The 143,705-nt window shown below is 37.0% G+C and overlaps 10 protein-coding genes across 20 annotated transcripts; 7 read left to right on the forward strand and 3 right to left on the reverse strand.

The window, feature by feature from the left end:
* The first annotated feature begins 14,579 nt into the window (after positions 1-14,579).
* Positions 14,580-24,802, forward strand: lrrc17 (leucine rich repeat containing 17). The gene is made up of 4 exons (XM_079403334.1): positions 14,580-14,796; positions 17,984-18,832; positions 22,341-22,496; positions 24,008-24,802. The coding sequence occupies exons 2-4, from the start codon at positions 18,088-18,090 to the stop codon at positions 24,424-24,426; spliced, it is 1,320 nt and encodes a 439-aa protein (XP_079259460.1). The 5' UTR covers positions 14,580-14,796; positions 17,984-18,087; the 3' UTR covers positions 24,427-24,802.
* A 6,863-nt stretch (positions 24,803-31,665) lies between these two features.
* On the forward strand, positions 31,666-39,424 carry cep83 (centrosomal protein 83). 2 transcript variants are annotated; one of them, XM_079403331.1, is made up of 17 exons: positions 31,675-31,702; positions 31,882-31,942; positions 32,331-32,541; positions 32,619-32,769; positions 34,269-34,361; positions 34,558-34,689; positions 34,769-35,020; positions 35,917-36,048; positions 36,155-36,269; positions 36,347-36,491; positions 36,569-36,718; positions 36,944-37,019; positions 37,128-37,285; positions 38,040-38,169; positions 38,307-38,410; positions 38,503-38,671; positions 38,820-39,424. In XM_079403331.1, exons 3-17 carry the CDS (start codon positions 32,336-32,338, stop codon positions 38,979-38,981), a joined length of 2,175 nt encoding a protein of 724 aa, XP_079259457.1. In that variant the 5' UTR covers positions 31,675-31,702; positions 31,882-31,942; positions 32,331-32,335; the 3' UTR covers positions 38,982-39,424. The 2 variants fall into 2 exon arrangements, with proteins under 2 accessions (XP_079259456.1, XP_079259457.1); XM_079403330.1 differs by lacking the exon at positions 31,882-31,942 and having other exon boundaries at positions 31,666-31,702.
* A 357-nt stretch (positions 39,425-39,781) lies between these two features.
* LOC306861247 (sortilin) lies at positions 39,782-51,772 on the forward strand. Its single transcript, XM_079403421.1, has 21 exons — positions 39,782-40,089; positions 40,524-40,586; positions 40,776-40,852; positions 41,201-41,303; positions 41,792-41,959; positions 42,078-42,151; positions 42,338-42,384; positions 42,549-42,685; positions 42,824-42,907; positions 43,423-43,483; positions 44,060-44,215; positions 46,183-46,280; positions 46,777-46,876; positions 46,956-47,127; positions 47,229-47,422; positions 50,085-50,277; positions 50,363-50,479; positions 50,577-50,691; positions 50,940-51,046; positions 51,146-51,263; positions 51,387-51,772. Exons 1-21 carry the CDS (start codon positions 39,865-39,867, stop codon positions 51,399-51,401), a joined length of 2,424 nt encoding a protein of 807 aa, XP_079259547.1. The 5' UTR covers positions 39,782-39,864; the 3' UTR covers positions 51,402-51,772.
* Positions 51,773-54,676: 2,904 nt separating this feature from the next.
* On the forward strand, positions 54,677-60,793 carry fam3c (FAM3 metabolism regulating signaling molecule C). Its single transcript, XM_079403422.1, has 10 exons — positions 54,677-54,730; positions 56,019-56,080; positions 56,295-56,399; positions 56,590-56,616; positions 57,146-57,269; positions 57,437-57,495; positions 57,607-57,657; positions 58,778-58,862; positions 58,962-59,088; positions 59,207-60,793. Exons 2-10 carry the CDS (start codon positions 56,065-56,067, stop codon positions 59,294-59,296), a joined length of 684 nt encoding a protein of 227 aa, XP_079259548.1. The 5' UTR covers positions 54,677-54,730; positions 56,019-56,064; the 3' UTR covers positions 59,297-60,793.
* Positions 60,606-85,067, reverse strand: ppp6r2a (protein phosphatase 6, regulatory subunit 2a). Of its 7 annotated transcripts, XR_013783457.1 has the most exons (26): positions 84,742-85,067; positions 81,485-81,644; positions 80,235-80,498; positions 78,777-78,963; positions 78,519-78,656; positions 78,078-78,143; positions 77,866-77,978; positions 77,613-77,726; positions 77,347-77,473; positions 75,314-75,466; positions 74,961-75,191; positions 74,350-74,414; positions 74,076-74,191; positions 73,905-73,990; positions 73,503-73,583; positions 73,296-73,393; positions 73,075-73,132; positions 72,847-72,974; positions 72,623-72,762; positions 72,407-72,542; positions 69,597-69,649; positions 68,146-68,320; positions 64,054-64,158; positions 63,727-63,966; positions 63,427-63,564; positions 60,606-60,962 (listed from the first exon to the last, which is right to left on the reverse strand). XR_013783457.1 is itself a non-coding variant. In XM_079403418.1 (24 exons), exons 3-24 carry the CDS (start codon positions 80,459-80,461, stop codon positions 63,918-63,920), a joined length of 2,637 nt encoding a protein of 878 aa, XP_079259544.1. In that variant the 5' UTR covers positions 80,462-80,498; positions 81,485-81,644; positions 84,742-85,049; the 3' UTR covers positions 61,037-63,917. The 7 variants fall into 7 exon arrangements, 6 of the variants coding, with proteins under 6 accessions (XP_079259544.1, XP_079259543.1, XP_079259540.1 ...); XM_079403418.1 differs by lacking the exon at positions 60,606-60,962 and having other exon boundaries at positions 61,037-63,966; positions 64,054-64,155; positions 77,619-77,726; positions 84,742-85,049; XM_079403417.1 differs by lacking the exon at positions 60,606-60,962 and having other exon boundaries at positions 61,037-63,966; positions 77,619-77,726; positions 84,742-85,049.
* An 809-nt stretch (positions 85,068-85,876) lies between these two features.
* On the forward strand, positions 85,877-93,586 carry dennd6b (DENN/MADD domain containing 6B). Of its 2 annotated transcripts, XM_079404098.1 has the most exons (21): positions 85,877-86,109; positions 86,235-86,273; positions 86,433-86,475; positions 86,575-86,687; positions 86,808-86,888; positions 87,069-87,174; positions 87,875-87,954; positions 88,066-88,128; positions 88,201-88,256; positions 88,360-88,482; positions 88,818-88,913; positions 89,328-89,422; positions 89,520-89,585; positions 89,738-89,802; positions 89,890-89,979; positions 90,091-90,144; positions 90,280-90,383; positions 90,560-90,662; positions 91,619-91,655; positions 91,744-91,818; positions 91,921-93,586. In XM_079404098.1, the coding sequence occupies exons 1-20, from the start codon at positions 85,966-85,968 to the stop codon at positions 91,788-91,790; spliced, it is 1,605 nt and encodes a 534-aa protein (XP_079260224.1). In that variant the 5' UTR covers positions 85,877-85,965; the 3' UTR covers positions 91,791-91,818; positions 91,921-93,586. The 2 variants fall into 2 exon arrangements, with proteins under 2 accessions (XP_079260224.1, XP_079260223.1); XM_079404097.1 differs by lacking the exon at positions 91,619-91,655 and having other exon boundaries at positions 85,880-86,109; positions 91,921-93,190.
* Positions 93,071-99,206, reverse strand: gcc1 (GRIP and coiled-coil domain containing 1). Its single transcript, XM_079404095.1, has 3 exons — positions 99,005-99,206; positions 97,409-98,560; positions 93,071-95,854 (listed from the first exon to the last, which is right to left on the reverse strand). Exons 2-3 carry the CDS (start codon positions 98,510-98,512, stop codon positions 94,541-94,543), a joined length of 2,418 nt encoding a protein of 805 aa, XP_079260221.1. The 5' UTR covers positions 98,513-98,560; positions 99,005-99,206; the 3' UTR covers positions 93,071-94,540.
* A 2,737-nt stretch (positions 99,207-101,943) lies between these two features.
* Positions 101,944-105,018, reverse strand: lamtor4 (late endosomal/lysosomal adaptor, MAPK and MTOR activator 4). The gene is made up of 4 exons (XM_079403301.1): positions 104,681-105,018; positions 104,394-104,474; positions 104,115-104,232; positions 101,944-103,733 (listed from the first exon to the last, which is right to left on the reverse strand). Exons 1-4 carry the CDS (start codon positions 104,681-104,683, stop codon positions 103,636-103,638), a joined length of 300 nt encoding a protein of 99 aa, XP_079259427.1. The 5' UTR covers positions 104,684-105,018; the 3' UTR covers positions 101,944-103,635.
* A 13-nt stretch (positions 105,019-105,031) lies between these two features.
* On the forward strand, positions 105,032-106,943 carry LOC306861167 (V-type proton ATPase subunit F). Of its 3 annotated transcripts, none has more exons than XM_079403300.1 (3): positions 105,042-105,272; positions 106,128-106,374; positions 106,491-106,943. In XM_079403300.1, exons 1-2 carry the CDS (start codon positions 105,115-105,117, stop codon positions 106,327-106,329), a joined length of 360 nt encoding a protein of 119 aa, XP_079259426.1. In that variant the 5' UTR covers positions 105,042-105,114; the 3' UTR covers positions 106,330-106,374; positions 106,491-106,943. The 3 variants fall into 3 exon arrangements, with proteins under 3 accessions (XP_079259424.1, XP_079259426.1, XP_079259425.1); XM_079403299.1 differs by having other exon boundaries at positions 106,128-106,366; XM_079403298.1 differs by having other exon boundaries at positions 105,032-105,272; positions 106,128-106,943.
* Positions 106,944-107,666: 723 nt separating this feature from the next.
* LOC306861332 (uncharacterized protein) lies at positions 107,667-109,865 on the forward strand. The gene is made up of 4 exons (XM_079403541.1): positions 107,667-107,780; positions 107,862-107,939; positions 108,043-108,063; positions 108,927-109,865. Exons 1-4 carry the CDS (start codon positions 107,698-107,700, stop codon positions 109,042-109,044), a joined length of 300 nt encoding a protein of 99 aa, XP_079259667.1. The 5' UTR covers positions 107,667-107,697; the 3' UTR covers positions 109,045-109,865.
* The last annotated feature ends 33,840 nt before the right edge of the window (positions 109,866-143,705 follow it).

Raw genomic sequence — 143,705 nt, forward strand, 5'->3', positions numbered from 1 at the left:
GAATCCATATTTGTCATGTTTTATGTACTGTACCTACTCAAATTAATTAAACTCTGACACCGTTGGAGATATAGATATCAAACCAACTGTAAAATATTCAGAATATTATTCCCTATAATGCACAAGGCTTGGTTTTTCATATTATGGATTTATTGTTTTTATACACAGTATAGAATCCATATTTCTCATGTTTATGTACTCTACCTACTCAAATGAATTAAACTCTGACACCGTTGGAGATATAGATATCTAAACTACTGTAAAATATTCAGAATATTATTCCCTATAATGCACAAGGCTTGGTTTTTCAGATTATGGATTTATTGTTTTTATATACAGTATAGAATCCATATTTCTCATGTTTTATGTACTGTACCTACTCAAATGAATTAAACTCTGACACCATTGGAGATATAGATATCAAAACTACTGTAAAATATTCAGAATATTATTCCCTATAATGCACAAGGCTTATTTTTTATAATTATGTCTTTATTGTTTTTATATACAGTATAGAATCCATATTTGTCATGTTTTATGTACTGTACCTACTCAAATTAATTAAACTCTGACACCGTTGGAGATATAGATATCAAACCAACTGTAAAATATTCAGAATATTATTCCCTATAATGCACAAGGCTTGGTTTTTCAGATTATGGATTTATTGTTTTTATATACAGTACAGAATCCATATTTCTCATGTTTTATGTACTGTACCTACTCAAATGAATTAAACTCTGACACCGTTGGAGATATAGATATCAAACCAACTGTAAAATATTCAGAATATTATTCCCTATAATGCACAAGGCTTGGTTTTTCAGATTATGTCTTTATTGTTTTTATATACAGTCCACAATCCATATTTTTCATGTTTTATGTACTCTACCTACTCAAATGAATTAAACTCTGACACCGTTGGAGATATAGATATCTAAACTACTGTAAAATATTCAGAATATTATTCCCTATAATGCACAAGGCTTGGTTTTTCATATTATGGATTTATTGTTTTTATATACAGTATAGAATCCATATTTTTTATGTTTTATGTACTGTACCTACTCAAATGAATTAAACTTTGATACCGTTGGAGATAAAGATATCAAACCAACTGTAAAATATTCAGAATATTATTCCCTATAATGCACAAGGCTTATTTTTTATGATTATGTCTTTATTGTTTTTATACACAGTATAGAATCCATATTTTTTATGTTTTATGTACTGTACCTACTCAAATGAATTAAACTCTGACACCGTTGGAGATAAAGATATCAAAACTACTGTAAAATATTCAGAATATTATTCCCTATAATGCACAAGGCTTGGTTTTTCAGATTATGGATTTATTGTTTTTATATATGGTACTGGATCCATATTTCTCATGTTTTATGTACTGTACCTACTCAAATGAATTAAACTCTGACACCGTTGGAGATATAGATATCAAACCAACTGTAAAATATTCAGAATATTATTCCCTATAATGCACAAGGCTTGGTTTTTCAGATTATGGCTTTATTGTTTTTATATATGGTACTGGATCCATGTTTTTCATGTTTTATACATCTGTACCATCTTAAATTCATTAAACTCTGACACCATTTGACATAAAGATATCAAACCAACAGTAAAAATAATGCACAAGGCTTTTTCTTTTTTCAAAGTAATTATTTATTATTTCTATATACAGTACTGAAATTTTATTTTTCATGTTTTATATTCTGTACCCACTTAATGGAGATAAAGGTATCAGCACATCTGTAAATTATGCTAATTATTATTCCTTATTATACACCAATTTATCAGATTATAAAAAAAGCTTTACAATTTTTGTTTTTATAAGCTTCTTATTTTCTGATTTCATACTAGAAAGAGATTAAAAATATATTTTGAATTCAGTGTTACAAAAGGTAATATATAGTATAATATATATATTTTTTTACTTAACTAACCCTAACGTTTCTAGAAAAAATAACATTACATTAATAAAAAGAAAATCTGAGAAATATGGTTTTGAAAACAAAATAAAATATCATGATGTTCTAAATTAAGGGCTTTCTTTATGTTTAATGTTTATATGTGGCATGTGTATTTTAAAGTAAACACAAAATGAAATAGGAAATGGGCAAAAGAAAAATAAATGTTCAATATCTTCAAGTAATACGTTGCAAAAGGTACTTTTATCACAAACTCTATGAATATAACAGCTGCATTTACTGGATAACATATGTGAATAATTTTATAAAGTACTTATTTGACTTTATTAGCAAAACATATTTATAAGGTAATATCCAAATGCTATGCCAAAGCATGAAATGAGATCGAGTAATGTTGATGTACATGGAGGATTGGATTGAATGTTTGAGAGACCATTTACAAAAGGTTCAATATTTTGTTGGGTTGTATTAGTAATATTTACATTTGAGAATTTAGTGGTTTACATTCAAATGTCCGTCCCTGTTTGTAAATTACACTTTAATACTGTAAATTTTACAGTTTTGTTCTGTAAATGTGTTTACAGTTTTTCTGTATTTTTTACAAAATAATTCTGACAACCACAGTTGTCAGAATTATTTTGTAAAAACTACGGAATTTTGCAAAATCCATATTATTGTAATTATGCCCATTGTCTACTTTAAATAACTTCCATACTTTGGTTTTATTGTTTTATTTAATTTCATTTACAATGTGTTGGTACCTATTTAGTTTTCCTGCACTATAACACCTTGTCAGCAAAATCTTTTTCCTATCTTTGTAAACACAGCAGACTATAAAGTTCACTGGATTTTTCATTCTCTAAATAATATTACTTACAATACCTATTCATATTATATGTATATGTGTGTGTTTGTGTGTGTGTGTGTGTGTGTATTACAGTGCTTTTTTGTTTTTACTGTTGATTTACATTGCATTTTATTGCCTTTACAATATTTAAAAATAAAGCTAATTTTGAATATTATGCAATTGCCCTGAATATTTAACTCTATATTGCACTATGCTTGTTTTGGAAATGATGCGTTTGGAACTCTTCATGTACATTTTTCAAACCCTGTAGCCTAAACCATTCAACACAAATATTTTTAACTCTAGCAAAATTGCAGAATGAGACTTGTGTGGTTTTAAAATGGTTTCGGAAGTGTTTTTTTTTTTTTTTTTGGACCTTTTAAATACTGTTCCTATAGTAAATTATTATTTAAAAAAGTTGTATTCCCAGAAATATACAGTTGTCTTAATTTCTTCAGCTCAAACAGTGTATAAGTGTAATGGATTTATAGCAGTTCTGTACATAAAATAAATCAAGGGTCAGGACGTATGAGATTAATAATCAAGAAAAAAGCCTTCTGCATCAGCCAGAATAATATTCTGAATATTTTACAGTTGTTTTGATGGCTTTATCTCCAACGGTGTCAGAGTTTAATTCATTTAAGTAGGTACAGTATCTAAAACATTAAAAATACAGTTTCAGTACCATATATAACAACAATAAAGCCATAATCTGAAAAACCAAGACTTGTGCATTATAGGGAATAATATTCTGAATATTTTACAGTAGTTTTGATATCTATATCTCCAGCGGTGTCAGAGTTTAATTCATTTGCTTAGGTACAGTACATAAAACATGAAAATATGGATTCTGTACTGTATATAAAAACAATAAAGACAATCATAAAAAATAAGCCTTGTGCATTATAGGGAATAATATTCTGAATATTTTACAGTTGGTTTGATATCTATATCTCCAGCGGTGTCAGAGTTTAATTCATTTGCTTAGGTACAGTACATAAAACATGAAAATATGGATTCTGTACTGTATATAAAAACAATAAAGACAATCATAAAAAATAAGCCTTGTGCATTATAGGGAATAATATTCTGAATATTTTACAGTTGGTTTGATATCTATATCTCCAACGGTGTCAGAGTTTAATTCATTTGAGTAGGTAGAGTACATAAAACATGAAAAATATGGATTCTATACTGTATATAAAAACAATAAATCCATAATCTGAAAAACCAAGCCTTGTGCATTATAGGGAATAATATTCTGAATATTTTACAGTAGTTTTGATATCTTTATCTCCAACGGTGTCAGAGTTTAATTCATTTGAGTAGGTACAGTACATAAAACATGACAAATATGGATTCTATACTGTATATAAAAACAATAAAGACATAATCTGAAAAACCAAGCCTTGTGCATTATAGGGAATAATATTCTGAATATTTTACAGTTGGTAAGATACCTTAAAATCAGATGGTATTGTTGTTTAATGTATTTGTATTATTGCATACATTAAAAGTTGTAAAATTATTATAAAATGCATAACATGCTAATTCCAAAAACAGAGCCTTGTGCAATAACAGGGATGTTTTTCAGAACATTTTAGTATTGGTTTTACGGTATAATGTAATGTAGTTAAATTGTTTAATTAATTTATATGGTTAATTTTTCATAATTTTTTTTTCAAAAAATTAAGCCTTGTGCAACGTAAAGGACAAATATTTATGTCAATCTGAGTTAGTTACGGCTTGAAACCTAACAGGCGTTAAGAGTTTAACTGAAATGAAACCGAATGTCTAATGAATGTCAAACGTAAAACTAACTTTACCGCCGTGGAGAGATCAAACCATTTCAGAGACTATGGACAGCAATGGTTCCACCAAGATGGAAAACAAGAGGGCAAAGGACATACTCACATAAAGAAATGCACAAAGACACAGACTCACTGCACATGACACTAGAAAGATGTATACTTGAAGAATATATAATTGTATTCAGAAAATATTTTATTGTCTATTGAATGCACACATGTTGAAAAAGGACGTCCACACTGAGAGAATGGACACTATGCAAGTACAAAATGAAAACACAAAACCACACACACACTATGTTGCCTGTTGATTTATGTTTTTGCTCCTTTGGCTGTTGGCTATGTTTGTACTCTCATAATGTTTAGTACATTTAGAAAATCCTCCTAGTGCTCCTCTCCCAAACCCAAGAAAATGTTTGTAAGTAATTTTGCCAAATTTAAGCAAAGCCTCTTTGATAATTTTGCCAAATTGGATGGAGCAATAACCAGTGTGCATGAGGTGTCGACCCAATGACGGGTAAGATTCTCCAGTGGCCAGAGGGGGACAACCTAAGGCAGGGCTTCACCGCCACTGGGCACCTGCCCGGGAAGGGAGGTGTAATCTGTGTAACGGGAGTGAGTGTGATACTTCTTGTGGGCCAAGAGCATCAAAGAGGGGACTGTAAGAATCTATAGTCTGTTTAGACCCAGATTACACTCTACAATATATTTGATCATGCTCATTTCCCAAAATGGCTTAATTATTATAGAGAAGAAGAAAGTCAACAGTTATGTTGTTTGTAGGCCATTTGGGATGATCGCATCCTGAGCAAATGGTGACCAATTGTAGAATCAACCTCAGACAAAGGGGTGTCAGAACTTAATTAACATACAGACCACAGCTGTAACAACAGGAGCAACTTCATTTACATGAAGGGTAGTAAACTGCGACGGTGCAGTATAAAAGATTTGAGCTTAGGATGTTCGGGGTTCATTCAGACTCCGTTGAATCCAAGGTACTACATGCACTTTGTCACTGCTATGCTGCAAGAAACATCTTCATCAAGATCTTCAGGGCCCTCATCACATTTTCTTACACTTATTTGAATCCTAATTTTAAGGTGAGGTAAATCAGACATAAATCACCCTCTAAAAATAAATCAAGCAATGGTTCCTGAGACATTATGCTGTTTATCTTCAGTAGAGATGACATCATGCACGCGGAAGCAATCAGATGGAGGTTTTATTTTTCAGAAGTGAATACATTTTTTCTGGCAGACAGAATGATATTTCTTCAGAATGAACTGAGTGTGATTTGTAGCAAAAGTGCATAGATTGGACATGTGAAAAAGGGAAAAGAGTGTGTTAAGTTGTTAAAATCCTCCTAGCTCCCACAATATCCTTACATTCACATACTTCCTTATCCCTACTGGCTGTCCTTCCATCCAAAAAATAAAGTGTGAACAAGGTTTATCTTATTTACGCTGACAACATGAAGGGAAGATGCATTTGAAAGAAATGCTCTTTGAGTTTATCCCAGATGCATAAGTCTTTCTGGTAATGCTCATTAACCTCATCTGCTTGTATTTCCTTGCAAAACAGACCATCAAGGGGCGTTTACACCGAACTTTTATGTTTCAAAATGCAAAAAGCATGGCAGTAAAATGTTTAAAAAAAAGTTTAATATCTTTTAACCTGACACGCCATTCTAAAAACGTGCTGCTCGTGCAAGACGTCACAAAAAACATGAGATATAAGTGCAAAGGTCAAAGACATCATTTTACAGCATGTTTCCATTTAGCGTCTGAGATGAACTTCTAAGATGCTCCAGGCTGGTTTTGGTGCTTGTCTAGTTGGTGGATCAGCAGAGCCAAGATGTTTCTCATCAAAACAAACCCGGTCAGCTAGAATGGACATTTTGGACACCTTGGGTCAACCAAACATTTGCAAGTGGAAATCCTCAAGAGATAATCAATATTACTTTTTGGAAGCATTTGTTCCTGAGCCCATGATGTGATTTCTCTTGAACTCATTTGGGTTCAGAAAGGAGCCGACCTGGTTTTCTTTTAAATGGGATGGTCTACTTGAGGTCTTTCATCACAGCTCTGTTCGGAATCTTTGACAAATAAAAACTCCATGCTGGGTGTTACAGCTGTCTGGCTGTGGTCTGCTGGGCCTTGTTTTAAAAGGTTGTAATGAGGAACAGATTTGTCCAACAATTAGCACATGTTGCCATGACACAGGTCCCAATTAGTTTGCTTCCTACAGTCACAAATTTGTGGAGCATGTTGGGACAAGGAAGTGAGGACATATTTAGGACCTGGGTAATAGGAATGACAACTCTTAATTCCTGAATGCACAGAACATTCAGGTGTAGGTTCAAGTGTTCTCTGACACAAATATCGGGAAGAGGATGTTTTGAGCTTCTTTGTTGATGCTGGTTTCCTTGGATATTTTCCATCTTCAAAAAACTGACTAGCAGACACAAGTTTCGCTGGAGTCTGAGCCATGCAGCATTTACCCATCCAGACTTGTAGACACATGCTCTGGAGTGAGAGATCTGATCTGGTCCCTTTATCCTGTGATTTATTAAGAATGTTTCTGGATGACTGAAAATTTTGTGAAGCTCAAAGGACTAGGTCAGTCATGACAACTAGCAATAAAGTTCAAGTAGCATAATGGATATGACAAGTTAGTAGTTCAGTCTTGTTGAACTGGACCTGCTTACGATGTTCAAATATGAAAGCCTGCTATTGCTAAGAAAATACATCTGTCATCATTTACTCATCTCTATGTCATTCCAAATTCCGAACTCAAGAACCAGGTCTTTCTGATTCATTCATATCAACATGTTCATTGAAAAAATCCAACTCAAAATAACGACATAAATAAAAAAAATCTTTGTTTTAAATTTCAGCAAGGCTAGATGTCCACATTACGTATGATTTTTACTTTAGGAAAGAAAAACACATTTACTCCATTCACTCTTAAGAAGAAAAAAATGAAATACGTTACAAGTGAAGCTTGGTGATACATATACACAGCTGAACTGGGAGCCTTGTTATAAGTTGCTGAGATATGATACCTGTTACGGGGCTGACGAGACGTGAGACGTGCGGATCCATGTGCAAAGCTTTATTATAAAACATGGTCATACAGGCAGGGTCGGGAGACAGCAAACAGGTATGGCAGAGGCAAGACAGAGCAATCCGTGGAGCAAGCGTGGGTCAACGATCAGCGAACATTATCCAAAGGGGCAAGGCAGAGAGATAATCTAGAGACGAGAGCAATAATCCAAACAGGGAGCGAACAGAGTCCAAACGGCAGAGGCAAAGGGTAAATCCAGGAAACAAGAGCAGGGTCAAACACGGCAGGAAAACAAGGCAAGACTAAGGCTAAGATAGTGGCTCTGTAAAGTGCTATCGCTAGGTGAGTGATAAATGCAACAATACTCGGCCGTGAGCAATAGCAAGTCCCAGACTTAAATAGTGTGATGGTGATTGTGAAATGGTGATCAGGTGTGGGCGAAAGTGTGAACAGCTGTGCAAGTCGTCAGTGCAATGGATTGTGGGAAATTGAGTCCAGTGTGCTGTGTAGTGTAAAAGTCCATGTGGTGAGCGGGTGACCTCTGGTGGTGAGTAAACTGAAGTGCATGGCCAGGATTCGTAACATAGCCCCCCCCCCAAGGAGCGGCTTCTAGACGCTCCGATACAATCGAGGAGGGCGGTGGAGCGGAGGCGGAACAGGGGGAGGGATGGAGGGCCAGATCCCTGCGGAAGTGCAGAGGCCGGGGATCGAGGCAGAGCCAGATGGCACGGGAGCCCACCAGGGCGGAGCAGGCGGAACAGGAGCCCACCAGGGCAGAGCAGGCGGAACAGGAGCAGGCGGAACAGGAGCCCACCAGGGCGGAGCAGTGGACCACCATGGCGGAGCAGATGACCACCAGACCCGAGCAGAGGACCACCACAGGGAGACAGACAGGGCAGGAACCCATGACAGAGACTGGGATCTGGGGAGAACAAGTACAGAAAACACAGAGAGAGCAGAGACAGACAACACAGAGAGAGCCTTCATGGTCTCAGGAGCCGTGGCAGGGCAGGACGGGACCAGAGCGCACCTGGGTGGAGCAGGAGACCCCCAGAGCCAGACAGCTGACCACCACCGCGGAGCAGACAGAGCCAGAGCCCACCAGTGTGGAGTAGACAGGGCAGAGGATCTCCACGGTAGGGCAGACTGCTCAGGAAGCCATGGCAGGATCAGGGATCTGGGGGAAACAGGGACAGACACCACAGGGAGAACAGAGAGAGTCCCCATGGTCCCAGGGGCCGTGACAGGGCAGGTCGAGAACTCGTAGACGGTCTCCATAGCCGTGACTGGGCAGGACAAGGATTCACAGGCGGCCTCCTTAGCCATGACGAGACAGGGCGTGAGCTGATAGACGGCCTCTTCAGCCGTGACAGGACAGGGCGTGTGCTCAAAGACGGCCTCCTTGGCCGTGACAGGACAGGGTGCGAGTTCACAGACGGCCTCTTTAGCCGTGACAGGACAGGGCGAGGGTTCACAGACGGCCTCTTTAGCCGTGACAGGACAGGGCGTTAGCTCACAGTCGGCCTCTTTAGCCGTGACAGGACAGGGCGAGAGCTCACAGACGGCCTCTTTAGCCGTGACAGGACAGGGTGTGAGCTCACAGACGGCCTCTTTAGCCGTGACAGGACAGGGCGAGAGTTCAGGAACGGTCTCCATGGCCGTGACAGGGCAGACAGTGAGTTCGGGAATGGCCTCCATGACCGTGACAGGGCAGACAGTGAGTTCAGGAACGGTCTCCATGACCGTGACAGGGCAGACAGTGAGTTCAGGAACGGTCTCCATGACCGTGACAGGGCAGACAGTGAGTTCAGGAATGGTCTCCGTGGCCGTGACAGGGCAGACCGTGAGTTCAGGAACGGCCTCCATGGCCGTGACAGGGCAGACCATGAGGTCCGGAACGGCCTCCATGGCCGTGACAGGGCAGACCATGAGGTCAGGAACGGCCTCCGTGGCCGTGACATGAGAACTGGATTCTCGGGATTCGGGAGTAGGTGCCACCACTTCGGGAGGTTCTGCAGCGGAAGCCGCCACCTCTGGAGGCACTGGAGCAGACTCGTGAACAGGAGAGACCTCAGGAACAGACTCGTGGACAGGAGAGGCCTCAGGAGCACAGTGTGCAGCCCACACAATCAAAATGGCAACCGCCATAACGGGAAGCACTGAGGTCAGGGGAACAGTCTCTGTAACAGCCAGGGTTGAGGCCCTGGGAATGCCAGCTGCTCGCACTGATATCAGTGGTGGATCCCTTATGCTGGAAACCAGACAGGGAATTCGAAGGACTGACCTTAAATCCTTGGGTGTGAGAGACTCTGGCTGGAGCACTGAGACGTGCTGTGACTCTGGCTGGAGCACTGAGACGTGCTGTGACTCTGGCTGGAGCACTGAGACGTGCTGTGACTCTGGCTGGAGCACTGAGACGTGCTGTGACTCTGGCTGGAGCACTGAGACGTGAGCAGAGTCTGGCTGGAGCACTGAGACGTGAGCAGACTCTGGCTTGGCAGCGACGACGTGAGCATACTCTGGCTTGGCAGCGACGACGTGAGCAGACTCTGGCTTGGCAGCGACGACGTGAGCAGACTCTGGCTTGACAGCGACGACGTGAGCAGACTCTGGCTTGACAGCGACGACGTGAGCAGACTCTGGCTTGACAGCGACGACGTGAGCAGACTCTGGCTTGACAGCGACGACGTGAGCAGACTCTGGCTTGACAGCGACGACGTGAGCAGACTCTGGCTTGACAGCGACGACGTGAAGGGGTGCTGTTGCTGCCGCCATTTTGTGAGTGAGTGAGGTGTCGCGTTCCTCCCACAGTAAAAGAGGAGCCCACACACAGTAAAGCATAGTCCATAAATTGACCGAGAGATGAACGGGGACCCTCGCGGATTAACCTTGACCGGAGCGGCTGATTAATGCCTTCACAAAAAAAATCAATAAGTGCGTAGTCCGGCAGATCAGAAAAATAGGCGAGGTCTAAGTACTCCTGAATATAATCCTCGAGCGGTCGCGAGCCCTGCTCGAGGGTTAATAACAGTCGTGCACAGTCCATACCTGGCCAATGTCCTCTTGAAAAGCCGCTGGATCCTTGCACGGCCGAGTATTCTGTTACGGGGCTGACGAGACGTGAGACGTGCGGATCCATATGCAAGGCTTTATTATAGAACATGGTCAGAAACAGGCAGGGTCAGACAGTGGCAAACAGGTATGGCAAGGGCAAGACACAGCAATCCGTGGAGCAAGCGTGGGTCGACGATCAACGAACAGTATCCAAAGGGGCAAGGCAGAGAGATAATCCAGAGACGAGAGCAATAGTCCAAACGAGGTGCAAACACAGTCCAAACGGCAAGGCAAAGGGGTAAATCCAGGAGACAAAGGCAGGGTCAGACACGGCAGGAAAACAAGGCAAGACTAAGACTAGGACAATGATTATGGCTCTGTAAAGTTGCTATCGCTTGGTGAGTGATAAATGCTAACAATACTCGCCAAGCGACATTCCAGGTGGGAAGCAGCCATAGTTTAAACCCACAGGGCATTTTTACACATAAGTAATTATAACAATACAGTAAATTATCCATTACCATAAATATGCTCTTGCACGTCTCACGTCTCGTCAGCCCCGTAACAATACCCAACAGCAGCATACATACAGTTATGTTCAGTAAGAATTGATGGAAAACTCAAATTAAGCTTTGATCTAATAAACTGTCTTCCTGATTTGCCATTACGTATGAATGATGTCTACATAAAGATGTGATTATTGAAAAATCATCTTATGGATCAACCTCTCAACAGAAATGCTTTATAACAGCAAACTTGTATTTGGAAGTTGAAAGCAAGTTGGCACAAATATTGCTGAGGAACAGCTCTGGAAACAGGTACAGTTGATCTGTTGACAGTCGGCTATAGTTGCCAACCAACTTCGACAAAGTTTGTTCTGCATAATATCAGCAAGCCTTATAAATCCACTCGTTCACTCTTTCTCTCTCAAACACTCACACACACAAACAGAGCTCTGACATTGCTTTTTGGATATGGACTTTTTGTTCATGGTAGATAGAGTGTTATGCATATGGAGACACATTGAAATCTATGCCAAAGTCCACTCTGCCTGTGTAATGCCCTTCACAGCAGCTACATCATTTCAATCACTGGAAGAACCAGTACTTGCTGTCTTTTACTTACTTACTTATTTTACATAAACTTTATGTTTTAAATTCAGGTTAAACTGTTTTGTCTGGACTGGAAGATAAATAGTCATGAAGGATTTCTCTCTAAACGAATTAAAATAATGTGTTATTGTTGGCAGTACCTCACATGATCCAACCATAAATGAAGTCATTGAAAGTACATAAATTATTTTAAAATGTAGTTGTTTTTTTAATCAAGTGCTTGAAGAAAAGAGACGCTTGAAAGAGAAGCAAGCATTCATTTTTTTCTGTTTAATTTACTAATTTAAAACAAATGTTGACCTGATTTTTTATTTATTAATTATTTTTTTTATTTCTCAAGTTTAGGATAATGAAATGCAAACTTGCCTGGTTACAATTATGGTTCCTGTCCATCCAGAAAGCTGTAGCCAAAAATTAAGCTCTTATGTTAGTGAATCTGATTGACATTTTTCTAACTGGAGGCAGATAAAACTATCTGTCATCGCCTTTCAAGGGCAGACACTTCTGCCTATAAATAGACAAAATGTAACATGTGAATATGCAAACTTGAGTAATGCACAGCAATACATATTTTGGTCAAATATTCCAGTGATGCATGTATAATTCAATTATCTAAGTCTATGTCTTAACGTCCATTTTTTAGCATGCTTTACTGGCAATGTCTAGGCCTGTTCAGGAACAGGATTTGAGGAGAGTGTCCGAATTTATCTTCATGCCAAAATGTTCCTATTCCTGGGAGTGCATGCTTGATTACATCATGTCTTGTGCAACTAAACGCGGTGAAATCAGGAATCTGTTTTTCATTCCAGGTGGGAAGCAGCCATAGTTTAAACCCACAGGGCATTTTTACACATAAGTAATTATAACAATACAGTAAATTATCCATTACCATAAATATGCTCTTGCACTGTCTACCGTGGAATTTTCCAGAATTCAGTATATTTTAATAACCGCAGATGACTATTAATACAGTCTATACAAATTCATCATATCCCTAGGGAAGCACTGTATCCATGCTAACAGCAGCAACACAATGCAGTTCCAATCGGCTCGTGGATAAACGCCAGAAAAGGATGTGAGTTTTTTCTCTCTTTCTCTGAGAAACATACAGGCTAACTGCAAAAATACAACTTGGTTTTGATAAAACATTTTGATCTTATCTTTTCAAATTTTTGCATGAACAATTGTCAATGTCCTCCAGCCATTGAACTACACAATACAAATGATACACAGCTGTTCCCTCAATAACAATTCAAAATCTGAATGATCAAACATCTATTTATGTCAAAAACACATCTGGAGACAAAAATCATAAACATAAGTCAGATTGAAAATGTAATGGTAACTGAATGGTTTTAGTAGGCCTATTATTGTACTGTTAATAGTAACAAGGTTGGTTTTGGGCACAAAACACAACTCTTTTTCCAGTACCTAGAGGCTGGATAACCCAACATTGCAATGCTACTGTGAAAATAAAGTGAAAATTACATTCATAATCTGTATTGGCATTTTACATTTTTATCAATTCATGCACTCCCTGGGAATCAAACCTTTGGCCTTGGCATTGTTAGTGCCACGCTCTACTATTTAAGATTCAGGAATTTTATTTTAATGAATACTCCACAATTAAAACTGATGGCAGACTGAGAGTAAAATATTTGACAGTCATTTTTACTAAGGGAAATTTCGTCTACCACTCAATGCATTCTAGCTATTAAACCTAATCCAGGACGGATTTTTGGAATGGTCCAGATTGTGAAAATGAGCCTGCCTGAAAAAAAAAGAAGTAGAGAAAACTGGCGATTGAATAAAGATAAGTTTAGAGATTGCTCTCACATAGTAATTTTTAGCTCAAGAAAATAAGTACACTATAAAAACAATCAGACTGACTAAAAATTTCCAGAAGCTTTTTAAGATCGTATCGATTGCCATGACTTTTTTTCTGATATTTTTTTAGGTAAACCAGTTGTTCTATGGTTATTCTTTAAAAAAAAATATTAACTACAAAACAACACAAAAATACAGGAACTGTCCTTATTTAGTTCAGTGAAAGACAGATACACATGTCTTCTGGGAACAGACACATCAAAGTCCTCACTGCAGGGCAGGTCGTGTTTCTAAGCAGGGGCCCAGTACTAGGGGTAAGTGCTGTTCATTTATGAGGTGATATTAACAAACATGTAGATAAAAAAACAGTCCCAAGGACATGCCAGAGATAAAAGCAAGCAAGTCTCCCAATGCTTCAATCGTCATTTCATTTACAAAACAAGATGCCATTCAGTTGTATTTGTTTCAAGTTTGCGCAACTATGAGCACAAATATAAAATGCATAATAAATGCAAGACGGTTCTCAAATACAAGTTGCTTGCTCAAGATGATAGACAGATGTGCCAACATTTCTGCTTCACAAGTAATATTTCACTCAAACTGAAATCCTGTTATCATTTATGCACTCTTATGTTGTTCCAAACCTGTACACTGTGCTTTCTTTCCTTGAGAGGAGAAATTTTTAATATTGCTCGAGTTCGAACTCTAGTGAACTCAAGAACCGTATAGATCTGATTTGTGAATACTTTTATAAACTGGACGAACTGATTCATTGAAAATGACTCAAATTATTTACAAAAAAAGTAAAACATCATTGAATGGGGTTGCCTCATCCAGAGTCTCTTTGACATCAGACTGATGGAAGCCTGGAGGCGGGACAGTTGTAAGAGGGACATGTGGGTCTGCTCGCCTGCACAGAGACGCAACGTGTAATTTAAAACCAGGCACAAGCTTGGGGGATGCACTGAGCCTCATATGCTCACACACACATATGCTCATGCACACACACACACATACAGTCAGACCGCTGAGTTCAGGCATTCAGTGCAGCACAAAGCTCATGACAGGACCTAAAGATCAGCTAACAAGACATATCCAGATTGGATGAGATTTCGGATGCATTTCCCTGTGCACAGGTACCTGGGGACTTATATTATGGGTGTGCATGTTTGCATGTGTGTGGGGAAATCTTTATTGCAATGCCAGTGCAGATGGACGTACAGTAAGTCGTGCACTCTTGACTCGACTGCAGTTTCGAGATTGCATGCTTCCTGCAATCTTAATTTTGGCAAGGATTTGGGCATTGACTGGAGGCAGTTTGTGAGAAAAGTTTGTTTAGCAATTGTGTCTCTGCTCAAGATACGCTGTCCAACTCCACATGCTGGTTCAGGAAAGTAGCAAAAACGTGAGGAGAAAGCCTGAGTAATTATTCTGAAATACATGTTTGTGGTCTTCTTTAAAAACAAAAAAAGCCTGGACAGGAAAGTCTTGATTGATGTCTATGTGAGTCCAAAGGTTCCTCTGCTTAAATATATGTGCTGAGAAGGTTTTTCACTTAAAAGGAGAGGTTTAATAATTACACCACTTGATTTTTAGGGTTTAGTTAAAAGGAAAACACTCTGATAGAAGTAAGTTCCTCAAGCAGGAAGTTCAAATGGTTTTAATTAAGCGCTGCTGGCCATGTAAGCGTGTTCTCTCTCTCACACACACACACATTGTGCTGATAACTAGGGTCTATACAGTGTAGGAGGGGGGTAAATTCTTCTCAAGGTCTCCAACCAAAATTATTTCAGGTCTTTATCTCTGGACCTGAAATAATCAGGAGCGTTCTTTTGGACATGCTGAGTGACCTGGAATTTGGGTGGCATGGAATATAAATAACTAAAGGAGTTGAAAAGAAAATACACACTCCCCCTCTCATGTTGGACAGTGAACAGTGCCTGTGTTCTGCTCCATTTCCCATTGAAGTTTTCCATTGGTTCTTCTTTCTTTCTATTATTGTAGTAAACCAAGGCTGTGGAAGCCAAGGACTTGCACAAGGATTGCGTTATGCTGGTTCATTCACCTGAAGTGCTGACTGTTTCCTGTTAATGTCCGCTTCACTAGCAGAGCTTATACCAGGCATATCTGCTCACAGACTCCCTTTATACCTAGGATTATCATAGTTTGTGTGTGTGTGTGATTTCAATATAACATTTCTATCCAGATATCGACAAAAAGTTTTCAACTTAATTGTTTCTATATCTTAACAGTACAAAATTTTTCTTGTGATCTCAACTCAATTTTTTATAGATGTCAAAATTACATTATAGATTTCAACACGCAAAAGCTGTTTTATTTAGAAACGTTTATATAAAAGGAAATTCGTTGTTTAATGCAATCACAACGCAAGTGGTGTTTTCTGTTTTGCTTAAGTACTATATGATTGTATGTCTATCTGATCACTAAGGTTTAAATGCATGTTACTTCACTGATCTGTACAGGAATGCATTGCATATGTCCTGGGGCATATGCACTAAAAGTTATAGAACCTTTTCCATTGGCATAACAACAAGTGCACAAGTCTGTGAAGAAAAATCAAGAAAAAGTAAAAAAAAGAATAAAGGACTAAGTGATTATCACACAGCATGTTCACATTGTGTCACAGTCATGCCGTTTTATCACTGGAAAGAGAGAACATGGAACTGTTCCTATTAATACAATTTTAACTATTTAATTGCATGATACAATTTTAATTGCATGAAAATAGCTGCACATCAACACAACTATAGACTGGAAGAATGTTGCCTGTCAGAAGTCTTGCCAAGACCTGTTAGTAGGTTTACAGTGTCTTGAAAGACAAGCCCTGAAGCCCAAAATCCATTGCAGAAATTCACTGATTCACTGAAGAGAATGATCAGGCTGGAGACAGAATAAGTACAGTACAGCATTCCTGTTCAAGTTAGAGCGTTTTTACTAGCACTGCCCTTACAGTTTACTCATTTCTCCTGTTAGCCAGTTAAAAGCATGCTTTAAATAGCAAACTGTTGTCTCATAGAAGAGGGTTATAGTATGTGAAACTATCTGTGAGCATTCCTATTCATCTTAATTCACATTAATCTACGCACTATGCCAGACTACTCAAACAAACAGCACAATGTTTTGAGAGTGCTAGAGAGACAGTCTTTATATTTTTGAAGAAGTCAATCAACAGACAGTTTATATCTCTGCAATAGCACACAGCACGGTGACTCAGGCCAAGTCTATGGGTTATAACATTAATGGATGAGCAAACTGAGAGAAAAACATGTAGGAAATGAGGACTTATTTCTAATTGTTATTAAATAGTAAAAATACAGCATGTCTCCCCACAAGGCAAATATTTGCATAGCAGGGTGTGGGCTCATAAAAGGGATTATGCCAGAAATCGAGTTGTAATTCATTCTGTTTTTATGCAGTCACTAGGGAAAGCGGTCATCCAAATATGTTAGATCCTTTTTAACTATAGTTAGAACATTATGCTGCACTGATCCTTGACGTACAGTAATGAAACTTTAAGAAGTTTTCCTACTCCAAGTAAGGAACAATTTATGATGGACTATTAAATTGTTGAACATTAATGCACAACAAAGGTGGAAATGCAGCCATGACATGGATTTCAAGAATTCAATGCTTATTCTATACTAAACTGTTTCACAGTTACCAAACGTACTTGTCTATATAGTGTGTTTATTTCAGGATGTGTCAATCTACTTTTTATGGTCTACTGTTACTAACTTGGAGAGAATGTGGCAAAGTCATAGTGATGATAGGTCAACAAACCTGGAACGACTTCTTAGCAGTGTTGTTACAGAAATAAAATCACATCTTGTAACATCTGTCAACCAATCAAAATCAATTCACTATATCTAAAGTTAATTAATTTCTTGGTTAATGTTTGTCACATGTGAGGATTTGTAAGCAGTGCAACAGATTTAAGAAATGATGTAATAGGACTGGCACACATATGTGTGTACAAACTTCCTTTCTGTCAATGTCTGTGCAGCATTGATGTAAGTGCTTTAGCAAAAATATAAGCCTCACATTTAGGCATTTAAACCCTTTGGATGACAAAACTATACATTTTCATAGAAGGCAACACAAAATGATATGTTGTGGATTGAGCTTAATTTGCATTAAACCTTCAACATTCCTTTAAAAATAAGTACTGTCCTATGAGGTTTTACTTGTTTTGAATGAACCATAAGACAAAGGTTCTTTTCACTTGAGTGTATGTCCTCTCTCTCTGTTCGGAATGCAGCTCTTGGTAATGCAGTTATTTACATTTCATTTGCCTTTTCTCAGGGTCTGCAGCTGTGCCCCCTCACTCTGACTAAAGCAAGCTCTCGGTTTATCGAAGTTACGCTGAGACTCTACTTGACTGGTTAGCCCAGCTGCTGCTGTTTGCCATGCGGCTGCTCTGCGGTCTGCTGCTGCTGCTGTGCCTGGTGGTCTGGGCAACTGAGGCACGAAAGGGTGGAAAGGGACGCCGAATGCGGAGTCGAGAACGGTCAAGAACCACCAAGCGGTTTGCTGCAGACTGCAAGGAAAGTACAGTCAATGGGGAAAAGTTCTTTGACTGCCAAGAGCGCCATCTGACAGCCGTACTGTTGGGCTGGCCGGAGGACATTCACCACCTGCTGCTAGCACGGAACCGGATCCAGGTGCTGCGAGACAACACCTTCAGTCACTTCCGAAACCTGAAGAGTCTGGATCTTCAGCAGAACGAAATCTCCCGCATAGAGGAGGGAGCGTTCAATGGTCTGAGCAGACTCAACTCTTTACTGCTGCAGCACAACCGTCTGCAGGTGGCGAGCGAAGGCATGCTGATCCCAATGCCGCAACTCAAGTACTTACGACTCCATGACAATCCCTGGAGGTGTGACTGCCAGCTGGACAGCCTGGTCAGGTTCATACAAGTGCCCAGTAACCGTAACATCGGGAATTACGCACGCTGTGCTGAGCCCAGGGAATTCTGGGGGAGGCAACTGAAGAAGCTGGATGCAGAGTTTCTGTGTGCCCCTCAGCAGGAAAATATATTGATCCCGCATCCAGACAATCAGCTGCTACCGGCTTCACAAAAAAAAAATGATGCAACCTCTCTATGCCACACCTACGTTCACCCTGTGCCCCGTCTGGACTGCAGGAACAGAGGTTAGAAAGCTATTGCTCACTATTTTGAGGGACATTTGGGGAGAAGTGGGAATGAAATCAAGTTGTGGTTGTGAAGAAACAAATACATTACCCTGTTTGGGAAAATCCAATTCACAATTGACTTGGCAAACCATGGTGACTATAATGGTCACTGTAAAGGTGCACACAGTATTGTCTGTTTATGTTGTGTCCTGTATCAAGGGGTTACCAAGAAAGCTTGAGCAATGTTTGGCTGACTGTGTGACCTCAACAGTGATGTCATGAAAAATTCAGTCCACTAAACTGATTCTGTTGGCTGAAAGAGATTTCACTAGGTACTCTATTCTGTGATTAGCAGTCCCACTAAACAAATAAAAACTTAAAGAAAGAAAGAACGAACTTCATTTTATCGAATTATCCATAATTATTTTTCAATCATTTACATAAGTGGTCTCAAACTCAATTCCTGGATGGCCACAGCTCTGCAGAGTTTAGCTTCAACCAGCTATAAATCACACCTGCGTGGAGGTTTCTAGGGCTGTATCCGAAATCGCCCCCTATACCCTCAAATAGTGCACTATTTGAGGGGACGGCCATTTTAAGTGGTGTTCGAAACCTTAGTGGATGTTCTCGAGTGCACTCATTCAATCCCACAATGCACCGCAAAAACGAGTGTACAAGCGATGTACACTCAACGGCTAGAGAATCCCCAGAATGCACTGCGAGAGTCGCGCGCCGAGTGAATTCCCGCGTCTCACCAGAAGATGGCGCCCGCAGCTGAATCATCCATTCATTGATTTTAGAAGCGCTCGTCCACGGCGTAATACAGTGGAATACAACAAAGGTACAAAATTAATTGTAAATTGACTATTAAGGTTTATAAATAATTTCCGTGACAGAGTTCAAGATAAATCCTTCAATCTTACTTTTGGAGCTGCCCGTTTCAAATGATTATTTAACAGGAAGCAAACTATGCAAAAGCGGCAGTCCTTCCGGTGCACTTAGTGTCCGAATTCACTCACTCGTTTTCATTCACTCCTTCAAGTGAACTATATGAGTGGACTAATGTAGGGAATAGTGAATGAGGGTATAGGGGGCGATTTCGGATACAGCCTAGTACTCCTGAAGACCTTGATTAGCTGGATCAGGTGTGTTTGATTAGGGTTGGAGCTAAACTGTGCAGAGCTGTGGCCCTCCAGGAATTGAGTTTGAGACCAATGATTTACATAGTTGTTGTATGAAACATGAATGTGAAAATGTTTGTGAAGGAGGCTGCCAAATGAAATGCAATTAAGCCATTAAATCTGGCAGAAGGATGAACAGGGTTAGTTTGAAAACTTGTGGTTTCTTTTTAGCCAGTTGAAATGTTGAAGTTTCTCTGCAGTACCAGTTAGGGCAAAGTGTCGTTTATTCCACAATAAACACTGACACAATGAATAATGCTTTCCTCAAATGCTTAGACACTCCCTTTTAATTGTGTAAAGCAGCTTTTCATCTATAGTGTTTAAAAAACAATACCTGCATACATAAGCTGAGACATGGTGTTAATTTGAGCAAATATTGGAATAAAAAATTACAACTTTAAGTTCATAGATAGATAGATAGATAGTCTGCTGACTCAGCATGTGGTAAGTTACTCTAATTCACAGCAGAGTGGAACAAATGTCTGGAAACATGAAATATTATATGCAGGGAACTAGCGGAAAGGGAATGAGTATCTTTCCAGCTTCAACATCTGGAGACTTTTCTCTAGAGACACATTAATGCCATATTCTGACTGTTATCAAGACACCATAACTTTTCTGAAGCTTGAATCTCAGTGTTATATTTCAAAAGGCTGTCTGCAAAACAAAGGCTAAATTCATATAAAAATTGGTCCCTTTGTGAATCAGTCCCCTAAAAAAAATTATCTTCCAAAAGCATATGAAATACCACATTACTACGGCTATACATGCAAATCTCCATGGGAATACGAGGACAGTGCTGGTCTGTGTTTTATGTGTGTCTTACAGTGTTTCAGGGAAGGACTTAGGACAAGAGAGGTTTTTTTTCTGATGAAGAGATGGCTGTGAGATATGACAAAGAAAGTGTCATTTAAATTTCACTCAAGGAAGACGGATATAATTCTGCATTTAACTATGAAAGAGCTCTTTGTCTGTACAAGATTTTTTCTCTTCTCTGGAGCCCTCAGTTTCTGCACATGAATTTTGAGTTCTCCATCTTGTAAAGTGAGGTTCATTATTTTGAAAAACTAGAAAATGTGCTCTGACATCCATAACAAGATGAGAGACACTGCCAGGCCAAAGACCAAATGAATCTTCAGGGTTAGATGAGGCAAGCAAAACGTGTGTGATAGAAAACAGTCAAATGAAGTGAAATAAATGAAGTCAGATGGATTTTGAAATCAGTGGGATTTGGACTTCTCCGCTTGTCAGAAATAGTGAGTCAGCAGTCTGGAGCTGAGTGAGGCATCCTGAATCACTCCCTCGAACAAAAAAGTCACACTTTTGTAGTGTTACATCATCCGTTCTGGGGACCTAGGGATACATTTCTTTGTCAGCATTAATAGTAGAAAGCACATGTAGGAATCTAATGGCAAGAGCAGGAGACTAAAAGCCAAGAATTAGTGATCTCAACTTCTGGGAAGGCTTTTCCCTGAATTAGTTACAAGAATTACAGCACGTTCATTTCTTTGGGTACAATTCAGAAATCCCCAGATCCCAGAGACACTGTAAAACAGTGTCATACTGTGGATCAAATCTGTGTTTATAAAGGTGGCAGAACAAAAGCAGAATGTAAAATCTGAGCAAGATCTCTCATTGAAGGCACTCTAGGGTTTAAAACAGGTGCTCTGGCAGGTCAAAGCAGGAAATGCAGCTGTATCAGTTCTGCATGCCGCATAGCTTTTGCATATGTCAAGCAGACAAGTCCCACGATAACATTTCCGAATATCACAGAGACAGTGATGTCTCCCAGAGTTTCGAGAGCTACCTCCAAACGTGTGCCATGTGTACGATTTTAATAGCTCTCTCTGTGATGATATAAATAAATATAGCCAGGCACGGTTTGCTGGAGCCATCCAAAGTGTTGCGTTTAGCTTTCGAGTGCCTAGAATTTTCCAAAATAAACAGAGAGCTTCTTCACAATGGTCATGCTTTGCGTTTAATTTAAGATCCATATACATATACTCGTTAGTTTGAATGCCATTATCAGTAAGTGTCTGAGAACATGACTTTAGCAGACCACCAACGAGGAACCAACTGTACAGAACTTCCAACAATAGTCATGGCAGATGTTTCCATGTATGGTTAGCCTGCTGGAAATCATTTGGAAGTACCAAAAGCCCTTCAAAGTGCTTTGCAAGCACACTGTCAATTACGCAATATTCACTTGAGAATCAAAATAACTCAAAACGAAGTAACATTCATTGCCAAATGTACATGTCAATCAAACGTGTAATTGTGTTAATTATGAAGTTACCGTTTCCAATAGGCCTATAATTACAGTAATTCAACTCTCTCTTCCGTAGACCTTAAAACAGTGCCGGCTGACATCCCGTTGGATATTGTGAGACTGGATTTATCCAGAAACAACATCAAGCAGCTGAGACCAAAGGAGTTTGTAAACGTTAAAGACCTAAAGCTCTTGAACCTGAGTGGAAACAGTCTGGAAAGCATCGACACAGGTAAGCCAATGGTACACAACCAAATCCTGTCCTCAAGACATATACTTATTTGATTGTTGTACAAAGTGCAGGAAACAGATGTTTGGCAGCAATATGTGACAAGGAAGGAGTCTCAAGAGAAAAGAAGTCTGACATTAAAGCTTTAAAGCATCTTGTCAGACACTGAATGAAAACACAACAGTTGGGGAATTCATAAAAGGTTAACTAGAAACTATTCATTTTCCTTTCCATTGCGTTTAGAAAACAGGCTAAACGAATACTTGGCCGTATGTCACGTCACTTTCACTTTCAATAAACCTCAGCATGTTAAAGCCTTTACCAATTAGAGCAAACTGAGCAGGGGGTTCACAGAATAGAATTGCTTGTAAAAAAAAAATCTGTAGGCCATTTCTTGCTGAGCAGACACATTTAGCAGCTTTGGGAATCCTGTAATATTTCTTCCATGAAACACAAAAGGTCTTGTCTGTTGAAGCCATTGTTGTCAACAAGTGGGATCTGTGGAGATTGCAAATGATCTTAATGATGTCTAATTTAAAGGGTTACCAAGACAGTACAGCTTTTTATATATACACTTGGGGTCCCTGAACTGTAAAGGTTGAAAATCTCTATTTTAAAGCCATACAATAACTTCAGTGTTGGGATGTGAGTCTTCAAGAAAGGTTGAATCTTTTTGACTTTCTATAATTTTATTTCCAGAGTCCGTCAGACACTGTACAGTCAACTCTTTGGTTTAAAGCAAATCCATTTCAAATTTCCTTAAAGTCATTAGAAATGCAATATATGCCATATATTTAATCAGCTGACCACTGTATTCCCCTGCTTTCATTTTTTACAATTAAGTGTACCCCAAAAGCACTTCCTCAGAAGTTCATACACAGAATTCACATTTGTCTTTTTCTCTCACCATAGATAAAAATACAAACAAAAATGAAGTACTTGCTGATGCCGCTATAATTATAAGACATCTGAGCCTTTCTAAACTGCCTAAAAATGCACTTAATTGCAGTCAGATGGGCTCTAATGAACAGAGCAGCAGGGTGTGTCATCTAATGGCTCCCTAGAGGGATGATAACACTGATTCAGTCACACTACAGGCTCTGGAACTGCAGTCTAGCTTCTGTTTAGTTCATCAGTCAGTTCAGAGATCACAGTGAGAAGAACACAGCTAGTTGTCAGACTGAGCTCATGTTAAAGCAAAATAGGTGTAATTCATTCAGTCCTATCCTCTAATTAAAGGAATGCTCTGGTTTTTCATATCAACATTATGTAAATATGTAAATAAAATCAAATGTATAAAATCATATGAATCTATTTTATATATAACAATGCATAACCAAAAATTCACATTTAATAATGCATTCAATATGGTTTAATTTGTACTTTTTTATTTGATTTGATTTTTTATTTTAGTCTTAATGAAATAACCTGAATTTTAAGTATTATTTATAGATTTTAAAAATGAAATCTGAAGAGATGGTTCATCTATTTACTTCTTTTTCTGTTTTCTGTAGCTGCCTTTACAGGCCTGCTGTACTTGGGAGAATTGGACCTGTCCAACAACAGCCTGCATTATTTTCAATATGGTGTTTTGGAGGACCTGTACTTCCTGAAAAGACTGTCTCTGGAGGACAACCCCTGGATTTGTGATTACAACATTCATTACTTGATCTATTGGCTGAAGCACCACCCCGGTGTGTCCCACACAGGTCTAGTGTGTAGTGAACCAGAAGAGTTTCGTGGTTGGCCGGTGGAAAACTACGTCAAGACCTACAACGCAGACTGTCCTAAAGACAAGCAGCTGGGCCAGGTACCTGGCACTGACCCGGCAGGCATCACAGCTCAGGAGCTCACAGCTGAGATAGATGAAGAGGAATTGGGGCCCAGACCTTACAGAGGGCCTAAGAAATTTGAGATCATCCGTCTGGCTTAAGATGGAAACTGTGATGATGTTGGGAACTCTTTTTTTTTGTCATGAACAAATCATTTTCCCAGCAAGATTCTGACGGTGTGAGAGATGAAAGTTTAATATTCTGTCACATTCGCAGATTAATTCAGTCCAATCAGAAATCAAGCAGTTGATGTTTATGGATTTTTTAGTATTTCTAATGAGTAATTTTGTAAATTCAATCATGATAAATAAAATACAGATTGATTTGTTTTTTTAATTCACTGATGAGTCTTATGTTTGCCCATTAACTAAATATGAAGAGGTGAAATATCGTGCCCCGTGTTATGAATTTTTTATTCAGACACATTTCAAAACGCAACAGTAATAAAAACTATCAGATACTTGCAACATGCAAGCATAAGAACAATTCTCTTTTCCATGCAAGGCACCCACATTAGTGTTACACACAAGGTAAAACCCACATGTTCAAATCTCCAACAAGATATAGCACAAAAAGAAACTGTAAAGTCTATAAAATAGAGACGTATGTGTATATGAAGTTAGTCCTGTGATGTATACATCTAGAGAGCAATGGCCATTAGTAACTGAAACATTAGAAAGGCATTTTTCTGAGGGGGAAGGGCAAGCGTATACCACAGTTTTTCTCCAGAGCCACATTTTTATCTCCATCCTGTCTGAAAAGAAACAGATGCGAGAAGATTACGGATCTGCAGTTTAGGGGTTAATGTCACTGCTTTGAGAGAATGCATTGAGGGAAAATTCTGGGGAATTTTTTTTGCAGTTCAGGTGGAGGGCCATATAGGGAGCCATATGGGGACCCCATGCATTTGAGTGAAAACATGGCAGGGAATCAAAGTAAATAAATGGATGAAGAGCTCATACTTTTAATTATCAATTGTTTTCAGCAGCACAGATGTTTTCAGCATTAAATCTGAGTGGTGTGATTCTGCTTAGCTTCCCATCCTCCTCTTCTGTTGCCTTAAACATGGAGAAGTGTTGCTCTTCCACTACTGTCCACATCTGTCTTGGCTTATTTATTTAAATTTTCTGAGTGTTATAAATAAGACAGCAGATTCAAATACTTGGTTTAACTAATAGAACAACTGGATCCCTGTGATATAGGTGCAGTTCCTCTACTTGGAGAGCTGATGAGAAGTTTGAGTGATAAATGCACTGAGTCAGTGAAAACTGAGCCGCTGGTTAAGCTCTCAGTGGGAGTGAATACCATGCACCCACAATGCAAAGCAGAAAATCAAAGCAGTGAATGTTACTTTTTCCACAGAGGCTTACTGGGAAATGGAAAGCTGATTCATACAATGATGAGAAACATCAGTACTGCAAAGGCCAACTCACACCTTAAGACTTAAAAAGAGTGAAGATAACAGGTTATGATGTTAAAGATGCTAAAAAATGTTTCGCTTTCAGGAGGCTATCATAATGGTGGATGAGAAAATAACCTTTATAATAACCTAAAATTAATTCACTAGATGGTAGAATTCATAGTGCACAGTGTAAGTGCATAGTGTATAGGATGTCTTTGGGACAACTTGTCACATAGCTTGCTAATATGAGGAAAGAGGGAGCAAAAATGTGAATTCAAAACAAAGACCGGAAGTGCAATAAGATTGGCAAACACAGAGGCTTCTGATTGGCTAAAAAGAGCAGGCAGCTAGCTAATGGACTATTGAAACTGGAGCTTGGGCTCTGATCCTCTGGGTGGGGTATTACAATTTTTTATTATTATTTTTATTTTTATGTATATGTACAGGAAAGATTCATCACCCATGTGCGCAAGATATACAGTAAGTGGCGGTAATACTCCTAATGACTGAACGGCCATTGATTGAACCAAAAGAAGAAGAAGAAGGAAGCTAGCACATATGTGTGATTTCAATGATATCTGTCAGATAATAGTAACATTTCATGTGTGGTACTCCCAAATATAGAGCACCTTTACATCATACAGCTTACAGTTGATCATTTTAATGATATAAATTAAGAAAATACAAAAAAACCCTGTATGTACCCTCGGTCTAAACATGCAGCATCACAAGCACTTAGTATACTTCTCTGTGCACCTGAATAAATATTCAGGTTAAATAAGAAAGCGCTGTCTTTCTCTTCACTCACACATAATAAACTGTGGGGAAAGCAGTGGCTATTTCAGGAGTGGTTTAATATCTTGTCCTTTTAAAGATAAAATGCTTAGCAAAAACTATAAATATCTTTCATAGCAGCATTCGGGCTGGTTCATGCCCAAAGATATTAAGAGGTTCAGGGAGTTTAATGCCAGATTAAAAACACTCGCGCCAATCTCAACACAATTTTTATAAACGGTGTATATTCGGCACAGCTGAAGGAATGATAACTACCCATGTAAAATCAAACAGGAAACAAAAACAAAAGCTGAACACAGCCATGGGTAACGTACATACTGTGTTATTGTGTCCTGCAGATATTATGCCGCACTACACAACAGGGACGGACTGGGAGTAAAAAACGGCCCTGGATTTTCTCCCAAATAGGCCCACCACAACTACAGTACAAACAGTCGCTATATCTCACAATATTGCAGCAATCCTGTCACATTTATGGCAAAGAACATCACAAAACCCATGGTGACCCTGCTGACAAAAACAATAGAAACCATCACAGAAATTTAAATACCATTACAAACAATCAACTTCTAACCATTAAAACAATTAAATAATGGATTCCTGTAGTGTGTTTTGGAACATATTACATCAGGATTTAGTTTTTTTTAACGACCAATTAGTAAAACCATTGCAAATTATGTGCTGGTTTTTATTTAATTTTTTCAGCATGGGATATTGTATGAACTAAAACAATAAAGCCCTCCCTACACCTAACTGATACTTTATTTTCAACTTTTTGATTATTTCCTTCATTTTTTACGTCCAGATGGCCAGTCCGCCCCTGCTTCACAAAGTTGTCTGTATGAATGAAAGCATCTGTCTGGATATCTGCTAGAACAGCCTCACACACGTCAAGGCTGTGACAAGGCAAGGCTGACACATACTGTCAATGTTCGCTCTCTGCTGGCATACAAGCATTATTGCAAATTGCACAGATATTGCGATGTTCATCCCAAAAAGAAAATACTATCTACACATCCTAGTGTGGTTTCTAAGTCTGCATTTATTTGATCAGAAATACAGAAAAAAAAAATTATTTTGTGAAATATTATTGCAATTTAAAATAACAGTTTTCTATTTTAATATACTTAATATATAATTTATTCTTTAAAAGCAAAGCTGAATTTTCAGCATCATTACTCCAGTCTTCAGTGTCACATGATCCTTCAGAAATCATTCTAATATTCTGATTTATCATCAGTGTTGGAAACAGTTCTGCTGCAGCTGCTTGATATTTTTTGGGACCTGTGATACTTTTCAGGATTGTTTTGATAAATAATAAGTTAAAAAGAACAGTGCTTATTCAAAATAGAAGTTTTATGTTACAATATACACTACTATTCAAAAGTTTTGGGGTCAGTAATTTTTTTTCTTTTAAGAAATTAATACTTTTATTCAGCAAGAATGTGTCAAATGGATAAAAAAGTGTTAGTTAAGATTTATATAGAAAAGCTTTCTATTTGAATAACTGCTGTTCTTTTTAACTTTTATTCATCAAAGATTCAAAGAAAAAAGTATCACAGGTTGCAAAAAATATAAAGCACAACAGTTTCAACACTGATAAGAAATCAGCATATTAGAATGATTTCTGAAGTATCATGTGACACTGAAGACTGGAGTAATAGGTGAGGAAAATTCAGCGCTGCATCACAGAAATAAATTATATTTTAAAGAATATTAAAATAGGAAACCGAGATTGGAAATTGCAATAATTTTTCACAATTTAATTTTATTTTTTCTGTATTTTTGATTTTAAAAATACAGCTTTTATTGATATATGTAAAATAAATGTAAGAAAATTCTAATTATTTCGTTTTATTATTATGTAAAATAATTATTAAAATTACAAAAGAAAATCCATATTTAATACAACAATGTGTGTGTGTGTATGTAAAAGTAAATATGAATAATATTAATACATTAATAACAAATGTATTTAAAAAAAAATAAAGATGTCAATATTATTATTTAGTTAACTTTGTATAACGCAAGCAGAACGGAACGTGTCGAAACAAGTCTTTTATTTTGAAAGGTGCCTCTGGCCGCCATCACCATCATCACGTGACAGTGCGTCGCTGTCAGTGTTGAATCAGGTAACTTTACAGCAGCTTTTCAAATCATTTACTTTTTACCTTAATGCACAAATGTATTATTATATTTTGTATAGTTTTGAACGCATGCAGTAGTTTACGCCCAGCAGAGGTGTTTATTTATGAAATAAGTGCAGTATGCAGTGTTTATCAAACATTATTTGCATGACATTTCAATATAGCAGACAATCTATGCACTGCCTTCCACTCACAGACAACACAAAGTGCTTCATCTTGCGCTAGGTAAGTTTTCCCAGTGGCTCAGTTGCTCTGACAACATGGGAAGCCGTTATGTGTTTTTGCTGGAGTATCTGTGTTTCTACAACACAGAGTGAATCACTGGAGACCAGCCTGAGCTTCAAATCTAATCACTTGAGAGCAGAGGAGCAACTAAGGACTCTTGTGCTGCACATGTAGTGATTAGATGCTAACTAGGCTCTTACAAATGGTTTAAAACAGTCAGCCCTGATGAGATGTGGCTGGATCTCTTGACTTAGGTTGGCTGAAGTGGAGTCATTTGTGTTGATTGAGATCTTTGTCATTTTTTTAGAGCTCTCTTGAGGTTGTAGTGGTTTCTGGGGGAGGTATAAAATCATTTGCTTTTGTTCCTTCTCTCTTTTTTCTGCTATAGACCAGATGAACCCTCCAGCGTTAGGGCAGTCATCTGCCCAGTTCCCAAACCTGGAGCTGGCAGGAGGAGGTAGGAAAGCAGCAGTCCTCCTGAGCGGCTCGACGGGACTCACCAGCTCCGATATGGAGCTCCAGAAGATGCTTATTGATGAGAGAATGCGCTGTGAGAACCACAAGACCAACTATCAGACCTTGAAAGTGGAGCACACCAGGTGAGCGAATACTGCTTATATACTGTAAGACATCTTGTTAAACTTAAACGTTAAGCTGGACAAATGTGTTTGTGCAGACTGCAGGATGAACACACGCGGGCACAGAGTGAACTGAAACGCCTGCTCGGTGATCGCCAGGTCGCTCAGGAGAAACAGCAGCTGCTGCTGGCCGAGCTCAGAGGAGAACTGCTGGATAAAACACGTGAGCTGGAGGAGCTCAGACTGCAGGTACACTTTAGATGTGTATTTGCATATATAGGCACACATATAGTAACTTTGATTATTTATTGCAAGTTATTTCTTTGTGTCATTTAAAAGTATTATATAAAACACTAGTTTACTTACTAGTTGTTACTTGTTGAATACTAATACTAGTTGTCCATATATTCAGATATGAAACTACCGTATATTACAATATTCAAAGTTTCAAGAAATTTCTAATGATTTGATTATTTTTGTACATTCAAAAAATAGTGATAAAATACAAGTTTAATGTTTGGACACACCTCCTCATTCTTTATTATGACTATTTATCACATTTTAGAGTAATAGTGAATTTAAGCCAAACTGTGAAATAATAACACAACTGGAAATATGGGGAATAGGAAAAATATTAACCAGATTAAATCATTCTCACCATGTCTCCACATTTTGTCTAGATTTTAAATAATGGATTCCTGTAGTGTGTTTTGGAACATATTACATCAGGATTTAGTTTTTTTTAACGACCAATTAGTAAAACCATTGCAAATTATGTGCTGGTTTTTATTTAATTTTTTCAGCATGGGATATTGTATGAACTAAAACAATAAAGCCCTCCCTACACCTAACTGATACTTTATTTTCAACTTTTTGATTATTTCCTTCATTTTTTACGTCCAGATGGCCAGTCCGCCCCTGCTTCACAAAGTTGTCTGTATGAATGAAAGCATCTGTCTGGATATCTGCTAGAACAGCCTCACACACGTCAAGGCTGTGACAAGGCAAGGCTGACACATACTGTCAATGTTCGCTCTCTGCTGGCATACAAGCATTATTGCAAATTGCACAGATATTGCGATGTTCATCCCAAAAAGAAAATACTATCTACACATCCTAGTGTGGTTTCTAAGTCTGCATTTATTTGATCAGAAATACAGAAAAAAAAAATTATTTTGTGAAATATTATTGCAATTTAAAATAACAGTTTTCTATTTTAATATACTTAATATATAATTTATTCTTTAAAAGCAAAGCTGAATTTTCAGCATCATTACTCCAGTCTTCAGTGTCACATGATCCTTCAGAAATCATTCTAATATTCTGATTTATCATCAGTGTTGGAAACAGTTCTGCTGCAGCTGCTTGATATTTTTTGGGACCTGTGATACTTTTCAGGATTGTTTTGATAAATAATAAGTTAAAAAGAACAGTGCTTATTCAAAATAGAAGTTTTATGTTACAATATACACTACTATTCAAAAGTTTTGGGGTCAGTAATTTTTTTTCTTTTAAGAAATTAATACTTTTATTCAGCAAGAATGTGTCAAATGGATAAAAAAGTGTTAGTTAAGATTTATATAGAAAAGCTTTCTATTTGAATAACTGCTGTTCTTTTTAACTTTTATTCATCAAAGATTCAAAGAAAAAAGTATCACAGGTTGCAAAAAATATAAAGCACAACAGTTTCAACACTGATAAGAAATCAGCATATTAGAATGATTTCTGAAGTATCATGTGACACTGAAGACTGGAGTAATAGGTGAGGAAAATTCAGCGCTGCATCACAGAAATAAATTATATTTTAAAGAATATTAAAATAGGAAACCGAGATTGGAAATTGCAATAATTTTTCACAATTTAATTTTATTTTTTCTGTATTTTTGATTTTAAAAATACAGCTTTTATTGATATATGTAAAATAAATGTAAGAAAATTCTAATTATTTCGTTTTATTATTATGTAAAATAATTATTAAAATTACAAAAGAAAATCCATATTTAATACAACAATGTGTGTGTGTGTATGTAAAAGTAAATATGAATAATATTAATACATTAATAACAAATGTATTTAAAAAAAAATAAAGATGTCAATATTATTATTTAGTTAACTTTGTATAACGCAAGCAGAACGGAACGTGTCGAAACAAGTCTTTTATTTTGAAAGGTGCCTCTGGCCGCCATCACCATCATCACGTGACAGTGCGTCGCTGTCAGTGTTGAATCAGGTAACTTTACAGCAGCTTTTCAAATCATTTACTTTTTACCTTAATGCACAAATGTATTATTATATTTTGTATAGTTTTGAACGCATGCAGTAGTTTACGCCCAGCAGAGGTGTTTATTTATGAAATAAGTGCAGTATGCAGTGTTTATCAAACATTATTTGCATGACATTTCAATATAGCAGACAATCTATGCACTGCCTTCCACTCACAGACAACACAAAGTGCTTCATCTTGCGCTAGGTAAGTTTTCCCAGTGGCTCAGTTGCTCTGACAACATGGGAAGCCGTTATGTGTTTTTGCTGGAGTATCTGTGTTTCTACAACACAGAGTGAATCACTGGAGACCAGCCTGAGCTTCAAATCTAATCACTTGAGAGCAGAGGAGCAACTAAGGACTCTTGTGCTGCACATGTAGTGATTAGATGCTAACTAGGCTCTTACAAATGGTTTAAAACAGTCAGCCCTGATGAGATGTGGCTGGATCTCTTGACTTAGGTTGGCTGAAGTGGAGTCATTTGTGTTGATTGAGATCTTTGTCATTTTTTTAGAGCTCTCTTGAGGTTGTAGTGGTTTCTGGGGGAGGTATAAAATCATTTGCTTTTGTTCCTTCTCTCTTTTTTCTGCTATAGACCAGATGAACCCTCCAGCGTTAGGGCAGTCATCTGCCCAGTTCCCAAACCTGGAGCTGGCAGGAGGAGGTAGGAAAGCAGCAGTCCTCCTGAGCGGCTCGACGGGACTCACCAGCTCCGATATGGAGCTCCAGAAGATGCTTATTGATGAGAGAATGCGCTGTGAGAACCACAAGACCAACTATCAGACCTTGAAAGTGGAGCACACCAGGTGAGCGAATACTGCTTATATACTGTAAGACATCTTGTTAAACTTAAACGTTAAGCTGGACAAATGTGTTTGTGCAGACTGCAGGATGAACACACGCGGGCACAGAGTGAACTGAAACGCCTGCTCGGTGATCGCCAGGTCGCTCAGGAGAAACAGCAGCTGCTGCTGGCCGAGCTCAGAGGAGAACTGCTGGATAAAACACGTGAGCTGGAGGAGCTCAGACTGCAGGTACACTTTAGATGTGTATTTGCATATATAGGCACACATATAGTAACTTTGATTATTTATTGCAAGTTATTTCTTTGTGTCATTTAAAAGTATTATATAAAACACTAGTTTACTTACTAGTTGTTACTTGTTGAATACTAATACTAGTTGTCCATATATTCAGATATGAAACTACCGTATATTACAATATTCAAAGTTTCAAGAAATTTCTAATGATTTGATTATTTTTGTACATTCAAAAAATAGTGATAAAATACAAGTTTAATGTTTGGACACACCTCCTCATTCTTTATTATGACTATTTATCACATTTTAGAGTAATAGTGAATTTAAGCCAAACTGTGAAATAATAACACAACTGGAAATATGGGGAATAGGAAAAATATTAACCAGATTAAATCATTCTCACCATGTCTCCACATTTTGTCTAGATTTTATTTTTTTAAATTACCAAAAAAAAAAAAAAAAGGTATTTATTTATATACACAGACAAAATGGAAATCAAGAAAACCAAGATTTTTATAAATGCATATAGAGCTTTTTTAAAGTAATAAATATTAAGTATAAACCGTTTTTTTTTTGTATTTATGTACAACAATTTCAGATTTTGGCTAACTTTTTTATATTATCAGTTTTATATTATCATTTTGATATAGTATCAAAATGTCATATATCATATAGTTTCATTTTGAGTTTAAGTAATTTTGTTATGTACTATTGTCAATTTTTTATTACATTTTTAAAGATTTCTATTTAACATTTTATTTCAGTTTTAGTAATTACTTACTATTTAGCAATTAATTTTAGTAAACTTACACTTTATTTCAGTTAGTTGCCACAAAAATATTTCTATTTTTTTAAGTTTAAGCTTTTCACCTAATATTTATATGTGACCCTGGAGCACAAAACCAGTCTTAAGTCGCTGGGGTATATTTGTAGCAATAGCCAAAAATACATTGTATGGGTTAAAATAATAGATTTTTCTTTTATGGCAAAAATCATTAGGGCATTAAGTACAGATCATGTTCCATGAAGATATTTTGTAAATTTCCTACTGTAAATATATCAAAATTAAATTTTTGATTAGTAACATGCATTTGGACAACTTTAAAGATGATTTTCTCAATATTTAGAATTTTTTGCACCCTCAGATTCCAGATTTTCAAATAGTTATATCTTGGCCAAATATTGTCCAATCATAACAAACCATACATCAATGGAAAGATTATGTATTCAGGTTTCAGTTGATGTATAAATCTCAATTTTGAAAAATTGACCCTTATGACTGGTTTTGTGGTCTAGGGTTACATATTTTGTTCTAGTTTAGTTCAATCACAATAACTTAAATTTTTTAAATAGTTTTAGTTAACAGTATCAACACCGATATGAATATATCTTGGTGTTGCAGAGATAAGAAAACGTAAATGTCTTAGTATGCTCGAATTAGACATTTTGCTGACAAAGTAGCACTTTTGTGTTGTGTTGATCATGGGTTTAAGGTGCTGACCCCTCAGCGGCTGGAGCTCTTGAAAGCACAGGTGCAGCAGGATTTGGAGGCTCCCATCAGAGAACGCTTCAACAAACTGCAGGAGGTAAAAGATGCCCCTCCACACCAGCTGACTCCCACTCCTGTTCCCATGATAGCCACCTGAGTACATGCTGTAGCCAGAATCCTGTCCATCACAGATGGAAACAAACTGATTGCTTTGTCTTTTCTACATGTTATAAAAAATACTTGAAATGTGTAAAAAGTCTTGAAATGTCCTTTTTTATTTCTCTCTGTGACAGGAAGCAGAAAATTACAGGTCTGAATATAATAAGCTCCGTTATGACCTCACTTTTCTCACGTCGGAGTTTGATCACCAGAAAGAGGAGTACGTCCGAGTCCTGGAGGAGAGACGGATACGGCATGAAGCTGATGTATGTTTTATCATTTCGAATAGAATTTTGACCCAGCAGTGTCTCTTTATAAAGGAGTGTTATATATGTGATTGTGCAGGTGGCCCGACTTGAGCGTGATAAGGAGGATCTGGCCGCTCAGCTGCAGAGCGGAGACCCGGCACGGGACGGGAAGCGTGTTGAAGCCCTGCTGAGGGAGAAAGCTCAACTCCACCAGCGACTCAAAGGACTGGAGGCAGAGGTCACTGAACTCAGGGCGGAGAGAAATAACTCAGGTGCTCAGGCCGAAAATGTGCAGCGGATCCAGATCCGACAGCTGGCTGAATCCCAGGCTGCAGTAAAAGCACTGGAGGTGAGCGGATAAAAGTAAAGAGTTGTAGGTTTTTGATGATACAAATAAGATTTGATGAGGCAAATAAGTTTATGCCTTTCTGTTAAAACAGTATAGTACAGTGTAAAATGTCAGATTTTTTTTTATATTAATAGATACAACAAATTTGTCAAAGCATTGGCACAGTGGGTAAAACACATGCTCATGATGCAAGAAAAAACATTCCTTTTCCTCCTGGATTTCCAATATCCAATTACGTCTCTACTCTGTCATTTTATATATTATACAGTGCCCTCCAAAAGTATTGGAACAGTAAAGACAAAATTGCTCTGTTGGCTGTGGAGTCAAGACATTTGCAAATATGATTAAAAGATATGAGACAAAACTACAAAATGTCACATTTTATTATTAGCCGTTTCAACACATAGATGTTTTACCAAATAAAAAGAACAGCACTTTTAGAGTTCATCCCACTCACTGATGTGAGCATAAGTATTGGGACAGTTGAACATAAGGTGGATATAAAAGATTAAAAGCTATTATTTAGTTGCAGATCCCTAATGGATGGGAAAAAAAAAATCCCTCTGGTTCACTTTTTAGGATATTTCGGTTTTTATATTAACTATTTTATATATTTATTTCATTATGAATATTTTAGAATATTTGAAATATTTTAAGAAATCATTGCCTGCATTTCTATAATTAAATAAGCACATCTTAATTTTTTTTATTCATATGTGATGTTTATGTCACACCATTTGACAAACACGTCACATTTAATTGATTTTTTTTTTTTAATAAATAATAAAAATAATAAAAAATATATATATATTATTTCATAAAATAATAATATAAAAAATAGATTTTTATTAAGAAGTTTGAAGGCTTTTTTCTCTTTCCCTCTGTTGGTGGTTCAGGCAGAGAAGCAGTCTATTCGTATGCAGTTGGACCGGACAGAAAGTGAACTCCATCTATCTCAGGAACAAAACACACTCCTCACAGGCAAACTGCACAAAGCCGAAAGGGAGATCAATTCGCTCAACAGTCAGGTGCGTGAATACAGCCTGAGTGACAAGGCAGATTTTATGACTACAAGTCCACATGCATGACATCTGTAGTAATATATCCTGATGATTGTGTGTGTTTATTGGCCAGATTGAAGAGATGAAGCACACGCATAAGCTGGACTTGAGTAACGTAAAACTACAGTGTGTCAGAGCCAAAGGAGAACTAGAAAGAGACCGAGATACTCTGCAATGCCAAGTAGAGGGTAATCATCTTGCCTTTCTTTCATTTACTTTCTTGGAACCTGTTTTACAATAATAACAGTGTCTTTCTCTCTCTCAGGTCTGCAGTCAGATATTGAAGTCCTGAAGTCAGCGTTGGAGAGAAATAAAGAGGTGATATCTGAAAAAGAGCGTGAGATGGTGCGCAGGGTCCAGGCAGCAAGAGAGGAGGAGATACACAAGATGGCTGCCCTTCAGGAAGAAAAGTAAGCACTATTATTAATATCAGACGAGGAACTGATTCAAAGCTTACATTCAAATGAATTTATTTAATTTTCACCAGGCTGGAGCTGGAGAATCGTTTATCTGAGCTTGAACAGCAGAGAGCTCTTCAAGAGGCATCAGGGAACTCTCAGAAAGAGGAGTGGGAAGAACGTCTCCGTGCCGCACAATTAGGCGAAGAGTCTGTTCGTAAAGAACTGCAAAACCTGAGGCAAGCTTCTTCAGAGTCATTTATTTCTGTTTAATGTCCACATGAAATCAAAACTGACCCTCTTTCCTTCCTGGTCTTGTTGAAAAAATTAAGTTGAATCATTCACAATAACATTTTTATGTTGACTTTGAATGACAAGAAATTAAATGCTCAGTTGCTGTATACAGTAAGATAGTATGATTTTCAACCCTTGTTTGATTTTCTGTATGAATGCTTGTGAACCAGAGTCAAAATTCAGCAGCAGGGCCAACAGCTGGAAGAGCTGGAGACCTTAAGAGCAGAAAATGCAGACCTGAGACGAGTAAGCACTGGAAAATAAGTGAAATTACTGTGAATGCACGTAATATAGAGATGGAAGTTATGACGTATCATATAACTCAAATAGCTTGTTTTGTAAATTGTTTATCAGCAAAACGCTGAGCTGAATCTACAGATAGGAACCCTGTCTCACTCTGAGAGTGAGCTCTTGGACACCAACAGCAGACTGAGAGAAAGTCTAGAGCGAGTGAGAGAGGACCTACGGAGCGCACGCACACAAATGGAACGGACCCAACAGGAAGCCGAGAGGTACGCCTTATCATAACCAGGATACTAGCATTTACTCATTTACTGTCAAATGAGAACCAAAAATATTTTAGAGAATGCTGACAGCTTGCTGAGCGATCATCAAAACATGCCATTTAGCATTTCTTCAGATTAGAGGCTTGAGAGTTGGTAAGATGAAATGTTGGTTTCAAAGCAAGATTCAACTTGTATTAGAAAAGTGCTTGATAGACATTTTCCCCTTCAATTACAACTACGTGTGATTTGTTTATAATGGTACATTAGATCTTTTTTTTTTTTTTTTTTGTCCTGACAGCTATATTAAATCATCTTAAAAATTAAACCAAAAAAAAAAAAAAATTAAACCATATCATCATATGTGAATATATCAGAGGCATGGCCTAATAATTCGCAAATATTACTCACGTTGATCCTTGGTGCTCATATGAATGATGTGACTCAAATCTAGCTAGTGATATTGACTGATTTCCATTCCCCCTTTACTATCATAATTTCCTGTTCACTTTCTAAACATGTCCACTTCTTCAATTTTTATCTATATATTATAGAAAAAATAAATATATATATTTCTGTATGTAAATGATCCTGTTTGTATATCCCTATTTCCTTTATTATAATTAATAATTAATCAAATTTGTATGATTAATAGTTAATGCGATTTTACAGTTCTTCCCATGAAAATAGCCTAAAAATTGTAACAATGTAGTGAACAGCGAATAGTTAAATTAAGTGAAATGTCAATCATTTATTGTCATAGGTTGGTGGAGGAAAGGCGGGTGGAATGGTTGGAAGAGAAACACAAACTGCAGGAAGAAGAAGCAGAATTACGGGTGAAATACAGCCAGGCCAAAGAGCGCCTGCAGAGGGCAGCATTTGCACAGAAAAAGGTACAAACTTGTTTTTGGCACTAAGGTTGACAGCTTGCTGATACTTTTATCTTGTTTGGTATTTTTATATTGTATTGTATTTTTTGTCACGACAATTGTTATTATTAAAGTTGCATTATTTGTCTTTTCTTATCCAGAGGAAAACCATGACAGAACTGAAAGAAAACAAACTCCAAGACAAGATTCAGCTCCTAGAAGCCAAGTTAGAAGAACTTGAAATTGAAGCAAGCACAGCCAGAAAGTACTTCCTGCTTCAGTTTATAACACTATCAGGGGACTAAAGTATGTATGTGTTTTTTAAATAATATTTTTTATTTATGTGTGTGCGCTCAGGAAATCCTCCTACTCTGAAGAACATGCTCAGCTCAGCAAGCGTCTGAAGGAGCTGCAGAGGAGACACAATGAGTTCCGTCGTCTGTTGCTGGGCAACCAAATGACCTCCTCTACCCCTCTGGCCCAGTCCCTCCTCATCCCAGCAGAGTCCATCTTCTCAAACATACAGGTGTCTGCAAACATCCCATCCACGGTGTACAATATTCTCTTGTCAGCCATAACAAAACCCAGGATATAAATCTGCAACTTTCCCATCCTCTTCTCTGTCTTTGTCCCCTCTTCACCCCACTCATCTGTTTCTGCATTTCCTTTCTCAGGAGGATCAGCACCAGAGGGAGTTGTCTGTGCTGCGGAGACGCTTGGAAGAGTTGGAAAACAGTCAGCAACAGCAGCTGGAAGAGCTGGCTGCTCCTCTGGACAGAGACAGAGACAGAGAGAGACTCTCAAGCCCACGGGACGCACTTCCAGACCTTTCTTAACCACTACCTGTGTGCTTACATTCACCATGGGCCAAAAACTGAACATACTGTGACATTTGTGACCTGTTTTCTTTTAAACGACTCATGGTGCTTTGCAACAGAATTTCAGAGATGTTTTAAGAAAAGCCTGTTGCATTATTTATTAATTATTTGTCTGGTTGTATTATTCTAACGGAGGGACAGGGCTTCTAAAGTTTACATAAATTGTTGGTTTGTGTTGTACATATTGAAAATGATCTGTAAAATGTTTCAAACATGAGAAGCCATGTTTTATATGAGTCCAAATGGGAGACGGCACCTTTTCATCAAATTAAACTTTAATCTGTGAACCTGAGGTTTATTTGTCACATTTCTGTAGGGATGACATGGGTATTATGATAAATAATAATGATTTTATTCTGTTAAACGTGTTTTTAATAAAGAACATTATTGTGTCCTCTCGTTTTATTGATGTTTACTTGTGACCGAATAATTAAGAACGTAACAACTCAACAAATTGTCTGCCAAAAAAAATGTAGTAAAAAAAATTGTCAATTGAAGCGGTAGGCAACAATACAAAGAATAAAATTAAAAAAATTACGGATTGTTATATTTTGAAGGCCATGAGTATGCCTAAGTTTACAAAACGATTTATTATAATTTGCGCCTGCACCTGATGCCCAAACGCCCTGTACACGTCTATAATGTCCCAAAATGTTGCTTTGTTTGGCAGTACAGGCTTGTGCAGCATATTTTAGCCATAATGCTGACTCGGAACGATATGCTGTTGATGAGGTAGGCAGCTCACATCGCTTTGAGACACTTGCCTTGAGGCGGAGCCCGGACAGTGGCGCATCTTCTGAGGCATTAGGAAACTTACTTCTTTCTATCAGTCCATACAGTCATGAACTGGACACTGCTTGTGTTGGGTAGTGTGTGCTTACTGGTCCTAAGCGAGGACGCGTTAGTTCATGGGAAGCGCAACGCGGGGACAGTGACTTTCTCTCGGACTCCACGCGGTCACTCGAGAGACAGACGGGACACCTGGACGGGACAAGCGCGTTTCACAGCATGCAAGTCTCCACTGTCACCCAGAGACCAAGAGCTTCTGCTCAGCCACACACACGAGGTGAGAACGAGATGCTGAAGTATTCACTCAATCCGAAAACTTTTTTTTATTATTGTGGCGTTTTACTTTTGACATTGAGATGAATGTCAAAAGGTGACCCAATTTACCTGAATGTTACGGTGACAAAGGTTATAGTAGCAATAAAAGTATTTCTGTATTTACTAACAGATATTTTAACTGATTGTTGGGAGTAGCAAAATTAAGACATTTCATTTATTTATGTGTCCAATGTTGTTTTGGACACTGAAATAGAAAACTGAAACAATGTTCATATCTTTTTATATAATAATAATAATGATAATAATAATATTAAAGTCCTATAGGTTTGGAACAACACTAGGAAGAGTAAAAAAAATAATACATTTTAGAGTGAACGATTCCTTTAAATGACAGCCAGAACATATGTGCAACTCTGTCCTCTGGTCTTTTTCTAGACGGGGTTTCATGGTGATGATGGATCCAGTTTTACCCTCACATGGGTTGGAGATGGAACTGGGGTTAGTCAGTCTTGCCAAATCATCTAAAGATTACTAATCATTATATCATCTAAGTTCTCTGTTTTAAGGTTAAAAATTAAAATTTTGAATGGATAATGTAGTTTTCTTCACTTTAAAGGTTTTATATATTATTTTATTTAAAGAAATTTTGCAGGGATAGTGTGTGAACCCTTTTTCTGTCCATCCCAGGTAATCCTGGTTCTTTCCACACTCAGCGCTCCCTCGGACTCTTTTTATGAAGGCGGTTCATCGCGCCTTTATAGGAGGTCAGTTTTGCAATTTGTACCTAAATAACATATAGACCAGAGGTGCCCAATCCTGTTCCTGGAGATCTGTGTACCTGCAGACTTCACTTCTAGCCCTGCTCCAAACATACCTGTCTGTAATTATCAAGTGCTCCTGAAGATCTTCATTAGCTGGTTTAGTTGTGTTTAATCAGGGTTGGAGCTGAACTTTGCAAGACAAGAGATCCCCGGGAACAGGACTAGGCACCCCCCTAAAGTAGACCAATGTGGCCAATTTAGGCTTTTACTCAGCCACAGATCCCGATCTCAAAACAGTCAAAAATCATCAGCTGTTTTGGACTTCTTTACTGATTTACTATCTTTTTATAGTGAAGACTATGGGAAATCTTTTCATGATGTCTCCCATGCCATTAACAACACGTTTATAAAGAAGGACTTTGGGATAAGTGCTGGACCCGGGAACCCTCAACAGGTAAATAAATGTGTCAAGTCTGAAGCCATATCTCTGAGAAAGTCACAAGTCAACTTGTCTTAACTAATTCTGATAACTAATAATAATATTAGAAACAGCATGACTTTTTTTCACTTTGTCATTGTATGTAGTTGTCAAAATGTGACAGTATTTTACATTCTGACACCACAGAGATTCTGTCCAAAACAGAAGAGGCCATGACATTAACTTACAATTGTCTCAAGACAGCTCATGGTTTTAAAAGGCATTGCTAATGACATAAGCCGCTTTGTGTTCAACTCAACATGAAACCACAGTTTTTTCTTAACTTACTCTGAAGTGGGGTTGGTGTGAAGCTAATATTCTGCTGTGTGTTAGTTCTTTGGAACTAACTTTTGTCATCATCTCAAAAACCAAAAAACAAACCTACACTATAATTTCCCCTCTTCATGATTTCTGCCCTTTATTGTTATATAAGTAAATTATATCACTTTTTGTCAACATTACAGGTGATTCTAACAGCCAACCTGCCTTTCACCGAAACCCCAGGAGGAGTTATTTTTACGTCAATGGATGCTGGTGTGACGTTCAGATCAGTGCAGCTTCCATTCCATCCAGCACAGGCCATTCAGTTCCACTACCAGGACCCAAAATACCTTGTGGTCATCAGCATTGATGTGAGTAAGGTTTTGTGAGGGGGTTCTGCCATCCCCTTATTGTAATTTTAATTAGCTGACAGTTAAGACACTTAAGATGTCATATGTGACAGTTTGTTGACATGCTCTCTCTCTTCAGGATGGGCTATGGCTCTCACAAGACTTTGGGAAAAGTTGGTCTAAAGTTCACGAAGGAGTTCACACGTTCACATGGTGAGAACAATAACGGTGACTGAGTAACTGAACAAGAAACTAAACATTTCAGATGTCTGTGTATTTGAATATTTAGATTTTATCTCTCTCTCTCTCTCTCTCTCTCTCTCTATATATATATATATATATATATATATATATATATTCTGTAAGTAAATAGAGTTACCCTTTTTTATTCCTTTCAAGGGGATCTGGAATCACTCTTTTCTTCAGTTCCAGTCCAAAAGAAACTGGTGCGTGATTTCATTTATGTTTTTTTTTTCATTAAATAACATTAAAGGAATCATTAGACATGAATAACTCATGTTCTTTGAGATACATTTTATGTACAACTGAGAAAATTGGCAATTTAATGCTTATCGATTAAATGGTAAATTATTAATTGGGTTTGAACCAGTGGAGGCAGCAAGACGAGGTGAGCTCATTCTGAGACGGACACAGGATTTCGGACAATCTTTCACCACCATCGCCAACAACACCTTCTCCTTCGGATACATCGGTGGCTTCCTGTTTACCTCTGTCATGGAAAAACTGGTGTGGAACTCAGACAACATGCACACTCAAGCATGTGTTCACCCACATGAACACACACCATGGTGCCCACACTTTTTCATTTTCCCTCCTGTAAGAATCATCAAAGTGTGATTGATTTATGACATGTTGTGTTTACAGGGCTCTCCCCGTGTCATCTATGTGTCCTCAGACCAGGGTGACCATTTCAGAAAAGCTCAGCTACCGTCAGCAACTACAGAGCAGGTGTGAAAAACACACAAACGTTTGAACACACTAATAAAAAACTAAAAAATGTATTACTTTTCATTAATTACTTTGAATATATATATATATATATATATATATATATATATATTAATGCTGTCAAACAATTAATCGCGATTAATCGCATACAAAATAAAAGTTTTTGTTTACATTATATATGTATGTGTACTGTGTATATTCATTATTATTATTATAAAGTATTATTATGAACTAATATAATTAAATGTATTAAATTTTTATTTGTTTATAATAAATAATATAAATATAATAATAATTTATTACTTATTGTTAATTCCTATAATAAAATGTATTTATTTTGTATTATTATTTTACTTTCATAAATATGTAATGTAGGGAAATGTATGAGAGTTGTACTGTTACTCCCCATTTCAAGTTGGTCCTGCTGATTTGACAGAAAAAAACCTGTCACAACCTCAGACATGACTGGAGAGCTGTGTGCAACTGTTTGACTCACTCTTGATGTCTGTTTGCAGTTCTACTCCGTTTTGGACGGTGACGAGGACATGATCTTCATGCATGTGGACAACCCTGGAGGTGCCGTTTCATGCTTTTTAACTTCCTTCTCCATCCTGTGAGAGGTGTAAAAGAAAAGTATCAGTATTATTTAACAGCTCAACCACTGTTGTTGTCAGTTTAACTGTGTTGAGACTGGACTTGTCAAACAGGTTCCACTTTGTGCTGACATATCATAGTATGTCTCTGCACAAAATGCTAGACTCTTTTGGGTCAGTGTGTACGCTATTCATCTTCAAGTCTGGAGGTCTTTGTGCTGTGACGATCACTGGAAACAGATAAGAGTGAGGATGGTGTAGTCTTTCAGTCAGGCCTTGGAGGTTACATACAAATACACCCCTCATTGTATTTACATGTATGTATCACATACAGTCCATGGCTCATGTAAAGAGTTATCTTATCTCCCATCATGCCTATTACATGTTGATCTGTTTCTCATTGGATGTTCGATTCCCATTTTGTCACATGAAGCCAGTTAGATGCGTTTGCTATGTATATTTGTGAATAATGATGGCTTACGGCTGATCTCTTATCTCGTCTGAGAGTAAGCTGTGTCAGCGGAGTGTTTATATGTGATGTGATCTCACATGCTTACAGAAGACACATATTTTGGGACAATCTACACCTCTGATGACCGTGGAATCCTATATTCTAAGTCTCTGGAGCGCCACCTGTTTGGTGGGGAGGGGAAGAGTGATTTCACAAACGTTACATCTTTAAGAGGGGTCTATCTCACCAACATACTGGAGGAGGGTATGAACACTTGTTTCATGTGATTTAGTTTGTCTTAAAGGTTGCCTAAAGGGTTAGTTCACCCAGAAATTAAAATTCTGCATCAAGGAAGTACATTTGAGCTTCCGTTTACCATATTTGATGTTCTTTACAGTGGGGCAAATAAGTATTTTATACACTGCCGATTTTTCAAGTTTTCCCACTTACAAAGAATGGAGAGATCTGCCATTCTCATCGTAGGTACACCTCAACTATGGGAGACAGAATCTAAAAAAAATCCAGAAAATCACATTGTATGATTTTTGAACAATTAACTTCCATTTTATTGCATGAAAAGTATTTGATCACCTACCAACCAGCAAGAATTCTGGCTCTCACAGACCTGTTAGTTTGTCTTTAAGAAGCCCTCCTATCCTCCACTCATTACCTGTATTAATTGCACCTGTTCACACACTCAATCAATCAGACTCCAACCTCTCCACTATGGGCAAGACCAAAGAGCTGTCTAAGGACACTAGGGACAAAATTGTAGACTTGCACAAGGCTGGGATGGGCTACAGGACAATAGGCAAATAGCTTGGTGAGAAGGCAACAACTGTTGGCGCATTTATTAGAAAATGGAAGAAATTCAAGATGACTGTCAATCTCCCTCGGACTGGGGCTCCATGCAAGGTCTCACCTGGTCAATGACCTGAAGATAGCTGGGACCACAGTCTCAACGGTTACCATTAGTAACACACTACACCGTCATGGATTAAAATCCTGCAGCGTGCGCAAAGTCCAGACACAAAGGTGTCTGTACCAAATATTAAGTTCTATTTTTCTATTGTATCAAATACTTATTTCATGCAATAAAATGGAAATACATTTTTCAAAAATCATACAATGTGATTTTCTGGATTTTTTTTTTATATTCTGTATCACAGTTGAGGTGTACCTACGATGAGAATGACAGCTCTCTCCATTCTTTGTAAGTGGGAAAACTTGAAAAATCGGCAGTGTATCAAATACTTATTTGCCCCACTGTATGTGTGTGCATTAAAAATCCTAAATTAAAGACCTTTGTTCATCTTCAGAACACAAGTTAAGATATTTTTGATGAAATCCGAGAGCTTTCTGATCCTGCATAGACAGCAACGCAGCTGACATGCTCAGAACCCAAAAGGGTAGTAAGGACATCGCTAAAATAGTCTATGTGAGATCTGTGGTTCAACCGTAATGTTATGAAGCTATGAGATTACTTTTTGTGCAAAAAGAAAACAAAAATAACAACTTCAATGATTTCTTCTCTTCCGGGTCAGTCTCCACTGCCATTCATGAGAGTACCACGATGCATACGTGTGCATTCCTCTACTTGTAAAAACGGCACAGTAGAAGAAATCGTTGAATAAAATCATTATTTTTGTTTTCTTTCCACACAAAAAGTATTCTTGTAGTTTCATAACATTACGGTTGAACCACTGATGTCACATAGACTATTTTAACAATGTCCTTACTACCTTTCTGGGTCTTTAATACGTCAGTTGCGTTGCGGTCAGAAAGCTCTCGGATTTCATCAAAATATCTTAATTTGTGTTCCGAAGATGAATGAAGGCCTTACGGGTTTGAAACGACATGAAGCGGAGTAAATAATGACAGAATTTTTATTTTTGGGTAAACTATCCCTTTAAATCTATTCATCAAATAAAGCGAATGCATTATAATACTAAAGTATTATAACTAATGTATATGAATTTCTTTTACAAACTTTCTGAAGCATCAATGTTTAAGTGGAATGGACTTTCAATGGAGGGATAAACCTCTGAAAAAAGTTATTTTTCAAAGATGAAAGAAAAATTCAATTTATGGGGTTGAAAAATATTTGACAGATGACAGAATTCTCATTTTCAGATGAACTATCCCTTTAAGTGCCAAATGGCCAATCACACTTGTGTTGGTATCGTTTATATGTCATCACTAAAAGATGTCTTACTCCTCTTGGGCCACAGATGGACGCATCCGTTCAGTCATTACATTCGACAAAGGTGGGCGATGGAGATTTCTGAAGAAGCCAGAGAATGTGAATTGTTCAGAAACCTCAAAAAAGGTAACAACTGAAGACTGAGTGATGAGAAATTGCATTTGATTAAAGTTAAAGTTTCTATAAGTGCAATTGTTTTTCCCATTCTGTTGATTTGTTTTCTGTTCAAACAGGAAGTTGGGGAAGAACGTATTGAAGATTTTAAAATTAGACAAACATTTCACGAAAGGCAATTTTAAATGATTACATCTGCTAAATAAAACGTTTATCAATACATTAGCACACAGATTAGCCCTTAAAGTTAAAAGACCAATTTTGATTTCCTTCAAAGCAATGAAACAGAAGTAGCAACAGATCTTTTCTTCCATTTTGTGACATACTGTATATCTGAGTATAACAGATTATTGGAAAAGAAAAAAAAAGGTGGTGACAACCAAATGACTTGGTTCATCGGTTATTGATTGGATTGTGAGATGGAAGGTTCCATTTTTTTCATTTCATGGCAACTTTAAAGGTTACTGTAAATGCATGTGTGTGAGACTGTTTTCATTTTCTGTTCCAGTGTAACCTGCATATTCACGGAGAGCACAGTCACTTCAGTGGAATCACTCCCATGCTGCCTCTCTCTGAACCTACCACCATTGGTCTGGTCATCGCCCATGGTACTATCTCCTACAATCTATCTCCACAACTTCCACAACTTAACATTCAAACTTGTCAAAATATTAAATGTCACTGCAGGTAGTGTCGGTGACTCCATTTCAGCCGCTCGGCCGGATGTGTACATGTCTGGAGACGGAGGTTACACCTGGTGGGGGACTCTGAGAGGACCTCACCACTACAGCATCCTGGACTCTGGAGGGCTGATAGTGGCTGTGGAGGCGCATAGAGACAGACAGATCAGCTCAATAAAGTAACACACTATCACTTGCCCTGCAGTTGTATTACAAATTGTTCTCGTTCTGAAAGAACAAACGTGTAATTTGTGGTCATTGACTGTCTGAATATTTGCAGGTTTTCCACAGATGAAGGACATTGCTGGAAGGTATTTAATTTCACAGACCACCCGATCTTCTTGGCAGGACTGGTATCCGAGCCAGGCACAAAGACAATGAATATCAGCATTTTCGGCTACCGCCCAGATGATGATGATCAGCCAATGTGGGTGGCTGTCACCATAGACTTTGAGCACCTGCTCACCAGAGAATGTAAGAAATGTTTCAAGAATTATGGGCAGAATTCAGATCCAGTATCATACTATATCTTCAAAGCTCAAACACAAATCAATGAATAGTATAGAATTGACCCTTTGCTGGGAGTTCGACTGACAAGCGACCTGACCAATCATAATGCCGAATGTGCTATTTTGTCTGACAAACAAACCAGACAGGAGAGTAGATTAACGTTGGTGGACTTGAACTTGAAAATGGTATTTTGTCTGTTGGCATGTTGGCAGTTTTGTCTTTGTTCAGCGATGTATTTTTCACTGTGTGAGAACATGATGTGTGGCGTGAGAGAGCCATGGCTTGTTGGACATAGCAACTGTAATGAAGGGGTGCGGGTCTTTGCGAAGGGTCAGTTGACACTGCGCCTGAACCAAAAAAGTTGCACTTGAACACGCTGCAAAAAACTACAGCCAATGAGCAACTAGCACATGCATTCTGAACTTGCGTGAGAGGAAATAACTCTCCATACCAGCTGGTGGCAGTAGTCTTTGTCATTTACAAACCCGATTCCAAAAAAGTTGGGACACTGTACAAATTACGAATAAAAAAGGAATGCAATAATTTACAAATCTCATAAATTTATATTTTATTCACAATAGAATATAGATAACATATCAAATGTTGAAAGTGAGACATTTTGAAATGTCATGCCAAATATTGGCTCATTTTGGATTTCATGAGAGCTACACATTCCAAAAAAGTTGGGACAGGTAGCAATAAGAGGCCGGAAAAGTTAAATGTACATATAAGGAACAGCTGGAGGACCAATTTGCAACTTATTAGGTCAATTGGCAACATGATTGGGTATAAAAAGAGCTGCTCAGAGTGGCAGTGTCTCTCAGAAGTCAAGATGGCAAGATGATCACCAATTCCCCCAATGCTGCAGCGAAAAATAGTGGAGCAATATAAGAAAGGAGTTTCTCAGATAAAAATTGCAAAGAGTTTGAAGTTATCATCATCTACAGTGCATAATATCATCCAAAGATTCAGAGAATCTGGAACAATCTCTGTGCGTAAGGGTCAAGGCCGGAAAACCATACTGGATGCCCGTGATCTTCGGGCCCTTAGACGGCACTGCATCACATACAGGAATGCTACTGTAATGGAAATCACAACATGGGCTCAGGAATACTTCCAGAAAACATTATCGGTGAACACAATCCACCGTGCCATTCGCCGTTGCCGGGTAAAACTCTATAGGTCAAAAAAGAAGTCATATCTAAACATGATCCAGAAGCGCAGGCGTTTTCTCTGGGCCAAGGCTTATTTAAAATGGACTGTGGCAAAATGGAAAACTGTTCTGTGGTCAGACGAATCAAAATTTGAAGTTCTTTTTGGAAAATTGGGACGCCATGTCATCCGGACTAAAGAGGACAAGGACAACCCAAGTTGTTATCAGCTCTCAGTTCAGAAGCCTGCATCTCTGATGGTATGGGTTTGCATGAGTGCGTGTGGCATGGGCAGCTTACACATCTGGAAAGGCACCATCAATGCTGAAAGGTATATCCAAGTTCTAGAACAACATATGCTCCCATCCAGACGTTGTCTCTTTCAGGGAAGACCTTGCATTTTACAACATGAGAATGCCAGACCACATACTGCATCAATTACAACATCATGGCTGCGTAGAAGGAGGATCCAGGTACTGAAATGGCCAGCCTGCAGTCCAGATCTTTCACCCATAGAAAACATTTGGCGCATCATAAAGAGGAAGATGCGACAAAGAAGACCTAAGACAGTTGAGCAACTAGAAGCCTGTATTAGACAAGAATAGGACAACATTCCTATTCCTAAACTTGAGCAACTTGTCTCCTCAGTCCCCAAACGTTTACAGACTGTTATAAAAAGAAGAGGGGATGCCACACAGTGGTAAACATGGCCTTGTCCCAACTTTTTTGAGATGTGTTGATGCCATGAAATTTAAAATAAACTTATTTTTCCCTTAAAATTATACATTTTCTCAGTTTAAACATTTCATATGTCATCTATGTTGTATTCTGAATAAAATATTGAAATTTGAAACTTCCACATCATTGCATTCTGTTTTTATTCACAATTTGTACAGTGTCCCAACTTTTTTGGAATTGGGTTTGTAAAAACATTTTGTATTTTTCATTTAAAAACGGAAGCTAGAATAGCTAGGACTGTGGATATACAAACCACAAACAAAGCAGTGCTTGTATACCATTTTGTCCACTTAACTTCGTAGTTTGGTTGCTTTCGTCACTTCTGTTCTTTTTTCTGTGCACTTGTTCACTAAGCTGAATAGCCAAATGGAGTGATCTCTCTTAACAACAAGCTCTGTCGCCAATTTAATATGCTCAGTTGGACTAAAAGCTTCTGACAGGGGGTCCACCTAGTGCCAAAAGTGCAGAACAAATGTGTAGTTCCTCAGTGTTCTGGGTTATTAATAGGTGCTTGATTACTGGCTTAAGTCTCTGATAGTCTAGCTCAAGTATCTTCTTTAATATAAGAAAATGTTTTTCCACCAGTTTTATCATCTACCAGGTAAAAATGATGAATATGACTGCGTGGAAAAGTAATGCAACTGCTCACACTCATCAATATCATTTATATCTGTACCACAATTGTGAAAATGCAATATCTAGTCTTAGAAGTTTGTCCAAATCATGTCTTTTCGTAGGTGGTGAAGAGGACTATGTGCATTGGTTGGCGCACTCTGACTATGACTCTGACCCAGAAACAGACGGATGCCTCTTGGGCTACAAAGAGACGTTTAGAAGACTAAAGAAACTGTCAGCATGCAGAAATGGGAGAGGATATGTGGTCAGCAGGCAGCAGCGTCCATGTCCATGCACTAGAGAAGACTACATGTGGTAGGAAAAACTGCACCACACTGAGGTTTGGACTTCTGCTTATGACCAAACAAAAGCGTTTTCTGAACATCTCTCCTGTCAACAGCGAGTACGGTTTCTATCGGCATGAAAACACCTCAGAGTGCCACCTACAACCCAACTTCCTGAATCAAACCCAGGATATTTGCTTAAATGGGGAGCTAGATGACCTGCAGTATACAGGGTGATGGTGAAATATATCTTGATTTCTATATAACAACATTTTAAAACCCACACATACATACACTTCATTGTTATAAGTATACCTCTGTGTTAAACAGGTATCGTAAGATTCCTGGTGATAAATGTGAGGGGGGTGACAGGCCAGAAGATGTTTTCAAAAAGCTTTGTGGGAAGGACATTTCACCACCACCAAATTCACATACTAAGAGATTAGTGAGTGGCCCATTTCTCATGACAATTATTTCATTATTCACTATACAGTGGCCAAAAAACTAAGTAAAAACACTTATCATGTATGTTGCAATATAAAGAGTATAAATAAACTTAACCAATATGAGGAAGAGTAATGTATTTCTGAAAATCAATATGAATTTTGTTTATAAATCAATCAGCGCTTTTAAAAGAATACATAAATAAAAACATGGCTGATGAACATTTATTTATTGTCTTTCTATTTGCAGCCAGGCATGCTGGTTCTTATTGTGGTGTGTACTTGTGTGGGGGTCATTGGTTTGGTTATTATTGCAGCTTTAATAATCACTTCAAGGAGGATAAACTGTAGGCAAAGGTAAGGTCGATATGATAAAACTTGATTGCCATTATTTCTCATACAAGATATGCCTTGCAGAAGTCAGATTCACTATTGGTCAAATTCTTCCCCCTGCAGGTCACCTGCTTATCGCTTTTCGGCTCTGCAACTCCAAGAAGATGATCTGTGTGGTAGCAATGAGAGCAGGCCCAATGGCAAACTAAGTGGTTTCCAGGTCCAGGAGGACTCAGATGATGTAAGCTTGATGAATCGATCAATATTATCCTCGCCTGTATCCACTGAATTTAGCAGTTTTTATTTATTGTAGTTGATTATTTATTTTTGCATTCGCTTGTTAACTTTTTTGTTTTTTCTTTAGGATCTCATTGAATGAACAACATTTAAACACTGGGAACTACTCGGGCTTTGCAGACAAGTGTGAATAGTTTCAAATGAATCTCATAACCCAGGCACTGTGACTGCACAATAAACGCTTGGAAATAACGGTGAACTGCATTTTTCAAACCAAGGCAAATGATATCTTGCTGTGGTCAGGTTCTTATTTTGTCCTATGAAGTGTCTTATACAGGGACCAGAGGATAATCATTAGGAGTGAATTCACTTTCACCCTCTCTGTCTTTTGAACTGGAATCATTCATATTCCCTCAGACTGCTGCTGGCAATCCTCCTTGAACTTTGGGACTATGTATTTTCAAACAGACCAATCTACTGTTTTTGAATTGTAAATAAATTAAGATGCATTTAAACATCTGTATTACTTATGCTCATCCTATTACCCACATTTAAATAATTGTGTTAATACACCATAATGAATATATTATTTATTTAGTATCTGATTGCTACAACTATATATATATATATATATATATATATATATATATTGTACAGAGCACAGTCTATCTGCTGTGCTCTGGGCCGTGATAACAGCAAATCACAATGGATTATTTACCAAGAGATGTGGATGTATGGGATACTTTTGATTAAATATTTCTCGTAAGCATAGATGCGTTTTTACATTTTAGTATTTTATTTAGCAAGTTCATAATGAAACTTGCAAAAGGTTAAATTCGTATGCAAAGCTGCTGATTTGCCAGAAAACTTTCATTAGGTTCTACCTAAAGCTAATAAATCAACAAAATGTTTTTGATCTTTGATTTAAGTACATTTATGTGAGTCTAGAATGTTTACGCTGCACTAAACTTTGAGAAGCAACAATCCGATCCGCAAACAAACAGATGAAGAAGAGGAGGATGATGACGGTCCAGCACATACAAGGCGAAAGGTTTGTACTTTTAGTTTCCACATTCTTATTTTTATGAATGTAACTGCATGTAATTACGTCAAGCATGTTAGAGTGAAGAGGATTTGTTTGTACTATTGGTATTATAATTGTATAGAAGAACGTTCTTTTCAAATAATCTCAGTTACCCTGATAGCACACGTACATCTCTGAGACGTCTATTTGATGTCTGCATTTACATCTGCAAGACGTATTTTTTTATGGTGTTTGCTCATCTGCAATACGTCTATAGGAAGTTTCCTTTTAGATGTCAAATAGACGTCTATTATATGTCTTTAAGATGTATATGATTTAGAATGTATGTAAAACTGACATCTGAAAGACGTTTGCCAGACATTTGTAGACAGCAGATGCTTTCCAGATAAAGAGATCTTTAACAGACATCTTGCAGACGTACATGTGCTATCCGGGTAACTAAATATATAAGCTAGTTGCAGTGATTTTTACTATGCCAATGCACTGCAATCAAATGTATATGCATCAATATGTCTGAGATCATCTGTATTAGCTCTGTCCTGCTTTTACAGTTGCTATGTAAGCAGAATTATATGTACAGGTGCTCACCAACCAAAACACACGTAACTGACTATAACAAAACACAGAATCACAGTTATGTGGCCACTTTAGTTGCTTCTTCACTTAGCATGTAGAGACATACAGGAATAACTGAATATTTCTCTTAAATGTGCCACAAATGTCTTTTAACCTATGTTTTGTAGTAACCAAGACAAGTATCATCACAGAAGAAATGGCAGATGTTCCTCAGACACCTGTGAACACAGAGCAGTGCTTTTATTTTGCCATTCACTGTTATTTTTCTGCACAGTGATGACTACTGAAAAGTGTTTCTACTAATTTACTTAAAAGTATAGTTAACCCCGAAATCTGTCATCATTTACATTATTACCTCAAATCCCACACATTCTTTTGTTTTTGTGCAGAACTCAAGATAAGATACTTTGAAGAATGCTGGTAATCATAACCAACAGGTTTGTCAGGTGTAGACGACATAAAGGGAGTAAATGATTTTCATTTTCATCTCTTTAATTAGGATGATGCACACTTTCAATTTCAATCATACTGGACACAGCCACTTAATGTGCTATAATTAAATGGGTAAATAATAATAAGTAAATAGTCTGTCAAACAACGTGCTTTAATACAATATATATATTGAATGATGCATTTATATAGCGCTTTATTGTGTATTGCTGTACACCCAAAGCGCTTTACAATCATGTGGGGGGGGGGGGGGGGGGGGGGGGTCTCTCCTCAACCACCACCAGTGTGCATATGTGCATATTGTTTAATACAACAAGTTTGCCCTAAACTTTTACTTTAATTAAGTGCAAATAGCCCGCCTTGTTGGCAAAGGCTATTTACACTAATTCTGCCCACCAACGTGTGATTGGGTTAGTCAACACTAAAAAAAGAGCTACTTCAGTAGATAGTAAGGCATGTGCAATTTGACGCAATCGACACGAGTTCGAATCTGCCTTTTGCCGAACTTTTTTTCTCCCTTTTCAAATCTCATATTGCATCAGAAAGGCATTTATTTTCAATAAAAATGAAGGAAATAATAAAAAAGTTCAAAATATTAGTATCGGGTGGGATTAGGGTAGGTGTAGGGAGGGCTTTATTGTCCCAATAAGGTGGCATCCATTTAATAATTGCACTGTAAAAAGTGATAAGTTGACTTAACTTAAAAAAAAATTGAGGAAACCCGTTGCCTTAAAATTTAAGTAAATAATAATAAAAAAAAAAACTAATTTTTACTTAATTTTTTTAATTATTATTTACTTAATAATTTTAAGGCAACACCATGAACCAGACTCAAAATTCAAGAATATTTAAGCAGTACAGGGTATAGAAAAAAAATAAATAAAATAAATGAATGAATTACATTATAAAGTTTGTAGCCTATACTACCATATTAAAAAGTGAATGTGAAAGTGACCTGACATGTGGCCAAGTGGTGACCCATACTCTGAATTTGTGCTAAGCATTTAACCCATCCAAAGTGCACACACACCCGGAGCAGATAATTAAATAATTAAAAATATATAATTGAATCACATTGCCTAAAATTTTTCATTCCATTGTACATACTATTCAACCTATAAATTCACATAAAACACTAAAATATCAAGAATTGCCTATTTAAACATAGTTTAGTTTAACCCAAACGTCTTCATTCCAAAGGGCTTCAAATTGAACTGCGTAGTCTAAAACTAGTATGACTAGTTAACAAATGATTATAAACAGTGTGGGCGGGTGACATATAGGACGCCCCCTAAATGGGCGTGTCTGTCTGTAGGTACACGCGTCTCTGCACCGCGCGCTCCTCCCCTCTGCTGAACCCGGATGTAGGGATACTCAGCGTTGTGTCGCCGTGGCAGCAGGTATATCTTTCTATTCTCTTCTTCTTTATTCAATATCAGTCTAAAAGTATATTCGTTGGGTTACATGATTTCATATTATATATCTGTTGTAAGGTTTGTTTTTTTATTGATATATTCGCCTCATGCTAACGGCTACTGTTGACAACTGACACCTAAACTTCACACAAACGATTAATTCGCTTCTAGCATCTTTTTCAGACATAATTAGAGGTTTTCAGGTTTTACATGTTAGATGTTGAGCTGAAGTTAAAGCTAAGAGTTTGTTGAATGTTTATTGGCTCGAGGAAAAGGTAATTTTCAGATGACAGGTGAAGACTGATACAATCTATAACTTAAACCAGCTTATAAACTTTATATATTTTCTTTTTCCACCTTTCTATACATGTGAAAAGGGTTTGATCAGTGTTATTATTTATAATGGCCAATGCTCATATTGATATATGGAGAGCAGAGTACAATTGAGATGCTGAACACTAGCTTTATACTATATTAGAATTCACTAAAATAGTGGAAAACAGAAATTGTGCACTTTATTCATAAACAATGTAATGCAATCATACATTATATAATTCTGTGATGTTAAACATGGTAAAATGTGTGTGTGTGTACTTGCTTAACTGAAAGGATAATCAAGTTACTTTGAATATATAAGTAAGCAAATACATGAGGGTTGGAAATGTGAATTATGAATCTGAATCGGCCAAATATGTCTCAGTTAGTCAGCCTGGCCATTGTTTCGCTGTGTAATTTTTAACACATATGTGACCCTGGACCATAAAAGCAGTCATAAGTCACACAGGTAGGCCTATATTTGTAGCAATAGCCAACAATACATTGTTTGGGTCAAATTTATCGATTTTTCTTTTATGCCAAAAATCACTTGGATATTAAGTAAAGATCATGTTCAATGAAGAGATTTTATTTATTTCCTACAGTAAATATATCTAAACTTAATTTTTTATTAGTAATGTGCATTGCTAAGAACTTCATTTGGACAGATTTAAAGGCAATATCTCAATATTTAGATTTTAATAGTTTCATATTTCCGAATAGTCAAATATTGCCATATCCTAACAAACCATACATCAATGGAAAGCTTATTTATTCAGCTTTCGGGTTATGCCTAAATGTCAATTTAAAAAAAATTGACCCTTATGACTGGTTTTGTGGTCCAGGGTCACATATGTAGATTATCTTGAGTAAATCCCTGCAGGTAACGTTAGTATTTTAGCTGGAATATTTATGAATTCAGGCTTTTGTTATATGAAGATATCTGATCTCATGCCAGGTGTGTGGTTCTCTGTGTGGTGACTGGTGCTTGCAAAGCCGTCAGGATGATGCGAGCAGGAGGTGTGTTCGGTTTCTTTCAGTATGAACTCTGCCTAATTATATGTTACATGTAACCAACAGCAAATATTTGCTTTTTTGTCATTGACAATATGTTGAGGAAATGTATGTGTAATAGCAGTGCAAAAAAAAAAAAAGTTTTGCTTTAAGACAATAATTTTTTTTGTGCAAAAGTGAACAAAATAGTTGAAATTAAGTATTATTATTTTTTTTACAGGCCTTTTGAAACTGGCAGTGCTGGTTTCTATCTTATTTTTAGTTGTGTTCCTGGCATTTCAGCTATTAGAGAGCAATATGAATTTTAATTTTGGGAAAGTACTTGGTAAGTTCATGCATGCAGCCGTTTTCTGCAACATCCTCTGCAATACACACAGAACATACTGATCTGAAACTGCGCACGTCTTTTGTTTGTAATGTAAGATAATACACTTGTTTGGCTAAGGAATGAGTTCGTGTTTATTAGTGTTTGACATGGCACATTGCTATTTGCTAATCGACATGTTTCTCTACAGCACGATACGCACCTGTAGAGACTGTCCGTGAGTACATCGTTTTTTGTTTGTTTGTTTTTTACTACATATGAGAATTGAGGATGGTGAATGAGTTCCTATCTAATCCTTAATAGTAGCTGACTGGACTTGATGAACAAGCTCCTCCTGTATCTTTGATTAGAACTTAACGTAACTTGAACCTGTGCAGAAATCAACCATTGGTTAAAGGTGTGCATAGTTAAACTTTCCTGCAGTGACATTAATAGCATGTAGGTGTTCGATTCTTGATTTTAGAGACATAGTTGGCACATTAGATGTGTTGAGTTGCTGCCAGCTGCCATTTAGTTTAGATAAAGTAGGTGTGTTTGGGTGTGATCTTCCTTTTATAACTTCAACCACTTAAGTCTGTTGTAGACATAATTCAGTGTGAAGACGCCTGTCTGGTATATGTGTAAATAATATAAACAATTAATAAATCATGCAGACAGAAGACTAGAACATAGCCAAAAATGTTTGTTGTTTTCTTCCCTCAGATAGGTAAGACGTGTGTTTATGAATGTATTGATGTTCTTTTCAGCCACCAGACCTCCGCGCCACAAATGCGGCCTTTCTAAATCATGTCCCGAGGACCATTTTGCTTTTAAGATCACCAGTGGAGCAGCCAGCGTTGTCGGCCCGAAAATGTGTTTTCAAGACAATGTGTAGGTTTTACACACCTCTCTAATTGCGTATTACTACTAAATAATCACTATAGGAAAAATACAAATCTTGACACTTTTTTTTATTGGCTGGGGACTTCCTGAATTCAAAGCAAACATGAGAAGAATGTGCCTGCTGGTGTTGAACTTTCTTCTTTATCTTTTATCAGATTAATGAGTGGAGTAAAGAACAACGTTGGACGGGGCATAAACATTGCATTGATCAATGGTATGCCTCCTTTTTTGTCTTTAGAAACTTGTAGATGGTGAAACCTTTTAAACTGAACAGTAACTACATACTGAGAAAAGTTGGACTGCATTAATCCACAGTCTTTTACAGGCAAGACCGGTGAGCTCACCAAGATTGATTCCTTTGACATGTGGTCTGGAGGTAAATTTGTTTCTAGTCCTCATCTTTTTTCCATTTGCGTTTTATTTGCATTGTATTAAAATCCGTCTTAGGTGATCACCTTACTAAAGCTGTTAGGTACACAGTCTTTTTGTCCCATTTTTATACACACATTTATATATATTCCGAAATGCATAAGATCGCACATTTGTATTATAATGTTGTCCTCTAAAAAAGTGGTCATAGGAGAAATGTTTGAGAAATGGGGGTCTCGCCTAACTGCATTTTATTCAACAGTACTAGTAATAGTACTAATAGTACATTTTTGACTCAGAGGCCCCCATGTAGGCTAATATATTTTAGATAATTTTGCTGTAATGACAAAACTGCTCATTTTCAGAAATTAGGATTGGCAATATATTAAATTAATTAATATGATTTTAACACTTTAGTATAGGGACCAACTCTCACTATTAACTAGTTGCTTATTAGCATACCTATTATTAACATATTGGCTGTTAATTAGTACCTTAAAGCACGTATTCTACATCCCTAATCCTACCCAATACCTAAACTTAACAACCTTACTAACTATTAATAAACCGCAAATTAGGAGTTTTTGAAGCAAAAGTCGTATTTAATGGTTTGTTAATAGCGAGAATTGGAATTTAAAATAAAGTGTGACAAATTATTTTATAATTAAAATGAGAATCCTTAAATTCCATAATTTTAGAATTTCAAGAACTGATATTTATGACACATGAGCTTACATGGCAGGATACGTTTTTTACAAATAAATTTGACTCGCAGATAGCAATTTTCTGATTAAATATATCAAATAAAATTCTTAAATTCATTCATTCTTAATAAAAATGACAGTTGTTGGGGGAGCAAATTAAACTCAATTTTTAAAGTGTATTTTAAAGCTCATTTGGTCTTAAATAATTTAAAATGATCTTGAGGCCCACTTGGAAGTGTGCTGAGGCCCCCTAGTGGTTTCTGGCCCCATGGTTGTGCTTTAATTGCATTGCAAGAGAATAATTTGAATACCGGTTGAAAACAGGGCCACTGTGTTCTGGTTTTATTGTAAAGAGCTTGTTTGTATTTGCAAACTGGACCGGGTCGAGAACTTGAATCTTTTTAAATGCTTATTCTTGTCTAGATGTGAACCAGCTTATCAAATTCTTGAAGGAAATAGAAGATGGAAGCATTGTCATGATGACCACTTTTGATGATCCTGCAACAAAGTGAGTCACTTCTCTAAATATTTGGTCAGACTTTTACAGATCTGTCAAAGCTTTTCTATTTAATGCTTTTTTTCCCCTTTTTTTTAAAATTATGAACAGGCTAAACGACGAGGCCAGAAATCTGATAGCAGAATTGGGCAGCTCAAGCATCAGTATACTGGGATTTAGAGATAACTGGGTGTTTGTTGGAGGCAAAGGGATCAAGACAAAAAGCCCCTTTGAGCAGGTAAATTTGCCTCGCGTCTTGTTTTCAGGCCGCAGCCCTTACTAATGAGAGGCTATGTACTGTTCAGATTTTCAGTTAATATTTTAAATATCTAATAAACCATCTCTTATGTCTCCAGCACATCAAGAACAACGCAGAGACCAACAAGTATGAAGGCTGGCCAGAGGTTTTAGAGATGGAAGGATGCATTCCTATAAAATCAGAATAGAATCAACCTCTTACGGTATTTCAGATTATTTAGCATTTTCATGTACAGCCTGGAGAAGGTTGAATAGTTCAAAATTTTACATATGCAATGTTGCATTGTTTGATCAGCATTGACAATGATGCAAATGAGAGTAGAATATAGACTTTAAATTTGTTGTTGGACTTCCTGTATTTTGAATCTTGCCATTAGTGCTCCTGAGCATTTGCTGCTCTATTCCTGTATTTATTTGACAGGGTTCCCTCTACTTTTGACCAGTGAGTTTCCATGACTTTTCTTCCAATTGTCCATGATCACTAAATGGATTGTACGCACAAAGACCAATATGTTGCCAGATCTATATTTCACAGTTGAAAATCACCATAAAAATGTATATTCACCATGGAAATATCACTAATTCACTAATTGTTGTGAATTTTTCCAGCCCTGGAGTTCACAGTCTTAAAATGTCATGCCTGTGGGAGATCTGATTAGTAGGGTTTGTTTTAATAACTGGTCCATAAACAAAGTTTTTTGCCATTTATGAGGTTTCCGTGTCATAAGGAAAAGAGAGCTATTGAATCAGATGATTTACTGCATGTTTTCTTGTCTACTGTTTTTTTCTTTCCTCACAAAATATAAATGGAGAGGGTTTGCGCTCATATTTATCACTGCACTATGACACTCTAAATGTTAATCATACTGGATTGAAGTTAAATGGCTGAGGGCTGCTGTCACAAAAAATTATTTATTTCCTTGTTTATGGTAATATTTCTATTGGCAAAGTATTTTGACTGCTGGGCTTTATTCCTGAAGGTAAATAATGGAAAATTTAAAAACTGCCCATATTTCTGGTGTGTGATGGGTTGAGTTATTGATTTGTGTTGGGTTTTGACCTTCTACTGTTTTCAGCTTTATGCTATTTATCCTTAGCTTTTGGGAATGTTGTTACATATGGGAAGCTCCGTCCGTTATTGTGTTGATAGTCTGTGTGGTTTCTGCACATTCTGATTTTTAAGCAGAATGTCTAGCAGCTGTTACATGCCGTTAGTGTTTATAGCAAGCAATAACAATATAACTGCTTTTATTCCTAACTGTGCCTGCCTTCTGTAGTGTCAATAATATGCGCTTTTCCACCATGTAGTAAAATGTCCCATTATTAAGGAATTATTCAAAACTAATGATTTCTACTTGTTCATTTTATACTTTCCAGCACAATTTTAACTAAATAACGTGAAGCTGTGGATTGAAACCCATTCATTTTGTAAGAAAACCAGTTGTGTGCCTTATTTACCACAATTATCAAATTATTTTATCTACTATTTTTTTTTTTAAGAGTTTTGTGTGAAATCATTGATGTTGCATGTCATGGCCTTAACGTGTAAAGCTGTTTTAAGGATTTCTTTTAGTCTAAATTAAATTTAAATCAAGTAAATTGTGTGATTGCAGAGTCTATTTTTTTTTTTTTGTAAAAATAATGTTTCATATTAAAACAAAGCTGAGCAAACGGTTGTTGCTTTCATTCTGGGTTTTGTCTTACCTCTGTTTAGATTAAGGCTGAGAAAACCCCAAGAATAACCCTAGCATCTGTTCTGCCTCATCAAAGCATGATGCACACATCCAGAATGGTGCATGTGTTTATAAAGGAGTTTGTAGATTCTTGGAAGGCGTCCATTCGGCTCTCATTGGCCTAAGAAAAGACCAGAGAAGGTTTCAAAGCACACAGCTGCACAATAAAGAAATGGTAAACTTCACTCTGCCATCTTAACTGATGAAAATCATTTCTCTCAATAACAGATTTATTCCATTCTGAAAATATCAAAATATATAGGTACTGATGTAGGCAACAATATAATGTACAGACCCAGTCTATACAAATGTCAATGTGCTGAGAACTACCTTTTATGCCATCAATGAATACCTTATATTCTGACAAACTCGTCTCAATACACTAATTCTCTAAAACGAATGACTAAGTTAGCGGGAACTTGTGAACTGAAGTGCTCTGAAACATGGTAATTCGTTTATCCTGCAGCATGTGTCCTTCCCCTCCAACAGCTCAAATCCAGCATCATTATGGCGGCATGGAGATACATAACCACTATTTACAAGTGTATGAAATACATCCATGAAATGCAATTAAGGTCACTGTATTCGAGGGAGAGAACTGTAGGGAGCTTGTACAGCTGTACAAAAATATTCCAGGTTCGATGCTATTAGTTACCAGAGAATAATTTCGAGTGCTTTCAGTTTCTACTAAACAAAATTAACATTAACGCTGTTATTTAAGACATAGTTGTGATACAACTCATCATTTTTCAATGGAACTACTGTTTGTCCCATTTGTTCGTTACTTGCCAAGTAATTCTGGTGTTTCCCTAAAAAACTAATACGTGCACTTTAAATAAGGGATAACATATCTGTATGACAGGTGAGCCATTTCAGTTACAGTTACCCAGATGAGCATACTTATATACGGCGATTGGCCAATCAGAATCAAGAATTCCACAGGGGTGCATATTAAGTGGTTTTATCAACAAAACATCTAAAGCTATACTTTAAAAACAGAAAGTGTAAAAAAAAAAAAAAACTTTAACTTTCACCATAGGTGGATGACTTGCTTGTACAATCTGAGGAACGAGTCAAAATTATGTTCTGTTGTAATAGAATTGAACCTGGAACAGTCTAATTAGAATTAAAATAATTGTTTGGCAGCTTTTGAAAATAATACAACCATCATCTGTTAAAAATCTATAGCTGTGTAACTGAGACTTCTCTTGGGAAAATAAATGAATACAAACTCCCAACTCAGCTGTAAATGTACAGAAACAGTCCAGACACAGAAACAGAATTGAACAGAGCAATATTTTGGTTGCTGAAGATCACATAAATTAGAATCTCTACAATATGTAAAATAATATTGGTTAAAGTTAAAAATAAGATTTTTTTTAACAGTTAAAGAAAAAAGGCAAATACATACTTTTGGCTTTGGAAACAACAACAATCTGAACATGTCATAGATACTGTATAAGAAGCAGAGTCAATGGAGAATTTAAACACTCCAGAGGCAAAGATCATGAAGAGCGCGAGAAAAAAAATACACTGTGTTCCAATGCATGATGGGAGACCAGGTCTCCATACTAACACCTCAATAAGTGCAAAATAAATAATGCAATATCCCAATCCTGTAATCCAACAGATTTGGTACCATAGTAAGCTTGCTGAGATATGATACGTGAAATGTGATAGCCAAAAAAATTATCACATGATGTTCAGGATGAAATATTAAAAGGGGGTATTTCCAACGAGAGCTACCGGAAGGTTCTGAGACAAGTCTGAAAAGTATTTTTGACAGCATATAACAAGAGTTCTGGTTTAAAAAAAAAGATGCATAACACTGTCCTGTGGAGTATTTCATATGTAATATTATACTACGGAATTGGGGCACATTGTCTTGGACTCTTGTCTTGGAAAACAAATCATGTGCGGCGTTGGCGCCAGACAGGGATACAAAAAAAAATGTGGGGGCGGTCCTTTTGAGACCAGCTGACATTTAAAACAGACAAAAAAGCCTGTTTGCTTTGAGGCAAACCCTTCTGTCCTTTAACAGGGATTCTGAAGGATTTGTAACTTAAGGCAAAGGTTATTACGATTACTTTAAGCTTTTTGCTTTAAACCCATGATTCGATTTTTGGAAAGCTTAAGCATAAAAAGAAAATGAGATAGAAACTGGTTTAGTTGATCTGAGGGGAGGGGGAAAAATGGACAAAAGTAATTCAATACAATCAGAAGGTCTTGACTAACTAGCTAGAACGTTGTCGGAAAAAAGCTGCTTGTATATGCTTGATAAATAATGTTTTGCATGCAATGAAAAAGTCCAAAAAAATTCAAAGAGGCACACCCCCACCATTAATGTATAGTTTCCGAATGAGTCAAATTTAAATTAATTGACTAAATATTACTGCACAGGTGCCGACGTAGACACCGTGACATACATATCTGCTTCAAAGCACTTCCGAACATTCAAATACATGATTTAATAAGATTAGGCCATAATAATGTTTAAAAAATCTTAAAAGTGAACTTGGCAGGGCGGTGACCTGTGCAGAAATGTGTCAAGCATTACAGAACAATTCAGTTGTGCTTCAACATACAGTAAATTGTTGCAGAGGCTGTTGTCAGGCAACGAGGCTTTCGATTTTGCATGAGGATGTTCAAGACGTTATGCCGTGAAGGATGCGCCTGTGCTTTCCAATTAGGACCTTCACATCCCTGTTTTCTGCCATCCTAGGCTGTGAGCAAAAGAAAAAAAAAAAACGAATCCAGAAAAATTAAGGGAGGGACACAAACCGAGGAAAAAAGAAGTCCTGACAGATCCTGTAATCACACGGTCACTGCTACATTTAAAACGGTGCATATCTCATACAAAGTTGAAAGGATTAAAAGACTAACACCTCTGAGCACTGTACTGGTTACTGGTTTGTGTTATATGCCCCTGGCTTCCTTCTCCAATTATGGGCTGATTGGCAGTATCCAGGACCAATAACATGGCAGCATTCTTTATTTTAACACCAAAAGTGGTATTGAGGTTTGGGGGTTCAGAATGGAAGAGGCGGAGAGTGGGTCGGACTCCTATCCAGAGCCTTCAGACCGGTCCGTTAGGTGTGATCTCAGCTGAAGCAGGTGCCTCGACTCTGTAGAGGCATAAGAGAGAGTAAGAGAGGGTGGACAGCACTTTTTCTCTCTCATATAACATCTGGTTTATACACATTCACCTTTACCTTGTCTCTGTCACAGTGGTATCGTCTGACTCTTCTGTAGACGCTGAAGACTCACTATTGTCTGTGATGCTGAGCTTCTCCAGAGCTTCAGTAGGCGCCTCGCTGCTGAGAAAAGAGTGCAAGAGTGCAGCACAAACATTTACCAATAAATACTTCCATGTCTTTACGGAGTCATAATTGCACTGAAAGTGACAGGGTTGCTGCAAGATTTTTAAGCTAAAATTTAAGACCTGCACAAATAAAATTAATACCATATGAGCGGGGTAGGGCAATGTCTATGGTAAACTATTATTAAGTTGTAAAATGACTGTAAAAAGCATGATTTACAGTTCAGATACAAGTTTTCACAAAAACAAAGTTTTATAAAATGATACACTTCACATTTCTGCCTGTAAACCATTTTTAAAGAAAATGGATGAGTCAAAAGTATTAATTATTACATTAACAATTATTATCAATAATTATATTAATTAAAAAAACATACAAACACATTTCACTGTTTAGATTTTTATAATGAATTATCTTCTTATCGATCCACCAGTTCACATTTACAGCTCTATGTGTTTGCAAGGTAAAAACATGGGTCAATTTTCACATTGGTCTGAACAAAAAAACAACAACCCAATGTTCCTGCAGTACCGGAGGCTGCAGTTCTAGGACAGCATAGGACCATATTTTTTGGGACAGCACCATCTATTCCAACAGAGGAGACCTGATTCAAGCATCAAACAACCAGATGCAAAGACTAGATCCATGGAAACCATTCATTTTTTAATCTTTCCATCTTATTTTTAATTAAGCGCTAGCGTGAACTTGAGTGTCTGAGGGGGTGTCAGCAATCTCCATTTAGCCTATTTAGCTGTGCAAAACAGTTCATTGTGCTGCTGGATGTTGTAAATTAGTATTTGTATTCAAATTATTTTACATTTATTAAAGTACTAATAAATCACACTAATTTGTACCGCAATTGTTTTACAGTTTACTGCACTTTAAGTGGGTCACACATAAGACATGAAGCGCTGCGGCTAATGAACTGAAGTCTCGCACAGACACAAGTCTTCCTTTTCTAGAAAACTAAATTTAAAACCGGAATATTGAAATAAATTAGGTTAAATATTTCAAGAGGGTTACCAATGGGTATATTTAAGTTTAGGAGTTGGTTAGGACAATAATTAAGTGTATGCAAATAACAACTACATAATTCCTTAAAAATAATATACAGAATTGAATAGCAAGTGTCATTTAGCAGACACTTTTATCCATAGAGACTTACAAATGAGGACAATGGAAGCAATCAAAATCAACAAAAGAGCAATGATATGCAAGTGCTATAACAAGTCTCAGTTAGCTTAACAGTACACGTTAGTGTTGTCACGATACTGGAATTTCTAACTTCGATACGATACCTTGAAAAATATCGATACTCGATACCATTTTCGATACCACGGTGAAAAAAACTGCCACAATATTAAGGGGGTAATTTTTTTTAAATTTAAAGATAAATGTAACAAGTCGAGAACATGCGGTATATTTTACATGAACAAAAAAATGTCTTGAGATACTGCATTTGTTGATTTATTTATTCATCTTTTATTAATCTTAGTTAAATGTTAATTGAAACTAACGTTTACTACATGTACTAATTAAAATCCAAAGTTCTATTTGTTGATATTCTCATTTGCTTCATAACCAAAATATTTCCAGATATAGGGCCCTATGAAATCCGTTTTATTATTCCCCAAATTCCGTTTTATTTTTTTCTACATTCAATTTTTTCCATTTTAATTTTTCTGGATTCCGTTTTTTTCCGTTTGAATTTTTCTGGACTCTTTTTTTTTTTTAATGGTCAAATTAAATGCTATTAATCTAAAAACATGTCTAATTCATTAAAATCATGAAAATTATACAATTTTACATTTAATTTATTAAAAGTGTAACAAAAATGACACGTTTAGGGCCGTATGAAATGTTTTATTTTTTTCTCACCTTATGTTTTATTGTTACCAAATTCTGAGTTTTAGCATGTCTATTATTTGAATGCATACAAACTATTTTTATTTATTCTTACAGTAGCCTTATGAAATGTGTTTTCCCCCTCAGAAATTCTGTGTTGTGTATTTAAAGTTTACTGGATATCAGATGAAGGCATAAGACAATTTTAATTAATTTATATTTGAATGAATGAAAATTAAACATTTACATTTTCGCGATTATCGCGATTTGATTTAAGTGTAATGACCTACTTTTGATTAATTCATCCAAACTTTGACAAATTCCATGACATTCCGCGTTAAACTGTAAATTCCGTGTTTATGACTGGATTCCGTGCGCGTTCTCTGCATCGCGGAGATCATAGATCCCTACAGATAGCGCTCCTGCTGTGTTCTTTAACAACCAGAGCAGTCATCTTTCTATTCACTTCACTTTTGCTATTTAACCAGAGCGAAGGAGACGAGTGCGGTGACGTGTGGTGCTTGTCCACGCGCTTTTGGAGAGAAGTGAAAGCGACAGCTCGGCTAGTATCGGTGTATCGATACTTCGGGAAATTAATATTGGTACCGTTCAGATATTTCAGTATCGATATTTATCGAAATATCCATATTTTTGACAACACTAGTACACGTAGCAAGTTTTTTTTTATTATATAATAAAAAAGAAAACAGATAGAATAGTAAAATAATAGAGCAAGCTAGAGGCCTTTTTTGCTTTTGTTAATTGTATAATAAATACAAAGAAAACAAATAGAATACAAAAAGATTAGAAAAGCTAGTGTTATTTTTTTATTAGATTTTTTTTAAAGAAAACTATCAGTAAATGAATAGAGTGCATTTTAGATTTGAATTATAATAGATAGTGCTAGAGTTAGAGGGTCAAATAAAGATGGAAGAGATGTGTTTTTGGCCGATTCTTGAAGATGGCTAAGGACTGAGTTGGGCAGGTCATTCCACCAGGAGGGCACATTTCATTTAAAAGTCTATGACAGTGATCTTGTGCCTCTTTGGGATGGCACAATAAAGCGACATTCACTTGCAGAACGCAAGCTTCTAGAGGCACATAAGTCTGAAGTAATGAATTTAGGTAAAGGGGTGCAGAGCCAGTAGTGGTTTTGTAGGCAAACATCAATGCCTTGAATTTTATGCGAGCAGCTATTGGTAGCCAGTGCAAATTGATAAACAGAGGTGTGACTTGCATTCTTTTTTTCTTATATTGCTGCCGCGTTCTGGATTAATTGTTAAGGTTTGATAGATAGCCTTACTGAAAATGCACATTCATTCTCTGCCAGCAGGAGGCGCTTTCGCTTTGGTAACTGCAGAAAAGTGCAGCACTCATATCGATTTATATAGCCTTTTAAAGTTTGTCACATTAAGCTGTATCACGATTCTGGTCTGTACCCAAATTTAAGACCTCTTGAAATCATAATTAAGACTTTCTTGTACAATTTAATACTTTTTATGACCTTAAATTTCATACAAGTAAATTTAAGACTTTTAAGGACCTGCGGGAACCTTGAGTGATCACTTTTCATCATTAAATTGTTTAAAACTTGATTGAAGCGACTGGACAAGAGGAGTAAGAGGCATTCTAAAGGTGCAGTCAACATCAGCAAAATTTTGTGGGCCAAAAAAATCATCCACTGTCAATAGTATCGCGATGAAGCATCACAACAAAGTCACTTTCAAAACGAGCAGATTTCTAGAGCAAGAGCAAATTCACAATCAATTTTTCACCCTGCAGAAATTTTCACCCTCACATGAAATTTCCAATTGCGTGAATTCCTATTGAAATGACTGGTTTTTGTCAGTGTCCCACTACTGCGGTATATCGCCAAACTACGGTAAATATGATGAAGTCAATGACTTTGATTTAGGGAAGTGTCCGAATGGGATCCACTTTTCAGTCTAGTCTGTCATATTTCTCTTCCCTTTAAGTGGTTTGTTTAGAGAGCATAACTCAACAATCATCACGGTACAGGTCTTCTGTCATCGTTTAAAAATGGGGATATTATTCCCTTTCCTGAAGTCATAAGAATCTTTTTTTTCAGGAACTACATTAAATCACTAATGCTACTATTTCTTCGCAAAGTATTCTTACCTCGAGGGTGCTGTTGTCTGGTTGGCAGGTGTTTTAGGGGAACCCTCTGTCTTATTTTCTCCAGGGTCCTCTTCACTGTCTGAGCCTCCAGATGAGCTGCTGTCTGAGGCCACCAGAGGGGCTTTTTGCCCAGGACTTTCTTCCCATGCTCCTGTAACTGAACCACTGCCAGCCGCTGCAAAAAATAATATAAAAATGAAGGGTCCTAGATTACAAAATTTCAACCCTCTTCTTAGGGTTTTTCTAGTGTTTTCCATATTACTGCACCATGTCATTGCCATGTAAATGTACACGGTCATGCGTTAATGTTTTAGAGTTTCTGATGTCAAGGACTTCAGAATGAATGTATTTCTGAATAGGAAGTTGTGTTCTAAATGTTTTCATAGTACCGGGGGGGTATTCTGCAAGGCATGAACACACACACTTTTCTGTCACCGAGCACATAACTTTACACTACTTAACTTTGCCAACTTAAATGCCTGGTGAATAGGCAAACTAGCTTGAAAATTATGTAGTGTTAGATATTTCCCAAAGGTCTGCACTCAGCTGCACGATTCTGGATAAATTGAGAATCACAATTTTTTTTTGTCTCAAACAGAGATCACGATTCTCCCACGAAACAAAATAATGTGTGACAAAATATTATTGCTGCAGTCTATTTAAAAGTGTTTAATTTGAACAAATTTTTAAACATTTAAATTAATACGTATTTATAATATATTTAGTTCATATTAAAATTATGAAAAAGTGGTTTGAATGAATGATTTAATGTCTCACTCATAAATACTTCACTTTTCTTTACTGGATGAATCAGTGTTTTTTAAACGAATCTCTTGATTCAATCACAAATACATTTTTAAAGTCCCTTTTCACCACCTAGTGGCGAAACAATGCAATCGACAAACGTTATTTGAAGCACCAGTTAACTTTCAAAAGGTCTATTTTGATCGCTACCATAAACATCAGTGTTTATATCTGAATTATTAACTTATGAATGACTGTAATACAGAAATAATACTGTGTAGTTGAAAAGACTGTTTGTGAAGCTGTTACTCAAACACGGTAACTGTCTGCAGCTGAACGCAGATGGGAATGTTCCGGTAAAACTTTTTAAAAGGTTTATTAGACACGGGCGAAGCTCTAGTGCAAATATATCAGTATTTATCCAAGTACGTGCACTTTTTTGGACTAAAAGCTCTAATATTAGGACGCTGTTCAGTGAGTGCAGCTAATAAACCGCAGCAGATCTGACTGAATATGAATGTGTGCTTTGAGGTCAAAATGCGTGCCCGCTACACAAAATGCATACAGGTTGGCAGGTCTGCCATGATATTACCACTTTAAACATTTCATCAGGCAAATTTCAGACAGAAAACTGTCTGTTGGTGGTCGACTACTTCCCACATTGTTTATTAACTGAGTTAATATTCAGACAGACACAGCATACTCACAATTCTTCTCTTGGCCTTGTTGAGGTTGTCCCTCGGTCTGGCTGGACTCTGTGCTATAATGTAAAAGTCAATGGATCAGCACTGATAAAGGTATTCCCATAATTCAAACACAGCCCAACCAATATTACCTCACTTAACCTGTTAACTGTCGGTTCCACTTTTTGAGTATAGGCCTGGAAATAACATTTCCAACTTAAATTGTTATAAATTTTGAATGGTTTGGAGCAGATACTTAAGGTTGGTCTCTTTTTAAAGAAGACACTTAGCAGATTATCGTAGAGGTGAAAAAAGTTATAAAAAGTATATTACAAAAAAAGTTATGGAAGTTTTAGTTTATGGAAATATAAAATGTAAATTAAAATATTTATATTTTATATAAAATATATATTTTACAAAACATGTTTTACTCTAAAACAGGGTTCCCACTCTTTTTCAGAGTTCATATTCCAGGACATTTCAAATTTCATTACGATGGGAATAAAAGACATGGATCACATATTCATGGCCTAAAGTAATATATTCTTCCCTCCAGAAGTCTTTAAAAAAACATACACATTATGGCTATGACTTAACTATAAAATCAGAACTGCACTGAATACACACACACACTGAGCTGCCTGAGCACATTGCCTCTTCATTTGTATTTGACACTTGAAAAGCTGACTGACTAACACTTTCTACATCTACAGCGGTTGCTTGTAGGTCTTTGTTAGTTTGTCCGCAAATGTCCTGTCCTTTGTTTTCAGAAGCCCCTTCCCTGAGAAAATTTGTAATTTTTGTCTCTTTTTTCATTTGTGCAGCAACTTTTATATGGCCTTGCCCTCGTTCATGACTCTTTAGTGCTGACAGACCCATGTTACCGAGGATTGTTACCGAGGATTTCCTGCAAAACTTGCAATATGCCCTTTGCACATCTCCTGATACTTCTCCTAGCCAGTCCCTGAACTGGGGATCTTCTTTCCATTCCTTCTTAAACTTGCACTGTCTCCCTGACATTTGTGTTGCTTATTTCTGTAATTCAAGATCAGAAATGTTACAGATGCAATGAATAGCCATTACATGCTCTAGTATCTTTATTTTTATTACCATCTCTTTTTACATCCCTCCTTGTTCTTAATTTGTCTTAATTTACTGTATATGTTATTGACCGTATTCAGTCATTAGGGGTTAAATGGATCGTAGTTGATCAATAATCCATATTTATCATGAATGTAATGTTTTAAAATAAAATACAATTTTGAATAGTAAGAGAAAAGAACACTTTAAAAATTACAGTAAAATCACCAGTAGGTGGCAGCAAATAACAGTCTTAATGAGTGAGTCACCAGAGTAATTCTTATTAAACGATTCATTCAAAATGCTTATTCACTTAAGAATGAAGCAAATCAAGGTCTTTATGAATGGTTCATTGAATCGCTTTCTCAAATGATTCATTGGGCAACGAAAAACACTAAGTAAGCGGTTTTCATTCACATAAGAAATAAATAAACGATGTGAAAGAGGAAGGAGTTTGTTCTTCGCGCGCTGTCTGAAATGCCTCTCTGTGTGTGTGTGTCCAAAGAAAACATTGAGCAAGTAATGTTACCGAATTATTTCACCACTTCTCACGATGGAATCGTTTGAAATTGCTTGAGCGTGTAAACAAGCAAGACAAAACACGTACAACTGATAAACTTATTTTGCATAAACTTGCATAAAATTAGCTACGTCCTTACCAGACAGCATTTGCTGAAAACGTTCGAGCACTTAATTTCTAGCAAGCACCTGCAACCGCCAACACAAGACAGTGTCACTACGTCACAGCTAGATTACTCGCGTGTCAAAACTCTGCGTCCCTGAACAGAGCGCTTTCTGTTACTAACGTTAATTGTTTTAGACCATTTGTAAACTGTTCTGCAATGACCAAGGACATTAAAATAATAATAATAATTTTCCAGGACAACAAGATTTTTTTCCAGGACAATTTATGTTTTCTCTCATTTTCCATGTGTTTTCCAGGACTGGAAAATTGGTCATTCATTTTCCAGGATTTCCAGGTTTTCCAGGACGCGTGGGAACCTTGTAAAACTACTAGTAAATAAATAAATAAATAAAAAAACTGAAGAAGTTGTGTTCAAAATTTGAGGTTGATATCTCAAAAAATTAGCTTTCAGTGATATTTTGTTTGGGCGTAGTACCAACCTTTTCCACTAGATGACCATCAAACCCCATTAGTAACCATATAAGGGCGGCTCCATTTCCATATATGGTTTGAGTGATCTGAAACATGTTTTTCCTTACTTTTCTCAATATTTATGATGTAGACATCACATTCAGAAGTATTAAGGGTAGTATGGCAGTATTTGCAGTTATAGTTCATGCTGCATCAAAAATTGAGAACCTATTGTTTTTTATTTATATTCGAAACACTTTTAGACCTTTTTTTCTCAAAAAATAGAATGAATGTTATCTTTTGAACACTTGACAAACATGAATGGCTGATTTTTCATGATTTTATATATGTATCACTATTCCAAAGTAAAGGTCAGTTCTCGCTCTCTGAGTCTGATGAGTACTCTTCTTACAAATTAATAAATTACGGTTGCTCTCTCTGTAAAATATTTCAAAGATCAGTCACCAAATATGAAAACTAGAGTCTTTAAGCTTTCAAACGATATATAGTTTGTCAAGATTGCTTTAGGTTCAGACTAAGATATTACTGTTTAAAACATGTAATGGCAAGTGGGCCCACCGGTGGGCCCGTGACAGTTAACAGGTTTTAAACAAACATTCCAAAACAGTGTCGTAAGTAGCATTATACAACTCTTTACCTGCTAAAAGGCTGGAACTCAGTGAAGGAGGCCCAGCTTGAGTCCTGTGCACCCTCACCTCCCTGCTGAGGGGAGCCACCCCAGGAGCTAGAGGAGCTCATCTCTGTCTCGCCAAAACTCGCCGTCCAGCCTGAATCTGTACAAAAGCACAAAGCATGTTCAATAAACAAATTCATCTGAAAGATTCAGAGTTGTGGGTGATGTTATAGCACTCACTTTGAATCTGAGCTGCTGCAGACTGCTGAGGACTGGCCTCTTCCTCAACATCCTCTTCCTCAGAGGCCGACCCGCGGCCTCCACCCCCATTCCTCACAGCACTCTTGGGTGAACTATCTGAAGAAAGAGACACCCCAAACCTGGAAAGAATAAATCGAGAATGTGAATTCAATAAACAAAACAGGAGCACCTATTTTCTCAAGCATATGATCCGTGTGTTGTACCTCGATCTGGATTTGATTTGTGTTGCATAGTTTATTTCTTTTTCATCCCAAATATCCTCCTCTTCCTCACAGTCATCGAACTGCTGGATTCTTTCTTTACAACACGCCTCAAAAGCTGCAGCATTGGCCTAAAAAAGCACAACAATTCGAATACAGCATCAAAACACTTACAGCAGGGCTAAATTATCATTTGAATAATGGACAGTGTTTTCAGTGGCAGACACTTACACTATGATCATCTGCATCTATATTGAAGTTAATTTCAGCAATTCGATCAAACGCAGCACTGCAAGATTGAAAGAGGTCTCTCAAAAATCATACTGACAATCTTTACCACAGAAACATATCAGCACTGTATATCACTGCATGTCTCTGCAGCATTCTGATATATGGAAATATTAATCACTGGATCTGAGAAATATTTATACATGTATGTCTTCAGCACTCACTTGATATTTTCATCATGCTCACTGAACTCCTCATCATTAAAACCAAACTGATCCACAAAGTTGGCGGTCATCTGCTGAATCTGGTAATCAGAGAACGCCTGAAACAAAAAAAAAAAAAATAATATAAAAAAAAGCTTAAATGCTCTCCAATCAGCTTTAAGGAGCTTACAGCATACTCACGCTGGCTATGTATTTGTTGCTTCTTACCTGTTGGATGGACAGATCATTGGGGAAGGGGCTCTCCATGTCATCATCTTCACTAGATGAGTGCAAGTTATGGGTGCTCACCTGGAACACAGGATGAGAGCCAATCAGAAACCAGCAAAGTGAAAGTGACATTAAAAAGTGTCCGCAATGAACTGTGATAACTGGTTTCCTCTAAAGTAAAGGTTTTAAAGCAATTTTGATCAATTAGGGAGTGATGTTCTTTTTATGAAGAAATTAAAGCAGCACTGAGCATCTCTGAAATGTTTACTGTTATAATCTATTGCAGTGAAACATCTTGAAAGGGGGAACAAAAAAAACATACAATCATTACATTGACTATTTAAATATCCAATATTATTCATCCGTCCAATGCAATGAAATGTGTGTAAATGCTTTCCTCACCAAATCCACTGTGTTTCTCCTGTTGGTCTCTCTCAGAGTCTCACCCACAAAACTCTCCCAGCGGCCTCTGCAGTCTTCTGGCAGCTCTGTGGAAATACAAGTGATTATGATGTCAGGCATCATCAGTTCATAAACTCTGTGGCTCTTTTGACATATTCCTGCACAACAAACCTTTAATTAGGTCATTAATTTGAGAGTGAGCCAGCCCTTTCTCCAGGTTTTGAACCACAGTATTTGCAATTCTTGTCAGGTGACCCATGTTTCCCCTTCTCCTTCCTCCTTCAGCCCTGGAGATTAAGGTAGAGAAACTACAATCAGCCAAAAGCAGAAACAAACAGACAGACAACAAAACATACTGACGACATGATGGATATCAAGATGAGCTTCATGGGACAATCACACATGCTTATAAATCAATGACAACAAAGAGATTAGAGGCTCTTACTGAATTTTGTCATTTTCCTCCCAAGCATCCAGGATCCTTTGCACCAGCCGGCAATGCTGGAAGAGCTGAGGAAAGCAAACAGCCAGACATTGAGAATCATGAACAAAAAGGAAACACAAAAGATTGTAGAAAATTGGCAGTCAAAAAAGCAGAAATTACAAACCACATGACTTGAGATATCAATCAAGGTGGGGAATGAACCAAAGGTCATTACTTGGGGTCAGTGGTTTGTTCAAATCCCTGAACCAAAGTGTGTGCAATACATTACTGTTCAAAAGTTTGGGGGTCAGTTAGATTATTTTTTTTTCATGAACAGAACAGCATTTATTTGTTTTTGTTTTATTGTATAATTATTCATGTCTTTATTTTCACTTTTGATCAATTTTATGCATCCTTGCTAAATAGTACTTATTTCTTTAAAAAAAAAAAATCTGTCTGACCCAAACCTTTGAACAGTAATATAAGTGTTAAGTAGTGAACATGATGCTTGCAGGAGCTTGCACCACTTACAAGGCCCACTACCCTGTTTCCTGGTAGTCAATACGAAAATAGGCACCTAAAGGAAGCGGTCATGATCAAAAAACAGATATGAACTAAAGCAGATGACCTACATTGGCAACAAGAGCATCTTGAATGGGCGTGTTTGCTGAGTCTGAGGTGCTGTTCTGGCCATGTGTTCCCTCTTCCGATTGGCTGCCTGTGCCTGTAGCTGGTCTCTCCTCGTAGTTCTGCAGACCTGGGTTCTGGAGGTCACCGTGGGCAGAGTGGTTCAGGATGGATGCCACACACAGCTCCACTTGCAAGTGCAAGAAATTATTCCAGGTGTATTTAAAGAATAAATCCTGCAACCATAGAGAGATAGAGAGAGGAAGTGAGGAAGAGAGAAAAGAAATGATGAAAAACAAGATCACTTACCCACAGTGTTGAGTCTGCGATATTCGATGTGTGTGCGAAAGTGATTTACCAACAACAGGTCCATGGTGTTGAGTCTGCAGATCTCTTGGCAGATGCTGAGGTTGCAAGTCTGCAGCAAAGAAGCCACCAGTCTGGCCACATGAAGGCGGGCGCTCCCCAGGGGCTGCTCCAGGATGCCCACTGTAGTGAGTATTGCACTTCTCTGTTCCACAGCAAGTGGCGGGAGATTGACACATTGTTAGAGGCCCGTCACTCTCAGCATTGCACAGTGATTGTTGAGACAGAAGCTCTGTTCCAGAACTTAGTGTGCTGCCAACAAAGACTGACGCACTTTATGGCATCATTAAAATGATGCTCCTGAAGGCTGTTCCACAAAATTAAGCAGCAATGTTACCTTCAAAGACTTAAAGTCACAATGAAAACGAAGTAGCAACTAATTGTTTCTTTCGTATTGCGATGTACATACGAGTGCAACAGATTATCGAAAAAGGAAAAAAATTTACTGACTGGATTTTGAGATGTGGGCATTGCACCCAAAAATTAATGTGAGCTTGCAAAAGATTGTGAAGAGTGGCTTAGCCAGAGAAGTCTGTCATTTCACAGGAAGATTGAGTTAGGACATTTTGCTTTAAATTTTCAAACAATTTATGAAATAAAATGACTGGCATGGATGAATCAATTGAATTACGATCAATAACATGCATTTTCATACCGACTTTGCTTCAGATATTTGGGTGTGGCATGTATTTTGATGCCTAATGAAGTAAATTATCTTAGAAACACACTAACTCATTTAAAGGGGTCCTATTATGCTTTTTCACTTTTTGAATTTTAGTCAGTGTGTAGTGTGTATGTTTGGGCATAAAACGATCTACAGAGTTACAAATCTCAAAGTCCACTCCAAAGGGAGATATTTTGTTTAAAAAAAAAATCCCTTTTCAAGAACTACAGCAATGGCTCGTTTGCTTGCTCGTCTTGCTTTCCTGTATTTATGACATCACAAATTGCAAATCCCGCCTACAGTAATTTGAATGGTTGGGGGCCGAGGAGCACTGCACGTTTCAAAATCGAAACCCAGTGTGGGTGTTTTTATATCACTGTATTTCTGATGGAAACCAACTATTTTCAGAAACTTTTGGATGTCATTTTCATTTAATCTTTCATATAATATCTGATAAAGCAGCATTTGTCTGTTTTGTGTTCAGCGTTACCAGGGAAACCTCGAGCTCTCTCGCTCCAACAGTGCCTCTGGCTGGCAGAGAATTAATTTTCATATATATGCGGCCACAAATAGTGTAAGTCTGTGGGACTATGATAAAAATAAATTCAACTATATAACAGTTTCACTGCAATTCATGTTATAATGTTAGAATTAAAGAACAATAAACATATTACCGTTGCCCTTATCTGTACATAGTAAATGCAGTTATTTTTAAGCTGTTGTTGACATCCCATCAAAAACGTGATTTAGCCAAAAAACAACAACATTACCACTTTAATATGTCTTGCAATATCCGTGCATCCTCTTGTTCAATATTCTCGGGGTCTGAACTGATATGGCAATATTGACGAACTTGCTGTTCTGACAAGGGGCGGGGCAATACTGAAATGCCGTCTAAGCTGTTTACCAATCACAACGCACTAGGACAGCTAACCAATCAAACACATTTCATTTTTTGAAAGGCGGACATTCATCAAACCCAGAACTAATCTAGTCGTTTGTGTCAGGCTGGGGAGAAAGGTTTTGTAATAATCTAAATTGTGAGAAAAATAATGCGATTTTCGAACCACCAAGCATGACAGCATGTACACCCCCAAAACAAAATCAAGACTTTGTAAAAGAGCATAATAGGACCCCTTTAAGTTTCTCAATGAGCTTCTTTTGAAGAGTGACACCAATGTAGAGTTTTCCAAATCATTCACTTATGAGGTTTTACTTTAGTTATCCACACAGAAAGGCAGCTTAAGTTTGGAAAGAGAGCAACAATCTTTAGCTTAACACACAAAAAAGTGGTTCAAAAGCCCTGAGATGACATTTATGCCCAGATGGAGTTGCTTGGGAGTGTGTGTGCATGCTGGTACCATAGGAGGGTTCAGTAGGAGCTGCTGGAAGTCCTTTAGATGAGGCTCAATAGCACGTAAAATACTGCTGTTGACAGTGTAAGACCTTTCACATCCCTGAGAATACAGGTCCATCAGACCCTCCAGCCTAACAATATCAGACACAGAGATAGCAGAAGGTCAAAGAAAGATTAAAAAAAAAAAAAAAAAAATGAGGGAGAACAGCAAGCGTCTAAGCATGGCTGTTTATTTTAGGATTAATTAGGCTCTGTAATGAATGAACTCACCCTGACCTTCGTGACTCCAGTAACGTAAGAAGCACTTGCGTTCCATTGACGACAGACGCTTCAGTCCTCTCCCCTTCAAACATGTTCTTCAAAAGCTCCGCAACATTCTCTTGTCTACAAAGACATAAACGGATGAGATACAAAAACAGTCTTTTTGTACAAAAACAGCAATCTTTACAGAGTGTGTACATTTTTACACATGGCACACTATGTTACATGACTGTGATCTTAGCTAATCAGATTAGGCACTTACGACTCCAGGACAGCGAGTAAGGGGTCTGGTTCGGTGACCTCTGACAACTGATTGGCCTGGTCTCGACTAAGTCGAATGATGTCACAAAGAGTCTGGGATGCATTAGATTGTCTCTGCAGAACAACAAGAATGTCTTTTTTTTTTTAACTTCCATAACTGAAATCATGTGGGCTGGGGTTGAAAAGTTCAGCAGAGTGAGGAATATTTTGTACCTCTTCATCTCTCCCTGTGTGCATGAGCTCTGTGAGTCTCTGGATGAGTCTCTCCTCATTCAGCCACTGCAAATACATTCACAGACTAGAATCACAGCCTCGTAATGATGAGTGAGTATTCAGCCAGGACTTGGAGGATAACAGTCAGGCTAAATGCAGGTCAATGTCTCATATAGGCAACTAAATCACATATTAATGTTCCTTAAAGGCATAATTTCTACAAATGGTTCAGGCTCCTAGAGGTAGATCAGTGTAAAATGCTTTTGAACAAGATTAACCATCATTATAAACCCCAAATTCACTCGTAGAGTCAACAACACATGGAATCATTCACACAGTGCATGTTATTGCATTTAGATATAGCTCAACAGAACACACAGTTTATAAGTGTCCCTTTAAATCTGTGCATTCTCATTTATATATAAAAATTAGTGTGCTTACATTGACGACCTCCATCCTCAAGGGGGCAGGCTCTACACAGCTGATGAGGCGCAGCAAAAGGTCCATCATGGCCGAGGCATCAATGTGATTCAGCACCAGACTGATAAAGTTGTGTTTTTTCCTTAGGAAAGAGATTACCTGCATGTGCGATGACAGACAACTTACTAACTAGACAAATCAAACAAATAACCCCCATATTTGCTTTGTGCCATGTGGTGTGTGTACATATTTTGATTTATGTGGATCAGGTGTGCATACCTGGTCTGTTTTACGTGCAATCAAGTTGCCGATGGTTTTGCTGAAGAAGGACGCCAGCAGGGGATTAAGTGGCGGCTCTTGCTCCAGAAAATGGTAGAGCTTTTCCAAAAGGGATTCATCTCCACCCAGCTTATCATTGATAAGAGCCACATCAGAGGTCAGGAGCTCACAGGCTATGTTTGGAAACCTAAATAAACAAAACGTCTATATTTGTTACATGTACCATGTGACAACACAATCATACAACAAACGCAACAGGCCAAAAAAAAAAGAAAAAAAAAGTCTACGGTGACTTGGCCTTTAGCATTACAAACCAAGCCACTTTCTGAGGGTCCAATGAAGGCATTTCAAAACTAACAAAGTTTCACTGTAGCACAACTTATCTTCTGTTACTCAGATAGCACAAAGTAAATACTGGTCAACTCAGTGGTGCAGTGTTGTCTGTGCCACAAGTGAAGGTAATAAACTCTGCGGCAGTGCATTATATCCTATTGTAGGATTCTGCATTTGACAAAAATATCACCAAGCAAAAAATCTGGATCAGTTCTGCTGAGAACATATTTCACTCAATGTAATAACATTTCACAATACTTGGAGAGAAAATACATTTTGAGTAAATCCGCTCGCTCATTTCAAGACAAATGATTCTGCCTCCTACACACGGAGAACCAAATGATTAGTTTTAAATGAACTCTAATGTCTTTCTCTCTCTCTAACCATATGGTTCCAACAGAGAGTGCTTAAACTGTTAGATTTCAACCCTTCAGAAAATGAGTTTTTTCATATATTTTGTTATAACAGCACAACCCTCACAAACAAACTAACTCTGATTTAAAACAAAAGTAGCAGAACACAAGAGTTTACAAATCACCTTTCAACTCACTCATTTCTATTTTCCTGTTCCTCTTCCTTCATTTGTCAATTTAACTCCACTTCTCTGCACTTCTACATCTTCACTGTCAGTTTTATAGCCCTCTCGTAACCAGGAGCTCCAGACATGCAGGGCTACCAGTGAACAACACATATGTCCTACCATCATAATTTAGCAATTCTTAGTACCAGTTGAAATACTTTTTACTGCCAGACATATTTACATCTAGGCTACAAGTTAATTGCTGTGAATGAACATTTAAATTGCAGTCACATTAGCAAAATTTGGAAAAAAAAAGTACACCGTTTATTGTCAATAGTGTAGCAATGTATAAAGCCCAGCTCTAAAACCAAGCAGCTTTCTTTTGGTCAACACATCATCAAACACATGCAAAATCTGCACTGGGAACTTTTTCCCTCTCGTGCAAAACTCTAAATTGTGTAGTTTCATATTTTGCTCATGAAATTTTGCCGGGCAACAGTAAATGTAGCTATAGACACCCTGTAAGCAATTGGCTGAGCCAATGTTGCAGTGTCTGGTTTGTCAAAACTAGCAAAATATGGTGCAAAGACGTATTTCTGTCTTACTTGAAGCGAGTTTTCTCCTCAAGGTCAGCAGGAGGCTCCTCCGTAATAAGGGTGACCAGCTCCTGCATACAGTGATCCTTGGAGAGGAAGAGCAGGAGCTTGCGGTTCTGTGCTTTGCACTCCTGCAAGACATCCTCCTCTTCCATCAACTCTCTCAGAGTCACTCCCTCTCGATCCAGCAGCTGGTCGATATGGGAAGTGTTGTTCAGGTCAAACTTCCAGAACATGATGGCGGCGGTGGCTGCTGCAGCAGGAAGCCCAGGCCTGAAGAGAAGACTTGAAAGTGAGGAGAAATATCTATTGCAGAGAAGGTGATCCTAGACTGAAATAAACACAATAAAAAAAATCCAATGCACTGAATGAAAAGTAGATATGCAAAATTGCCTAACCTTTTGACTCAAATGTCCCCTGTTATATCTGCGTAAATATGTAATTATGTTTTTCTGCGTAGTTGACAAAGCTGCCTGTGTTTAAACTTTTTTATTAACAGAAACTAGGAGTATACACAATTATGTGTTTTCAGACTATTTTAAGAATGCTGTTAATGAAACGAGTTATTGTTATATTTTTATTTAGTTCGATTATTTTAAAATTTTAGTAATAATTTCTTAATTTAAATGCTTTTAAAATTATCTCGAATGCCCCTTGGAAGTTTGTTGAAGCCCCCTAGTGGGCCCCAGCCTCCTGGTTGAGAAAAGCTGATATAGAGTGTTCCAAATCAGTCGCTTATAAAGTTCCATAATGGTTAGGGTGTTGTTTTAAAAAGCAGCTGTCTATGTAGGCACTAGGCAGCCTAATAGGTTTTGGAACAAAGCTATAGAATGAGTGGGAGGGGGAGGAAGAATAGCGATGGAAAGCAGAACTAACAGATGAAAGACAATCTGCAGAACAGACGAACAAGGAAGGGGACAGAAATAATTGATGGACCTTTAATGCATCCAACTAACACATCCCACTCAAAACAAAACATGAGGCAACAGGAACACGAAGAGCAACTTTCCTCCTTTCAGTACTGAATGAAATCACCTGGGCTGTGAAGATTTTCTAACAACTCTGGTCATGAACAAAGCAGACCTTTCCCACAAGATGACTGATACCCACGCATCACACCCTGGGCGATACATTTCACACAGCCTGATTGGCTTTGCTAGCTCAAAGAGATGTCATCTGTTAGTGAGCCTATATAAAAGACTCTTCAGGAATTCGAGCTCTGGAACATTAATAGCATTTGTTAAATAAATATATTTTACCAGCTGATGAAACGTGTGAATCCTTAGTTACACCTCCTCCACAGGCAGACAGGCATTTGAGTGGCAGAATGCAGACAGCACAGAATGACCTAGCATTAATCTGCATGAGGTCCACTTCCCACCAGGCCTTCCTCGAATACACGCCTCAGACGGACTGACACTGGAGAAAGGAAACGAGAAAATGCAATCCCTTCAAAAAATAATGCAGGCATAGGGTGAAAAACACTTTAATGTTACAAATAATGCAAAGTGGGTATAATACATCAACAATGTATAAAAACACATTACATCATATAGTCTAGGAGCTAGGAAACACATAACAGACTGTGTAAGACTAAAATCAGAACTATGGAAGGTCTCGTGAACTGAAAATGCAGCGTACAAACGTCATTTCCTTATCAACAGTGAACAAATATACATAAACACTCTCTTCCTCAAATGTACCCCATACTGACTCTCTAGCAGACATGCAGTTATTTTAAGGGTTTGCTTAAATGGCACTAGAGTGGTTTGTATAACAAATAAATATGAGTCTTGAGATCAGACTGCAAAGAATTAAAGGAACAGTTCACCAAAAAATGAAAATATGCTGAAAATGAGTTTTTCTTCATCAGAACAGATTTGTAGAAATTTAGCATTACATTACTTGCTTATTAGTGCATCCTCTACAGCAGGGGTTCCCAAACACATTCCTGGAGCCTCCCCAACACTGCACATTTTGCATGTCTCCTTTATCAATCACACCTGATTCAACTCATCAGCTCATTAGTAGCAACTCCAAGACCTGAAATGGGTGTATCAGACAAAGGAGACATGCAAAATGTGCAGTGTTGGGGAGGCTCCAGGAATGAAAGTGAAAAAAAAAGTGAAAGTCGTGACGTATTGTCAAGTATGGTGACCCATACTCGAAATTGGTGCTCTGCGTTTAACCCATCCAAGTGCACACACACAGCAGTGAGTAGTGAACAAATGCACACACACACACACACACACACACACACCGTGAACACACACCCGGAGCAGTGGGCAGCCATGCTGCAGCGCCCGGGGAGCAATTGGGGGTTCGGTGCCTTGCTCAAGGGCACCTCAGTCGTGGTATTGAGGGTGGAGAGAGCGCTGGACATTCCCTCCCCCCACCTACAATCCCTGCCGGCCGGGGACTCGAACCCGCAACCTTTCGATTACGAGTCCGACTCTCTAACCATTAGGCCACGACTTCCCCACGTGTGAATGTGTTTGGGAACCCCTGCTCTACAGTGAATTAGAGTCCAAACAGCAGATAAAATCTCCACATGACTCCAGTCCATCAATTAACATCTTGTGATGCGAAAAGCTGCATGTTTGTAATAAACAAATCCATCTTTAAGAATTTTTAAGTTCCAACGATTTCTTCCACTATACATAATTTTGCTTTCGCCAGTCAAAAAGTGATCTTGTCTGAATCAAGAGAGAAATATGCACAGATAAGCACCGTTTACAGTCAAAAACAGCCCTAAACATGATGGTTTCTGATGTGAGAGGACAACAGGGGACGGAGTTTTTACATTGGAAGAAGTGTGATTAGTATTTTGAACAGAAGTGACAGTTTAAAGTTAAAATGCCTTAATGATGGATTTGCTTCTTACAAACACGGAGCTTTACACTTCACAAGACATTAATTGGTCGACTGGTCTATTTTTATCAGCTGTTTGGACTCGTATTCTGACGGCACCCATCCACTGCAGAGGATCCATTGGTGAACAAGTGATGTGATACATTTCTCAAAATCTGTTCCAATGAAGAAACTCTTTTACATCTTGGGTGGCCCGAGGGTACATTTTTCATAATTCCATGAGGGCGAACAATTCCCCCATGCAGATTTCGCAAGAGGTTCAAGTTTAAGATTTACCGCATTGACCAACACATAGTGATTTGAAAAAAGCTTCATTCTACTTCATCACTACGTTATTAACAACAGACAATGGACCTTTATTTTTTTACGTTTAGACCAAATTCTAGGAAGTTGAAACAAAAGGTGCTACTAGACGCACTTTCTTCCTAAATGAAATGTGCACCTATTCCACATCTCATGCGCATATGGCACACTACAAACAGCAGCTGGTAACAACTTCCTTGAGCACTACATACTCATCTGATGACAAACGACACAGAGAACACATACCAGAATGAATATCTATCATTGATCTGCAGCTGTGCAAGCTGAAGCACTTCTTTCATTTATGAAATAAGTGGCCAAAAAATAGATAAAGGGAGGTGTTTCCTTCTTTTCAGTGGACATGACTGTGCACATGCAGAGCTTACTGCGACAATAACAAGCAGAGAACTCCCCAGTGAACTCTACACAGGAAAGCAAATTTCTCAGCTCTACACTTCATCAAAAATAGTAACAGGCAGCAGCATTTGCACACAATATAAGCTGCCATACACAGCAGACACGAGCAGGGATGTTGCATGAGACAGCAGCTGAGGTCAAATAAGCTGGCATTGATTGCACAACTGTCCAGAAGCTGCCTACTTAGGAAGTTGATCCAGCAACTTGTCCTGACCCCTGGACCCCCAGAGGGGGTGTTCCTGCATTACAAAACTACAAATGAGACTGCATTCGTCATACTGAACGATCGTGTTTTACAATTCAGTAGTTAAATAGCTGGAGAGGATGAACTAACTTATGAATTACTCTTGTGGCTGCTAATGACAACATGATTTGAATCAAATGTTCACAACAGACGTCAATAACATACCAGAGCATTTTCACCCCTTATAAAGCCGGGACGGGTAAAGAAGACTACTATTACTACTTTTAAATTCACACACAAGACGATGATTTTAAATGGAGAATAACAGTTTCAACATAAAATATCGGCGGTTGCATGTTTACAACTGGGCCCTGCTAGCAACTGTTAGCATAAGTGGCTAACATTTTGCGACAAAACTGGTTTCCGTATTTTCAAAACAACCCCAAACTCGACCGAAACAACTCAAATAAACACTCATTTATAGCTCAAAACAGGTTACTTGGGATGCAAATTGTTATTTAACGCTAAAGAATGGGATGTTTTCTGTTTGTTTCCTAGCTCGTCTGGCTAACTTCAGCTGAATCTCTCTCTTACAGAAGTTTCTTCCGATTTAAAGAGGATAAAAACGACACATTTTCTAAGCAAAACATTTCGAAACAAGCGTGGTTTGGCGTGAGGCAGAGAGGGTCGGCCCCAGCAGTGCTATCTGCGCATGTAAACAGGCTGTGCATGTACGCTTACCCCCGCTGTGAGTGTCTTCAGACGGGCTGCTGCTGCTGCTGCTGCCCCGCGCGCGCTCTGTGAAATCCCGCAGCTGCCACGAGACCGTTTTCCTCTCGACTATCTGCCCAGAGCGCGAGCCATGGTCCCTCACTGAAGTTGCTTTTCTGCCCCCTCTTATCGAGAAATTAATTTAAAAAAAAAAAGTCACTACGCAGAGTTATCTCGGCCGCTCACGTGCAAGGCGAGAGAAAGGGGGCTCGGAAAATAAAAACCGTTCATATGTTTGTGTTCAAAATGGCGAAACTCTGTCCTAGACGCGCGCGTGCTGTCAGATCACTGTGCCTGCGCATCGAGTGCGCGCTTCCCCTCGTTCATTACACTAGCCTTGACAAGATGAACTTAGATTAAAATAATAATAATGATGATGATGATAACAACAACAACAAGAACTGGCGTTTGTTGTCATATTTTTATTAAAATAACCTAGGCCAATGCGTTAAACAAGATTTTTTACGGATTTTTTTCCAGGCGCAGTCTATTTAAATAACCTTAAGAAACAACATGAAAATCTAAAGAGTAAAGCACAAAATAACAAGCATTACTGAAACATTGACGGGGTTTGAACTATATTAATACTAATTCATTCATTTAATTTGGGATTATCCTTTTGCTTGGTCTTTTTGGAGTAATGTTAATGAATGTCCATTTACAACTTTATCTTTATCTTATAGACATATTCTTTTTGTCTGCTTCTTGTGGCTATTATATTAATGAAAAAAATACATTCATAAATGTAAATACACAACCTACACTTTAATGTCTTTAAGCGAGAATTGTTATTTATTTATTATTTCTTTATTTAGGTACAGTTTTAACGTCTACTATAGAAACGGAAAGGAAACACCTAAGAATCTACTATATTTACCATGTTTGGTATTCTTTAATATGCATCTTTATTATTATTATTATTATTATTATTTCCGTACCCTCTCCCTTTTTCCCCTTCTTCATCTTTTAGATTAATTCTTATTTTTACGTCTTATCTCTTATTAATTTGAAATTGAATGAAATTGCTTCCTATTGTACTTTGGTTTGATAGTTAAATCAAGGAAAACGCTTTTTTATTTTAAGTCATTCCTCCCCGCAGGAGGGAGCTGTTCAGAGTCAATGGTTCCTGAACGATGAACGAGGACGCGACCATTCACAAAAGCAAGCGGTTCTCAAATGGATTTTTAGGTCACAATGGACCCATTTGACAGCTCCGATGGTCTGGAAGGGCCCGCGGCGGCAAACACAGAGGTACCGGTGCCGTGGTCGCGCTTCTCCGCCTGGCTCGAATGTGTGTGCGTCGTTACCTTCGACCTCGAGCTCGGACAAGCCATAGAGGTACATTGTTTGGTGACGTGTTTGTTATAAGCGGGGAAAATCTGAAATGCTGTGACACGTTCTGATATCACCACAGCAACAGCAGCATCCCTGTGTATCTTTAACATTCTTTCTCTTGTTATCAGCTCGTTTACCCTCATGATGTTAAACTCAATGAGAAAGAGGTAAGATGAATTTGATATAAATATTTTTTTCTTCGTTTATTTTCCTGCAGTATTATAAATATACAGAGCAAAATGTGTTACAACGATTTTCAAAACTCTAATTTGTTTCTACAATGCCTCTAAAAGTCCTAAAACCTTTTGTTTTCTCCTGTCTTTTAGAAAACAAGCATCTGCTACTTATCGTTTCCTGACTCATACTCTGGTAATGTGCTGGCGCAGGCTGATCTGATCAGTGCTTTCAATGTAAAATGTTGAAACATGAGCATTGCAGCTCAATCACATGAGTGCATGTCTATCCTAGGATGCCTCGGGGACACTCAGTTCAGCTTCAGACTGCGGCAGTCAGTGGGCTGCAGTAGCTCTTGGTTTGGACAGGAGGATGTGTACAACAAGGATGCACCTGTGACCCTGCAGGTTAGAAATAGACTTTCTCTGATTAAGACATTTCCCAGCATCACATCTGATTGATGTGTGCTTAGAACCAATAAATTCCATAAATAAGGTGTGCATGTAAATGACCGTACTGTCTTTCAGAAGGAGCATGCACATTTCCACGGGTATGTGTATTTCAGGCAAGTGAAAGATGCGTCTGTCAAAAGGGGCTACTTTCAGAAGGTGTGTAACTGAAATGAAAGATACATGTTTGTTATGATTTGTCACAATGAGCTTTTCCAGTCTATTTAGACTTTAGACTTTAATTTAATGTATTTAGTCAAGGTCCTTGTGGTTAAATAATATACTGGAATAAATGACTGTTTTGTGCTGTAAATGATTTCAGTATTTCTATATCCCTAGTCTCTGGTGGTGGTGTCCAGATTGCCGTTTGTGAACCTTTTCCATTCGCTGCTGAAGGTCATTGCTCCTGAGTACTTTGTAAAGCAAGAACCTTGTCTTGAGACGGGTGAGACCAGCTTGACTTGGATAAAAAAAAAAAAAAAGTTTGTGTATACACAACCCTTTGAAAGTTTGGGGTCAGGAATTTTTTTTTTTTGTGAAATTAATACATTTAGCAAGAATGTATTAAATTGATCAAAATTGACAGTAAAATAAATGCTGTTCTTTTGAACTTTATATTAGGTCTAAAAAATATGAAGCGCCACAATTTTTTTTTACAAAATGTTTCTTGAGCACTAAATCAGCATATTAGAATGATTTCTGAAGGATCGTGTGACACTGAAGACTGGAATAATGGCTGCTGAAAATTCAGCTGCACCATTAAAATTACATTTTAAAATGTATTAGAAAACAGTTATTTTAAATTGTAATAATAGTTCAGAGTAGTACTGTTTTTTTTTTTTTTTTTGTATTTTTGATCCAATAAATGCAGTCTAAATGAGCACGAGAGACTCAAAACACTTTGGGAAAAAATCTTACTTTGCTTCACCAAATTTGGAACGGTAGTGTTTATATAAAATATGTGTATGTACATAAATCAACTGGGTAATTCAGTAAAGATTTACATAAATGTGAAAACTACCCAAAGAAACAAACATTTGTATGTCAGCATTCATATACTGCTTTTAAAATATCAAACAGAAAGCTCAAGTTATTATGGAGTGTTAAATCTCAAATCCTCATTCATATTGATTAATATCTTTCAGTCTGTAATGAGATTGACCAATGGCCAGCGCCAGTACCAGGTCAGACACTCAACTTACCTGTGATGGGTGTGGTGATGCAGGTGAGAAGATTATGGATGGAAAAACTCTTCAGAAGGAACATCATTCTTATAGAATTTTGTTATTAATCTGCCATCCATTCAGTTTATCAAATGCTGATTTTGGATTTGCAGGTCAGAATTCCCTCAAAAGTCGAAACACTAGCTGGAAGCCCTGTCAAACAACCACAAACAGAGGTGCCTACCTCATTCAACTATGACAATCATGCACCTATGCTTTTATTTTAACGTATGCTTGCATTTTTGCAGAATCTGCTCCCTGCCCCCACGGTTCTTCCATCAGTTCACGAGTTGGATCTTTTCAAGTGAGTATTACAGCGGTTGTACATGCTATCTGTAATTACTAAACCATCTGTTGATTTTACAGCCCTCACTAATAGCAACCCTTATTGACCTTCATGTAATCAGATGTTTCCAGTCAGTCCTGATTCACATGCAGATGCTCTGGGAGCTCATGTTGCTAGGAGAGCCTGTGGTTGTTATGGCACCCTCTCCAACCGTCTCCTCAGAGACTGTGTTGGCTCTGGTCAGGTATGGATATTGCGTTTTCAAAGCTCTCCTTCCAGAAGCATATAAACAAATGACCAGGATCTTATAATAATGAAAATAACAGCTGATAGGGTTTTTATTGGTCCGTTTCAATTAGAGTTTATGTCTGTATATTCATCAGCAAACTCCAAACCACACCATTTCAGAACTGTTTGGATGGTTATTTAACATGGTTTTTGAGAAACTGCAAAAGCTTTTTAAACATAAATAGTTTCTTCTTAATGTTAATTAGTAAAACATATAAACATATTTTTAACAATTGATAGGACATAGTGTAGTTTTGCATATATTTTATATGTTTTATGTTCACTGTTTAGCACTATCGCCCCACTGCACTACTGTGGTGATTACAGACCATACTTCACCATTCATGACAGTGAATTCAAGGAGTACACGACCAGGACTCAGGCTCCGTAAGCAAAAGCACACATACCACCTAAAGTCTCTCTTTAAAGGATCATTTCTTTAAAAAATTTGTAATTGTTTACTGACCATCATCTCTTTCCAAACTCATGAATTTTTGAAGAATGATCTAAGCCATTTTTTCGTATAATGAAAGTGAATGGGGACTGGAATTGGCAAGCTGCAAAATGACACAAAGGCATTGTTCTGTTGCTCCGGCAAAGCGATCATGGCTTTAAAAGACTTGGAGTGTAGCACACAAATGCATGGACCACATGTATGGACCTCTTTGTGTTATTTAGTAGTTGACCAAGTTGACAGCAGCCATGATATTCTTCAAAGATTCACCTTTAGGTTTGGTCTAAATGTGAGCTGCATGTGCACCGTGCGTTTCTCTAACTCTTCTGTCCGTTTTCTGCTTTCAGGCCCAATGTGATACTTGGTGTCACAAACCCTTTCTTTATAAAGACCTTTCAGTGCTGGCCACACATTATTCGCCTCGGAGACCTGAAGATGTCTGGTAAATTATGCTCCATTTTTGCAGCAAGGCTCATCTTTTAATAACATATGATTTTGGCATATTGCACGAGAGAGGTCTGAATGGTGTTTCTTTGCAGGTGATTTACCAAAGCAAGTAAAGGTCAAGAAACTGGCAAAGTTAAAAACACTGGATACTAAAACAGGTACACAAGTAATCTTTGCAGAAATCTTATGTGCTGAATAAAACGTGAGTGTGTGTGTATATATATATATATATATATATATATATATATATATATATATATATATATATATATATATATATATATATATTACTTTCTCTTATACCATAAAGGTATATACACAGCATACAAGACCTTTCTACACAAAGATAAAGCCCTTATCAAGCGACTCTTAAAGGTAGGCTGGAAATGTTCATTCTTGAAAAATAACATTTAAGTTAAAAGTAAAATTATGTCAAACTCTGGTTTTCATTTTTACTTTTAGGGTATCCAGAAAAAAAGGCCATCAGAGGTGCATAGCGCCATTTTGAGGCGGCATCTGTTGGAGCAAACGCAGAGTTTCATTCTACCACTGGTAACAAGTTTAAAAACGTTTTTGCACCTTTGTTCAGAGCTTAATGACAGCTTTACTGTTTCATTTCATTCACTAAGCAGTACTGAGCGCCACACCCATTCTTTTCTTTAGGAACGGTATCTGGAAAGCCTCATGCCGCCACAGAGATCTATGTCTCCATGGAAGGTTGGTAAATCAGAGTAAATAGATGTATATGAGCCATTTCCATTGATTATGTTGGACCTCAAATATGAAGTGAAGTCTTGGGATTCAAGGGATTTAAGTTGCAATGATACAGTTGTGTATGTTTGTATGTTTCAGACCCCTCCTCAGATCCGGTCCTTCAGTCAGGATGAGTTCATGAAGACCCTGGAGCGAGCAGGGCCACAACTATCTCTGAAAGGAGATTGGACAGGCCTGTACAGGTAACATGCCAGGGCAGCGTTTCCCAAAAGCATCATAAACTCATTGGCATCAATAATCTGTACAATCTATCTAGGCTTATGTTCCTTTGAGAAACACAGCCTAGGACATTTGGGAACTAAAGACTGAAACTTCCTGCTAATTATGCTTATAATAAATGTTTATATGTGGCTTTCAGGCGTTTCTTCCGTTCACCAAACTTTGATGGCTGGTATCGGCTCAGGCACAGAGAGATGACACAGAAAGTGGAATGTCTTCATTTAGAGGCCATCTGTGCCGCTGTGAGTATGATATTGGATCTGGATTTGGTCTCTGCTTACATCGCTATACTTCTTAAATCTTTCTTATTAACAGTTCAGAATGTGTATGCAAATAAAAGAATGTTTAAAGGATTTGTTCTCTCAAAAATGATATGCTCTCAAGTCGTTCCGAACCCGTATGATTTCTTCTGTTTAACACAAAAAGAGGAATTTATTTGAGGAATTGAACTGGTCGCTCTTTTCCATGCAATTGCCATGAATGCAAACAGAGGCTTTGAAGCTTCAAAAAGGATGCAAAAGCCCCATAAAAAGCATCATAAAAGGATAATAAGAGTAGTATATGTAACTAACACTACCGTTCAAAATTTGGGGTCAGACAGAATTGAAGTAAGTTTAGATCAAACTGAAGAAAATGACAGTAAATACATTTTATAATGTTACAAAAAAATCTATTCAACAATAAACATCCTAAACAAAAGAATTAGAATGATTTCTGAAGGATCATGTGACACTGAAGACTGGAGGAATGATGCTGAAAATTCAGCTTTGCATCACAGGAATAATTTAAAAAGAGAGCAGTTGTTTTTAAATTGTAACAGTATTTCATTTTTACTTTATTTTTTGATCAAATACAGCTTTGTTGAGCATAAGAGCATTAAAAAAACAAAAGTGAGGAACAGACTAAAATTGAAGTTCTCCCCCAGTCTGCTGTTAACTTCTTTGACTAGATTATTGAACCATTTTGTGAACGAATCATTCAATGTTTTTTGAAACTGGATTAACAAATTATTAAATTAAAACTCAAAGGAAAGATTGAATAACATCTATAATTCTTTCATGAACCTTAATAAACACAGCAAAGGAATCAAGACCTGAAGATTTTCAATGAATAACGACTTAAATTTCAGTCTGTTTTTAGTTGCATGGAAAAGAGCGGCCAGTACAATTCTTCAAAATCCTTCTTTTGTGTTTCACAGAAGAACGAAAACCCTACGAGATCAGAACAACATGAGGGTGAGTGAATAATAACAGTAATTTTAAATGATTAATTATTCTTTTAATGGCTCATTTAATTTAATTTGTTTTGTTTTCATTAATTCAGCATCTGCTGACATGGACCAAAGACAAATCAGAGGTAGAGATTGTTGACCTCATCCTGAAGCTTCGGGAGAAACTGGTGAGTTAAACCACATTTTGAGTAGGGGATAAAAGTGAATTATTTGTTTTACAACACAACTAAGCATTTGCTTCTATCTCTTCTTCTATATGTCCTACCCAGACCAGAGCTCGAAAACACCAGCTTCCAGTTAAAGAAGAACTCCTGGAGCGATTAGAGCTGTCCATCCAGACCATCATCAGCTCCTTGCCAGAGGATCTACAGACATTATTACACAGACAATGACAATCAGACCCACGTGAACAACACTGACCAGCAGATCCACTGTTACATACACAGAGACTGTCTTTCCAGAATATACCAGCTATATTTGAACCCATAACACCTGCACAGGTATCAGCCCACATTTCTTCTTCTGGTAAACCCATACACTACCTGAGAGGCCTTTCATTTTGGATGTACAGTACAGGAGAGAAACAACAAATACTGCAGCTATACAGGGTCCTAGATGACAAATGAAGAACACAGAAAACATTGATACTTTGATTAAACTCATTTGAAGTCCTCCGCTAGACTTCACACAAGATTTTAGATGTCTGCTAAATTACATTTTAACATGCAGCAAGTATTTAGAGCCTGCAGTCAGTTAGCACTGCATGAACAAGGCATTTATTTTATAAATAGATGAATAAATTGGCTTTTAACTAGAATATGCAGCTTTTATTTAGCATATGCAGTGAAGTTCATAAATATGGATGACTTTTATGATTATTAAGTATCAATGCTTTTATTTCAGTGATGTTGTTAGTTATTATTTAGGGACATTAAGAAGCACATTAGCAAATACACAGCAGCGCTTTTGGCTATTATTTGTTTATTTTCTAATTTATTTACACCTTACATGACCTTTAACCTTTGCACATGCGCACCTCTGCTGCATTGATTGACCTGTTATTTCATTTAATTTTTATGCTAGAAGCTGATTGTCTAGTCTTTTTTTTATTTATTTTTTGACAATTTAGATTTGATTTTATTCAGAGCTGGATTAACAAACTCTGGATTAAGATTTATTTCAAACTAAACAGATTTAATGCGCAATACAAGCATGTATAAACTACTCCATCTGTATATATTGTGTTTGCAAGTCTTGAATGTTTCTTTTTTGATCCAACCTGAACCTTACTTGAAAAGGAAATGGTTGTTCTTTTTATTTGTGCCATTTAGTTTTGAACCTCGCGCTGCACTTTACATGTTGACTTTTTCATTTGTAGTTTGTGTAGGTGCTTTTTCTGTATTTATTTAATTTTTTAATGGTTGTAAGTTTAATTTTTAAGTTTGCCGCTTCTGCAGTATTTTAAAATGTTTATTTGAAAGAGCCATATTATGTTTTTATAGTTGGGACTGTATTATTAAAATGTTTTAACAAACCAGCAGTAAGACTTCAGCTCATAAAATGAACGGAGTATATCAATGGAGCCACATACAAAATGTGCAACTCCAAGATCACTCTTGAAAAATACTGTCTAAATTTGTATAGCATACTATTCTTATTTCTTTCATATTTTTTAAATGGCTGAAATATTAAGAGTAGTATCCGATCTCAAATTCAGTCACTGTCTTAAATGATGCAACGAGCACCTATCTTTTTAATAACAAGTCCTCACGTTGCAGATTCTTTAACATACTGTAGTTTATTTTTTAAATTATCTGAACAATTAGTAGTAAAGAGAAAACAATTTGCTAGGTTTTCTCTTTTTATTATTGTTGCCATATAAGTATTCCAACCAATATTTTTCTTAAAGTTGATTATGCAGTGGAGTGATGCATTTTAAAAATCATAAACTGAAGATTACATTTTTTAAAATATATTGTAATACACTAGCATAAAAAAAAATGCTGAAGAGAGCAAAACAGTTTGTTTTGGTCAAGATTGAAAATATACATTTACCTGACTGATAAAATTTACAAGACAAACCAAAACAACTGTGAAAATGATCTGTAATTAGTTTTCTCAAAAAAAGCATAATGTATATTCAGCTTTTATAAAGTAAAAACAGTGTAGCCAACAAATGTCAGGGAAAAATAGAGCCAACCAAAATCTATCCAAAAAACTAACATTAAAGTCGCTCGCATCCTTAAGTTAAATGCAAACTGCAATATGTTTATAAACTCAAAGCAACTGATGATTTTTACATTTATTTTTTTAACTGATGATATATTCCCATTAAAAACCCTGGAATTAGTTTTGTGTGTTCAATATATACATGGATTTCATCATGACAATAGATGAAAAGTGCTGCTGTCTTTAGGCATTACTTGCTAGATTCCCTCTTAAAAGCCTGTTGGAGCTTTTTAAGAGCATTTTCTTTGGTATAACCCATTCTGTATATGTTAACCTTTGAACTTAACCAAATAGTGTTACATTACATCTCCAGTTATTATACAAAGTCAGTAACAACAGTTTAGTGCACCCAACTGTGTTGATACAGATTGAAAACACAGTGTCAAGATCTAATATTATGTTGCACACACAGAAGGGAAGTTTGGGATGACTGGTCAACTGTGTTACATGATCCAACCCTGGATTCAAAACCATTCATAAACTGTTTAGTATCGTGTCATGCAATAGCTGGAGTATATCTGTAATTATCAGAAACATATCCACATTGTTGCTCCTGTTATTTGGTACCTTCTCACACTGCACACAAAAAGTGGTCAATAAAAATAAACATTTATCTCAGCACAGTAGAACCGTAAAGTCTCTCTTCTCAACTTGTTTGCATCATCTCATCCCTGCTGTCCACCAACTGTGTTGTTGCTGCTTCAGCACAGCCTTTTTCTCTTGAGGACTAAAGTGCAAAATGGTCAAAATAGCCGTGAGTGTCTGCTGGCGCCCTCTGGTGTCATGGAGCGTGAGAAACCTATAAATGACGTTCTTGAGATACTCAAGGTTGGCCCCATCTCTCCCCTGGTCCCGAACATGTTTGTCCAACTGGCACCGTAACTCGGCGATCTCTTCTTCATGCCTCTCCCCATTAGCAATCAGCTTTCCTTGTAGCTGATGCAAGTCCTCCTCTAAACGATGCTTTTGTTTGCGCAAGGCGGCCACTTCCACCTCCTTGCGCGCCAGCTGTTCGGCGTACAACAATAAAGTTGGCTCGTTGGGCCCAGCTAGTTTTAGAGCTTGAGCGATAATGTCACTTTCTTCTTGTTCTGGTTCAGCTTCCTCTAGGTCACCTCCTTCCATGGCTGTGCTGTTATTTGTAGCGTGTTTCTGATGGCTTCCAAAGCCGATCACTGTTGCTGCCCGAAGTCGCTCCAGCTCTAGATCTTTTTCTGCAAGAAGAGCCATGGTGCGATCTCTCTGTTTGTGTAACTCTTCTTCAAGCCGCAAGAAATTCTCCCTGTGTTGAGCCTCCAGCCTCTCGACTTCCTGTTTGTTGGTCTGCTGGAGCGCTACAAGCGCTTGTTGCCGCTCTTCCAGGTCCCGTTTGTGCTGGACTTCCGCTTTGTCTGAAATGATACGAAGGTTGATGTACTTCTCCTTCAGCTCAGCCAGTTGGTCACGTGCTTCTTCTAACTCTTTGGCCTGGCTGCCATCTTTCGTGTTCTTGTTTTTCAGAACACCCTGCGCCCTCATTTTGTAGCGCTCAAACTCCTCCCTAAGCTGCCGGAGCTCTTGCTGGTAGTGAAGCACTGATGCCTTCTCGCTCTCTGAGACTTCCTGGTTCTTTTCTCCTTCCAATAGCTTTTCGATGTCCAGATTCTGGTCTTGAGATCTTTGCGCAGCCAGGAGGAGTAACTTCTTCACCTTCTCGAGTTTGTCCTTTAACATGTCCACGTTCAAGTTGGTGTCATCGAGGTGTAGATCGGAAGTCGTTGACCTGTTCATTGCTGCGATGGCGAGGGTTTTGTTCTCTGTGTCCAGTTGAAGGATGCGTTCTCGCAGCCTCTGAGCGTTTTGTTGGTCCTTCTGTCTGACCTTCTCACAGGCACCCAGTAGTTCGGAGAGCTCAGACACTCGCTCCTCAAGGCTGGCAACTCGTGCTTCCTCCATCTGTGCCTGTTCTCGGAGACGCTCATCTGCTTGTGCCACCTGCAAAGAAGAAAGAAGAAGAAATGTTTAGATCAGCAATAGACTAGGGGTGTCCAATCCTGTTCCTGGAGGGTGACTATCCTACAGAGTTTAGCTTCAAATCTGAATTAAACACACCTGAACCAACTGAGGGCATTCAGTATTACAAGAAATTTACAGGCAATTCTGCTGGGGCAGGTTGGAGCTAAACTCAACAGGATGAAGGGTGCTTCTCAAATGGAGGGAAGCATCCTAGTAAAGCTGCATATCTAAGCTGCCACATCATAAAACTCCATCAAAAACATCTCAATTTGAAGTATCATTAGTAGACAGACTTTGTTTTGCGTCATTCATTTGACTGAGCTTGTTCGATTTCATTATGTGATGCAAGACAAAAAAAATAAAAATTGAGGTGAAGGCATTGTTTTCTTTTGTTTTGTTATAAATTAATCACATAATGGTAACCACTAGGAGACCACACTTGCGAATGGAGGTGGAGACTGAACTGGAAGAGAAAAAATTGTTGAATAAAATTATTTTTGTTTGCACAAAAATTATTCTCGCAGCTTCGTAACATTTCAGTTAAACCACTGATGAATGAATGATGTCACATGGACTATTTTAACAATGTCCTTACTACCTTTCTGGGCCATAAAACATTTAAGTTGTGTTGCAGTCAATGCAGGGTCAGAAAGCTCTCGGATTTCATAAAAAATATCTTCAATTGTGTTCCGAAGATGAACGAAGGTCTTATGGGTTTGGAGCGATATGAGGGCGAGTAATTAATGACAGAATTTTCATTTTTGGGTGAACTATCCCTTTAATTATTTTCATGTTATGGGCTATAACCAATAAATGGCTGATATCAAAATTCTATATTTTGTCTGAGTAAATTCAAGATCTAAGACTTCAATAAATCATTTTGAATACTTTTAAGTTAATTTAGGAATTACAACATTATGATGTACAATATAAAAATAGATATTAATTTTGAGAATTAATTAAGATTACATTTAAAATTTCTTAACTTCTTAGTGTCTTTAAATATTAATATTTATCGATACCAATATTAAAGTCTGCATAACATGAAAATTCAATCAATAAAAAACATTTATTATTATCATTATTATCTATTTTATTAATGCATGTTATTAATCTTATTGTGAACAATTCATCCATGCAGGTTTCATTTTTAAAAATATATTTTTAAACTTGTAATTTTAAATCAAAACGTCAAAGTGATTATCTGGTGAAGACATCTGGTGATGTATTCCCGACATCTCGACAAGGTTTAGACCACTTAAACCTTTTCCCTTTCTTACAATCGACTGCAATTAATTCAAATCTGCCTCAACAACCAATGGACTGAACCAAGTCTCCTCCCAACACTTCACTCACATGCAAGTACGTCACAATACGGAAGAAAGATCTGTTCTTCTGCTACATATGCTACTTGCATTACACTGCAAAACAAAACAGCCTGTTAAATGAAGTGATGAGACATGAATTAATGCTATAAACCTAATATGTGAATTTCAAGACAAAACTGTAAGATATGTCATCTTCAAAACATACCTTTCTGATTTCCTGCTGTAGCTGCTGGTTGAAGTGAGCTTTGAGCTCTGCAATCTCTTGCTGGAGCTCCTCGACACGTGGATCAGGTTTGCTGTTCTCCGCCGCTGCAGCCTTCAGGCTCTTCCTCAGCTCCTCCCGTTCTTGAGTGATCTCTTTCAGCTGCGTTTCACAATCTATCCCTCGGTCTGCCGCCTGCATGGCTTCAGCCAACGCCTCTCGCGAATCCTCCAGTTTGAGTTCGGCGTCCTGTCTCAGTCCCCTCTCCTCCTGCAGGAGTTTCTGGAGCTCTCGGAGCATGAGCGCGTGATCGCCCTGCTCCAGCTCCCGTTCATGTTGCTGGGTTATGACACGGGCTTTGCTCTCCGCCAGCTGCTCCTGCAGGCTCTGAAGCTCCACCTGGTGCTGCTTCTGCTCTTCCTCCATCCTGGCCTGCAGCTCCTCCAGCTCCTGCTTCATCTTGCGCTTGTCTGCCTGGAATGAAGCTTCCATTCTGGACTTTTCTTGGGTGACGGTGGCTAAGGAACTAGTCAGAGTGGACAGCTGCGTTTTTAGTTTGATGACACGGCGGTCTGTGTCAGCTGCAGGTGGTGGCGGCTCCATACATCCGCTGCTGCTGCTGCTGCTGATAGCACTTTCAGATCCACTTACCTCTTCAGATTGATGAGGCAATGCATTTACAACAGTCCCAGCGGTGGCTCCATCTACAGCACAGCTTTGGTCCTCCTCTATTTGGTCTCCTTTAGTGCTGTTGCTGGTCACGCTAGTGGCCGTTTCAGCAGAGGCTGCTGTATCCAGGCTGTCTTCGCTGTGAAGTGAAGATCGGTCATCCCCAAGGTCAGAAGGCAAAGTTCGTTCAGCGTTTTCCGTACCGCCACCGAACGACAGGTTATCACCACACTGGCTCAAGTCGACCTCCTGCGAAACGGTCAGTACCTTCAGGCTGGCTTCCAAGGCTTCTTTTTCCTTGAGTAGGCTTTGGTAAGCTCTGACAACATCTTTAAAGCGTGTCTGATACTTCACAAGCTGTTTCTTCTGCACTTCGATGGTTTCCAGCAGCTCCTTCTTGCCTGGGCCTCCACCAAAGCTCATACCGAACTTCTCCATGGTGTATCAGTGTCAGTCAGTTTTCATACTCTCTGCTGTGATATCCACCTGCAAAGTAAACACAGATTTATGACTGAGAAATAAAGAAGGAAAATCATTAAGCAGCATTTCACAGTATTTGGAGTTTGCATTTCCAAAATGCTTTTGTGAATAATGTTTGTTTCACACTTTAGTATTATCAATGGAAAGCACAAATAATAAAATGAAAATAAAACAAACACTTAAAGTTTTCGTGTTTTGTTGTTAGTCTTTGAGACTGCTTTTGCCCGGTATTTTAAGATAATACTGGCTATATTTATAGCTCATATCGGTATTGTTGTCTTTAGCTAATTAGTTAGCAAGTTGTAAAGGTGTGAGAATACATACATTACATTAAATCCCACATTATGCCATTTATATCTAAAGCACTGTGCAAAACATGTTTACCGAATGTACTCTTAATATCGTTTGTTGTTCATATAAGCGTATTTAGAAGCAGGAATATGGTATTACCGGAGTACGTGTCCTATTTACGTGCAGCCGTCACTTCCTGGTTGGGAAGTGACGTTTGACTGAAAATTAAAGTTCAAGAGTAAGTTATTACAAAATAAATACTTCAAGTGCATTACAAATCACTTTTGTAAATAAATATCATCTATAAAAATATGCATATAACAAACATGAATCGAGCTGCTTTCACTTCTTTGTTTGTTGTGGTTAATGCTGTTCTCAACCTTAAACAGTGACTACCGCCATCTATAGTTACTCTAGAATAAGACTGAAAAGAGTAGGCTATTACTTTCAAAATCATGTATTACACACTCGAAGATATGTACATACTTTTATGGCATTGTTTGCTATTTGATAGTCTGCTGTGGCATGTTAGCCATGTTCAATAGTAGTATTTTAGACAAACCTTTAGACAAAATATAAAACCTTGCTTTTTTGTATCATATTTGATATACATCAGGCTTTTAGTTTATGGCCCATATACTGTGAGAATATAGTGAGACACTTGAGTTTCCACTCAAGGAGAAAACTAAAATACCTACATTTTATTCAGAAACCCAAGCCAGATTAATTTTTGTAACATTTAGATGGTATTTTAGTTTTTATTAAAATTTTGAAATAGCTTTCATTTTAGGTTTTGTTTTCAATTGAATTTTAGTTTAAATTTGAGACATTCTGTTTTGTGTTTTTGTGCTTTTATTTATTTTTTGTTATTCTACATCAGCTACATGACAATAAGAAATGTTTCCAGCAACTGGCTGAAGTATAGGCTTTTGTATATTTTATTTTAGTTAATGTTTATTTTATTTCAAGTAATGAAAATATCTATTAGTCTCTCATTTAACTATAATAACCCTGGCCAAAATGAGCAAAAATATGCAATTTGGTGCAGTTGTTATTTATATGGCGAAAATGTAATCTAAGAAGACATTCTGATAGCTTGTAATGTAAATCACTGAGATCTTTGTAACCACATACACAAAATGCATATCAACATCAGTTGTCTCTCTATATCTCCCAATATGTCCTAATATTTTAATGTTCATGATTATTATTATGATTATGACTTTTATGATAATTATTATTATACAAAGCTCTGTTATTTTCATTGAGTGGGATAATGCAATGCAATACAGTGATGACTGAGAGATGTACAAATACACATTCAGGGATTGAAATTAAAAAATTAATTTCAATCCCTGAGTGCGAGTATAAAATGATACACGCACTCAGGGATTGAAATTAACTTTTTCACTCACCAGCCAATTTGGCTATTAGATTTTTAAGTTACCGGCCATTCATAACTTCTACTAGCCCAAAAAACTCAAAAAACCAGAAATAAACCAACAGCTTGAGGTTGTCTACGCTGGACGTTCCAGGCTACTAAGGCTTGTGCGATATTGACAAAAATAATGTCTCAATATTTTCTGGGATTTTATCAATAAAGCTAATTAAACAATATTTTGCTGAGTGTGTTATTGTGTTGATATCTTAAGGACTACTGTGGACAGCTGACTCCTAGTTTTTGATATTCTTCATATTCTGTGTGGTCAGTTCACATTCCTAGACTTTTCTTGAAATAAAAGATTCAAATGACTTTTCCAAAGCTTTTCTTGAAATGAAATACCATGAAGATGTAGTTTCTGTAAAAAAAAAAAAAAGTTTTATTTCAGGAAAAGTTTAGGAGGTTTTTTTTTTTTTTTTCAAAAAATTCCATTTGGAGACCTGGTAACCAAATGACCAAATGAGTGAGCACTACAAATGCTGTTCAGAAATAGTTTTTTATTGTGTGTTTTGGTGGGCAGAGCAGCTCTGAATTGATATACATATATGTATTATGTAGTTTTGACTCATTTGGACATTTGGTTACCAGGTGTCCATTGGAGTCTCCAAATGGCTTTTTTGAAAGGACGCCTAGACTTTTTTTTTTTAAATAAAAGCTTACAGAAACTACATTTTTGGGAGTATCATCCTCAAATTTGAATCAAAACATGGTCAGATATTCAGCCTTATCTTTATGGTGTTTTCAGGCCTTTGGCATCAAAGTCTCATCCATTATTCCCTTAGTGAGTTTCATTAGAAGATATCGCGAGTCACTTTCATGTATATTTGACTATTTTACCTTGTTTTACTCTGTTGCTATACTAATTTTGAGTTATTATGACTCTAGAGTAACAAAGGTTCAAGTGTCTAGTTTCAAACAATACCAGTTTATTAAATATAGACCTTAGGGTTCAAGTGCTACAGACATTTTTATTTGGTTATGTCGTTTTTCACAAAATACTCAAAAATAGGGGCGCAGAATTGATTGCCATTCCTACAGTGTGAATTAGTATGTGATCTTTAAGGTGTTCTTTTTGTTTGAAGCTCCTTCCACAGCACAAGCAGGTGAAAGGTCTTTCTCCAGTGTGGACTCTCATGTGAATGTTCACGTGTCCTTTATGTGTGAAGCTCTTTCCACACTGAGGGCAGGTTACAGATCTCTTGGCTCCTGTTTTTTTTAACGAGTAATTGTTTTCAGTCTCAGGGCAGCTAAAAGGTTCTCTATACAGATGTTTCTCATCCACACGCAGTTCTTTGCTTTCCTCTTTGATTTCCTTCAAGCCTTAAATGAACATTAATTAGTAATATGAGCAATATGTAACCCCAAAATTTTAATGACTCTACATTTGCATAATTCTCCAGTATTTCAAGAGAACTTGCACTAGTGATTCAGTTCATAAAAAAATTAATAATAAAACCAACCAGTTAGAGAACTAACATCTGTTTCACAGTGTTTTGCAATTTCCAGAATTGTGGTAGCATAAATAACTCACAGCCATACCTCAAATTTTGAAACCGTTGTGTGATTGTCTGTAAAAATAATACTGGAATATTTCACAGAGTACTCTTAAATGATGTAAAAAATATATAAATATAAATAAAAAAAAGAAAGAAAAAATAAAAGTACATGAAATTTTAATATCAATTTATTATCAAGTGTTTTGTGTTATAACATCTGATACTTTCTAGTAAACTGTGCACAGTGGCACTGTTTTAAAAAGCATCTCCCTTTGGTTTTATTCAGTTACAGGAAGTTGAACTGAGAGAGGCAGAGCTGCTTGTGTTTGCTAAGGAACAGGTCCTTCCCAATGCCATGACAGTGAGTGACCTGACAGATAATCTAGGCCTCTTGATTGGTTATCTAAAAAACTATCAAACTATTAAGAACAGAGAATTACTAAAAAGTGCTCAAGCAGAAATCAGATGCAAATAAATAACATGAGATGCCAGATGCACCTTACAGTACAGGTCATGTCGAAATCCTCTTTGCTTGTTTCAACGTCACATTCAGGACTTTGTAATCAGTTCCTGTTCTAACGCACTTTTCTGTGTTTTCCATCGTCATCTATTCCATATATTATTTTTTTAAAGCCTCATCTTATTAGTAATTTAACCTTGTATAGTATAAGTATGTTTAGCTATAAAACAAAGATAAAAGATTAAGGTAAGTAGGCTATTGTACTATTTTAGGGGTATACAGGGATAAAAGCATAAAGGAATTGTGAAACAATGAGTAAGATTAGGAATTTCCAAAATTTCTCTCATAAAGCATGTCATTCCAGACTACGATCAGGAAAACCAGTTTTCTTCTAGTGTATGAATTACATTTTAATATGCAGTAACAGATATTCAGTCAAGATTATGACAGACAAAAGCACTTTTGTCAATTCAGTAAAATGAGTAAAAGAATAAAATATATATTTTTTTTACTTTATGCATGGAAATCCCATTACAGACATACCGTTTAAGCTCTAAAGGTTATAGTAAAATATTGTATTATTCAATATTTATTGTATGTAACCACAATTAATTCAAGGCTTATTGTCTACAAACCAAAAAAAGAAAGTAAAATATGCATAGTACTTTATTTAATATATTATTGTTAATGCAATTATTCAAAGATGTGATTTCAAGCCTGTTAATTGAACACATTTGGAAATAGACTGCAAGATGCATTCAGTGCACTTAAATTTCTGCTTTCACAGATCCCAGGGAAAATAACTTCATATTATAACACCTTACTACAAGGGGTCACACTTTACGCTAAGACTGGAATATGAAATTTATAATGAAATTATAACACCCAGTGCAACATTGTTGAAGAAAAACTGCTTCCGTGACTAATGCATGTGTTTGTATACATAATTCGAGTCTATTATGATTCCTGCATAAAAAATAGGATAGTCCTTAAGGTCATGTATTTGTATGAGGAAACCATAGGTTAATGGATTAAATGGGTTAAATGTAAATACACACATGAACTCCAGTAATACCTTAAATGTGACCACTCGGGCATAAATGGGGGCTAAAATATTGATAGCATTTACTCATGCATTAAAAGACATAAGATGAATCCTTTAACCAGTCTGTAACATTGTAATCATACAGGAAAAACACATCAGCTTACTCTGACTTAGGTCAAATACACCTGACACCAACCCCAAATCGGTGTAATAAAGTTTTTTTTACAAAAGAAATTGAGTGTGATTGTACTAAAGATCAGATAGTTGTAATGGCTGGGTCATTTCAATGTGAGGGCACCATTTTGAGCTTGTAATAATGGGTAAGATCAGTCCATATTGTCCTCTTTACTACACAATAACAGGTTCCCGCTGGTTGTTCTGCCTTTTGACTACAAAAACTTTCTGTCCGGAGATGGTCACAGCATAAACGTAGTCTTCGAACATCACTGTAAACAAAAAAAAACACAATAACATCACAATGATATTTACTAAATAATAGATTTACATAGATTTTGAAAATTTACTGCAGTAAAGAAATCCAGACACAATTGTTTTAATTACAATTAAGCAAGAATCATTTTGTTAATATAATAATATGCACACACACAAACACACACACACACACACATACATACATATATATATATAAAATAAAAAATACAAAATTGATGAAATATATGAAAATATATGAAACTGCAAAATATATAATTTCTTAATTTTCTCTTGATATTAGGATGAAAACTTCTAAACAAACATTTCTGACAGACTTTAAGAGATTCAGTTAGGTGGGATGTAGAGGTCCAGGTGAAAATATATATGTTTCTTACCTGACATGCGTTTGAAAGGGGGCTCAGCTGTCCCATGCAATCTGAAACGACAAGCTGTTCTGACCATCTGCATGATCACTCCTGCTGTGTGCTCGTCATTCTCCAGCTCTCCTGCAGACTGTAACAGGACAAGATTTATCTATCATCTATCCTATGTGTTAGGGCAATTCTATTGGAATTTTCTCTTCAGAACTCAAGATTCTTTTTCAACACATTTCATCTCATTATGGTTTCAATATATGATGAACTTTACTGCACATGAAGTGTTTAATAACTTACCGCGAGTACACCTTCCTCACTAACAACCAAATATCCCATCTGAGCGGGTATTCTCTCTAAACCTTGGGTCAGAGCGGTGGTCTGCAATTCAACACAAGATAATGCAGGAAATAAACATTAGCAGAGCTCATCTGGCAAATAGTTTCTTATAGCCTATAGTTACTGCTTTTTATCACATTATTAATAATCTGTATCACTTTTCTGTTTTCTATACGCATGCGCACACCATATACATCAAAAGGAAAATTAAGATGGACGAATGCTGCCAAATTAAACCTTATATTTACCATTTTTAGGCAGTGCAGATGAATTTACACTGTTGTCTTTCTTTCACACCCCGCCTCACGTGACTGACAAGCAAGCAAGCGTCGCGTGTTTATAGCGTCATATCACAAGGCAGATGGATTTTCCTGTAAATTTTACATCCCTTATGTTTTTATTCCACAATACGTGATAAAATTCTCAAAATGATTAGAATGTTTTATAGTTAGATAATTCTGCCAGTGTTTAGACTGTTATCGCACTTAATCTGATTCAGGATCAGATTTACAGTCTATGATCTCCACATTAACACGAGCGGCACTGACTCCAGGTCAGATGAGTCAAAGCTAGTCAAAGCGGAAGTGCAGTAGTCAGCTGATTAAAGCATATGATCCTGCAGGACGGAACAACATTTCATCCATTCTGTCTGTCATTTGAGCAAATATAAGAAAAAGACATAATGTCTGGACGGGGGAAATTAATCGCCGTTATAGGGGATGAAGACACATGTACCGGATTCCTCCTCGGAGGGATCGGAGAGCTGAACAAAAACCGAAAACCCAATTTCTTGGCGGTGGAAAAGGACACCAGCATCGCAGAGATAGAGGAGACCTTCAAGTAAGAGACAGGATTTGAAATTGCTGAATGATTTAAGATCAGATATTACAATCATAAATATGAAAACTTGCCTATATTATTTTAAGGTTTGTCATTCACGAATAAAATAGACTATCCTTTAAATACTTGTGTGTGTGTGTGTGTGTGTGTGTGTGTGTGTGTGTGTGTGTGTGTGTATGTATGTATGTATGTATGTATGTGTATATATATATATATATATATATATATATATATATATATATATATATATATATATATATATATATATATATATATATAGGTTTTTAGCTTTTAGTTTTGGATCTGTTTTTAGTTGTTTTAATACTACACTTGATTGTTTCTGTTGTCCTAATTTGTAAGTCGCTTTGGATAAAAGTGTCTGCTAAATGACTAAATAATAATAATAATAAATTTATATATATATATAAAAATGTGTGTGTGTGTTAAGTAATAGGGACATAATAATAGACATCATATGTCTATATGAAGAGTTCTGATGCAAAAGCCTCGTGTCATTTGAAATTTTCTTCTAAAATAGAGCATTTTTCTGAGGCTCCTATGTTTATGTTCAGTTATTTAATTTTAATAGACATGAAAATAACCTATTTATTGCCATTAAAGGGAAATTACTGAACCTACACATAGGAGCCTGATAAAAATGCTCATTTTAGAAGAAGATTTCAAATGGCATTTAGAAACTTTTGCATCTCAACTCTTCATATATGTCCCTGTTACTTAAGCATTTAGAGTTTTCAAATAATCCCATTTTGACTGAGAAAAGTAGTTTGCATAATTTATAATACACAGGTCATTTTTTTACTTGAATATTAACGTTAATTATATCTTCATTTCCAGGAGTTTTCTGGCTCGCAGTGACATTGGCATCATCCTCATCAACCAGTTCATTGCAGAGATGATTCGTCATGCTATAGATGCCCACATGGAGTCAATCCCGGCCGTTCTGGAGATTCCTTCAAAAGAGCATCCTTATGACGCCTCCAAAGATTCCATCCTGCGACGGGCCAAGGGCATGTTTTCAGCAGAGGACTTCCGATAAGCCGATACCCCGTGGGGTCACAGTCTGGCCTTGGCAGGTGTGAGAGTAAATGAGTTTTATTTCTTGATCTCATCCATCTTGCTGAAGCTGGAACCCATATTAAAAAGATTAAATAATGATGGGTTGTTAATGTGATGTTCTGTGATTTTTGCCATTCCCAGGTTTGAAGAAGAGGAAATTGTTTGTCAGTGCTCCAAATAATAATTGTTTAAAGTTATATAATATAATTAATTATATTATACATAAAAATGGCAAAAAAGGATATGTGTTATTTTACCCCTTGTGCAACAGACATTATATACCAAAAGAAATTAAGTTAAAAGAATTTATTATATAGTACTGTCTATACCTTTTAATATTTAAGTTCTTTCATCTCAAAGCTGATTGGACTGCAAAGCCACTGTTCCCCATTTAAATCGGTCTCAAATAACTTAAAATGCTGACTGGACATCTTTGGATCTCTGACATCTGTAACTGTAATATGATGTGCACATTTTGTCATTGTATTGGCTGTCACTTTGAGCTCTGCAAAGCGCTTTAGGCTACATGATGTGATTAAATGTGTTAACTTATGTCTTCAGAACTGTGATTTGCAGTTTATTAAAAGAAATGGAGTCTGACACTCTTTTGCTTTTGTGTGACGAATATCTGATGTCTAAAAAATTATATTATTTTACAGTATATTAGTAATATATTAGTATATTGTTTTACAAAATAATAGTATACAATAAAAATATTAAAAAAGCTGAAAAGTACATCAAAACACTTATAATAAATATTAAAAGCTAATAGAAAATGAATTTCTTAATGAATTATACCACATGGATTACAAGAAACCAAGGGGAAAAGTTTGATCGAGGTGAAATATATTTTGTTTGGCTTAATATACTAAATACATGCTCTAAGATACACATTAGGATGATCAACCATGTGTAAAAACCACACGAGGTAATAATCATGAGAAATGAACTGCTTTGGTGCTAGTTCCTGGAAATCAGGTTATCACTGTGTTGTCACACACACAGAAGTCTAACTGAAACCTAAAAAACTGATATATCTGTAGGTCATTCTCTGACCTTACTGTAGGTCAGAGAATGACCAAACACTGTGAAGAGAGGAAGTGATTCAGTGGTTTCTTACAATTACTATCAGCTCCCAAATGTTTTCAGAACATTGAGAAGGTCCCATCACTCTTCTGTCCCTGTCTCATTCAAGGACAAAACCTACTCTGGCTTGTGGGAATCGCACACAGTTCAGATCCCTAAAAGATGAATGAGCTTTTGAATGGTCAGGGAATTGTATATAAGCTTAAATCGGCTCTGATCTTCTTCATTCATATTCACTGTGTTCAGTAAGTCAGTGCTAGTGATGAACAGCATGATTCTTGTCTGGACTCTCAGTTTTCTGATCCTCAGCTATACTCTTGGGTTTCCCATGCTCAATGGCACAAGGTAAGATATTTCCATGCATATCTATGAGTTAATGCGTATTTTTCCTCAAAAAATGTAATGTAAATGTATTCTTTTCAACAGTGTATCTCACATGGAGACTTTTCCAAATGTTACAGAGAGCAACTCCACAGAGTATATTAAGACCAATCTGACAAACAGGTATAGAAATTTTGGAATCCTATATTTGGAGTCCAACAGAATGTTAAAACAATTCTCTCATGTAACCCAAATGTCTTGACTTTTCCTATATATCTGAAACAAGGATACGAAAAAGGCCTTCCGTGTAAGTCATGCATTTATTTATTTTTTTTTTAAATAATGCATGCAATACAAATATTATATTACATTATATTCTATTAACGTGTAAACTTTTAACTGCTTATATAACAATGATCACATTAATTGTCCTTGTATTTAAAAATAAAGTGTGTTAGTTAAAGGTGTTAACATTTGTATTTCAAATAATGGAATCATTCTTTACATTGTAGTGTATTAATTAGTTCATAAAGGATTAGCTCACCCAAAAATGAAAATTAGCCTGTTATTTACTCACCCTCGAGACATCCTAGGTGTATATGACTTTCTTCTTTTAGACGAATCCAATCGGAGTTATATTAAAAATTGTCCTGGCTCTTCTAAGCTCATTGCAGTGGGCGGGTGTTTCTGTTCAACAGTCAAAACACGTTAAATAAAGAGCGCGCATCCATAATAAAACGTGCCTCACGTTTATTCACACGCAATATCCATATTAATAAACACTTTTCTATCACTTCCGCTAGACAAATTGCATAATAATCATAATCTCACTGATAATAATTATATTGTGTTTTTGGCCTCTGTTATAGACCATACTAATCTAAAATGCCAATTTAAAATGCATCCATGACAGCTTTCATTAATCACACAGAAATCAAATCTTAAATGACTACTGAAATGTCACCATAAAGAAGAACAAATAACTTCCTGTCTTATTATTCCTGTGTCATTTTCTGTATCACCTTTATTCTTTTTGACACACACCAGATGCACTACTCGTATTACAGCAAATGGCTTTTAAATCATTTCCTTACTGACAAAAGGACAGAATATTTCATTTTAAATTCTCATTCAGTATTTTTTGGTGCCTGAAATTCTCTCTCTTTTCAGCCGAAGGCTTTGTTCTCTGTCCACTTGTTCCTTGTGGAACCTGGGGTCAGTGCTACAGGCTGGAAATGAGATTGCTGGGGACATGACCCGTGATCCAATGGGAATTGGCAAGAAGTGAAGCATGATCCTGAATGATCGAAGATCCAGTGGTGTTTTGATTGACTATAAGAAGTTGCACTAATGCATTACAGTGAAGTGATGTGCTCGGTTATCTTACGTTTGCTGTAATATTTTGTGAAAACAGGATTTATTTAGGCATGTTGTGTTTCGGCAAGATATACTCAGAATCGTATTGTCTTACAGTAGTGTTGTGATGTTTCTGTTTTTATTTTAATGAGAATAATTATAGTGAAATCCTGCTATTTCTCTACAGTCAGACATTTGTTTTTAGTAATTTTTAGTGAAACCATGCCCATTATATGGAAAATGGAAGAACATATTATATTACAATTTGTATATTTTTATGACTGATTTTATGGGTAAAGCGTACATTGGGTCTTACTGTCAAATGTTGTTTCACCTGATGGTGAGGCACTGCAGGTGAATATGGTAAAATAAAATAACAATATTCCTATGAAATATGAGATATTTCTGTGTAGCTGCGCAAAGTGATTTTTTGTGTGATAAAAATATTTTCAAAAATATATGAAGTTGACTAAAAACACACATTACAACACAGAAATGCAACAATATCGAATGGAATACCCATTGTCGTTGTATAATAAATCAGGAAATTCTGTAATACAGTTCAAAACTTTCAGTGTCACATTTCATTTCATTGAGTAATTGTTCTTTTTCCTGTGTATCCTTCAATTTAGTTCCTGTCTACTTAGTTACTTGTATATGTGTACAAGCACTCATTTTGTTCAGTTTGAGATTGGTTATTGAGTGTATGTTTTGCTGTGTATTCCTGTTTGTGGATTAAAGACTATTTAGATTGACAAGAAGTGTCAAAGACAAAGAAATTTATTGTCATCTGTCGTCTAAAAGGGTATCTCATTATTTCAGAATCAGAATGAATCAGAATCAGAACATTTCTCATCTCATTATTTGATTATGTGAACTAACATTATGTTAATTGTCATCATAGGAGACATACTGCATATTAGAACTCATTATGAAAACATCACATTCCCAGTTCTTTAAGAGGGACATTCATATATAAAACGCTATTGAAACTCATACAATCTCATTTATCTACAGCCCATAGCTTGGTTTGATGTTAACAAAAGATATGGCTGACACAATGTTCTTTCTCAATATAAAATGTTAAAAGCAAACTTTGTTGATAAACCTGTTAATATCCACACACACTTCAGAAAAATATCAGACGTTTTCAACATTGTAACTCCTCAGACTTAAACTACAAAACATTGATAAAGTCTAATCAGTCATCTCTGTCTGTCTTTTAAATATTTGTCTCTGTCTTTTTCAAGGACAAAACCAACTTCTGGCTGTGGGAACCACACATATACACTCACTGGCCACTTTATCAGATACACCTCGCTAGAACCGGGTTGGACCCCCTTTTGCCTTCAGAACTGCCTTATTTATTCGTGGCATAGATTCAAGGTGTTGGAAACATTCCTCGGAGATTTTGGTCCATATTGACATGATAGCATCAAGCAGTTGCTGCAGATTTGTCAGCTGCACATCCATGATGTGAATCCCCCGTTTCACCACATCCCAAAGGTGCTCTATTGGATTGAGATCTGGTGACTGTGGAGGCCATTTGAGTGAATTTATTGTCATGTTCAAGAAACCAGTCTTGAGATGATTTGAGCTTTGTGACATGGTGTATTATCCATACACCATGTCACATACACATACTGTATTTGTCACATACACACTATATATAATTGTGTATGTGACAAATAAAAATATTGAATCCTGCTGGAAGTAGCCATCAGAAGATGGGTACACTGTATTCATAAAGGGATGGACATGGTCAGCAACAATACTCAGGTAGGCTGTGGCGTTTAAACAATGCTCAATTGGTACTAAGGGGCCCAAAGTGTGCCAAGAAAATATCCCCACACCATTACACCACCAGCCTGAACCGTTGAGACAAGGCAGGATGGATCCATGCTTTCATGTTCTTTAAGACAAATTCTGACCCTACCATCTGAATGTCGCAGCAGAAATCGAGACTCATCAGACCAGGCAACGTTTTTCCAATCTTCTATTATCCCATTTTGGTGAGCCTGTGTGAACTGTAGCCTCCGTTTCCTGTTCTTAGCTGACAGGAACGGCACCCAGTGTGGTCTTCTGCTGCTGTAGCCCATCTGCTTCAGGGTTCAACATGTTTTGCATTCAGAGATGATATTCTGCATATCTTTCCATCTATATGCAGATGACACCCAAATTTACTTCCCCTTAAAGCGTGGCAATAAGCATGCCATTAAGCCCATTTTGGATTGCCTGGAAGAACTGAAACTTTGGCTTGCAACAAATTTTTTATACCTCAATGAGAGTAAAACTGAATTCATTATGTTTGGTCCCAATGACCAAAGTGTACATGATTTCGATACATACAGTACCACTTGTGTCAGAAATTTGGGTGTTTGGTTCGACTCTTTGCTTCAGGACTCTAGCGGCTGCTAGTGGGTGGAATGAGCCATCTCTCATAATGGCCTATCGTCAAGGATTGGATCCGAAACTTCGACTGCACCTAGCGGCTTATGACGACTCCATGGGACTAGAACGATTTATTCAACTCGCCATTCGTTGCTCCAACCGCATATCGTCATCATATACACCAGACCTTCCCACAGCCATTGCCACTCCTCCCAATCATCGGCCAGAGATCAGTAGCCCTCCAGAACCAATGCAGACTGACTCCTACCGTCTATCCTCGGCTGAGCGGCAGAGACGGCTATTGCAGGGGCTGTGCTTATACTGCGGAGCTAGTGGACACATGATCCTGGCGTGTTCCCTTCGTCCTCCACGGCCTATGGTGAGTGCAATCCAACCTTCTCTAAGGAAGATGAATCCACTCTCCATATGCGCTCAACTCACTGCCTCTAATGTTACCATTTCAGTATCTGTCCTCCTTGACTCCGGCTCAATGGGCAATTTATTGCCGGAAGTCTTTGCCACCAGCTCCGACTCCCGACCTCGGCTACCGAAACCACATATCAAATCCAATCCATAACTGGTAAACCGCTCACTCGACGTCACGTCAAACACAGTGTGGGACCCATTCAACTCTGTATAGGACAACTTCATCTTGAGACGCTGCATTTGCTGGTTCTGGAGGGCTCCACAGTGGATATCATTCTTGAACGTCCTTGGCTGGTTCAGCATAACCCCATACTCTCCTGGAAGACGGGTGAGGTCCTAAAGTGGGGAGACGGCTGCTTCTCACAATGTTTTCCAGATCTCCCTCAACCCTCATCATCAGTTCCTGTCCCATTGGCCATTAACTCCACCTCCTTTGTGGGCAGTCGTGGCCTAATGGTTAGAGAGTCGGACAATTGTAATCCAAAGGTTCGAATCTCAGGTCCGGCAGGAATTGTAGGTGGGGGGAGTGAATGTACAGCGCTCTCTCCACCCTCAATACCACGACTGAGGTGCCCTTGAGCAAGGCACCGAACCCTCAACTGCTCCCCGTGCGCCGCAGCATAAAATGGCTGCCCACTGTTCCGGGTGTGTGTTCACGGTGTGTGTGTGTTCACTGCTGTGTGTGTGCACTTTGGATGGGTTAAATGCAGAGTTACCATACTTGGTCGTATGTCACGTCACTTTCACTTAATTTTCTCTCCATCGAGAGCCCCGTTGAGAAGCAGTCTGTCAATATCCCATTCTTTTACACCCCCTTTAGTGATGTTTTCTGTCCCAAGAGAGCTGCACAGTTACCACCACATCGGCCTGTGCCATCGACCTCATTCCGGGTGAGTCAGTGCCCCGCGGCAAGATCTATCCTTTGTCACTTCCCGAACAGAAGGCCATGGAGGAGTACATCGAGGAGGCCTTGAAGCAAGGATATAACGTTCCATCGACATCAGCTGCTGCTCCTTATTACAGGTCCGTTGTTAAGTCCTGTTTTTATTATATATTCGCTTCTCTCCAAAGTGAAATCGTTTCTATCATTAAAGAAATTTGTTTTTAAATTTAAAGACCTATTTTTTTTTCTCGTTGGCGTTTGAAATTCCATGACAAATTGTCTCTGCTCTTGTTTTTGGAACGCCACACATTTTATTAATTTTTGTTTTCTCTCTCTTCCTCTCTCTCTGTTGTTGTGTTTTAATTTGCCTATTGTTTGTATAGTGTTCTAAAGCACTTTGGTCAACTCCGGTTGTTTTTAAACTGTGCTATATAAATAAAATTGTATTGTATACCTTGGTTGTAACTGTCATGAGTCCGGGTCCTGCGCTTCTCCCTGTCGCCACAGGAGGCTGCCATCTCCCGTCCTCCCGGACTCATCTCCCGTAACCACATACACCTGTCACATTACATACACCTGTCACATTACATACACCTGTCAAATTACATACACCTGTCACATTACATACACCTGTCACATTACACACACCTGTCACCCTCATTACACCCGCAGCTGTTCACCAGTGCCACAGACTATATAGTCTCCCCTCTCCCACCACTCTGCCTGGTTGCATTGTTTGTTATTTGATGTGTTTTGGTTTCTAGTGTCTGCTCTGGTCTGGGATACATGCACTGCGTTGCCGTTCGTATCCCAGTCCGTTACAACTTTGTTTTTTGCCGTGTTGGTGTTTTTGTTTGTATTAAAAGAGAGTGCTCCCTGCACTTGGACCCTGACTCCGTCTTTTCGCGGCGCTTCCTTCGCCATTCCGTGACAGTAACGAGTGGTTATTTGAGTTACTGTTGCCTTTCTATCATCTCTAACCAGTCTGCCCATTCTCCTCTGACCTCTGACCTCTGACATCAACAAGGCATTTTCGTCCACACAACTGCTGCTCACTGGATATTTTCTCTTTTTCGGACCATTCTCTGTAAACCCTAGAGATGGTTGTGTGTGAAAATCCCAGTAGATCAGCAGTTTTAAGTCAAAATCTGTTATACATAGTTTATATATATTTTCAGAAGTTTTTCAATTACTTACAGTGGCAAGGGTGACAAGTCTGTAAGAAACAAATAAATTTGTCTTCTACTATCTGCAGGCATAACATGTTCAGAAATGAATATTTTTAATGTATTTATTTAAATGCAAATTGAATATTTAAAACAGTTTGAAATTATTATGTATGTGTGTACTTGTATGCATGTGTATGAGTCTGTGCATATTTATGTGATTTATGAGGACACAAATATGTATATTGACATGGATATTACCCTGGTATAACAACATAAACGTGTTTTATGAGGACATTTGTTGAGTCCTTATAATTAAAATATCTTTAAAAATATATTAATGTTTTATTAAAATCTAAAAATGCAGAACGTTTTGTGTGCTGGGTAGGTTTAGGAGTAGGGTTTGTGTAGGGGGTTAGTATAAAAGTACAGTATAAAATCCATTACGCCTACAGAGAGTCCCCATAAAACATAAAAACCAGTATGTATGTGTGTGTGTTTATTTCCTCCTTTTATATTCCAATGCACTGACAAGGTCTCATCAATCGTCTCTGTCTGTCTTTGTTTGTCCATGTTTTATTCAAGGACAAATCCAACTCCTGCCTGTAGAAATCACACACATATTTAGAACATTAAAAGATGAAAAAGCTTTTGAATGGGCAGGGAATTGTATAAGCTTAAATCATGAAGAGGAACTCCAAAGTGTATTATATTGAGATCAGGTATAGAAATAATGACTGAACAGAAAAAGTGTGAATGATGAGTTTTTGGGCCTTGGGGTGGGAAAGCAATAGTCACAAACTTAGACCTTGACTGCAAATATGCTGAATATAATATGTCTATGTTAAATACATAGATTTTGTTTCAATGCAGCAAAAATATATTTTATGAATTTTACAAATTGATGAATTGCTGTTGATGAGTTAATTAACTGAGAATTTATAATTAACATTATAACATTCAAATATGATTTTGACTGTGGGATCATGAGTAGCCCAATTTCTTCAAGCAAAAACTATGGCATCCAAATGTATTTCAAAGGGCAAAAGGGCCAGGATGTTCTTTGGCTATCTATGCCACACAAAATCTGGGCCACAGGATTCGGACTGGGGATGAGAACACAGGGGACAGTGCATATAATGCGTGGGGGACTGGGAAAAAAAATGATGTATAAGAGAATAAAGGTTACTTGAATAAAGGACACTTGTTATTTGATTGCTTTGAAGGCACATTTAATTGTACAATATCTTTCCATTGAGCCTTGCAGATTCAAAAGCTCGGTTTGCCTTTGAGAGCAAATATAGAAATGTTACCAACACAATGGCATTATAATATCATCTCTTTATACAAATGAAAAATAAAAATCATTTATATTACCATACATTTATTCTTTTCTTTATTTTGTTGAAGAAACATACAAAAGTCGCATAGTTTCATAAATATTTTAGTTACTCACAGTGTCATTAGTAGGAAAGAAAAACATGGGGGATGTAAATGTGTAGCTACAACTGCATGTGACTACCACACACTATTAGATTAACACACATTCAGAAAAATATATAATATATTATAACATAAAACAAACAATTAATATAAATGTACAGTGCTGTAAAAATGTATTTGCCCCATCCTGATTTCTTCTAATTGTATGTTCAAACTAAACAGTTTTAGATATTTAAACAAAATGCACCATGTACAAAGGCAACCTGAATAAACACATGTTTTTTATGTCCATGGACATAATGTTCCTTGTCAATATAAAAAGTTAAAAACAAACTTTGCTGATAAACCTTTTAAGTAAACTGAAACCAGATATCCACACAAAAGACTATCCACACACACAGATAAAAATCTGATGTTTTCCCATGATTATTGTCCAATGTGGTGACTTATTTTCTTTCTTTATACTAAAAACATTGATAAGGTCTCATCAATCATCTCTGTCTGTCTTTTAAATGTTTGTCCCTGTCTTATTCAAGGACAAAACCAATTTCTGCCTGTGGGAACCACACACATATACAAATGCCTAAGATATTTAAGTGTATTTTAAGTGTATGGATTTGTCATAATGCTTAAAATGTAATTACACTTGTGACTTTTTTAAATCATTTTATGCAACGTTTTTAAAAAATACATTGTATAACATTTTAAGACTGCAACTAAAGTGCTCAGAAACAAAAACCCAGCTTTTGTTTACTTTATTTCACGCTGAATCATGGGAACAACATTTAATCAAAGCAATTATCCTTGGAAACACAATTCTGAGTCTATCTAAATGACACCAAGTCCCTTATTGTCCCGTTTGTGTCTTAATTTGACTATCTGGTTACGTCGCTTGTTATACAGATGTGCTAGCAAAATTTAATTTTTTTTCTGTTTGATTGTTTCTTTTCTTTAAGGCAAAGTTTCGGCATGCCCATGTGAGAATTTATAATTAAACTGAAATGTGAATTTACCAATTTATGAGTTAATCCCATTCACACGAGTAGCCCAAAAAACTATGGCATCCAAATGTAAGTACATATTTATCTGTACTTTACAGTGGCCCAGGATGTCCTTTGCCTACCTGCGCCTTGCCAAATCTGTTTGACCGCATGCAGACCGGGGATGAGAAGGCAGGGGACAGCGCAAGTGATCCATGGGGGCTTGGGAAAAAATAAGAGATGAAGAGGAGAAAGAGGGTTGCTTATTTTATTGTTTTCAGACACATCTATTTGTAAAATGTCTTTCCTTTGAGCCTTGGTCATTTTATTATTCATGCAAAGAGAGCAAATATAGAAATATGTTTTCAACACATTGTTTGTGACATCTCTCCACACTAATGAAGAATAAAATCTTATTTCCATCCATTGATTCCTTTTATTTGAAGATAAAATATGATCAGTTTATTTAACAAATATGTTGCCTGTTTTATCATACATAAAAATATAACTAACATATAATCCAATATAGGTTTCATTAACAACTACAACCCCCAAAGTACCTCAAAATCTGTCATACATACATACAGACAGTTTACATATTTTCAGAAGTATGTCAGTTACTTACAGTGTAAGAAACTAATAATAATTGTGTAACTGCAACTGTTTTATTTTATATGCAAAACTGAATGAAAATATATCAAACAATTTGTAATTATTGTGTATGTGTATGTATTGTATGTGGTGATGTATTTTCTCTCTTTATACAAAACCTTGATAGGGTCTCATTAATTATCTCTGTTTTATTTATTTTTTCATGTTTGTCCCTGTCTTATTCAAGGACAAAACCAACTTCTGCCTGTGGGAATCACACACATATACAGATCTTTAAAAGATGAATGAGCTTTTGAATGGTCAGGGAATTGTATATAAGCTTAAATCAGCTCTGATCTGCTTCATTCACATTCACTGTGTTCAGTAAGTGAGTGCTGGTGATGAACAGCATGATTCTTGTCTGGACTCTCAGCTCTCATTAAGCATGGGAAACCCAGGAGTATAGCTGAAGATCAGAACCTCAGCTATACTCCTGGGTTTCGCATGCTTAATGGCACAAGGTAAGATATTTTCAAGCATATCTGAAACATTGTCCACAAAAATGACCACATTCTACTTCATACTTGTGATATATTTGTTTTCAGCAATGGATTTTACATGATATTTCCCAATGTCACAGAGAGGAATTTCACAAACAATAATATCAGTCTGACCAGGTATAAACATATATGCTTGACAGAACAGAACTGTTTGTGAATGATGGGTTTTGGTGGTAAAAAAAATAGTTACACACTTCTTAGTTAAATGGGCAAATTTAGCTTAAGCTGCCCTAACAAATCTCTCTGATGGGCTTTTTATACAGTGTTTTTGTGTTTTGTCTGTGACTGTACCAAATTTATTCATATAAGCAAGGTTTATGTGTGTGTGCCTGTGTTTATGTGCTGAAACTTTTCATTTCTCACAAATATTGCAGAGAGAATATGTGACCCAGTCTTAAGTCGCTGGGGTATATTTGTAGCAATAGCCAAAAATACATTGTATGGGTCAAAATGATAGATATTTCTTTAAAAATCATTAGGATATTAAGTAAAGATCATCCAAATGTAAGATAATATTCTTTCTTTCTTTCTTTCTTTCTTTCTTTCTTACTTTCTTTCTTTCTTTCTTTCTTTCTTTCTTTCTTTTTTTCTTTCTTTCTTTCTTTCGTTCTTTCTTTCGTTCTTTCTCTCTCTCTTTTACAAGAATGTAGGTATGCATGCATCTATGCTCTGAAAAATGTATGAATCAAATCTGTCAAGTATATTTAGGCTGCATATTTTCATACATATTTTGGTTACTCTCAGTAAAACTTGTCACTCACAATACAGTGAATCAATTTGGTGTTGGATTTACTTTGAAACAATTTGCACTTAATTGCTAGTAACTTCCACAAATAATTACAAAGAAATGGCAACACCCAATTAAACATGAGACTTTGAAGTAGAAAGACTTAAATAGTATTTTCTTTAAGATTAAACTTCAATAGTCTTAAAAATAAAAATATATAATTTTAAAAATGAGAATTAATTTATTCATAATTTAATAAAACTTAAAAAAAATATAATATTGTTTTACCATGGAACAAAAGACAAAATAAATGTCTAGCTGCAACTGCATGTGATTACCAAAAGAGGGCCCCATAATATTGAACACAAGAATAACATACAGGTTCAGATAATAATATAATATAATAGAACAGAAAAAGTAATTGTGACTACACAGTATCTCACAAATGTTACTTTGTATCTCATTATTGTGACTTTATATCTCACTGTATGAACTTGTATGAGCACTGTATATGAAATACAATTTTATTTCTCATATTTGCACCTATATTTCTTGTAAATTGTCGACTTTTTTCTCAATTTTATATTTTATACTTGATTTACTTTATACTATTTTATACTTAAGTTTATATCTTAGCATCTCACAATTTCAGCATTATGTCTCCTAATTGCAATTTTATATCTTATCTTTTATAAGTCAGATTTTTTTTTTTCCCCAACACTTTATTTTTTAAAATCAGAACTTGGAATTATGACTTTATTTTTTGGAATTGTCACTTTATATTTTACATACTGTTGAACATTTAAAATATTTAAATATTACTTGAGCAAACTTATAAAAAGAAACAAGGTCTATGATCAAAACTATGGGGACATATATATATATCAGTCACATAAATATATATTGATACTGCTAATTTAATCCAACAATGCAATTTGTATAAAGTCTCTAATAACCAGGTATTCACCTCTTATTTTAAAGACGCAAGATCCCAGAGCATCATAATGTTTTTGAACTGTCATCAGACTCCAGATTTATGAGAAAGAGCCCTGTGGAAGAATGAGTTCTGGCCGATTAGTTCCACCCCCTTCCAACCTTCTAAACGATTCCAATAATTCTGCTGCCACTCACACGCTGAGGACCAGGAAAGAGGCTAGCAGATTTACTGAATATTGAGTTCTCAGAAGGGAAAGACACCATTGTCTGTGATTACTTTGAGTTAATCAGAGGGTCTTCATCATCAGATCCACTCATCAATCAAAGGTGAACGTGACACGTCAAGTTGCTTACGATTATCAGCTTGCTATTAATGAAAGAAAAAGGGCCTCAGGTGGTTTATGTGTCCCTGGAAGAGTAACGTATTCCACCTACATGTTCGTCCTCTGCAAAGGGCAGCTCTGTCACTGGCTGTGGCCCACACACACACACACACACGGTATGGATGCTGTACTGAGTTTTTGGGAGTCAACCTGATGGTTCTCTGACATCTCTGCAAATTACCATATAATAATAATAAATCAGCGAGTGAACTGACTGATTATAGATTAATTAAACTTGTTTCATAATTCATTAACTTTACACAGTTATTGAACTAAACAAGTACAGAAGCAGAATAAGTCTTTTCAGAGCTGCTTTACAGCAGAATTTAAATTTGTCTCATAGTTGACGAAATTTGCATCGTTTCTGTTATTGTCCTGTTTATTACTGTGAAGCTGCATTAAAACAATCTGTATTTTATGAAGCGCTATTTAAATAAAGGTGATTTGACCTGAATCTCACACTTCCAGTTCACACAACAGTTGACCAAATAACTAACCAATGCTAATTCCAGTTCTGTTTTCTCCATAGCCTTGAATATCACCTGAACAATGATTAATATGGCAACATCCATAACACTGAAAAGTCTTATCACAGTTTATGTGAATCAAGCCCAATTAGTCTTTTCACACTTCCATGTTCCTGGTTACAAGGGTAAATTTACTGTATTTCCGGTAACAGCAATTGCCAAGCCTAACAAGAATATGTTTTAGATAGCATTTAATTTCTTCACAGATTGGGTTTAGTGTTATGTAAACTGGTGATGATTAATCTTATACATTTTATATTCTAGAAAACATTGGTCTAATGTGAACAGTTGGAGACATATGTTACTTAGGTTTGGTGACCATGGTTTGGTTTCCTTCCATGTACCTTTTCTTGTACCCCTTTCATTCTCTTTTTTAATCGTTTCTTTCAGTAAACCTAAGGGTAGTCTGCTAGATTTGAATGGTTTGGAAGGAATGGTTCCTCTGTGGCAAACAACAGCTTTTCATGCCACAGTGAGGCCACCACAAAGTGGATTAAGACAAAGTGAAGCTCTCATGCTGTGCTACGAAAGTGGACGACTGCCACAAACACGCACCTACTCACACATAATAACCGCTGAATTTTGGAGTCGCACTTAACAGCCGGGCCAATTTCACGTCATTACTGAGAATGCAGATGAAATGTCTTTCAATGTTTTTGAATCCTGCCATAAGGCACTCTCAAGAGTGAAAGAAAAACGGGTAAGTTTCTAAAAGTTTCTTTCACTCACCCACTCCTACACACAACATTTCCTCTCCCTGGTTGTTTTTATGTAATCAAGGGTTGTTGTTAGTTTCAGATTGAGATGCCTATCACTGCCTCATTACAATCTCTTATTGTCCAATCACTTGAATTGCCCAAGTCCTTCCTCTCATTTGAAAAATAATCCTGGTCGATGGTCCTCATCATTGCCATCTCTACCCGATCAGTCCATCCTTCTCCCCTTATCTTCATCACTCACTTCCTGATGGAGCAGTCAATGTAGGCCGATCATTAGGGGTTATAATGAGAGTGTACCCGTCTCTGCTCACAGCCACTGACCTGCCTCTATCCACTGTGACTCATTGGAGGCCTCTTCATTTTCTGAAGAACAAGCCAGCCCTCTCTACACCCACGCAATGGAAAGGTGCGTAAATCCCTGTCATTATTGAAATGTGTTGGATTGTAATTTGTCATTGAACAGATGCTTCTAATTCTAAAGCAAATTACACTACACTTACACCTATTGAGAAGCATGTGGATAAGTTTCGGATAAATTCATTGATAGTTTATACAGCTCATCTCCATTCATCCTCCATCTCATCTCAGTCGTTTCTCAACTCAACTCCATTTGATTTAATCTCATCCTCAAACTCATCTTAATCTAAAACTAAATCTCAACCTCAATTTTGTCTCAACTCCATCTCACCTCAATCTCGTAATCTCATCTCATCTCAAATCATTTTAATTCCATCTCACCTTGTTCTCAGTCTCATCTCAGTGGCATTTAAAAAAAATAATCTCATGCTTTGCCTCAGTCTCACATCATCTCAACCCATCCTCAATCTTATCTCAATTGATATATCATCCAACTCACCATCTAAACTAAACTTGTAATGAGGGGTCTGAGGCAGAGGGATCCATTTGCAGCTTTATTGATAAGACAGGGTCAAATAGGCAGAGATCAGTCAACAGCGACAGGGGTGTCAGAGATAAATCAGAATCCATAAATGATATCCAGGCTAGAGTCGAGGCAGGCAGCAGACAGGGGAAGGAAACAACAGCCCAGAGATCAGGTCACAGAGTCGGATAAACAGTCCAAGGTCGTAAACGGGAGATCAATAAACATAGAGTAAACACTCAGTAGTGTGGCCAGGGCTATACAAGACTTTGCGGTGTGTTGTTTGAGATTGCATCTTATATATGGGGTAACAATGATGGGAAACACCTGTGCCGCAATCAGTCTCAGGTACAGGGCATTGTGGGAAATGCAGTTTGGTTAATATTCTGGTGATGGTGCCCTCCGGTGGTGTTCAGGGATTGCCACAGAGGCCAAGTTTGTGACAAAACTAAACTAAACTAAACTTTTTTCTCTCATTCCATCCCATCCTATCTCATCTCATTTTATCTCATCGTCTAAACTTATCTCATTTCATTTCATATCATCTCATTTATCTTATCTCATTTGATCTTATCCTATCTCATTTTATCTCATCTTATCTCATTTTATCTTGTCTCATCTTTAATCTTATTGTCAATTTAAATCTCAGTCTAAAAATTATCCTCAATCTCATCTCAATTGTTATGTCATAATTTGTCTCATTTTATCTCATCTCATATTATAAAATATGATATAATATATATAATATATAAGATAAAATCATCACATATTATCTTGTTTTCTCATATCATCATCTCATGTTATCTCATTTTATCTCATCTCTTCTCATTTTATCTCTTCTCATCATCTCATTTTATTTATTTATTTTAACCTAAAACTCCATCTCATCTCATCTCATCTCAAATAATTTTAATTCCATTTGATCTCATCTAATCTCATTTTATTTAATCTCATCTCATATTATCTCATCTCATTTTATGTAATCTCATCTTCACTTTCATCTTCGTCATAGTCTTAGTCTTAGTCATAGTCATAGTCTTAGTCATAGTCATAGTCATAGTCTTAGTCTTAGTCATAGTCATAGTCTTAGTCTTAGTCATAGTCATAGTCTTAGTCTTAGTCTTAGTCTTAGGCATAGTCATAGTCTTAGTCTTAATCTTAGTCATAGTCATAGTCATAGTCTTAGTCTTAGTCTTAGTCATAGTCATAGTCTTAGTCATAGTCATAGTCATAGTCTTAGTCATAGTCATAGTCTTAGTCTTAGTCTTAGTCTTAGTCATAGTCATAGTCATAGTCATAGTCTTAGTCATAGTCATAGTCATAGTCTTAGTCATTGTCATTGTCATAGTCATAGTCATAGTCTTAGTCATAGTCATAGTCTTAGTCATAGTCATAGTCATAGTCTTAGTCATAGTCTTAGTCATTGTCATTGTCATAGTCATAGTCATAGTCATAGTCATAGTCTTAGTCATAGTCTCAGTCATAGTCTTAGTCTTAGTCTTAGTCATAGTCATAGTCATAGTCTTAGTCATAGTCTTAGTCATAGTCTTAGTCATAGTCATAGTCTTAGTCTTAGTCATAGTCTTAGTCATTGTCATAGTCATAGTCATAGTCTTAGTCTTAGTCTTAGTCTTGCCGTGTCTGACCCTGCCCGTGTTTCCTGGATTTACCCTTCGCCTCTGCCGTTTGGACTCTGTTCGCTCCCCGTTTGGATTATTGCTTTCGTTTCTGGATTATCTCTCTGCCTTGCCCCTTTGGATACTGTTCGCCGATCGTCGACCCACACTTGCTCCACGGATTGCTGTGTCTTGCCCTTGCCATACCTGTTTGCCACTGTCTGACCCTGCCTGTTTACTGACCATGTTTTATAATAAAGCTTTGCATATGGATCCACACGTCTCACGTCTCGTCAGCCCCGTTACAAACGCTCCATCTCATCTTAATCTCATCTCAGTCTCCACCTGATCTCACCTTCAGTCTCAAATCATCCTCAATCCCCTCTCAATTTTATTCTCATCTTCAACTCATCCTTAATCTCATGACGTCTCCTCAACTGAAGCTCATCTCCATGACTTTAATTGTATGTACCCCCTCTGTTCTGTCTTAAACCTGGACTATCAGTGGTGTAATTATGTGAAAGATGGAAACAAATTACAGTTCATTTCTGAAAATGAATCTCACAGGCAGCTGGCTGTCGGCCACCCTGGCAATGATTTCACACGGCTCACAATCAAATGACCAAATGCCTTCACACTCCCTACACACACGTCCATGCCAACCAAGCCTCCTCGGTATTTGGGATGTAGTCTCTCCCACATATGAAATATGGCAAACATTATACAGTGATACAGACGAGAGCCATATGCCCACAGAGATTGTTGGAGTGTTAAATCCTCTGCTAACATGTGAACAAGTTAACAGGAGAATTTATGATGAAGGTTATTAATGATTTAAAAATCAAAAGCAAAAAAAAAAAAAAAGTCAAATGAACTAAAATCCTATTACAGGTCATTCACTGCTAATTTAATACACAAATCAGATTGTAAAGTGCAAGCTTATATAAAGGACAGAACAAATACTGGATCATGTCACCTTCCTGTTACCTTCAGAGGACAAGAGCTGACATACAGCGAGTGCAAATCAGAAATCCTTGATAAAGTAAAATTGACATGTTTTTATGCTCATATCCAGGCCATCAACTCCATAATACATAATCCCTTTTTCATTTTCCCTGCATCTGTTCATTTATTTTCCTCCCATTCATCTGTTTTTCACACATTATTGACTCATCTGCTTTAATACTCTGTTACTCTCTCTGGGCTGGGCCTGTGGCCTCTCTCCCAATCTCTATCTTTTGTGTGATCTCCCTGTAGAGCCCAGATGAATACAAATGTAAAATGTCAGGGTGTCACCTCTCAGCTGTGTTGGGCGACTTTTGTCACTCTGCTCTGCCAGAGAGCAACGTTCACCTGCTCCCAGCTAGATATCTGCCCCTCTTCAGGTGTTTACAATCCCGCCCACAGACATGCTAGGACTGGAGCCAACAAGTGAATGTGGGCGCCACGTGTTGTTGTTGGCCTGGCCGCCAGCATCCTTCAACACACGAAAGCAGTTAATCCATCCAAATGTCAAGAAAACTGCTACGTTGTTTGATTATAGGCTCCTAGATTAAATTTATCACCTTCACCTTCAACCAGGAATAACATGCTTTACATAACAAACACAGTTTTCAAACATATTCAGAATTTAATTGTGTTTTAAAAATTTAACTATAGGGGGTGGGTTTTAAATTTGTACAGCTGCTTTTTGTTTTGTACTTCTGTTCCACAGAATAAAATTCAATAAACAGTTAAGAAAAAAAAAAACTATTCTCTGTAGCAGGTAGTTCTGCTATTTGATTTTAATTGGCTGAGTGACCATATTTATATACATAATTAATATATATTTTTGTATTTATATAACAGCACTAAGCGTTTTCATTCTTTGTATTAGCTACTCGGCTTGTCTGTGTGTCACGTATTTCAGACAAACTGTCAGTTTGTGAATTAGTAGTAGCTGCTAAATTTCAGCAAGTTACATCAATAGTCTAGTGAGTCTAGAGAGTCTAGTGAGTCATTGAATCATTCATTCAACTGATTCATTTAAAACACTGCTGCTGTGTTTTGCTAGGAGACTTAAGAGACTTAAAATGTTTGATTATGCTGCAGCTTGTTTGAAACGGTTTAGTGACCGAAAATAGACATCTGGCAAGTCTCTAAAATGTAAGCTATTTAATTCCTTGTCTATTTACAGTTTTTCTCAATTGCTTAAACACATTTGTCCACTCAGACATCATATTTTCAAAAGAGTTAATACACAGGGTGAAACTGAAGCTCAATGGCTAAAATTAGCATTTTGTTTGCAAAATGATCCAACACTCACAAAACATTAAAAGCAATCAACATAAGCAAATACTTCCATAAAACACCACAACTTGTGCTCAAATTAATTTATTCTTTCAATCAATCATTACACAATGGACAACAAAATACAAAACACAGCTATCAATGGTCAATAATTGTTTCCTGAATTTCATCTGAAACTTGAGCTGTGTTTTCTCCTTTTACTGTAATGCAACTCCTCCGCCATGCATGCAAACTTCTCTTTCTCTGGCCCCTGCCATGGTCTTTTACTCTCCTTCCATGCCTTTGGCCTCTTTGATCCATACTTGCAAATAGCAGGACAGAGGTGGAATCTTTTGTAGAGGGATGAGGATTGATTGCTGATTGAAGAGTTGTGCAAACAAGTTTCACACAGGTGCATTGGAGATTCATAATTATGCAAGTACTTTCTAACAGCTGTGAATAAATGTTCTCCTTTTGTTCAACACAGTGAATCCAATGGCGTTTGGGGTCTTTCAATGAGATCTGTGGTGACTGTTTTGACAAAGGGTGTAAAAAATGTGTGAAACAAAGGAAAAGGTGTTAAGGCATTTGAATGAGAAGACTTCTGCTGTGCTAAGAATGTGATGATGAAGATCAAGTGGATCCCAGTTTCACTGAGCGTGTCTTAGCAAATGAGAAAAACTGTAACTGTTGTTTAAAATTATAATCACAGTCGCAGATGTGCTGATGTTATGAATAGCTAAAACAAAATGGTATGAATAGCCATCTAAACAAATTGACGCATTTAATAGTCCCTATTAATAAAAAAATGGAGTATGCATAAAATATTACTTTTACATCTGGTTACATATTCTAAGGAGTAATTTCAAGTTATGTAGTGTTCTTATATAAGTAGAACTTAACTCATTGACTAAGGTCCAGCTGTTTGTTTATTTGGCATGAAATGTAGGTCATAGGGCGCTGGTCATGGACATTGTTCTCTAATTTGTCAGTCTTATATAAAACTACTTCAGTTCTTAGAATAACATTTTATATGAAGCACGTTGAAATTTTGCGGGCTAAGAAGATCTATTGTAAACTGTGTAGAGAAGCATGAAACACTGTTTACTCAGAGGTCGCTTACAAACTAGCCTGATTTATTTGCCAGTGCAGCAGATTTGCATATTTAAAGTCAATACATTTCAATACTATACTAAATCTGCATGGAGAAATGTTTAAAAATTCCAGATACCTACTACTTTTCCCACAGAATTTCACTGTACAAAGGTATAGTTGGTCACATTATTGAAATTTCAGCAAAACAATAGTGTCAATAGTATAGCGATGTATGGAATTCTATTGAAATGACTGGAATTCGGCTGCAAAATTTTGAAGATAAATGACAAATGTGATTGCGCACCAAAATGCCCACACTACCACCGCTCGATGAAATTTCACTGATGAGATCCAGTAAATTTAACAGGAATCTGTACAATAAGGAGTTTTACCTGTCAAGTTGGTAATGCATTTTCACTGCATTGGCCAACAGAAAGCTGGTGCATCTGCAATATTTATAATGACTTTAAATAAAGACAAGAATTGATTTTTTCTTTTTTTTAATAAATAGGGAGCTGTCACGGCAATGCTCAATGGCTGTTTAAGAAAGTTGTAGATGACCTCAAATTAAATAAATACAAAATTCACAAACAATGATATGCCTTTAAACAGTAATATGAACAATCACCCAACATCATAAGACTTTCCAGCAGTCTTATCACTCCTCATACTCAGTCATGGTCTTCCTGTTTTAATTAGTGGTGCTGATGGCAGCTGCACTGGGTACCTTCAGAACAGTGAGTGAATCAGGGTGAAGGAGGGTTAACTGATTGGAAAAGCAATCACAACCCACCGTAGCTGCCTGATTAGATGATTATCTGCAGGGGTTGGGAGCTCCAGGAGCAATCAGCCATGACTGAGGGGGAGACAGGAGCAGGTGCGAGGGAGCTGCTTTCAGGGAGATGTGAACATGGCAGCTGACGAAGCCTGGAATACCAAACATCTAACATGTAGGGAACTGCCTCCAACTGGCAGTGTGATGTAACAAGTTGTTGGATTAGGACAGTAATGGGAGGCAAACAGGCAGGAGAGGGTAACGTGAATGCACGCATAAAAGACCAGATGGCATCAGACAGCAAACACATAGAAACAACCCAACAACTTTAGTTAAACTATATTACATTATACAAGTTAACTACATTTTTAGCAGCAGTACAGCAGCTGTTTTGATGTTGTTTAGTGAATTGGATCAATTAGATGGTTAATTTCAATGAAGCTGTTTAAAAAATACATCGAACATTTTTCAGTATTTTAGACCTGATCTTCTGTATATCAATATAATAAAAGGTCGCTGCATTTATTTTGGTAGGAAATTTTCATTTAAAAAAAAAATTTTTTTTTTAATAATGGCGGTTCTGTTAATAATAGTCTTTGCACTTCTTAGAATAATACAGCCTATTACTATAATTATTCATTTGATTTATTGTTTGACAGTTTACATAATGTGTCTAACTTATTTGTAAGTGCAGATCTTACACACACACACACACACACACACACATGTTGGTTTTTGTGGTTTATGGGGACTCTCCATAGGCGTAATGGTTTTTATACTGAACAAACTGTGTGTGCTATTGCCCTACACCAACCCTACACCTAAACTTAGCCCTCACAGGAGACTGTGCATTTTTAGATTTTTCAAAAAAACACAATTTAGTATGTTTATTTAAGCCTTTTGAATTACGGGGACATAGGCAGTGTCCTCATAAACCACCTTCATATTGTAATACCTCTGTCATACCCATGTCATTATACCAATTTGTGTCCTCATAAACCACATAAACATGCACACACACACACACACACACACACACACACACAGACAGACAGACAGACAGACAGACAGACAGACACACACACACACACACACACACACACACACACACACACAAAGACATATACATATACATGTGTGTGTGTGTGTGTGTGTGTAGCTGGACTGCAGTTTAACTACCTTCATTTTAACACTGAAATGGAGACACAGTAAACTGTGTCGCTCCTGAGAAATATGAAGAAATGTGAGGTCCCATCAGTCACTGCTAAATGGATTAGCTGGGGAAGCCATTGACTGACACCAGGGGACTTTTAAATGGCTGTCAATATCTCCACCACAGGAGGACGACTAATGGACATTGTGGGGTGCAAACACCATTTGGAAACTCATAAAATGTATTCTGCCACAGTAATGATTGGCCAAAGAAAAAAGAAAACATTCTTGCACGTTAATGACCAGACTTCCATGATTGACATTTTTTGTGCTAGTAATGAATGGACTAACTGCTAAACCCTGTGGACCCCTGAGGGTCATCTAGCCCCTTATTAGAGGTATCACTGAATAGCAATAGCAAGAAACAAGTAGATTAAATTATATTCCTAACTGAAAGGTACTCTCGTGGGACTAACAACAACAATTATCATTCAGATAGATGACTTGCCCTTGTGAAAAAGTAAAACAGTTTAGCATAAAGAACTTATGAAAATAATATATTTTACAATAATATATCTAAGTGTGAACTGAATGTAATGCATGTTAACAAAAATGTATTTTATATTTAGTACAGTTGGTTTTTATTGACTCATGTAAGTAGGACATCAGTAAGTTTTTATATGTAAATTCATAATTACATTTATTGTCTTTGAAATATGGTTAAAGTGCTGAAGCATTTATGGTGAACTAAAATATACGTAAATGTAATTTCTATTGACGCTTGCATGTCATGTACTTAAAATATAATTAAACATTTGCAGTGATGTTGTAATTTAGTACAATTAAAATACATAAATTTTAATATCAAATAACACTGCAGTTAAAATTATAATTATGTATTTGTATGTATGCTTTAGAATGTCAGTCAACACATCAAAATAAGTGTACTTATTTAAACCATGACAAAATATTATTAAAACATAATGATTTGTGTAACGTGCTGGTTGCTATAATCAAAGAGCATGAGGAAGGGCTAATCCAATACACAGTCTTTAATAGTAAATCCCAAGAGAAACAAACACAGGGAAGCATGTCCAAATAATAACCGGCAACTCAGAGTACTAAAGGAGGAGAATTTATACAAACGAAAGAGAGGGACTAATGACTTTATAAACTAGACACAGGTGAACAGAATTGAATATAACATTGAATATATGTTAAAAAAAATGTGTATTCATTGATCTGGTTTTTAGTTTTTTTGTTATTAATTTTTATGTTTTCCTTTTGTATTTTTTTAATAGTTCAAAATACATAAATAAATAAACAAATTAACAGAATGTACTAATCAGGGCAACTAAGGAAAACTAGGTCAATGAAAAATGAAGGCAGGAGAACAAGAACACAAACAAAAGTCCATAACCGTGACAATTTGAAATCTACTTTTAATTCGGCATGATTACAAAGTGCAATTTTAAAGTGTACTTAAGTATGTTAAGAAACAGTCAGAAAAGTATAAACTTAAGTGGCCTTTCATTTAATTAACATGATCTGCAAGTACAGTTTTTTAAAATATACTATTTTAAAAATATATGAATATTTATTACATTATATTACATTACGTTATAACATTATATAAAGTTAACACACACACACACACACACACACACACACACACACACACACACACACACACACACACACACACACATTACAAGTGTATATCCAATACAGTTGAGTGCACTTCTTGTTCACAAGGGTGACCATCAGTGTGCTTTAGCTTAATAAGCTTAGCCTAATTTGAAAAGTACTTAGAATAACTCTTTAAAAACAAAATAATAATAAGTAAATAGATGGCTTTGTTTTAAGGATAAGTGTCTAACCATTTAAAGCTGCTGTGATAGTTCACATGTATCCACCTGCATGTGTGTGCAAATACTGCAGTGAGCTTCATTAAATTAAATGCAATGTCATTAGAATCTTATTTCATACATGCAGAGTTTATGGGATGATGATTACTTACACGTCTAGATGAATTTCCTGAAAGGTAGAGTCAAGCTTATTAAAGTCCCTCCTGCTGCTTGAGTTGGTCTGTGGTGCAGTCTGCTGCTTTGGTTCTCTACCTGGAGCTACGACATCATCTGTAAGATAAATCTTTCTCTCGGTTACTTTCATCTGTGTTTATTCATCTGTTTGTGACATTTTATGAATAGTATATTCAGTTTCAGATTTGAAAATGTACAATTGTTTGTGTGATTTTTAAGCAGACAGTTCTTTTGACTTGTATGAAAGCTGATACAATTTTGGAATAATTTATGCAATATAATAAATTCACAGAGGTTAACTTTTTTTCTGCGACTGTTTATTTGGCAGATGATTTTATTCATTTGGCACTTTTTATCATTACATGCTTTTCCTGCATCAAATTCATAACTTTAGGTGCCAGTAATTAGACTAAAACCCAGTTTAAAAAGATGTATAATCCAATACATTATTATAAAACTGTACATTGATAAAGCAAAATAATAAGATGGTGGCAGTTGTGACATCATATGCAAATACCTTTTTTATATAGCAAGATATTTTAAGTAAAATTAAAGTACATATTTAAATTTAAGTACATTATTAAATAAATTAAAAACGTCTTTTCTTAACATGTAGGTGTTTAAGAATGTACTACTGCTATTTAGTGCTTAGGAAGAAAATCAATTGGACTTTTTCCTCAGGGCTTGTACCATATATAAGTTATTGGACTTATTTTTTTTGAAAGAAGGATGAGATTTAGCTCAGGAAATTACAGCTGGCCTTTCTGTCTGAGCTCTAAAATTCCATTTCACAGTCCGAGTCTAATCCAGATGCCCTCATCCAGGGCCTTGTCAGGGTCTGAGTCACCGTGTCTTCAGCTCTTACCAGTGTGTGAGTCTCTACTTGAGACCCACACAAGAACCACCTACTCTGAGAGCAGAGCTTTAGCGGGAACAGGACTGTATCCAGGGCAAAAAGGCACCAGCTTCAGTTACAAAGCCATTAAACATCTTCGCTGCCAAAGTTCAGAGCAGTTAGTAAGTTTGTGAAGTAGTTTTTTGATCCATAGAGAGGTTGTGACATTTCTCCATTAACCTCTCTCTCGCTCTTTATCACCTTCACCGAAGCCGTTTTTAATGTCACGCTGTCGCATCAATTTTGGATGACGGCATTTTTCCTTTCCTTCACTTCACACACACTAGGCTTGAAAGTGTGCTAATTATTGCTCTAGCACACCCTATTCCTTGCTGGAGAATCAAATAAGCCCATCTGTTTGGTTTAACAGTAGAATGGGAGCCTAGTTTTGTATGAATGCAGCAAAGTGTTTTTTTATTCATAAGTTTGACAAATTCACAGCTGAAGGTTGCACACAGAAACTCTGCAGTGATTGCCTTATTGCATGAAAAAGGAAACTAAACAAACCCGCTGTGTATTGGCAGAGATCAGTAAACATCAAACATCTGTGGATATGTGTCAGGCTCACACGCTCTAAATAGCAACCACACTGGCTTTGAAAAAAAAGGGAGAACTGCAAAGTGCGGAAACCTGAATCTATAACTGCATTAGTCTTGTGTCTGCGTCACAAGTGGGATGCTGTAAATAAACTAGAAATTATAATTTATAAATATTATTATATTTAGTTTTATTATTATTTATCAAGGAAGCATTAAGCTGATCAAAAGTGACAGTAAAGACATGTATATTGTTGCAAGCATAAGAAACCTATTTCAAAACCAATAAAAATCTAACCCAAACTTTTGAAACATAGTGCATGTATTTTTCTTTACATTTTTCATATGTCATCAGATGGTTTCTTAAGTGGCAGGATTTCAGCCAGAATAAGATAAAAATCAAAGGAAAAGTAAGCCTCTATCAAACAGCACAAAAGCCTAACTCACATTCAGCTTCGCCGATATTTAGAGGAGTGAAATATCTCAAATTGATTGTTCTTTTCTATGTGTTGACCTGTGGCCAGCAGTGTTTTCTCTGTTTGAATGCATGCTGTGATTGCTGTCGACTGCTGAGCTTTTGAGTGTTAAGATGAGCACAAATAGAAATACTTGCTATGTGTGGATCAATACTTTTACCAGGACTGGTATTTCAAGATCCCTACATCAGAATTGTCTTTTTGAGATAAAGGAATATTTCAGGTCCAGGACAAGTTAAGCCTAATAAACAGCACTTGTGACATAATGCTGATTACCACAAAAATTATTTTGATGTGTCCCTCCATTGTAACATGAGGCACTAAGAATGAAAGTGAATGTGGCAAATCTGTAAATGTTAAACTCACTGTTTAAATAATATGCATGCTGACTTGAATTTAGTGTGAAAAAGAGCACTTGGCGACCTTTCTGTGTAATGTTATAGCCATCTGCCATCACAACATAAAACATATAAAACTCAAACGACTGACCTAAAAAAAAGGATGAGAACAAATTCAGAAGTTTTAATAGACAAATGAATGTAAATGCTTTTATAAAATTATACACTTCACATTCATGCATTTGAATCCTCCAGAAATGGGCCCTATTTGCTTCCATGGTACATTATTTATTTATTTTAGGGCTGTCAAACGATTAATCGTGATTAATCGCATCCAAAATAAAAGTTTTTGTTTACATAATATATGTATGTGTACTTAGTTTATTTATTATGTATATATAAATTCACACACATACAGTATATATTTTGAAAATATTTACACGTATATGCATTTATATATTTATTATATTATATTTTATATTATATATATATATATATATATATATATTTAGTACATAAACATAACATATTTAAAAAAAATATATATACATGCATGTGTTTGCATTTATATACATAACAAATATACACAGTACACACTCATATATTATGTAAACAAAAACTTTTATTTTGGATGTGATTAATCGCGATTAATCATTTGACAACACTAATTTATTTATATAAAAAAACATATTTTGACTCATTAAAATGAAAACCCGTTAAAACTCAGGATAAAAAAGGCAACATTTCATCTCAAAATTCAAAGCTTTTTCCTCACAATTCTGAGTTTATATCTCACAATTCTGCATTTTCTGGACCAAAAAAAAAAAAAAATGAATTGTGAGATGTAAACTCAGAGTTCAGAGAAAAATTCAGAATTGTAAAATGTACATTTAGAATTCTGTTGAAAAAAGGTCAGGATTGTGAGATATAAACTCGAAATTGCAAATAAAAAGTCTGAATTCTGAGTTATAAAATTAGTTAAATTTATTTTTTATTTTTTTGGCGGAAACTGGATGTATATTAATGCTGTTGAGTGAGCTTAACTGAACTGAACCTGTAATTTTCTTTTAAATATACATATAAAAATCAGATAAGAAAGTCCAGAATCATGTAATGTCCTCTTCTGGTTATGGTGCACATATAATCATATTAGTATGATGAAATGGGAAGATAAGAGTCATGGTCAACCATTAGAGGATGGTCTTTATGAGGGTCATGCTATTAAACGTGAATGTTTTTTTTTACAGCCTATTGCTGTGGGGAGTTAAACCCGCTGTGTGTGGGTGGGTGTTTTTTTTTTCTTTTCTTTTAGTGAGGCTGGAGTTCAGTGCCAGATGTTCCCACTTAATGACGACTAAAGTGGCAACCTGTTTTGGACTGAATGTGCATCTTGTCCGCGCACTTTATGGCTTGTCTGTATGCGTGAATGTGTGTGTTCGCAAATTACATTTTGTGTCCTCGCTCTGTGTGTGTGTTTCTCAAACATGACTGGAGCTGCTTTCTGTGTTGCCAGAGCCACCTGCTCCTCTACTTTCCCCCTCAGTGCTGCTGATAGTCTTGGCTGGGTGTCCTGAAGGGATAAGTACATTTCCTGTCCACAGTCGTCTACATCTTTCCATTTACTCTCTCTATTTCTCACCATCACGAGTGCAGCATCAGTATAAATGTGCTGTTTGGAAAGCAAGTAATGGCCAGCTTGAGCTACAGGGATGCAGTATTATGTTTGGCAATGTTATAACAGACTGATCTCAAGAATTTGCTACTATTCGCACATAAACACATACAGTTTTGGGCAATTTGATACTCTGAGACAGTACAGTAATGTATAGCACTTAAATGTATGAGTATTTATGAAGTAGTTTGAGTATGAGTATTTATTTTAGAAGTATTTATGTATGCAAAGTTTGACAATCATACACATCTTGACAAATTATACATTTTGTATAATATTAATATTCTTAAATTCTTAATATTGTATTAATATTCTAAATATATTTGTATACTGTAAGTAATTTTTTTTACAGTATGATTAATATTATATAATATATTAATAGCCAGATAAATATACAATGACTGGTATTTTTCATATCTCATGACAAAAAAAAGTCATATTAACATTTTAAAATTCAAACTTGATGTTATGGGGCGAACGAGACGAAAGGCGAGCGGATCATTTGCAAGCTTTATTCAAAGGCGTGGTTACAAAACAAACAAGGTTCAATCAGTGGCAAACAGGAACAACACAGGCAAGACAAAGAGTAATCCTAAGGCAAGCGTGGGTCGACGATCGGCGAACAATATCCAACAGGGAAAGGCAGAGAGATAGTCCAGGTACACAAGCAATAGTCCAAGAGAGGTGCAAACAGAGTCCAAAAGGCAAGGCAAAGGGGTAAATCCAGGAAACACAGGCAAGAATCAAAACACTAGAAAACACACAAGGCAAGGCTATAATAACTGAATGGGCTCCGTAGAGTAGCTATCGCTAGGAGAGTGATATACGCTATACAATACTCAGCCCAGAGGAAGAAGAAGTCCATGGTTTATGTAGGGTGTGTGATCAGTGCAATCAGCTGTGTGTGTCGTCAGTGCAATGGATGATGGGAATTGTAGTCCGAGATGGCATGCAACAGTTAGTGTGGTGCAAGAGTCCATGTGATGAGCGAGTGACCTCTGGTTGTGAGTTAACGGAAGTTCATAGACCATATTCATGACACTTGAGTAAAGTGATGGAATCCTTAGAAACAAGTTAAAATTAAAATCAAATAGAACAGAATGAAATCATGTAAAATTAGGTACAAACCTTGAAGCCGTTGAACCTATATAATACAATCAAGATATTAATTCCATGAATTCACATTCAATGAACCTAAAAGGGAACATAAACTTCTAATGTTCATACGTAAAATATATATCATTTGTTTCTCCTAGATAACATTGAGATTGAAAGCTTTTCTGTTTTTTTGTTTTTTTAAGGGTGCTCTAAAGTTTTTAGAAGTGATGCAACAGTGTCAGAAACTCAGATTTGCCATCATAATATAAGTCTGAAACTCTAAAGCAGTGATAAAATTTCATGCTGAGCAGGTCTCGAATGTCTTAAAGACATGCCTTAAAAGCCATTCTCTAAAAACCCGTCTTTTCTTAAGAGTGCTTGAAAAACCATAATAAATCAATGCACGTCTTCCTTTCACTCTGGAATCAACTCTCCAGCCATACCGCTCATGTAGATAATATCAAATAAATCAATTTGCTTGCTTTGCAGTCATCGCTGGTGTGTTTCCATTTCAGTCTGACTGTGGCATTTCCAAGATCAAAGTGGAGGACTGAGATGCTTTTGTTAGAGTGTTTCTCTGTGATCTTCAGGAGCGCTGTTAGTTCACCTCACACAGAGAGAAAGAAACGTCCCGCCAAGCGTTCTCATCATCTTCTCGAATCATCTTCATTTAGTGTGCAGGGGAACCATGAAGAGCTCTCAGCCTTCCAGGCTGAATGAAGTTAAAGGGCTGGAAGAGGCTGTTCAGAACAGATGTGAAGGATAATAATGTGATTACCATTGAATGCTTCTTAGAAATGACTCACACACTTATTGTCTTAACGTTTGTATGTAACCTTTTATCTTTTACTGATGTGGTAAATCTTTGTGTTGTCCATTCTGCTTTGCTGGAACAGCCTGTAGACTGGCTTAAGGTATAGTCGATACAAGTTTAACTCAATCAGAGGAATTTGTGGCATAATGCTTATCACCCCAAACAAATCCTTTCAATTTTTTTTTCTTTAACAAACCATGGTTACGGTGAGGTCCATACAATGGAAATAAATGTGATAATTTTTTGTAGCAAACATGTGAAGCGAATAATTTTTTAAAAGCATATTTGTTAAAGCTTTTTCTGTATTATTCATGAATTTGTCTGTAAAACAAGGAGGAAAGATGATGCAAGGATAGTAAATGATAACAAAATGCCCTTTTTTCACCTCAGATTTTGGAAGTCATTTGTAGTACATGTCTCAAGATGGTATTCAAAGACTCAGGTAAACACTAGATGAACATTGCACATTATTATGCTTCCAACATCCTCTTTCCTGAAAGGCTCAGAAGTGCAATAAACAAAACTTAAACACCCTACAGACATTATAAAAATTTCAGCTGAAAACTTTTATCTCGACGCTCGTGAAAACTGTTAGTGCCTTCATTAAAGGTTTTATGAGTTAGCCTGCTGTTTTGGCTTTTTTTTTTTTTTGTCCCACATCAGAGCAGATATGCCTGTTAACCATACCCCCTTGTGCATTGTGCATTTCTTTCAAAACACTTCTAGTGAAAAATGTCTTTTCCATTTTAGGTCTTTTATCCACCAAACTTATAACCCTTTTAATGATGTTTACCTGAGCCTTAGAGCAGCTGTTTAATCAGAAATTGTTTTCATCATGAGACGAGTTTGCTTTGGGGATCCTAGCAGGCTGTACAGTTTAACTCAGAAGTCTGCTTAGGAGTACTTGCTCATAAATACCTGTAAACAGGAATCATTAATAGAGTTTGAGTATGAGAGAGTGAGTTTTGCACATATTTTCAATATTGTAACTAGCATTGAATTATGTTTTATTGAAACAAATTGAATTGCACAGATTGGGGTAGAATTGGGCAGAATTGCAAGATTGTAGCATCCTTTTTAAACGTTTCTTTTCTTAAATTAATGCAATGTAACAATTCTTGTGTAATATAACGTGTTTCTTTGTTTGCTGGTGTTTTTGTATTTATTATACTTGTATTTTTTAAATTGTAAAATAGCCTAAGATGCTGACATGACATTAAATATAAATATACTACTATACTACTCTTAAATGAATGCACAGTATATAATAAATAGGAAATAAGTAGAAGCCTAAGCTAACTAGTAGTTAGCACCTATGCTATGACATTGAGTTTTTATTTTAAATTATTGGGTCACATTATTGTTTGGTTTCATATTGCACTTCATGTGATAGATACACTTCATGTGAATACTGATTGATTGTTTGTACAGTATGTTTTAAGAAACATTTTGGATTTTGTAAGGTTGGCTAATCTGATGCTAATCAAGAGTTAGCATACAGCTAGCCACCAACTTAGATTGTCACTTGTATTGCATAATTGGTTGTTCAAGCTTATTACAGTATTGTATAAAGACATCTGGATATGCTTTTGTATCAGCATTGTTATTGTTAACTAAAGTGAAAGTTTACAGAACACCGTTTTCATCTAAAAATGGAAAACTTTTCATGCGTTTTACGTGTTCTGTCCACATGTATGTGTAGGTGCATAGCTTTTTTAGTCCTTTTTGTGGACAAAGTTGTTGTCTGTACACAAAACAATAAAAAAATTTAAAGTAAAAACTTTTCAATTTGTAGTACAATGTTGTTATGAGTCACAAATCAAGCTGGAGACAACAGGTCTCAACAAGAAAGACTTGCAAGTTTATTTACATGAGGAGCAAGGGGTGACCGTTTGGAGCAAGGCAGGTGAGAATCCAACAGAAAGTCAAGTTCAATGATTCTTAGCTGAATACTGATGTTTGGTTTCTGTGCAGGTTCATGGGGAGTTCGTGATCCTGGTGCGGAGGAGAACAACCTCAAATCAGGAGGTAAGTAGCATACAGAGAAACTCATAAAGTTCTGGGTCGTGAACGGTAGACCGGGCAGTGAGTGACTGGAAGGACCGTGCTTATCAATGGTGACTTGATTGCTGATGACAGGTGCAGGGAATCAGAACAGAAGTGATAGTGATCGTGACTGAGAACAGGTGTGATGATTCTGGGACATGGAGTCCAGAGCTGGTGACTGGTGACAGAGACTCCCTGACATTATGTAAATATGCCCTAAAATTAAAACTATTAAAAATAATTGTAGTTAATTCAAATGAAGCTGAAAATAATAAATATAAAAATAAAATAAAACCTTAAACTTAAAAGCCTAAAAAAAAAATCTAAAATGTTGTCTTAGGTAGTTTTAAGTACTAACATTACTAAAATTAACTCTGAAATATAAATAGCTAAAATATCTATTATAAATAAACCTAAATAGAACTATGTACAAATAAATAGTTATAATAGTAAATAGTAAATAGTAATAAATAATAGTAGCTTAATAAATTGTTTATTAATACTAAAAAATAACTTTATATGTTGATTTTAATTACATGGTAATAGTGATGACTTTGCTTCAGAAATAATGCCAATACAGTTTTGTGAGGATAATAATTAGTTGCCCCAATATGAAATATGATGTTGTTTCAATCACACACATTATTTCATTACTCTCACACTGAGTATCATTAGACCGTATGAAGACCCTGATGAACCTCATTAACTAATTGTCTTTGTCAGGGGACTGCATGTCGTTTCAGATAGCACAAGTGCCCTCTCACACATCCCGAAAGACAATTTAATGCATCCATCAATACTTTCATTAAATTTAATCTGCCGCTCAATAAAAATAAAGGGCAGTTTTATAGCTGTTTACAAATGATGTTTTATCTGCAGCTGTTTCTAAACTGTCACAGTTGATTCCATCATATCTGTAGGTTGCAGGTAAAAATATAGATAGTCACACACTATTGGCCAGATGTCAAATCAGAAAACAACTTGAAATGTCGCTAACCTCTTTATTTCTTTCCGCCAGCTGTAGCATGAAAGGGAAGATATGAATTCAAAGTGTCTTTGTGATGGATGCCAACATCATTTACTGCTGTCCGTCTCATTGTTACATCTTTAGAGGGTTGTGATTCAAAATGCCCCTTGAGGTAGGTTTTTGTTTCCAAACCTGGAGTGAACCAAAAGCTCAAAGCATTCTGGGAAATGTTGAGAAACAATGTATCTTCAAGTGCAAATCATCCTCTGAGATGTCTGTTTTGCATTGATATTGGAAGGCAGGGTGCAACATGAACAAACTAAATACTGGTAAACACTGAATAAAATGTTATTGCATGTAAAACGTTATTATTGCATTAAATCAATTATAGTGATAAACTGACCCTCGCTGGTGTAAGTAACATGCACCATTCAACTAAAACAACAACAAAGCATTTACATGTCTTTTAGGGGTCAGCTTAAATTTAATTTAATCTGAGGCTAGAATCAGAAGAGAGCATATGCGAATTTGAATTCTTAAATGCTTATTCAATGCATGAGCCAATTCAAAACATTATAAAGGACATTAGTTCTGATGGCTGTATATTAATGACATTTGGCAGCATATGAACCCTTTAGCAATGTACAGAGGATCGTATAACTATAAATCACTCATGTTGGTGCTCATGCACTACATGGAACTGACTGTGGTTGGAGATCAAGGTTAAATTACCTATATATTTTTAAATGTCTCACAGTAGTAGAGAGAACTACATATTCAGCAGAAACCACAAAAGGCTCAGTGTCACTGTGATAAAGGTGTGCAGTAAAAGGTGATATTAATGTGTAAAACTTGGTTCAGGTTCTAACTACCAGGTGGTGCATGTAGGCCCGGTTGCCACTAAATCACACGGTATGATTTCATTCAGCTTTGCATAGAAGACGACATTAGCAGGCCTATTTTTAACTCTCCCATCTGAAGTTTAAGCTCTCACATCTGAAGTTTTGTCAGAAACAAAGACAGCATGAGGCGGGAACATCTATTCCTGTGTGCCAGAGAGAACAGCTGTTTCATCCACACTGTGCGGGGTCCAATGACGCTGGTCTCGTCATCAACTCAAGATCAACAGAATTAAAAAGACTGGGCAAGAAAAAGCTAAATTATATCTCAATTCTGCAGCTTTTATCCTGATATTGAATTCAAATTTGCATGTATTGTTTTGATTCCAAGAACTATATATGCACAGATATAGCAATATAAATTATTTACTTGATTTTATTTTTGAATTTTAAAGCATAAGAATGTCATTAATGGACTTGCGTGATTCTTTTAAACAGACTGCTTGGTAGAAATGATTCACACAAATGAATCAAACTTCTCCAACCTTACTAACACAAGTTCAAATCTGGCTCACGTCATCTCTAGATGTCATTTGCCTCATGTATCCCTTCATTTCCTACCTTCTCTCATTATGTTCCATAGTTAATTGTCAAAAAAGTAAAAAAGAACTATATAAAAAAGAAATGATGTAATCCTATCTCCAGCCAAACCCTGATGAAACACAGGTTGCAGCATGAGCCTCGGTTCATATCTCTCTCTATATATTTCTGTTTCTCAGTCAGTTTTTGTATCTGTATGGGTCACCATCCAACCCAGAATGGGATGGTACAAGAGCACTTGTCATGTCCTCCGGGGCTTCAACAGTTCTTTTCTATCTATGTTTCAACTGCTGCTATATGATGAAATCTCTTGTATATTAGCAAGCTCAGCCTGGAGATTTTTTTCCCTCTTATTTTCTTCAAGTGAAACATCTACAACTTGCGCAATATGTGTTAGATAATGATTTTTCATACACATCCAGTCTAAACAAATCTCTTTCAGAGAAGAACTGAGAATGTCTTTTTAATGAGAATGAGAGAGAATGAGAACGTGAAAACATTTATTGCAGTTTAATTACGAAATTAAGGTAACAACAGAATGCAGAATTGTCATAACGTCTTATAGGTTCATAAAATAAAATCTAATTTATGAGATGAGATATATACAGTGTGTGCAGAATTATTAGGCAAGTTGATATTCTGGTCATATTTTTTTCCAAGAACATTTTACCAATTCCAAACCACATCAATCTTAATAGCTACTATTGATTTTGTATTTAATAATTTATAATTTATATATAATTGTCCATGAAGGCTGAAAGTCAAAAACTCCTTATTTCAGGTGTGCAGAATTATTAGGCATTATTAGGTTTTCTTTTACAGATAAAATGAGCCAAAAAAAAGATTGAACTCAAGAATAAAAGTAAAAAAATTATGAAATGCCCATGAGAAGGATGCAATATTAATCCAATAACAGAATTGGCAAAGTTAAAGGCAGGGTAAGCGATTTCTGGAAGGCAATGTTGATATTTGAAATCACCAAAACAAACACGCCCCTACCCCAAAAGGATCTCGCCCCTATTTTGATAGATCCGCCCCACATATATGTAGCCTACGCAACCCAGGCAACGATTAGTTTTGTGAAACATAAGTCTCTTTTCCACCGAAATTACCTGGAACAATATATCCCAGGAACTTTTTTCCTCCAGACCTGTTGCTGTCTGCGTTTCCATCTCGGCCTAAAGTACAGAGAAGATTAGTCAAATAGTCTGGTGACGTTACGTTAGGTCTGCGCATGTTTCTCAATACCAAGTACGCAAATTTCGGACTTGCATCCTCAGTTGTTCGTACTTCACGAGTTAGACTCGGGAGTGTGAACTCACGCAGATGGAACGACGCAAGTCTGGTAATTCTGCAAAGAGCTTGATGACGTCAACACTGCCTCTTTTCGTTTTCATTTAAACATATTAATAGAACAATAGAATAAAGACCAAAGATTACCTGTTAGATTTACCCAAAACGAAATATATCTCATGTTTATCCACTACAGAGACATCAGAGCCAGCGGCAAATGTCAGAAGGACTGGCCGAGGTTATGCTCCTCTCTTCGGGATACATGAGCACTGAGCTCATGGTGATCACGTAGAGCTCACGTCTCCGAAATCGGTGAAGCACATTTTCAAATAGGCACTGTTTTTTATAATTAAACCGCAGATTTAAGTTTTAAACAACTACATTCTCGCCTGAAATACACGCACCCAGTGTAGGCAGACTTTAGCTGTTGCGTTGCGTCCGGTATAGATACGGTGTTACTCACCTATCGAGAAGAAACAAAGCAAACTCGGCGTCCGATGGCAGGCCTTCCGCTCCTTGAATTCTCTCCAGTGCTGGAAAGCTGATCAGATATTTACACGGGTCCTACTTCTTGCCTTATCGTTCCGCAGTCGTTTTCCTCTTTTTATTTTTTATCCGCCATCTCTATCTTTCTGTCGCTCGGCTGTTCACTGAACGCTCTCTCCTCCATATCATGAGTAGACACACCCCTTACTGCTGATTGGCTACAAGTTTGTTTTGGTACTCGGCCCCGACTCAGTTTTCTAAAACGTTTTTGAAAAATTACACACCCTGCCTTTAAGGCATGACCATTGGGCAGCGAAATGCTGATTGGGTCAGCACGGTCAGAAAAAACAGGTGGAGAAGAAAAGACACTTTAACTGCAAAAGAATTAAGAATTAATGTGAAGAATTAGGTGAGAAACCATCAGGAACAATTTAGTCTCCAGTGACATCATTTTCCAGGACTGCAAACTTCCTGGAGTTTCCAGAAGTGGAATGTGTCAGGTTCTCAGAGACTTTGCTTGGGTAAAAAATTCTTTAAAATGACCCTCACTTAATAAGAATAGCATGCTGAAGTGTTGTGAAATACACAAAGACTGATTTTGTATAGGCTTTATGGACAGATAAGTTGTGAGTGACTCTCAAGAACCAGCATTACATCCTCTTGTACCACTGTCTGAAGAATTTATCTTCCAGAATCCAGTAAGTTTTGGGAGCTAAATACAAAATCAATAGTAGTTATTAAGATTGATGTGGTTTGGAATTGGTAAAATGTTCTTGGAAAAAAAAAATGACCAGAATATCAACTTGCCTAATAATTCTACACACACTGTAAATACACACAACCATTGAAAACTTTTGCATCAGTAAAATTTATTTTTAAAGAAATTAATACTTTTATTTAGCAAGAACAGGTTAAATTGATCAAAAGTGACAGTAAAGACAATTATATTACAAAATGTACCATGGTTTTCGGT

Source organism: Barbus barbus (assembly GCF_936440315.1).
Source record: "Barbus barbus genome assembly, chromosome: 42".
NCBI lineage: Eukaryota > Metazoa > Chordata > Actinopteri > Cypriniformes > Cyprinidae > Barbus > Barbus barbus.

Excerpts from the sequence above, each read along its gene's own strand:
- fam3c (XM_079403422.1), top strand. Across the intron at positions 57,270-57,436 it reads ATGTGTTTTCAAGACAATGT|ATTAATGAGTGGAGTAAAGA; the intron begins GTAGGTTTTACA and ends ATCTTTTATCAG. Across the intron at positions 57,658-58,777 it reads CTTTGACATGTGGTCTGGAG|ATGTGAACCAGCTTATCAAA; the intron begins GTAAATTTGTTT and ends ATTCTTGTCTAG.
- gcc1 (XM_079404095.1), bottom strand. The coding sequence starts at position 98,512 with ATGGAGAAGTTCGGTATGAGCTTTGGTGGAGGCCCAGGCAAGAAGGAG. Across the intron at positions 95,855-97,408 it reads TACAGCAGGAAATCAGAAAG|GTGGCACAAGCAGATGAGCG; the intron begins GTATGTTTTGAA and ends TCTTCTTTGCAG.
- cep83 (XM_079403330.1), top strand. The coding sequence starts at position 32,336 with ATGAACCCTCCAGCGTTAGGGCAGTCATCTGCCCAGTTCCCAAACCTG. Across the intron at positions 32,770-34,268 it reads TGGAGGAGCTCAGACTGCAG|GTGCTGACCCCTCAGCGGCT; the intron begins GTACACTTTAGA and ends CATGGGTTTAAG. Across the intron at positions 38,672-38,819 it reads CCATCTTCTCAAACATACAG|GAGGATCAGCACCAGAGGGA; the intron begins GTGTCTGCAAAC and ends TTCCTTTCTCAG.
- ppp6r2a (XM_079403414.1), bottom strand. The coding sequence starts at position 80,461 with ATGTTCTGGAAGTTTGACCTGAACAACACTTCCCATATCGACCAGCTG. Across the intron at positions 77,979-78,077 it reads ACACAGGGAGAGATGAAGAG|AGACAATCTAATGCATCCCA; the intron begins GTACAAAATATT and ends GTTGTTCTGCAG. Across the intron at positions 74,415-74,960 it reads AAGATGCTCTTGTTGCCAAT|CTCTTCCAGCATTGCCGGCT; the intron begins GTAGGTCATCTG and ends TGCTTTCCTCAG.
- lrrc17 (XM_079403334.1), top strand. The coding sequence starts at position 18,088 with ATGCGGCTGCTCTGCGGTCTGCTGCTGCTGCTGTGCCTGGTGGTCTGG. Across the intron at positions 18,833-22,340 it reads TCTGGACTGCAGGAACAGAG|ACCTTAAAACAGTGCCGGCT; the intron begins GTTAGAAAGCTA and ends TCTCTTCCGTAG. Across the intron at positions 22,497-24,007 it reads TCTGGAAAGCATCGACACAG|CTGCCTTTACAGGCCTGCTG; the intron begins GTAAGCCAATGG and ends TGTTTTCTGTAG.
- LOC306861167 (XM_079403298.1), top strand. The coding sequence starts at position 105,115 with ATGTCTGGACGGGGGAAATTAATCGCCGTTATAGGGGATGAAGACACA. Across the intron at positions 105,273-106,127 it reads GAGATAGAGGAGACCTTCAA|GAGTTTTCTGGCTCGCAGTG; the intron begins GTAAGAGACAGG and ends CTTCATTTCCAG.
- lamtor4 (XM_079403301.1), bottom strand. Across the intron at positions 104,233-104,393 it reads GTGAGGAAGGTGTACTCGCG|TCTGCAGGAGAGCTGGAGAA; the intron begins GTAAGTTATTAA and ends GTCCTGTTACAG. Across the intron at positions 103,734-104,114 it reads CCCTTTCAAACGCATGTCAG|TGATGTTCGAAGACTACGTT; the intron begins GTAAGAAACATA and ends TTTTGTTTACAG.
- LOC306861332 (XM_079403541.1), top strand. The coding sequence starts at position 107,698 with ATGAACAGCATGATTCTTGTCTGGACTCTCAGTTTTCTGATCCTCAGC. Across the intron at positions 107,781-107,861 it reads CCCATGCTCAATGGCACAAG|TGTATCTCACATGGAGACTT; the intron begins GTAAGATATTTC and ends TCTTTTCAACAG. Across the intron at positions 108,064-108,926 it reads ATACGAAAAAGGCCTTCCGT|CCGAAGGCTTTGTTCTCTGT; the intron begins GTAAGTCATGCA and ends CTCTCTTTTCAG.
- LOC306861247 (XM_079403421.1), top strand. The coding sequence starts at position 39,865 with ATGAACTGGACACTGCTTGTGTTGGGTAGTGTGTGCTTACTGGTCCTA. Across the intron at positions 42,385-42,548 it reads TTCCAGTCCAAAAGAAACTG|TGGAGGCAGCAAGACGAGGT; the intron begins GTGCGTGATTTC and ends GGTTTGAACCAG. Across the intron at positions 43,484-44,059 it reads GCATGTGGACAACCCTGGAG|AAGACACATATTTTGGGACA; the intron begins GTGCCGTTTCAT and ends ACATGCTTACAG.
- dennd6b (XM_079404097.1), top strand. The coding sequence starts at position 85,966 with ATGGACCCATTTGACAGCTCCGATGGTCTGGAAGGGCCCGCGGCGGCA. Across the intron at positions 86,110-86,234 it reads AGCTCGGACAAGCCATAGAG|CTCGTTTACCCTCATGATGT; the intron begins GTACATTGTTTG and ends TCTTGTTATCAG. Across the intron at positions 89,803-89,889 it reads TTATCAAGCGACTCTTAAAG|GGTATCCAGAAAAAAAGGCC; the intron begins GTAGGCTGGAAA and ends TTTTACTTTTAG.